At 37.6% G+C, this 144,179-nt stretch overlaps 1 protein-coding gene across 1 annotated transcript; it reads right to left on the bottom strand.

Annotated features, from left to right (window-relative positions):
* Positions 1–20,776: 20,776 nt before the first annotated feature.
* LOC149067424 (lysosomal cholesterol signaling protein-like) lies at positions 20,777–109,867 on the bottom strand. Its single transcript, XM_089252657.1, has 18 exons — positions 109,583–109,867; positions 84,551–84,632; positions 76,077–76,189; positions 72,806–73,095; positions 65,750–66,066; positions 65,041–65,168; positions 59,855–60,014; positions 55,564–55,719; positions 49,382–49,465; positions 46,681–46,889; positions 45,944–46,049; positions 41,204–41,459; positions 38,269–38,335; positions 36,065–36,302; positions 33,996–34,091; positions 32,254–32,318; positions 28,208–28,339; positions 20,777–21,194 (listed from the first exon to the last, which is right to left on the bottom strand). Exons 2-18 carry the CDS (start codon positions 84,623–84,625, stop codon positions 20,978–20,980), a joined length of 2,709 nt encoding a protein of 902 aa, XP_089108783.1. The 5' UTR covers positions 84,626–84,632; positions 109,583–109,867; the 3' UTR covers positions 20,777–20,977.
* Between the last annotated feature and the right edge of the window lie 34,312 nt (positions 109,868–144,179).

Genomic DNA, 144,179 nt, shown 5'->3' on the forward strand with positions numbered 1-144,179 from the left:
AAAAAATAATTCATTTCTAATACAATAGACTACCCATCGGTATCCAAAATGAAAAAAAAATGCATACTCCTTCAAAAATTGTTTAAAACAATCGTACTTTCCATTACTAATACAAATACAACGCCATAACAGGCAAAATACCCAAAGAGGTGGCTGAGAAAAAGATGCCCATAATAAATATGGATGTCATATGTTTAAAAAATATAGCAACCCAATTGAAAATGTAATATTGAACAATAATTTTAAAATATCGTATCTGACGTCTTGGTGCTTATTTACCATCTATTTTTTCCCTCTAATTCTGAAGTAACACCATAATGGCTGATGTTATATTTTATTAAAACTGACACTCCTGTTTGCCACGTAATAATATTAATATTTTACGCCAAATTTATTTCTTTATTTGTTTCTTTCTCTTCAAAAAAATTGTCATCTTTATAAATCTAATAAATTCTAACAATAATAATGAAAACCGTTTCGTTCATACATGATGAATTGTATTTCTATATTTGTGTGAATTATGTGTAAATGAAATGTATATTTTTCATCTATGATACCAGTATGATCCTTTGGTGATTTTATTTGTTCTCCGAGATGAATACGATGTACGAATAATAAACGAATGGATCAAAAATAAATAAATAAGAACTAATAATAAATAAATAAATAACAGCTTTTTTTTCCTAGAAAACTGGAAGCTCCACTTGCAGCGAAATAGTATATCCTGATGGTATTCACGAAGAAAGAGGAAAATACATCCCAGAGTTTGCATAAAAACGTAAAAATATATTTTTTTCAAAAAAAGTATATATCATCGGCCCTATTATACAGTATATAATGTGTCCGAAAGAGATACATTCTTCAAAGAGACAAAAATTCTGCGATTGATTCAAAAATTTTTAGAAAATATTTATGCCGTATTTCTCTTTTTTGCACAAAAGTATCGGAAAAATATCCATAAAAAAATATGGGTCTTCTACTGTCACCTATCAAATAGAAAGTAAACTATCTGTTATGATTCTCTAAGTAAAGCTAGTTGTTGGTTTCACAAGTATGCAGCATGAAAACAAACAAAATTTGTTGTGACACTATATATTATTTGTTTTTATGCTGCATACCGGTGTAAACTTTATGTTCTTAAAATACCGGTTAATATATTTTTATGTTTGCTGCTACATTCGTTTTCGTAAACATGACAACTCCAGTATTTTACGGCATAAAATTTACATCCAATATGTGGAATAAATTTTTAAAAATAAATGTTCCACACATATCATATGCTGTTCATTTTCATTCTGCACAATAATTTAAAACCAACAACCATTTTAATTTGGGAACTATAACAGATGGTTCTGATTTCCTTTAATAGGTGGAGCTTGAAGAGGTTTCTGGTACTTATATTAGCAAAGTATAAAAATATGATATATATTTTAAGTCAAAAAGGTTAGGGCATGTATTTTCTTGGAAATTTTTTTCACCGGTTTGCAACTTATTTCTCCCATTTTTGCTGATTCTCGAAAATTTTCAATTTCTGCGGACTACAATGAGAAAAAGGTTGATGAACACTGAACTAAACCGTACAAGTCACTTGCTTTTAGTGCCAATAGGTAATTTTAATTTTTGCCTCACAATTCATCACTATGCAATCGTCTAGATTTACGCCCAGGTTTTTATCTGGATTTTTCCCCGTTTCTCTCTCAATCGAGATTCTATAACCGAGGTAAATTGTAATTTGGTGTCTTTTTTGTGACGCCGACAACGTGTAAAATTATAGAAAGCAAAGAAATCCAACGAGATACTCGCTTAAAATATACCAAATTGAACGCCAAACAGATATTTCGGGGTTGCTATAGCCTCCTTCATGAGTGGAAAAATGAAATGACCTGTTATAGACCAGGTGACTCGCTTAAATAAAAGCACGTGGTCGGATCGAGGTCGACGCGTGATGTGATGATGGCAGATTGAAAGATAGTGATGATGATGAAACGATTACGATTATGAGATGGAGTGTATCGATGATAGAGTGACAGGGAAGGGGTATGTTTAAGTATTGAGACCATATCTTGGAGAAAAACGGAGTGCTGAAAAATTGTTAACCAAAGAGAAAGAGTTTATGTAAACATGGAGTGCTTCAAAGAAATCTAGGTCAAGGGGTGAAGAGCATTTCTGATTGATTTTGGCACAGTTAAAGTGAAAGTGGTGACTTTGACTCTAACTAACGTGAACCATACATACATCTCCAAGCAATAGCTATAGACATATATAGGAAAAGGAGCTGTACTGGTGTCTCATATGGTGCAACAAGTTTTTGCACTAAGACGCTTGTTTCTGCACTAAATTGTTTCAACGTTTAGTCGCTTTGCGGCAGCAGTTTTCACGTTGCATCATCCAGTCGTTGACGGCCAGTGAGGGAGCTGTTAATGCTGATGATCTCTGAGTGCATTTTTAAGTGAGTCAATAAACAGTGTAATAACAACTGCTGTTTTTAAGTGGTTTTGGGAATAGCACTTTCAAAAAAATTAAAAAATTTTCATGAGTATTTTAAAACCTTACTCTTCAAATAGCTCCGTCGCAAAACTGTCGTGGCACTGAATTGTCGCAGAATCAAATACAGTATATAAATCCAGGGATAATATTTTTCAAGCATGTAAAATATTGATTCGGACATCTATTATTTCAAGTTGCATGCCTGACTGACAGAGCATGTAAATTTTTGAAGATTTGTTGAGTCTTGATACAGCGAATTCCGCTTGTAACGTTTTTCAAAAAACCATCATGAAACAACGTTGTAGGGATCGACTGTATACAGTTGAGCCCACTTATAACGTAATCGGATGTTACAAAGTATCTGATATAACGCATTTTTTCCGTCCCTCGGTTTAAGGAGGTCACTCCGCTGAATGGGTCATATTCTTGCTTTTCCAAGAGTCGCCCATTAACGAGTTTTGACTATACACGTCGATATTCCGATTCCAGCGCATAACGTTCATCACTCTTCTTGGGGAAGGGAACGAAGCACGACATTAATATTAATGTATAATATTGACGTAACAACAAAAATACTCCATCACACGATAAATACTCATCAATATTGGGCTCCCTTCGGAAAAGAAATACATAAATTCGACATTAATCTTTGGTTTTGCGAGCTTCAATACACACGATAGACGTCTTGAAAGGAAAAAAGGTCTGGGGAGGGGGTAACTCGAGAGAGTGTGTGAGTGAGTGAGTGAGTGACTGAGATAGTTAGATTTTGGTTCCCATCGTTGCTCGGCAACCGCCATCCAAGAGGATCATCCATTACCGCATTTTTCTTTCCTTCTTGGTATCTCCCACTTTGACAAAGAAACGAATAAAAAAATTACTCAAAGAAATCTTTTAAAAGCGAACAAAAAATAGAATTGCCGAGGATAGCACAGAAGAGTAAACGAAGCTAACTTAAACACAGAAGCAACAGGTTGTGTTGCTTTTTTTCTTTCTTTCAAGGAAAAATGAAGTCACTTGAGGGAAATGATGTTCTCCTTCCGAGAGAGTCTCCACGGTTTAGTTTTTATTATTTTATATCCTCGAAAGTAGATTAGTTTTGTTTTAATGTCTTTTCTTGTTTGTTTTTAACTGGAGGAACTGAAGGTGTCGTTGTGTCCAAAAAATGATTGAGATGTTCGATCAATTTCATCAGGAAATGCATCAAGTTATTCATCGTGAGATGAGCCTTTCGTTTTGTATTTGTTACGTCGGGGCTAGGACTTTTATTGCGCAAAAGCTGACAGAACATGCTCCATAAAAAAGACATTTATGGCCCAAAAAACTTAAAATATGATGTTAAAACCTAAAAACATGTCTCGAAAACCTAAAAATATGTCTCGAAAACCTAAAAATGCCTTTTTATAAATAGGCTGACTATATACGGGAAAAATTGGAGCTTGAAAAAATACATGATATCATTCGTGAAGAATGTCGAATTATGACTAAACAGATGGAAAAAAAATTCTCTGAAGAATGCAGTGTGTTGAAATCCGAAATGATCGAATTGAGAAAATCAATCGAGTTCAATGATGAAACACTCAGGAACATGAAAGCTGAACTATCGGAGGTAAAGAAAGAATTACAGATAATGAAGAGATCGAATGAGGGGTTGCGAAGTGAAAATAATGTTTTGAAGGAAAAAATCAAGAACATATACGATGAACTGGATAAAATAGAGTTACGATCGAAATCAACCAATATAGAGATACAAGGAATGCCGGAGGAAAAGGGGGAGGATGTGATGGAAATAGTGACTGAAATTGGTAAAACTTTGAATGTGTATAAACCGAATGATATAATGAAGCTACATAGGGTAAATTCGGTAAACAAAAATAGGATCAGACCAATTATTGTCCGATTTAGAGACTCCGCGGTGCGAGATGAATGGATCGAAGCTAGCCGAAGCAAGAAGGGACTAAATGCAAGTGAAATTGATAACGTTATGGTGATTCAAGGCTATTCATAAATGAACATCTTACTAAGACTCTCAAAGACCTTTTTTATCACGTCCGGAAGTTCAAGAAGGATAACGACTTTGACTTTGCGTGGGTGAGGGACGGCAAGGTCTTACTGAGAAAAAGGCAGGGTGAAGAACTTTATTATATTCGTAACATAAATGACTTGGATAAAATTAATCAACAGCAGAATTCCCAGGAATCAATAATGTAAGTATCAACTCATCTTGCCTTGAAACATTCGATGATTTGGTGAGTTTTTCAAATAGTCCTGAAACTTTCAATATATTGCATGTAAATATTAGAAGCGCTCGTGAAAATTTTAATAATTTATTATTGCATTTAGAAAAATTAGTGGTTCCATTTGATGTTGTATTACTGTCTGAAATTTGGATCAAAGATCATGAAACTGATCTGTACAATATTTATGGCTATAATAGTTTTTGTGAATGTCGAAATAGAAATAGATCAGGCGGCGTTATTGCATATGTAAATAAAAAATATTCATTTTTAAGTACTGCCTTGAATATGAATACAGCTGAAGGCTTATATTTGTACAGTGAAATGTTAGATCTATGCATAATTTTAATTTACAGATCCCATGATTTTTCTCGAATGGATTATATTAATGAGTTCAGATCAATTATTAGCAATTTAGGGTATAAAAATATTATCTATACTGGAGATATTAATATGGATATATTGAAGTCTGACACGGACAGTGATGAATACATGAGTCTCATGTCTGAATTTGGTTTTTTATCATACATAAATACACCAACAAGAAAGTCAGCGTGTTTAGATCACGTTTTCATTCGAAACGCGAGGTTAAATTATCGATTTGAAACAGCAGTATCAAAATTAGAGATAACGGATCATTTACCACTGGTTATTAAATGTAATCTTGGAACTGATACAAAACTTTTAAATAATAATCAAAATAATAAAAATCGGTTTTGTCAAAATGTGGATTATGATAAGTTTGAAATATGTGTAAAAAATTATGAATTTGATGAAAACATTTTCAATGAGACTGATGCAAATGTATTATATGACAAATTTCTTGATATTGTGTTTAGGCATCGTAATTTCTGGACAAAACAGTCTAAATGCAAAACAGGAAATAATTTGAAAAGTGAATGGATTACATATGAATTGAAATGTATGGTCGATACTAAAGAAAGACTTTATAAAGTTTTTAAACGAAATCCTTCAGATCGTGATAAGGAAAATAATTACAAAAACTATAATCGACTCAATACTTCGCCGTCGTTGGGAACGGACGTGCTATTATCGCGCTCCGCTCACCGACCAATAGAAGAAGTTTTATCCGAAACCGTTGCCGGGGGATTATCGAAGGATTACCGTCACGCCAGTGCGCCATTTTGTGTCTTTCTTTGTGTTTTTCTTCGTTCTCGTGAGTTTTACTTAGCGTGTTGTTTATTTTTGGGTCATATTCTGCGGTGATTTTCTTTTTTTCAGCGCACGTTGGATTGTGAGATAAGTGGTTTTTTTTATTATATTGCTCTCATTTTTTTTTAATTTTCGTTGTGTATTTTCGATCGACTTAAATTTATTTTTCTCGTTCGCATTTCATTTTCGTTGTTTTTTCGCCAGGTTCGCTCGCTTCTTTGATATAAGTTCGTAGGTTTTTGGACGTTAGTGTTAGCAAACAGTGTATACTTTTTCCCGGGTACTCTCAACAACTTGGTTTTCCTTCCATTTGGGCCTATTGTTGTAGTGTAAGTGTGATGAGATAGTTAGCTAATTCTAATAAGTATAAATTGTACTTCGTAGCTTAATACTTTTTTTAGAGGGTGTTGTATTCTTTATATACATATTTATTTTATTCTTCGTGATTTAGTGCTGAGCATTTCTACTTTACGTAATTTTTTCGTATAATCTCTTACGTATATTTTGCATAGTAATGTATTTTACATTATTTTAATTTCCAGTTAACGTTTCTCATTTTCCTATTTTTAAGTATTATTATTATTATCTAGCTTTAGCAATAGTGTTAGTATGCCTCGACCTCGACTAGTGTTGTGTAGAGCTTGCGACGGGAGGTTTCCCTGGTCTAGGGGTATAGTAGCTGATAGTTTCAATTGTAAAGGGTGCTTGGATAGAAAAAGGCTGGAACTCGAGGTCGAAGCTTTACGGGAAAAAGTTAGGGTGCTAGAGGGCCCGGTTATAACGGAGCCTCTGGTCGTCGAGCCACCTGTTGATGAAGAAGCAATCTCCACGAACAACGACATTTTAGAGGGCGAATGGGTGGTCGTGGATGAGGTAGAGGGGGATAGTGATAGGGGTTTAATCATCGGCGATTCTATGGTTAGGGAACTTGGGAACCGAGTGTGTAGGGATTTTCGGGGTTTCGAGCGCTGTTGTCTTCCTGGGGGGAAGATTGGCAACGTTCGAGACGTTTTTCATCGCCGAAAGTTGCCCTTGCGGGTGATTCTGTGGGTGGGAACAAATCAGGTAGGAGCGAATATTAGTGAGTCTCTGTCAGAATACCGGGATTTACTATTATCCGCTAGGGAGGGGGGTTCAGATGTGGCAGTGATTCCAGTGCTGCCAAGGGGTAGTAGGGGATATAGGAGTAGGATCCACCAATTCAATATAGGCCTGAAGGACATTTGCTCCTCACTTGGGGTCACGTTCTTGGAGCTTCCCGGATTTACCGATAGGTGGCTTCGTTCGGATGGGATCCATCTAAATAAGAGAGGGGTCTGGGAGGTTTACGATAGTCTTAGGTCAGGTTTTTTACTCCCAGACCACGTAGTCGGGAATGCGGGTTAGTTAATGATAATCACAACAGTACTGACGGAAAATTACCCACCTCTGACTTGGATGGCTTCTCGATTGACACTAAATCACCGGGCAAATTAAAATGTGTGTTAATAAATGCCAGGAGCTTGGGTAATAAGAAAGATTTTTTAGAAACTATGATAGTTGTGGAGGGCTTGGATCTTATAGCCATTACAGAATCTTGGGCAAAGGATGGGGATGAATCTTTCTTACACATCTCAGGATACGATACTTTTTTGAGAAATAGATCTGATAGGAAAGGGGGTGGAGTGTTGATATACGTGAAATCCTGTTTGAAGGCTAGAGAGTGTAACGTGCAGAGAAGTGATATTGAAACCATATGGGTTGAACTTGAGAGCAAAAGACGTCATAAGCTTATTGTTGGGGTTTGTTACAATCCACCGAATAGGGATCAAAACTACATTGCCAAAATGCATGATGAAATTTCCTACATGTGTAAGCGAAAGAGGGTTCTCATACTAGGGGATTTCAATTACCCGGGTATTGATTGGGAGAACCTTTCATCTGGAAATCAGTATCAAAGAGACTTTCTTAAGTTGGTGCTCGAAAATTTTTTGTATCAGCATGTATCAGAAGCCACTAGGGGTACTGCTATTTTGGATTTAGTTCTTACTAGTTCTGAGGATCTAGTTGAACATGTTTCGGTGGGGGAAGAGTTTTCTTCCAGTGATCGTCGTATCGTCAGATTTCACTGTAACTTTTCCTCGGGTAAGGTTGATAACAAAAGACTGGTTCCTTGTTTTCGGAGAACTAACTTTGATGTTTTGCGAAGAAGGTTAGCGGAAGTTTTCAAAGACCGTTTGGAATCAGTAGGGGTGGTAAGTCAATGGGAAGAATTTAGTACGAAGCTGTCCTCTGTTTTGCACGACGTCATACCCTTTGTTCGAAAAAAGCGTGTTTGTACATCACACCCTCTATGGTTCACGGATAGCGTGCGGAACCTTTATCTTGAAAAGAAAAGAGCATTCAGAGAGTATAAAAGTGGACGTGGTGACCTATCATTGTTTACTGATAAAAGAAGACTGTTGAAGAAAGCGATAAGGGATAGTAAAAAGGAAGTTGAATCTAGGTTGGCAGATAACATTGGCTCTGACCCAAAATCATTTTTTCGATACGTCAATAATGGATGTAAGGGGACAGTTGGCCCCCTCTCGATAGGAGGCTCTAAGGTAGAGAGCAATGTAGGCATGTGTAGTGCTTTCAATGACTTTTTCGCGTCGGTTTTTAATGGAGATAATGATATTCGATATACGGGTGTTGCATGGGGTAATAAAACCCTCAACGATATTCAAGTAGAAGACGTGGAGGTCCTAAATCTTCTAAGAAATGTATGTGCAAGCAAAGCACCAGGACCAGATGATATCTATCCCAGGGTTCTCAGGGAAGGTGCTAATGAATTGTTGGGGCCAGTCGCACAGATATTCAGGAGTAGTGTTGCTGAGGGTATCGTCCCGAGAGATTGGAAACTGGCTAACGTTGTTCCGATATTTAAGAAGGGTAGTAGAGAGGTGGTGTCTAATTATCGTCCTGTGAGTTTGACGAGCTCCCTCTCGAAAATTTTGGAAATTATCATCAAAAGGCAGTTTGTGAAGTGGATAGACGAGAATAATGTATTGTCGGATAATCAGCATGGGTTCAGGAAGGGGAAGTCATGTGTAACTAACCTCCTTTGCTTCTATGATTACGTGACTAAGGCTTTGGGTAAGAGCAAAAATGTCGACGTTGTTTACCTTGATTTCCAGAAGGCATTCGATCGGGTCCAACATGGCAAACTCTTGAAGCGTTTACACGAGATTGGAATGGGGGGCAACTTGCTGAATTGGATAGAATCGTGGTTAAGAGATAGGTCGCAACGAGTTATGGTGAACGGGGAATTCTCTGGTTGGACAGACGTCACAAGTGGAGTTCCTCAGGGAAGTGTCCTTGGCCCCATACTTTTTTCACTTTTTATCGACAAACTCGATCAGGGTATCGATGGAATTACTAGCAAATTCGCAGATGATGTGAAGCTAATGGGGGTAATCGGTAATGAAAGCGATAGGGAGTTGCTCCAGACCAACTTAAACAAGATTGCAGCATGGGCAAATGAATGGGGCATGACGTTTAGCGTAGATAAGTGCATGGTCGCTCATTTTGGTTCGAACAACCCATGGTTATCTTACGAGTTGAATGGGGTCACTATCCCGGATGCAACAAGAGTCACCGATTTGGGAATTCTCATTGACGAGCGACTTAAGTTTTCTGAACATTGTTCAGCGGTTGTCAAAAAAGCGAATAGAATGCTTGGTCTTATTTTCAAAAAGGTCTCTTCGTGTTCTCCTAAAGTCATTCTTCGGCTTTTTCGAAGCTTAGTTCGTCCTGGACTGGAGTATGCTGTAAGGTTTTGGAGACCATACCTACAGAGGGACATAGACTTGGTTGAAGGGGTGCAGAGAAGAGCTACGCGTGTCCTTATTGGCACACGGGGCTTGAGTTATGAAGAGAGACCTCATTTTTGGATTATGTTTACATTGGATGAACGCAGGTGTCGAGGAGATATGATCGAAGTGTTCAAAATTTTCAATGGGATGGATAGGATGGACCATGAACTTTTAGTACACCGCCAATCAACTGCTTTTACAAGGGGACACCAGTATCGATTGGTGAGGGACAATGCAAGGTTATGGTGTCGCAGGGAATTTTTCTCTAATAGGGTTGTTAATAAATGGAATAGCTTACCCCCGGAGGTAGTAAATTGTAACACAATTGACACGTTTAAAAAGAAATACGATAAAAATGTTGGGGTAAATCGAGAAGCTATCCATTCTTAGAATAAGACAACCATAAGTATTCTTTATGGGCATTGTATAATATTTTATCATGTGTATATATTGTTTATAATTTGTGTTAATTGCATTTTTAATGGGGTTGCTGTATTTTTGAAACATATGACATCCATATTTTTATGGGCATCTTTTTATCAGCCACCTCGTTGGGCATTTTGCCTGTTGTGGCGTTGTATTTGTATTTGTATTTGTATTTGTATAACAAACAGTTAAAAAAGAAGCTAAAAGCTGCAAAGGATGCTTTTTACTATAATAAATTTATAAAATGTGGTAACGACGTCAAGAAACAATGGAAAGTTACTAATGATATCATAAATCGAAAAATAAATAAAATAGTACTTCCAGTAAATACTAATCCTGAAACAGTGAATGAAATGAATGAATTTTTTATCAATTCTGCAATAACTGAAGATTCTGAGTTAATAGATGAAATAGAGCTTCTAGTACCAAACCAGTATAATTCTATAGTTGTTACTGAGATAGAGGAAAGGAATGTAAAGAATTTAATAAACATACTTGAGAATAATAAAGCGGTTGGTTATGATGGAATCACTCCAAAAATGCTAAAAATTGTCAGTAAATACCATTTGAAGTTTATAATCCACATTATAAACTCTTCAATTCTCAATGGAGTTTTTATTGATAAATTAAAATGTGCTCTTGTTATACCCATTCATAAATCAGGTAATGTCAATGATTTCAAAAACTATCGTCCGATCTCTATTTTGCCCGTCTTTTCGAAAATTTTGGAAAAGATAATGAAACACAAAATTATAAATTTTCTAAATCAATTTAATTTTTTTTCGAGCAATCAGTTCGGTTTTCTTGGAAATAAGAATACTGAGATGGCAATTTTGAAATTTTCAGCAAAAGTATATGAAAGTATTAACGAGAGCAAAAGAACCCTTGCTATGTTTTTAGATTTAAAAAAAGCCTTTGATAGTGTCGATCATCCAATTCTTATGCATCAGTTATATTGTTCAGGTCTGAGAGGCAACACTTATCACTGGTTTAAAACTTATCTGTCAAATAGAATGCAAGCAGTTAAAATAAATGATACAATAGGTACATACAGGATTATTAAAACTGGCGTCCCACAGGGTTCTGTTCTTGGACCGATTTTATTTCTAATCTTTGTTAATGATATCAATAACCTGGATCTACATGGTGATTTGATTAGCTATGCCGATGACACAGCTATTGTTTTGTCAGAACAAACGTATACCATGCTGAAATCTGATACTGAAGAAGATTTAACAAAAATTAACACTTGGTTGAGGCATAATAAGTTAACCTTGAATCTCAACAAAACTAAATACATAAATTTTCAATTATACAATAGAAATATTGAAACACTTATAATTCGATGCCATGAGTTGGGATGTTCTGATGACCAATGTTTTTGTCCGATTGTCTCGGAAACTGAAGAGTATAAATATTTAGGAGCCACTATAAACAAAAATTTGAAATGGAACTCTCATGCAACTGCACTTAGTAACAAAATAAAATACATGAATGTTCGTTTATATTGCTTAAAAAATATTATATCTCCTCAATTTATTCATACACTTTATTTTGCTTGGTTCTACTCACTTATTCAGTATGCTATATGTGTTTGGGGAGGTGATTATGAGTCCAATTTAAATGTTTTAATAAGTGCTCTGAAAAAAACTATAAATATTATTTCCTCTCGTAACCCTACACCATCTGCCTATAATTATAAATCAGACTATAGATTTAATATTGAAAAATTGTATATATACCGAAGTCTAATGTTTATTTATAAAAATCCTACTTGGTTTGAAATCAAGCAATGCCCAACAAACACACGTCTCCGTCGAGGTTTTCAATATAATATTATACAACCTAAAAAAACATTAACCCAAAAGCAATTTATATATTTGGCTCCATTATATTTTAATAACCTGCCAAATGAAATAAAATATGAAAATAAATTAAGAGCTTTCAAACAATTAATTATCAATTATATTAATATTTTACTACAATAGGAAGGTACTTCTCGGCCCCCAGTATACAGTGTTGTGTCACCTAGGCCTTTGAAATATTTGTCTATTTCGATACTTGTATTTTGCTTAGTACTTGCTAGTAGCCTATATGAAAGTGTTTGCCACCACAGAAAAATTTATGTTTGTATACTCTGGACGGATCAAGCGATCCCTTGAGTAGAATACTGTATTTATATATTTATATATATTGTTTTTTTTTTTTTCTTCTCTTAATAAACTATTTCTTTCTAATAATAAATAATAATATTTCCTTGAGTAAATTACGAGAAATTGCCAGTCATTGCCAAGAAAGGTACCAAAGGTGAGTAAAGTTGTCAATTATTTGTTAATATCGTCGAAATATTGCCAATTGTGAGAAATGAAGTTAGAGAAGAGCGAGCTTTTCGGAGAAAAAAAATCCCTCTTCATTGTTCCGCTGAAATATACAAAATAATGCTCTAAAATATAAAAATATCCCTTGAATTCTAAAAATCATGGGAAATATCTTAAAATTACAGAAAATTATGGGAAAAAATGTTTTATCGCGTTAAAATAGCGAAATATACAAAATCATGAAAAAGATATGCGCAGTCATAGAAATCCGAGCTCTAGTCATTACTTCTCACTTCACTTTTAGTCCGTACACTGTCCAGGCTCTATCGACAATGGCGTACGTCAGACATTGTCCCGGTTAAAAACCAGGGTGGTGTGGGGTGTTGTATTGTACATGATAAATCGGTTATTACTTATTACACATAATAAACTCCTCCTAACCAGAGCATGGCCCGTCACTCTGTTTCAACGAAAAGATATATGCAGGTGGTCAAACACCAATGTCATGCTGGAAAAACACCTAATATCCGGTTATTATGCATACTTATCAATCGTCTGGGTAAGTTTGATAAATTTATAGTTTTTGCCGGTGAATATGCATAATAACCAAGTGCAATTGGTAAATTTGAAAAAAAAAATCCAAATGAGTCTAGTATGATGTGTGCGATGAATTTAATCGGGTCTCCGATATAATGATAGCGAAGTTTGCGATCGTACCCGGACATAATGATACAATGCATTTACGAATTATCATGTACAGTATATCATAGTATGATCTACTATGTTTATCGAAGTAGCGACGCTTGGGTAATTTTTGAAATATATGACATCCATATTTTTATGGGCATCTTTTTCATAGCCACCTCGTTGGGCATTTTGCCTGTTGTGGCGTTGTATTTGTATTTTTTTAATTGTAATTTTAATTGTAATTTGTAATTTTTTTAGTACTTATTACATTTCCCAACGGCGCTTGTTTATGGGTGCGTGGGTAAGCCACGCACCCATAAACAAGCCCAACAACAACACCCATTCAACTTTGGCATGATTTTATTTTTAAATATTGTAACTTTCCAGCTTAATATAAATTAATTATTTTAATAAAAATAATTTATAGTTACGATTTTTCGAAATTTTATGTAGCCCACCTGGTGACACAAAAATTTGGAAAAAACTAATTTTTTTTTGTGTATAGAAATTTTATTTCATGGTCATGAAAAAAAATTCAGATTGTAAATCAGGAGAAAAGCTCCTGAAATTAGTTCTCAGTTATGAGAAATCAAATTCCTTTGTAAACGAATTTTAAAAAATATCGTGACACTCGTTAAACTTGGTATATTTGAAAAAATGCTCGTTTCATACAAACATTTACATGAAAATTACTTGAAAATTTTTTTTAACCAAAGCGTTGCGCATTTGCTACGTCTGTCAAAAATGGGCTAATGTGCTGAATGTTTCACTATTATAAAGTGATTCGAAAAAACCCAACAATCCTTTAAAAAAGATAAGATTTCGTAATTTTCTCAGAAATAACTCTTATGACTGAAACGGCTTCTAGGATGATGAGCGACAACATTTGAAAATAGTTTTGTAATTGGAAAAGTTTCCTCTCATACACTAACTGTTTCGAAATTGGAAATCGGATAACGATAAGAGGGAACAACCTGTATACTGCATCCGATCACAATACTCATGCTGCTTTGAATTCATCAGCTATCCTATGATCAATCGAATGAAATTTCTACCACGGGGGCAAAGAAAACAAAAATTGCGCATACAATCTCGAGTTGGTCCCAGTACCTATTACCAGGGATTATAGGGACTCCCCGAGGAGTAATTGAGCTGACCTCTCGCTTCTTTAATGGCGCGGTGTCCCTCCTTTTTTTGTTTTTTAGTGTGCTCTAGGTCCTGTTCTTTCGGCGAAAAACAAAACGGGAAAGTAAAAAGTATCCGGGAAAAGTAATTCCGAGTTTTCTCCGCGATGCCATTAATTGCGTGTCTCCAGGTGACGGTTTTCCGTCTCCGCAACTTTTCGACGTCCATTTGTTTGTTCGTTTCTCGTTTAGCTGAACCCATTACGTGTTCCAAAACAAACGTCTATCAGCGATCAATTTTCCATCGATGCACCCTATTTATCGCCGCATTCGTTTACTTCGATATATACTTGAATTAAATTCAAGTTTTATTTTTCATACGGAGCCATCAAACATTTCTCTCTTCAAAATTCACTTCGGTCAAACGAATCGAGCTTCGGCTTGACGCAAAGACACATAAGCTCGTGATGTGCTAAAGAGATAGATATTTCAAACCGCAATTACGGGAAAATTTCTAAACTCTCTGAAGATTTGAGTCATCTTCTTAAACATGTCCATGTATCAATTCTCATCTCCATAATTAACCCCTTCACTACACAAGGCTTTGTGGCCACAAATTTTGATAATATATAGTTCAAATACTAGAGACAAATCTCAACAACTCATATCTTTGTTAACATTAAGGAAGTATAAGGAAGTAGGGGGGGGGGGGGAATGAGTGGAGCCGGCTTTTTGTATCTTTCCCACCAGCCACCCTGGCCCCTGTTCTCTGTATGTAGCACTATATACAAAGATGATTCCATAATACCCTTGCCGCATTTTACTGGTGAACTGTTGAACCTAGAGACATACTTCGGATTAGAAAACGTATACATATAAAGTGTAGAACTCAGATACGTCGTTCATGTTGCAAGGGGTTGCACGCGGTTAGTAAGGTAAAAAAATATATTTTCATATGGGCACCCTGTCCTCAAAAACCTAATTAGAAAGTTGTTGCTCTGTATTTCCCGCGTGACCCAAAAAAGTTCCAAGTGTAATATTCACTGAGATATTTGAATTCGAAATAGGATAACAATTGGGGAAAGAACATCACACATAATCTAACGGACAACGCTTTTTTGCCTCGTTTATGCTGTTCTTTCCAAACTATATATTATATATATTCTTCAGTTTTTGAATTCAAATATCTCAACGAATATTGCACCTGGAAATTGAAATCGGATTTTTTTTTTGTTGGCCTCAGGAGAGACAGGGCAATAACTTTCTAATTAGGCTTTTGAGGACAGGGTGTCCATATGAAAAGAAAATTTCCATATTTTCATAAAAATACAACCTCTTGTAACATGAACGTATCCAAATAACATGCATGACGTATCTGAGCCATGCACGTTATTTCGATACTTTTCTGATCGGAAGAATGTCTCTAGGATCAACGCAGTAAAATGCGGTGAAGGAATTAAGTAATCATTCCCCCCCCCCCCCCATATGCCACAAGCACAGAACTTGTCTGTGTCTTTCATTACTCCTGGTTAAGACCAGCCGGCGTCCGGTACACGATATCATGATGTTATTGATCCCCAAACGCTAATACAAGTGTCCTAAATGTCGAGAAAAGAAACATGTAATTGCCGCTGTGATGGGCGAGCGGTCTTAGTGACGGACTCTACCGTCACCACAGTGGTAGTCAGCTGTAGTTTGTTTTCTGTGGTTCCCAACTTCAGGGCGCGAATGCGAGCCGATCTCCCCCTTTAAAAAGTCTCGCCGCAGAGAGTAAAAGACCTACAAACAGTGCAAATGTAATTCAATCATAACGCAACACTCACTTCACTTCGGAAATATAGATGGCGGCACTGAAAAATTAAAACACAACACTACATACACACTCAGGCTGTTAATTGTGTGTGTACCACACACGTAATTGCCGTGTGTACCACACACAATTACACTTCCGGCACAACTCACTGGGTATTAAATCACCCATAGATGGTGATAGATATGAGTTGTGCTCGTTTTGAAAGAAAAGAAAAAAGATATTATTGCAATCATTATATATATAAAATGGGAAGCATGAATTTTCTTTCCTAACAGTTCGAATCAATCTCGCATAACTCTTACCAATGTCACAAGTTTCCGTCGAAGAAAACTATTGATCAGTATCAATACCGAAATCTCGTATTAAGAGTGTGAGAAGTTCTATTCGTCTCGGTTCAGGTCATGATACCGACAACATAAATCCCAAAAGTCTATATACAGTATGTAGAGGACTATTCGGAATCGGATTGTCGAGATTTGGACCCAGAACCCCCTCCTATTTATTCATTCATACCTATCTCTTTATTACACAAGGTAAGAATGTTAAAATTCATGTATTCGGTATAGAGCACCTTGAAATATCAGGCTGACTCATCAGCCATCTTTGAGCAAAAGTTAGGCTCCAGTACAGTAATAGTCCGTTATGACGAGTACGGCTAAAAACGCTATTACGAGTAATTCGCAAGGGATTTTCAAACAGCTAATGTTAAAGATACAAAAATATCCCCCTTTTTTTGGCTGTTGCGAGTGCCACGTGGCGGGTTGTTTATGAATGAAAATCACAGAATATATTCACTATAACGACAACGCAAATTCTCGAAAAGCATGTTTTCTTTCGCTTTCTTTAAGAACCATTCATAAAATGGAGACTAGAAAAAAAAGTGGTGTTTTTTAAAATATCTTCACCCTATTCATAGGTTTTCGCATAAACGAGGCATGTCGGCCCCTTCCCATATCTGAGAAGTCTCACGTGCTGAATCTTATCTTCTTGTTATCTATACAGAAAGGGGGAAAAACACATCATTTTATCTGCAAATGTATTGGTGGGCAGGTGGGGCACGATTCTGGTTTTGAGATCGGTGTTATTTGCCTTGGAAAATCCCCCTCCCACCGTCTTGAAATCTTTCAAAACTGGACACGGGGCAAAAAGGTCTTATTCAAAGGTCAAATCGAAATGTTATTGGACACTTTTATAGCGCAACGAATACTCCAGCTGCAGAAACTGCCGCATTCCACAAATTGCAAAATTTTGTTATAAAATCAACATTGCTTGTATGCATAAGCAGCTCATTCTCTAGATGCAGTTTTATTTCAGCAAAAGTATTTCAAAATAAAAGAAAAATAAAGGCAAATTTATTTATTTATTTATCATCATTCCAACAACAGAATATTCCAGTTACAGTTTGGAGAGAATTTATGTAGTTTGTCCTTCCCCCCCCCCCAATTATATGTTTCTACAGTACAAAAAACTAAAATTCGTTTATAACGAGGTGTCCGTTATAACGACATTAATTTCCCTCTGATTGTGAACTGTCGTTATAACGGACTTTTACTATATTATCGCTATAGCTATAATCACGGTTTCCTATCCTGCTTCTTTCAACGATTTTTGCGACATCACTTGGAACGGCAAACCTGTTCTTTGCTCAGAGATCGGCGACGAATCCACCAGCTCGAAAGAACTCACGTACTGCATTACGTCCAACGGGACTCAAAGAAATTGAGAAATTGCTTTCTTCGAAAACGATTCTGTCAGTGAAATCAATAGGCTATCTGGATATTATGCCGGCGTGAACTACCGAAAAAAATCGCCGTTCTCTACATCGGGCATCGAACCAATGACCTATAGCATACCGGGCAAGCGCACTGACCATTATACCACAGAGAACGGAGCTCTTTTTCTTAAAAAACGCGCAGTATCGTGACTTCCTGAGTAGAGACTGCAGCCTGTCTTAACTTCAACTAATGGCCTCCAGGTGACGTCAGTAACAATGGATGATGATTTTTTTTTTGCTCCGCCAAGATACATGAAATCATGACTTTATGTATCTTGGCCAGGAAAAAAACATCACCCATTTCATTCCAACAAAGTTGTAATTTCAAATATTTTGTTCGACGATTAAATGTCATTTAGAGTGCCAAAACTAGTTTTTGTTAAAAGATGGAGGACGATGAATCCGCTCTCCATTACAGGCGCATCAATGCCGTAAAATAAATAAATAAACAATGACATTAAGTTCAGCAAGAGATGTGTCGAACGACCGATTCGACTTCATTTGTTTACCTTCAATTCCTCCAGCAATAAAATCACGTCGATGATCGCGGACGTCCCCATTTTTTAATGCATTAAAAGTCGGAAGTAAAAATTATTCAAAACAGACTTTTCTTCTGATTTCGGTAGACGGGACCGAGACATTTGCTCTGACTTCTCAGTGTTATTTACGAGCAGCTCTGTGTCACCAGTAATCGCGCAGTTTATACGCGTTAACGAACTCGCAGTTATATTTATTCGCGCAAACACACGCGCATTCGGGGAGTTGTGTTGCCCCTAGTAAATCCATTTAGTCGAGTTGATTTATCATTACTCGAGCATATGGATATTTGCGACGTGGATGTTAGCCGAGTCGTTTAATCGCATTCCTCCACATTCTCTCGTATAATCTCAGGGTCGCAATGGACACACTCGTCTCTCACCTCGGTTGAGACGCCACTGCGTAGAAATTTAATGTAGAGTCGATTTTCTGTTTTCCCTGTTTTGGGTAGAAAATACGGGAAAATGCACCCCCTATTTTTCTTAATTAATTGTGGCTGATCTTTTGTGGCTATTACTGTTGACGCCCAGTCCGAAACCCCGGACTCTGCTACGAAGCTGAGCTGGAAGAGATCTCGGCAGCGGGATAAGTCCAGTGGCAAAGGTCTGGTCTTCATATACATGTCGATGCCCAGTTACAAGTTTTGATTGCCATGAGGGGAAAGTCAACTTCAAGGAGAAAATCACAGTCGTAATTTTCCATAGCATAGAGCAACTTTTCAGAACAGAACTATTTTTTTATCTACATACAAAGTAGAATTTACTGCATCCACGGGGGAAGTTGCTCCAGGCATCACTTACTATGAACTATTAAACCAATACATACGGCTTAGAACTGTAGAAGATTTCAAATATCTGGGAGCCTCACGGAATTCGAGCCTTTTTTCGTTTTTAGTCAAAGGATTGTCTCTTGACCACACAACTTCACCAGCTGGTTTTTTTTTAGCTTCAATACCTTTAGAGTTCACTGAAATACTAGGCTGATTCATCTACCATCTCTGAGCGAAAATATGACGTCAGTATCATCGCTAGACATAATCGTAAGGCACCTGAATAACCGGACGGACTCAACGATCTCCATCTTAGAGCGACAGAACCATCTTAGAATGACAGAATAGGTTTTTTTGTGACGGCTAATCATTTAGAAAAAATGGGATAGGGTGCAGCGGTGGACTGTAATGACAATCCTGACATCACACTTCGCACAGAGATGGCAGATAAGTCAGGTTTTCCAGGAGCCTTAGTCAATCGTTGTTTCCTGCTAGTGCCTCTTTTTATGTTGACGACCTGCGGAACATTACTTGCAGTGGCAACCTTGTTCTTTGCTCGAAGATGGATGCTGAATTGCTATCCTCTACAGGCACTTCGGTAAAGTGCGCCTCAGGTAGGCCCATACGTTAAGACGGCTCTGGAACTTCGTGAAATGATGACTAAGGCTCAGAGCGGATCTAGAGATCGCTTTTGGGAGGGACGATTTTGCAAATTATGAATGCGGTGACCATGCGTCCCGCATTTTGTCACGTATTTCCTGGGATAGGCCATTCTTCTGGTTTTTTCTCCGTTCCGATTTTTCCCGTTTTTGGTCGAAGATTTTTTTGAATTTTTTATTCAATCAAAAACGTTGATACAGTGATTCAGGTAATTTTCAACGGATTGATTGAACGCAATATTACCATATAGAAATTAAGAAAATTTCATGAATTACCGTATTAGGGGCGATACGGCATATTTCGCTGCCCCCCTGCATAGATCCGCGTCTGCTAAAGCTAATGATTACAACCTTTATACTATAGCAGAAGTTTCGTGTTAACACTTGAACTTTAGGTTTTTACACTTCCACGCTGAGTGAAAATGCTGGAATTTTGGATGATTGCTGGGATTTAAGATATGCATTTGTTGTTTACACCCTGAAACGTAGGTAAGAAAAAAAACGTATTTTTATTATAGTCTAACGTAAAATCAACAACTCACAGAAAAACTTCATTCCACGTTTCTCTTAGTGTTGAGGAAATGCGTAAATATTCACTCATGTAATTCCTGCGACCCCAATTACCTCCAATATCACGAGAACAATAATGTTTTTTCTTTATCTTTATCCTGGCATTTTATACCTACTGCTCCAGAATACCGTGATGATTGCAGGATCACCTAAGAATGTCAGATGCTTGTGACAGAAATTATCAAGTGGCATCATTTGTTGCTTTATAACAAAAACGTCAAAAATGCCATATGTGGGGTGTTCCTCTTCTGATGACTAGCACAGTTAGTGATTATAAGTCAGAAGAAGTGGAAAACTCCTGATATATCATGTGATTATTTCCCTTCGTACTACCTCACAAAATTACATTCCGAAGAAGAAAATTATCTTTCGATTATTAACACTCTTCTATTTATTCATAGAATATACTACACGGTATACACAGCATAATAATTGACAAATAGCGCGAATAATAACATGAATTTCATTTAAATCATTTTTCTGTACAATAGATATGCAAAAACAAAAAGAAAGAGTATGACTAGAATTGCTATTTCTCTCTTCCTATATATATATATATATATATTTCCTTCAGGATTTGTTTTTGCAGGAGTCTACGAGCTCGTAATAGTACGAGTCGCTGTCGTGGAACTGGACTGCGTTGTTGACACTGCACATAAGTCCGCCACTGACTAGTCGTTGGCCGTAGGCCTCCGCCGTCGTCCTCTGCTCGGCAAGTCCGACCTTCATCAGCCACTCGACGAAGTCTTGTCCCGAAAAACATTTCGCAAACGATTCCTCGCCGGCACTAAAATGGAAACATTCGTAATGAATAAAACATTTTATGATCATTTATATTAGGTTACGTTGAATGTGATAAATCCGGTTATTATACATAATGACATTTTGATAATGTTCCTGATAAAGCTTGATAAATGTCCCTGAATTTATCACTTTTCTGGTGATTATGCATAATACCCAAGCGTCGCGTCGTTGGTAGGCATGATAAATCTTACTATAAGAAATACATACTATACAAGATAGTGTTCACATACGTGTATTCTATCACTATACAGTATCGGGGTACGATCGTAGAATTTGTTATCATTACATCGGGGTCCGATTATACTTATCTTTTTTACTAGACTCGTTTGGAATTTTTTTCATATTTATCAGATTTACCAATTACATACTAAACTATTAGGGGTCATTCAAGTATTCGTGAGTATCGATGGAGGGAGTGGAAGCGGGTTTCGGGTTTGCTGATTTTTGATGATAAAGCGGGGGAGGGAGAGTTTCAATCATGCTTACGTCATCAACGACCATTTACAAAAATATAAAATATTCTTAATGGCATCTTACTCGGTGCGCCAAAAACGAGGAAAACCTTTCCCGTTTGTGAGCACCTGAACAAACATTCCCCTTATTGATAAGTCCTCTATCGAGCTACTTTAGTGATCTCTAAATACTCCGCGGATCCTTCAAGTGCTCTAGAAATGTGTCGCGGGCCACTTAAGTGCTCTAAAACTGTGTCACATGTCACTTGAACGATTTTTAAATGTGCCACGAACCACTTAAGTGTTCTGGAACTATGCCGCAGGCCACTCAAGTGATCTGTGAATGTGCCACTGGACTACTTGAGTGATCTGAAAATATACCATGGGTCGCTAAATTGGTCTGGGATTGTACCACTCGTCACTTAAGTGATCTGTAAATGTGCCACGGGTCACTTAAGTGATCTGTAAATGAGTCACTTAGTTCATTTTTTACAAAATTAGGTTTGAGGTGATGGGCCACATCAGTCAAACTCGAGGGCAACATTTGACCCGCAGGCAATGGGTTTAGCATATATGGCTTAAAGAGTGAGTCGCAATGAAATTCCCAACCCTAGAGTGGTACCTGTATGTATATCGTATATGAATTATCAAGCATAGATTTTTCACGTACCATTCTGTGGTTCAACAGAAATTTTGAATTGTTAGTTCCTAAATAGCACTTAAATAACCAGAAATTGTTTATAATAGCATATAAAGGCATTTTCTTCCGAAATCTTAATTGCTTTAAAAGTATTTTTTGCATCAGAGAAATAAATTTTTGATCTCCTTGGGGGAACCATAGGGGAGCTCGTGCCTCCCCCCCCCCCCGCATACGTCTCTCATCCCAATGTGCGTTAGGAGTTGGGGGCAGAGCTGACGAGGGGATCATAGATTTACTGGCAAGGGGGAGGGGCTCAGAAATGGCTAAAAATCTGCTGACGTAATACTTGAACGGCCCCTTACGCATAATTACAGATAATGGCGATAAATTTTAAGTACTTATCAAATTTGACATCGACACTTGGTTATTATGCATAATATCCAGTAAAAGTGATAATGTTTTGAGTATTTATCGTTATTACCAACGAAGTTCTGGCATTATACATATTCAGCAGTGAAAGCGATGAATTTGACGAACTGACCAACAAGATTGGTAAGTATGGCATAATAACCGGTGATTATGTATAATATGATCGATTTATCACATTTTTTAACGTAACATATATAAACACACGCTCAAACACTTATCAGCTATTCTGAGGACATCCGAATTTTAAAAAAACACATAAAAATGTATCCAATGAAATACCTAAATATAGTGTGTCGCGGGATCGACCAGTGGCGCTATACATGAAGTCGTATCGATTGGGGCATCGATGCCCAACCTGTATGCCGTGGTAATTTGGGGATGGGTGCGCAAAAAGCCGGTCCGCAGACCTATCTACCCTTTTCATACTCAAACTACTGTATATATATATCACGGCACCTGCGATTGAGAATAAGTTTCAATATTTTATCTGGTTCAGGATGCGATCTAAAAATATTTTATCGTTCTGAAAGACGATAGGGAGTAAAAGTTGAGTACACAGAATGTCTCACGAATATACAAATACAAAATCAGAGGCCACAACAGCCAAAGTGCCACACATTGTGGCTGGAAAAAATTTGAAAAAGGAGGCAAAAATAACAAAAATCAACATATTATAACGATTAATATAATAGTATAAATGATCAATATACTATGTTATTAATTATTAATATAATATAATAACGATAATATTATAAACGATATAATTGGTTGATTCCACTACTCATTCCCTCTTTCCGCATTTTACTGGTGAACTTTGCGGCAAACTTCATAGAGTCATACTTCCAATTGGAAAAAAGTGTCCAAAATAACATGCAAGAACTTGGATACGTCATTAAATTTCTTATTAGGTTTTTGAGGATAGGGTGTCCGTATAAAAAATTATATATTGTTTTTTATTTTAATAACTACAAAACCCATTGGAAAAATGAATGACGTATCGCAGCTCTACATGTTATTTGTATACTTTTTCTAATTGGAATTATGCCACTAGGATTATCACTTCCAACAGTAAAATACGGTAAGAGCAATCAAGTAATCATCTCGTATATAGCCTGCCCCGGGATACATTTATATGCAAAATATAGCCGACAAGGGACAAAATTGTAATAATATGCCAGAGAGAGAGCCTTGAGATTGGGGAAGGGAGTTACGATATACTTCATCTCATTCTCAAGGGTGTCACAAACGTACGAAATTCGAGAACTCTTCAAAAAAAAAAGATGGACAAACTCACGGGCTCAAAATATGTTTCTTGTTGATATTTTTAAAACATTAAAAAAAATAGATTTTTGAGAAAAAAACTCGAAAATCTTAATCTCACGAAACATTTCCTTTAAACATACGATTCGAGGCGAGGCCAACGTATAGAAGAAAGATTGAAACACACCGTTTCGAGGATACTCTGCTATTTGTAGCGTAAGTGGCAATATACATGGGAATGTATTTGGATTTTTATAGTATGACAATAGAGAAGGATTCCCCGAGTGTGTAGAGATCTTCCAAAAAAAACCGTAATTTTTTTTTTTATAGTACAGTTCGTTCCAGTACATTTTGAGTTCAAAGAAGAAATCTCGGAAAAAGAAAATTCTTATTCTGTACAAAATCTTGATGTGATGTTAACCGAATGTTCAATGCCCCGAAAACTCGAACGAGTTCGTTTTTCGAGAACAAGAGAGGATCGAATTATAAAAAACACTTTATACGAAGCTGGAATCACTTGAGATAGTTTTTAAAGGAAAAATCACGTATCGAAATTCAAAAACAAAATTTTCGTATCCGATTTTCGGTTCTCCCATTGCAATTCGAAGTACAAAAGTATTTCATGCGTTTATACGGATTAACCGATCGTTTCATCTCACAGAACCGTTTCAACAAAAAGAATCGTCGTTTGAAAATTTTTCTAGGTATGAACGAATTTTGTTCAGAGTCCGATTTAATCGGTGACAAATTCTTATGAAAATTAAAAAATACATATTTGCTTAATCCATTGCTTCAGCGAAAGCACCCGTCGAAGAAGTTTTGGCGTTTATACTAATGAATGAATGTGAATAGAATTATCTTTATTCAAGTCGTTACATTTTTCCTGAAATTTATTTCTAATCGTCGAATGGAACGGAAAATGTTGGTTTGTTGAACATTCCTTTAGAATCAACCTCTCAATTCTCAAATGTTTGGAATGGCTCCTCGGGATGTGGAACTTATCAATTCGAAACAGATGGCGTCACAAAACGATTTATAGTATCTGATTGTCACCGATAAATTTTGGTCCCAAATCGAATGATTATTAACGGCGGTGCCCGCTCAGTTATTTCTACGCACAAATCTGCTTTTGCCTAAAAGGTTTCTCTACCAGAACCGGCCGTATCAGATGCGGGGCTTGGTGGGGAACTGATTTCAGAGCTTCTGTTTTCATAGCCCCGTTTTCATATATTTAGTGGGGGAAGGGAAGTCGGCATCCAAAGATTCATGCATTATCGCAGAATATACAGAAATGCTGGAAAATATCTACTGAACTAATGAAAATTCAGAATAAATGAAAGAAAAATCCCAGAATTTTTGATACAAATCCAGAATTAATGAGAGAAAAATCTCAGATTTGATGAAAATCTAGAATTAATGAGAAGAAAAATCCCAGAATTGATAAGAAAAACTACAATTAATGAGAGGAAAAATCCCAGAATTCATAAGGAAAACTAGAATCAGAGAGAAAAAATCCTAGAATTCATTAAAATCCACAAATAATGAGAGAAAAATCCTAGAATTGATGAAAATTTAGAATTAATGAGAAAAAAATCCCTGAAATCACAAAATTAATGAAAATCAAGAATGAATGTGAAAAAAATCCCAGAATATATTGATGAGAATTCCAGAAGCAAATCAATTGAAGCTCAGACACTTTGTTTACTGCGGAAATTTTTTTTTATATGTTTATATGTGTATATATTTCACTTCTGTTACCATAAGTGTGCCCCTCCCCTCAGAATAGCAGGGCCGGTGCGACCGCACACCCCTAAGGGCGACTTTGTTTTTACCAACTGGGACTATTGGATTAGGAAGTCTGATACCTTTTAACGTGCTGGAAAAACTATGACCTAGTAAGAATATATCATTAAAATATTAATTAATCATTTATTTATTTCAAATTTGGTACATATATTTTCGATTGTATATGGTATCCAAATGCCAGTACGAAATTGCGCATATCTTTAGTAATTGGATTTCCTGTAAGTTTTTATTTTGAAAAAAAACCGCATTATATTGTTTGCATTACATAGCTTGCGCGCATGATCAAATTAGCCTAACATCAATGTAATTGAATAGAAATCTATTCGAAATAGAAAAAACTCTTCAGTTCATAAAATGACGAAAAAGATTTCAGGTACATTCATACACAAACACCGAATCACTTGGATTATAAAAAAAACGTCGAAATTTATTTTTGACTTTAATTAAAATTTAAATAAGAATGAGACAAATATCTCCGTAATCCTCCTGAATTTTCTTTAATAAGAAACCGCGTTAAACCGGGACCTTTGCTGTCACCTATTGATTGAAAACAAAACTATCTGTTATAATTCTTGAAATGAAATAGTTGTTGCGTTTAAATCGACGACGTGCAGAATGAAAATGAACAACATGCAGTATGAAACGATTTTTATTTTTATGCTGCATACTGATGTAAATTTTATCAGTTACTACTTGTATCTGGCAAGCTACTTAACGGCATTCGGCGACAAACACAAAAACCTATTAACCGATATTTTGGTGAATAAACAACGGTACGTAGCATGAAAATATATTTATCATTTCATACCGCATGTTGTACATTTTCTTGCTTCACATTGATTTAAACCCAACAGCCATTTCATTTCTGGAATTGCGATAGATGGCAGCAAAGAAGGAATTTTTTTTTTTAATTTTATACAATGGATAGATATAAAAATTTAATTTTATATAATATAAATTCTAGGAAAGCTAGAATATATACGAACGACTCCGACGATCATTTTCCAGTGCCTGGAATAGTTGGCCCTGATTTAGTAGCACGCTGACATCCCCGTACTGTAATGATGTGCAAGATACATTTGTTTGACCGAACTTGCGACCGTGGTGATGACAGAGCCCTCTCGATAATAAGCCATCTCCCAATAAACATGCATAAAGTTATTAATAATTAAATGAATTTGATGTTTTTCATTGAATTTTTGATTTGCGGATAACCAACCTGGACAAACGGCTATTCCGAAATCATTTTCCGGGACTATCCCAGGAAACCGGGACGTCTGATTACATTGGCCTAGGATGAATCCCATTAATATTTTTACCAAAAGAGTTAAATTCACTAAAGTGTTAAAATGAACGGAGAAATTTCAGAGAAATGTCCGTGCAAATATTCTAGCCTGGTTACCAGCCAAAGATTCCAGCCCAGTTGCAGTATATGAGGGCCCATGAGAGACCACACCGGGCTGCTAAATATTCGGATCATAAAAATAGATCGAAACACGTTGACTACACATTTGTATCATAGCTGCCAGAGAATAAGTTTTTGTGCAATTTCACGCATGTGTAAAGAACACTTGCAACATTGTCAGTGAAAAAAAATTTTTTTTAAGAAACGAGTGTTCATATATATATAATTTTTCTTTTACATTCCAACGTCGAGCAGAGCATATGGTAGGGAAAAAATACATGCCTGATCGAAATTTTTTTATTTCCCGGGCATGTCGAATAATCTATTTGTGCGGCCCATGCGCGGAGATGGGGGGGGGGGGGAATTTCCCCTTCCAGTGTCAATAACGAAACTGACTGACCTAATTCATATGCATATATATATGAATTGGCATCATCATCATTCCCCCCCCCCCATCTTTTTATGTCCATCTCCGCCTATAGTCCAGCTCTGATTTGAATGACTAAACGTTTAGTTGTTTTTCACCTTCAAAAAGTTCTGCAGGTACTTTTTTGGATACGCTATATTATTACAAGGTATACCGAAAGCTGACTGTTTATGTGGGGGAACCGATTTTTGGGGAAATTTCACCTCTACCCCTACCGAAACTCAAACCCTAGTCCCTCGGATGTCGGCAGAGTGCTCTACCAACTAAGCTGTAGTAAAAGATGAAACGTGTCTCATATACTGTACATGCTGAATGGTGGACGGTGACAACAATCATCTAATGGCTCATAAATGACATCAAGGTCACCAGATGGCGACATGTATGTGGCGAGAAAGATCCTCCATATATGTAAGGTTCCAGTCCCGGTAGGGGTAGCGATGCAATTTCCCCAAAAAGCAGTATTTCTACATAAACAGCCAGTTTTCAGTATATCTTGTATTAACAAGTGGAGAAGAGTACATCTTTCTCTAGATAAACGCTATAGTATTATGTTTATAAGGTGGAAATGGCGACTTACACCAGAGATCGCGGCAGATCTCTCAAGCAGTTTTCCCAGTGGTAGTTGCGGAACTGCTCGCACAGGCGCTTCGTCTCCAGGTCGATCGTGTCTTCGGATACATTGTAAAAGCCATGGCGTACTTTCCTCAACCTAAAAAAAAACGATCCCGGTCAAAGTCTTTCCAACAACCAGCTACAAATATCAACAACCAATCAAGCATTTATTTCGCTTGGGGAAGGGGCGAACCTCTGGGAATGTTGCAAAATCGACTTTAAAAAAACATACTAATAATCGTTGATACGTGAGCATTACACGAAGTAACACATAACTCTTTAGGAACATATGCACAAATTCGGTTATAAAGACCTCGGTTGTAACAACAACTGGATTGGAACGACCCATCTCGGAAGCCCATGTGATACAAGTTTGGGTCGCGACCCATAGTTTAAGAGCCTTGTCATAAGGAATAATGTTAATTTGTCTTGCTTATAACGTCGATGAAAATGCCACGAATTCGGATATAACGACACATTTTTCGTCGTTTTTCGATATCTAGCAGGAAAGAAATGATTTTCAAGAAAGATTGGGCTTTGACGTCCTCCTAATGATCTTGACCCGTATACGAGACTATTGCCATATTTTCCCGTAATTTCATCCTTTTCAATTACAAAAATGTCCCGTTTTTCCCGATTTTTTTTGACGAAATTTACTTTAATAATTGATCTTTAGTAGAATCAGTGATGAAGATATTTTGCATAGTTTATAAACTGTGCAAAAAATAAACATGATTACAAATATTCATGTCACTTATTTGATATGTCAATTTTTATTCCAGTGAAATATATTTTAATGTTTTCATTAATGTTTTTCAACATTTCATGTTTCCTAAAACTGTATTTCTTGCTAAGGTATGTTATTTGTTTAGCCATATTTGGTGATTTCTCTGACGGCGTATTTTTGACGAGAATCTGTGATATCTGGTTTATATGACCCCAATTTCTCGATCTCAAATATGGGTTCCCCCAATCATAATAAAATAACAGCTTCTTGCACAGCATTTGATTGCATTTGATTACATTTTCAGTCAAAAAAAGGTCTCGAAAACATCCACTTCGGTTAAAACAACAGAAATTCACGGAAAATCACTGATGTTATAAACCGAGTGTTTTTGACTGTAAAAAACGTTGATAAACACAGCTCAAGATTTTGAGAAGCAAAAGATTTCAGTCAGCAAAATTTGTGTTATGAAAGAATCATTCATAATCTATTTATATACAGGGTGCCGCATAAATTCGTAAATAGTTTAAAAATTGAAGGATTTAGAATATTTTAATGTGATTCGCAAAAAAGTTTTTCCTTACGAAGTGTTTTTTTGTTTTGGGGGTTACAGAAAAAAAATTGGTTCAAATTTTTGTCGATAGGGGCACTGTACGAAAGCAGATCATAGAATTCTGGACACCTGACCCTTTCTTCAATCTTTTATGTCCGAAACGTTTGTAAAGCTTCAGCCGGCGATTCATGGCTGAGGTAAAACAACTTCAGCAATAGTTCATTATCCACCAATAGTCGGCCACCAAAAACACCCTCTAACCGCGTTTACTATTGCGATTTTTCTCCACATTCTATGACCAAAAATATGTCTCTCTCTCTGTTTAGGTGTCTTATATGTTATACTTCTTAAAGTTTTTCCCTCTGAATTTAAAATCACCCCCATATATATCAATTCCCCCAATACGTGCCCATTAGAAACTCGCATAAAGCTTCTAAACTTCTCGAAAGGATCGAACTCGCATATAGTGGTATCATTTGGTACTTGCAAATTGCGCCAAGCTTACTTAAGAAGTATTTCCTACTAGTTGTTTCAAAGTATTTTAGATAGATTACTTGAACCCAAAGACGATCTTTAATAGCAATCGATCGTTCTACGAAATATGACCTCCACAAAATGACGAAACGCATTTTATGGTTTCATAGCCAGGAATTGAATGAATACATAATAACGACATAAGAATTCTCACTGAATGTAACTCAATTAAATAATTGCTTCGCTTAGCGTCTTTCTTCATTTCTCCCCGTTATGTATTTTTTCTATTATCAATTAACAATATTAGGTGCTTCCCTTATTGTACGTTCGTTGCCTGAGGGCGTCGGATAAGAGTGGGGGGGGGGGGTGAGAAGTTCGCTAGAACTGAATTCATCTAGTCAATTGCCGTTTCGTTCATTGCATTAATCTCTTTGTTTTTATCAGCTCATCGACTAATTACATAACGGAGTAAATGTTTAACAATTCCCCCCTCCCTTTTTTTTTCCTGCACTTTTTCTCCACTTGGAAGTGAAAATTATTCACTGTATTACGCACATATTGCGTATCGATGATATATAACAAAAACTTTGTAAATGAAGGAAAGCAAAAATTCCAGAAACTTGCCTTCGGGGTGATTCTAGGCTTTTGAAGCTTTTGATAGAAACGTGCAATATCTAATACCTACCGAAATATTATATAGTTATTTTTGCTTTTCTATAAGTTTTCGCAGCTTTTTTATTGCTTGGCCAAACTAATCGTTGAGTGAAACATCGTATGCGCCATAGTGCACTTCATTCTTTTATTTGATTTTGTTTGTCCCGCAACACTGTTATGTTACGCACACTCGTGGTATATGCACCCTGTTATGTGTCGAAAACGTTACTTCTTTGTACGTGAAGACGTCATCTAGATCACCCGACGATACTGGATATATTCGCAAAAAGTTGCGTAACGGAATCTTTAACCGCTCATATTTCAGGAAGTATTTAGAACCTATCAAAGTTTTTGATGTCTGTGGGAATATATAGATCGCGTTAACGCAAATCTAATCGTACCACTCAAAATTCAATACCCGTTCCGGTCTGGATGCCAGACTCGCTGTTCGCATTAGAAACTGTTTTACGTTACCTGAGAGAGAAAAAATTTACACTGTTATGCAGCATGAAAACCAAAAATATATACGTATATTATAACGCATTTTAGCATTTTAAGGAAGCAGATATTTTCTGTACTTTTTGCAGAAGTGAATTTGGAAAGAAAAGTAATCTTACACGCCCCAGTGTGTGAAATAAGGAAGGCAGGGTCGTGTCTCCACTGGTGTAGATAGTAGCATGCTTGTGCGGTTTTGCAAGAGGGCCTGGACTCGAGTCTCTGCGGAGACCACATGATTTTTTTTTCCTAGTTCACCTCGGCAAAAAGTACAGAAAATATCTGTTTCCAAGATATATTGGACTGAGAAGAAAGACGCCTGTAACACATTTTGTTCGTTTTCTTGCTGCATACCGGTTTGAAACCAACATCCACCTTCACTTCAAAAATTACAACAGATAGTTTACTTCCTATTGGATAGGTGACAGCAGGAGCCCATATTTTTGTAATGAATGTTTTTTTCAGATATTTATGTGTTGAAGAGAAAATATTCTCTACAATGTAGAAATCAATCGCAGAATTTTATCCTTTTAGGACTCTTTATATGCTGTGTAATAGGGCCATATGTAATATATAATTTTTTGTGGAAAAATATATTTTGATGCGCAAAGTTTTTTTGCTCTTCATCCGTGCGTACTATTAGGATATACTAATTCGATGGAAGTGGGATTTTCCGTTTCACAGAACAGTCCACTTGCAGTATAAGAGAGCCCATGATGACGTACCGGGCTGCTAAATATTAGGACGGCGAAAATAAATCAAAATATTTTGATTGCACATTCGCATCATGGCTGCCAAAGAAAGTATTCCTGTGAAATTTCTCGCATGCCATTATCGTCGCTTCCATTATCTCACTTCCATTATCGTCGGTAAAAAAATTATAAAAAAAAAAAATTTCAATTTTTTTTATATGCCTTCGTCGGGCATGTGGTCGAAAAAAATACATGCCTGGGCACGTCGAGCAATAGCTTTGCCCAGCCCTGCCCTGAATATTTGAGTTTTTTTAATCGAAAAATGTAATATAGAATGAATTTTTTTTTTTCACCATTCATTATCATCAACAACATCGTGTGAAAATGTAACGAAATGAAGTTGAAAAAGATAAAATTACCATTTCATCAGGGGATCGACGACATATTTGCTTTCGCGCCAAAATACGATCACTATGAATATACCCTGCAAAAAAAATATATACATATACTTTACAGTAATATTCTCAGGATCTGTTTTGACGTAGTATTAATAAATAAATAGCGATGGCGTAAATTGTACGAATATAACGTTAGCGATTTGAGAGTTGCCCCGCAGGTGATTATAAAAATTTGATAAATGTGTGCACGTAAGGAAGAGGATAATAAGCTAAGCACTCACTCTTGTGAATTTCTAGAACTGCATAATTAATGGCGTCGGCTCGTGCCTAAAAATACGTGCATCGGTGGAAAATATCGATGTCGATGACGTTGTTCGTCCGTGCGCACACAATGTGACATCTTCTCTGGGGATGAACCAAGGAGTGTGTGCGAACGACAAAAACCAAAGGAATAAGATATTGCGTGTGCAATCGGGTCAATTAACCGAGAGAGAGAGGATTTATTATTCTCCAATATGAGATATTCTAGGCGGAAATGGCAAAGCCTCGTCAATTTCAGGTCTAAGATGAGACATTCGCATCGTATATATATATATAAACCTTTGAATGTCCCATCGGGAGACATCGAGATGAGTTCATATAACTACTCATTTCGATTTTTCTATTTTATGAATACAATAAAGTCTCGAAAGTTAGAGGTTTTTCATAATCCGAGGTTTGTGCTGGAATTTTTCGAAATTCCTTCTCAAACCTCTCATTTTGTTTGTGAATGTGATTAATTTCAGGGGGGCCTTGATCTCTAGGTTGGGGTCCACGCTGGATCCCAACACCATTTTATAGCAAATTTCTGGTGTGAAAAAAAAAAAGCAATAACAACATCCACATCGGGTCCCAGACATATGAGAACCCCTCTTGGCCTTTGTTATAAAGAGACCATCGTTCTTATCAGCCCTAATCTTCATGAACTGAGCAGGTGAAGTAAGAACAAAATAGGTAAGACTAAGTACTAACACATGGATGTAACCCTTCTCTCTCGAAAGAAAGCTTTTTCTTTATTTTCAAATTTTCTTTAAGTTTCCAATGTAAATTATACACAAGACTTGATTTCTTATGCCCACACGACCATCCAGGGAATCGTCAGAGAAATACTGGGTGCTCATTCGGTAGCGCAAGCGAAGTGGTGATCTCTCAGCTGTCCGTAAACGGGAGACTATGAAACTACCAACCCGCATTTAACGATGTTCTTTCCCAAATTTATTCCGTTTTTTCGCATTCGAATACTTCTTCGAATATTGTAATTAGAAGCGTGGAATTTTTTTGTTGGCATCAGGAGAGACAGGGCAACAACTTTCTAATTGGAAATTAGAGCACAGGCAAAGTATAAAAATTTAGATTTTTTTTATTTTGTGGAAATGCATTAATCTGGCTCAAAGAACAGTTACTCTTGCCAAAAATTTCGATTGTCCCGAAAATTTAGCGACGCGGCTGTTTTACGTTAGTTAACGCATGTGCATTCATATCAACTGAAATGTTCGTCAGCCGAATCCGCATTCGTTAGCAGAAAAATCTCGAAAAAATCTTCATTAGCCGAAAAATTTGTAAGCCGAGGTTAGCACCGTACATAGAGAATTTCTACTCTTGGTTATTTTCTCGATTGTCTCACGAAATTACTTTGAAAGGCTAGAAAAATACCTATTGACGCGAAAAACTTTCAGGAAACACAACCTGTTACTATAGGAATATATTAATAAATAAGAGCACACCTGTCCGACGTTGAGCACGGCGTCGAGGAACTCCATGGCCACGAAGAGTCCATTGGCCTGATCGCTCGAAAGTTTCCACATGCTGATCGTCAAGCCCTGTCGACAGACACATTACAATCAATTAATACAGCAAACATCCATCACCAGACAAACCAAAAATCATCAAGTCAAAACTCCCCCCCCCCCCCAATTCCTCTTTCTGAGTTTGAAGTGATTTTCAGATATTCATTTGGTTGTGAGACTACCGTTCGAAATAAATATAAAAATTTATACAAGATACACTAAAAGCTAGTTTTTATGTAGAGATACTAAATTTTGAAAGAAAAATTCACCACAGCCTCTATTAGGACTCGAACCCGTACCTTCTCGCATTTCGGACAAGTGCGCTACGACAGAAGCAAACAGAATATTTCTTCCTTCGTAAGATAGAAATAATATAAGAAATATTTTCAAGAAATAATATATAAGAAACATTCTGTCTGCTGTCATAACGCAGTGGTACCACACTCGTCCGGAATGCCGTAGGTTCGAGTCCCCATAGAGGTGAATTTTTCTTTCCAAATATTTCAGGTCCTCTACACTAACAGCCCGGGATATCTTGCATTGACAAGTGCAGAGGACATCTTTCTCTACTTAAAGATCAATTTGTCATAAACACTTATTACGTGAATGTTTCTGGAAGAATTTATAGCAAATTCTTACTTCTGGCCGGCAGACACACGTGTCCACTGATGCCATTTTATTTCTTTGTAGTCAATCGAACTACAGTTGAACAGTTATATATATATATATATAGGCCTACTAGGGAGGCTCTGCCCCCCTGCCTTATTTGCAATAATAAAGCAACAAAAAAGAAATGAGATTCATCAAGTACCCCCAGAAAATTTCCCCATGGGGGTCACCAAATTTAATTCGTTGAATTTAGTTTTGTGGCCGCTAGGTTCTCGTATATCTGCAAAGTTATTTGATGACCTCTCAATATATACAGTAGAGTCTCGATAATCCGAAGTACACTCGACTTCAAATTACTGAAAACTTGGATTATCCTAGAAAAATAGAGATTAATTTTTAGAGGATGAGGTTGGGGAGCTTAGACTTACGTAACCGTACTTGATCTTCAGTCTCGCCATTTTGTTCTTAATTCAATGGCTTATTTCAGTTGTTTTCAAACTTTTTCCACCCACAGCACCCATCGACTTATCGTTCATCCGCGGTTACCCAAAATAGTCTAGAAAATAATCACTTTAAAGTACTGAACAGGCAGAAATCACTATACTAGGGGTCTTCAACGTATGGCCCGCAGGATACTTGTGACTCACTGAGCACTTTGATAGCGTGTGTAGTATAGCTTAGTAACCCACGGGCCTTATTAAAACGTCAAAATAAAACCGCGCGGTGTATCAGCGGATGAAGACCCCTGCACTACACAAGCTCCTCGCGATGCCCCTGACGGAGGTTGACGACCCCCCTAGCACAGCCACGACGTACACTTTAAAAACCGTAGGCCTCTCGATAATCTATAAAAGAGGTTGTCGAGGTCCTCATATTCCTGGGGGCCCGATTAGAATTCTCACACTATAAATTTATTATAGGAGGGCCTATGGAAAATTCTGTCCTGTAGGGGGTCCACCGAAAGCCCCCATCCCAGGGATCAAAGACCGCCTAAAACTGAAATTACTCGCATTCGTTAAACAAAATTATTTAAATATGTCACGAAAACAAATTATTTAAATATTTTTTCTTTCTTAACTTTCGCAACTGAGTCCTGAATTTCAATAGCACACGTACCCGTCGATCCTTATCACTTTTCTCTCGAGTCTTCAACAACCTTCTCCCAGGAGATGAGAAAACGGAATACTTTAACGACAGAGAAGCTTCTTATTTCAAAAAAGAACCAAATAGCGGAGAAGTCATCTTTAAAGGAGGATATTGGTTTCATTCACTTTTTCGCCCGTGAGGGTTGCTACTGTGAATATTATGGTTAAATGCATGCACGCGTCGTATTATACCGAACCGAGAGCCATCGATTCTCATTTCGTTCGGTAATATATCACTCGGAAATTACTTACGATGCCCATAGAAACACAGCAGAGGATCAACAGAATGACTATTCGCAGGTGATGATGACGGCCGGCCGCTCTCCCGTGACCATCAATCGCGTCGAATGTCGACGACGTTGACGACGAGTTACTACTACTGATGTCGGGTTTCGCGTCGGAGGTAATGGAAACAATATCCAGCGACGAGCCGAAGCCGCTGCCGATCTCCGTTTTCGTCTGCCTTTGGAATTCTGAGACCCCGTCACCCCTGCAAAAAACAAAAATTAAACAAAGAAAATATCACCATTTTCGTGTAAAATAGACGGGGGTTACGAAGCAGCAACACGGATGTGCCAGAGAAATCTTATCCTAGAGTCGAGTATATTTCGAAGAATGTCGCAGAAAGGGAAATATACTAGTTTATATATTGATCACGTGATAGTTCGTGGTTTCGAGAATAAATATTTAGCTCGGACTAAACGTTAAATAAAATATTTGATATTCTATAAACGTGTAATCATACTTGCGCTCTACTTTGGTATGCAGTTATGCATCGCTCTTGGATCTCCCCGAAGGAGAAGAAAAGAAACGAAAACCCTCTGGTTTTTGAGATCTAAGAAACTTTTTTTTTCAGTTCTTAGGAAATGGTTGGGATTTCGGTCGACTCTTTGTGCTTCGAAAGCAAATATGAATATTTTCTGTCGCAAGAGCACAAATTCGAGCCGGTTCGAAGGCCCGTCAAGAATTTATACGCATTCAAAAGTGCATGGTTTGTATCGAAGGAGGAGTAGAAAATCACCAGTGGACTTTTGACAATCGATTTGTAACGTTTAAGAAAACTACAATCGCCAAAAACATTTTTCCTCTCTGCAATTACATATCATTTTACTTCTAGGTTTAGTAAGTCTTCTCATCTCATCTTCTATCACTTTTATACCACATTTTCAACTACAGCATATTTATAAGCATCTAGAATTAATCCGATTTCTTTAACGGACATATCGAAAATTGTGTATCGCGCTAAAACTCCTACCATTTGCTCTTCAGAAAGGCGTTGTTCCGCGTAACAAATTCCGTTTCATTCCAGGTCGATCGGTTCTGGTGCATCAGCTGCTATGTCGTGACTCATGGTGTTGTCGCACGTGTTATTGGAAAGAGGGCCCGATAAGATATACTCTATGTCGACTTTCATGGAGCCTTCGATGAATTTGATAGGTCACTTCTCATCAGAAAACTGCTACTCATAGGTATTCAAAGGATGAATACCAATAATTTACAAGAATATCTATACCTTCACAAGCATTTCAAATTTGCGTCAACGACTGCCTATCTGAAAGACACAATGGTTTCCAGCGTGTAGTTCACGGATCGGTACTGGGACCTCTGCTTTTCGTCGTGTTTACTTATGGCATATCTGCATATAGAAGAGTAGATGACTTTGCCTAATAATACTCAAAAAATCACCAACGAATAAGGCAAACACCAGGAAATACTAAAAAATTTCTTTTTAGAATTTAGGAATGGTAAATATTTAGGTATAGTAGTTTTAGGAATACTAGGTATTTAGTATTGCTCTTTAGGAATTTTTTTAGAATTTCCTGGTATTCGCCTTATTCGTTGGTGATTTTTTGAGAATCCGCATATCCCGTCCCTTTATGTTTTGAACTATTTTGCCCTGCATCTGACTGCACCGTACTAGGTGATGCTTGTCGGCTACTGTTCGATTGGACTATCGATAACCATCTTCTGACATCAGCGAATAAAAGCGGGATAGTGCAAATGGGTGAATGTCAGCTATCGCATGCTTATGTCCTCGGAATTGAAGTACCCCAAAATTGAAGTATTCCATTTGTCTCATCATGGTTTTTCCCAACACGATAGTATGTAAAGCGGGTAGGGTTTCCTATACATGTTACAGAAAGCATATTCAAAATGTGATGTGCCTACAATGTCACATGACTCACTCACTGTCCTCTTACGCCAAATATTGGAATACTGCTCGCAAGAACGGAACCCTTATACCATCTAAGATATCAAGTTCACCGAGAAAAATCAGAAATCAACAGGTAAATAAATTGTCCAATGAGGCGGCTGAAAAAAAAATTATCAAAAAAAATATGGATGTCAAATATAATTAAAATACAGCAACCCCAAATATAAGTGCATATTCATCACGAAAAAAGACAAATAATTAATAACATATAATTAACTGTAGATATAAATGTTTTCTTTACTTTTCCTCGGAAGAGAAATTTTCTCGTTTCTTCGGGATTCCATAATCTTGGGCATGAAAACTGGGAACTGCAAAATAAATAATCAATATATTTAATGACGCACAAACAGTAGCTTGTAAAGAGAAGGCAGGTTTTGCCGGCCGGAGTTCATAATAAAGTTCATACCTTTCGGGCTGCTATGCCGTATTCGAGGCTTGTCTGAATCAGACGTTTCGTCCACTACTGCGGTAGCATCTTCAGTGCAGTTTTCGACAAGCAAGGAGACGAAACGGCTTTCTTGAATGACAGTTATCCACTGGCGCTTTTGCTAAAGACGCGGAAGTCACTTGCTCGACGTCATAACGACGAGGTTAATCCTTTCGGGTCTTCAGCTAAAACGTCAGTGGATAACGCTCCTCCAATGAGGTCGTTTCATCTCCTTGCTTGTCGAAAACTGCACTGAAGATATCCACCACAATAGAAACGTCCGCTGCAAACAAGCCTCGAAAACGGCTTAATAGCCCGAAAGGTATGAACTTTGTTATAAACAGTAGGTTATTCATTCGAAATAAATAATATTAGGATCTACATCCGTATCACACCGTATGCGATTTTTGGGCCAATCAAAAACATAAAGAAATGTGCCTATGCACTAAAATTGTGCATTTACGGATTTATAATCGCGTGCATTAACTTATTTATCAAGTTATTTGAACGAGATGTGCATTTTTGGATGTCATATGCACATTTCTTATCATCGCGGATATATTTGTACGAAATCAAAGAAAAACAATAGCAATTGAAACAAGAGTCTAATCCCATGAAAATGTCTCGTTTTCCATTTTGAACGACGACGTGACGTGTTATGCACGCGTTTTACTTTCTCTCGACTTGTATATTCGAGACAATATCACCGACAATAAATATTTTCCCATTGCGCGTCGTTTATTGTCGGTGAGTGTTGGTCGATTCGTATTCCGCGACATATTTCTTCAGGCCATCTGCGTGTTCGTGTTGTATGCTCTCTTCTTCCCATTGATTATTGGGTATTATTCTCTCTCTCTCTCTCTCTCTGCGTAATCTTGTTATTTCAATCCGACCCCTTCCCATTTCTACAAAGAAGAATGGCTTCTTCTTCCTTTTTATTGTGATCGTGACGTGACCGCTTTATAACATGAAAACATCCCGTTGAATTAATCCCGACTCCTATAACTACAGCATTGAATTGATTTATAAAAGATTTCTATATTATTTATATCGTGCATGTTCAGCTCAAGGCCCAGGGGGTCAAATGTGGCCCTCGGAGTCGTCTGATTTGGCCCGTGAGCTGAAACATAATAGTGCAAAAATGAACTAAATCAGTGTTCACACAAGTATTTGTTTGTGTTAAACACTGCTTATCCATATTTCGGCATTTCGCAGTGAATGCCGTTCCAGATAACTTAATCGGCCCATATCCTAATTGCAAATCACTCAAGCAGTCCGTGGCACAGTTCTAGTTTATTCGGGCGGCCGCGGCAGATTTACAGGTCACTAAAGTGTCCTGCGGCACAGTTCCATATCACTTAAATGGCCCGCGACACGCTCTTCAAACCAATGAAGTGTCCCGCGGTGCGTTTCCAAACCAATGAAGTGGTTTGTAAGCTCGAAAATGTCGGGGACCCTTCATTTATAACTTATTTCCATCGTTGATGTCTTTTTGCTGTTCCAGTTCAATCTGAAGTTTTAGAAAACATTTGGGAAATCACTAGGAATGCTCAAATGAATTTAAAGGAAAGCCAATCCTCAATTTCTATGAGTCACGTTGAACATAATAGAGCACGTGATTCACTGAGGCCTTTATAGAGGAGAGCTTAATCGCCGCCCTTCTTTAACCAAAGACTAGGTTTGCCGCGCCAAGTAATGTCTCGCATATTGTTAAAGAAAAAAAGAAAGCAGGACAGGGAACGGTGATTGACTAGTGTGATGCGGACGAAACACTTTCGTTCAGAAATGGTAGATGAGTCGGCCTGGTATGTCAAGGAGCTCTAACTTAAGTAAGTCATCGGGTGTAATTTTCGATGTCACAATGAGAAATTTAAAGAAAATAAAACTACATAAAATATAAGAAGTAAGAGGATCAAGGGATACACTCTGGTAACATGGGATACCGGGTAAGATAAAATACTCCAAAATGGCCTACTTCAAACCCCATGACGCCTAATATTGCGACCAAATACCAGTGGAATAAATTCAAACAAGTTCTCTGTTTTCTTGCTTTTCCTTTTACCATCGCGAGGCTTTATAATAACAATACCTACTGTATAGAGAGAAACGTTTCTCCCTATATGTCGCCATCTGGGGGCTAAGGTCGAAAGAGCTATTAGCTGAGCTAGGAGGCTGTCCATGCGCAGTCCCGTTCAGCATTCATACGTATGCTCGAAGGAAAGGAAATGTCGGTCTCTGTAGTTCAATGAACACTCGCCCGGACAGTGAGAGATTGGTGGTTCGATTCCCCACAGAAGAATGTGAATTTTCTTTCCGAACTACATCTCGAACTCCGCTTGGTTATCCAGGCTTTCGTACTTCGTATAATATCAACTGTAGTTGCTTTTTTCCCCTCCTTTCTTTCTATACTCCGGTCGATTATTTTTTTCAATATATATAATGCATCTTTATACTATGCGCATGTAAGAGTGAAAGAGAACACATAGGGTGAGGGTGAAAATAGAATTTATAAAAACCCACTTATACATATTTACCTTATATATTGTACTTTTCCCTCTTTCATGTTTCTTTTCCTTTCCCTTCCTTCCTTTTTCTAACGTGCGGTCGGGATAAGACGGGGTTACCAGATTTATCGCCGATTCGTCAAATAAAGATAATCTCCAAATTTTTACCCAAAAGCTCGCAAGTGAAGCGGTTAAAACAACGATGAAAACAGAAATGGAAAAATGAAGATGAGAACTTTGCTTACCAGAAACAGACTTGGTTAGTTTGTTGAGGGCGAAGTGGACTCCTCCGACGAGTTCATCGTCGCACTTCGACGAGTACTTCGGTTTGAGAGTGAGATCGACGACCGCTGACGACGGCGAAGGTTGTGGTTGGTCGTTTTCATCGTGGTTGTTATCGATGTATAGACTTTGCGTTTGAGATCTCGATCTACAATATACAACCACGCTGCCGACGGTAATGGATAGACACACGGTGAGCACTACAATCGACGCCACTGCCTGTGCGGAGAAAGCGGAGGACATTCTTGAAATCTTTCGCAATTTACTATTCCTTTACAACCTATAATCGTTAAACGGTTCACTCATACATTACTTTACCCCACATCAACTCTGGTCACATCGCCACACGGCAATTTCCAACCAGTGGAGTTGGAGTGACAAATGAAGGCGCCATCTATCGGTTGCCATACCAGGCTCGGTAAGTAAAGAACTTATTTACGATGGTCTTCTCCTGGATTTGAACTCGTGGGCCTGGACGGCAACCTTAATGGTGGACGACGAGCATCTTACCACTGCACCCATCGGGTGAACCAGAGATGTTCAACCCATGACCCGCGGAGTCACCTGATGTTGGCCAGTCACCTCAAACCAAATTTTATGAAAAATGAGCAAAGCTGCAAATTTACAGATCATTTAAATGGCTCGGGGCACTTTCCCAGTTCATTCATGGGATTCGTGATTTATTTACAGATCACTTAAGTGACCCGCGGCACTGTTTCAGTGCACTTAAGTTACCCGCGGCATATTGAACGATCACTTAAGTGGCCAGTGGCACATCTTGAGATTACTTGAGTGCCCCGCGACATAGTTCCAGATCACTCACTTGGCCCACGGCACATTAGTAAATCATTCAATTTTTGCCCCGTGGCTCATTTGCAGATCATTTAAGTGACCCAAGGCAAAGTTCACGAACGACGTTCCAGCGACACGTTTACAAACCGATGAAATGGCCCGCCCTCTCCTAAAGGTCGAGTTCCCTTGATTTTGTTCGTTTGGTCGTTCGGTGTCGAAAGTATCTGGATAATAGGGGATTTTCCACAAATGGATATTTCGATTGTTTTCTGCCATTTGATTATTTCGAGAATAAGCCCACGGTATATAATGCGAATATGAGCGGAGACGTGTGACTGGTGTTACGTGAGAGAAGTTCTTTGGCAAAACACACGTGCATGATGTCAAAATGAAAAAAGGAACTGAAAGAAATAATCAAACAGCAGAAAATAATCGAAATATCCATTGGTGGAAAATCTCCTACCATCCAGATACTTTCAGGAAGTAACTTGAATTCAGCTCACTCTATATATCGTCCGTATCTTTCCGAATTTTCACGATATATACAACTGTAATTATCACAAAAGTTGTTCTATGTATATAGTTGCCAACCAAATTTTAAAAAATAAAGTTTATATCTCTTGCGCATGCGTACATAGTTTCATTTAAATTCATATATTATTCTCATATCTCATGAAAAAGTATTGAATAATTACATTTCATATTTCAACATAATGTGTAACGTTTACATTGTCGAATTTTTTGTAACTTTCACGAAATTCGGTTGAACATCTCACTTGTTACAAGCAAAAAGCGTTGAATGGAAATTAGAATTTTCAGAAGAAACATCAATGTATTTGTAAAAATACATGTAATTTGCACGAAAATTCATAAAAAATATTGCAAACAGCAGGCAAAATGTTTTGCGAAAGTTAAAAATCATTTGCAACTTTTTCTGATGCGAGATCGATGAAAAACCTTTTCTTATTTAATTTTCCGTCGATCTTCTAAATGCACTCGTGACTAACTGCGCTGGAAACTGCGAGTACACGCTTGGGTGTCTTTTACACGAGTAAAATCTCAGAATAATTCATCAAGCACTTTTCTTAAAAGTGGAAAAAAATCTCTGAACGCCAGTGTCCACTCACTTATACTTATTCAGGGCGTCCTGTAAGTCCTAATTCGACCCTCATCTCATCAACCGTTTGTCGTAGAAGTGTGGTTTCAGTTTGAAAAATGCTCAAAATGTGTTCAAGAATTACTCTGCACCACCTTTGAAAATAAAGATGAAGTATAAAGTAAAGATTCTAAATTTTCATACCGTCCTCTAACTTCAAATTAGGAAATTGTTGTCGTGTTTCTTCTGAGCCCAAAAAGAAAAAAAATGTGTGTGTTAACCGTGTTTTAAACTGCAACATGCACTGAGATGTTCGAATTAAAAAATCGCTGAAAACGTGGGAAAAACAGCATAAACCAGAATTCTCAAATTGTGAGTTGCGGCTCCTAGGGGTGTCACCAAACTATGCCAGAATGTCATGGCAAGCTAGAGTGCCTATTTATGCTTTGAAGTATCTCTTTAAAAAAGTAAAATGTCTAATGAAATATTATGAGAAGCCGCGATGAATCATAAATTGGGCAAGAATGTCACGGGCGCCAAAAGTTTGAGAACCATTGACATAAACTGGCGCAAAACGCTCCTTTCCCTTATTTATGCTGTTGGGATTTTCGAATTCAAAAATCTCAGTGATTTATGCAGTTTAAAACATTGGATTTTTTTTGTCTTTTCGGCCTCAGAAGATACCGGGCAACAACTTTCTGATTGGCAGCTAGAAGAAACAGAGACAGTATAAAAATTTAGATTTTTTTTATTTTGTAACACACTGTACTTTCACTTTCAAAATTGGTACAGGAGGATTTCTGAAGATAATTTGAGCATTTTTTAAACTCGAATTAAGTTTCGTGAAAGGGTGTATTACTTCGTATAGTGTAGTTAGTTATGCAGCCTTTATACTTCAAAATACCAACAACGTATGTAACGGATGTTACGGGGTTAAAAAATTAGTAGTACTTGAAAGTACAATTAGTACTAAAAGAGTTAAAGTTTTACCTACGGGATCTGATTCCCCTAAGTGTAGTATGCAGGGGGTTCATACTATCGATCGGTTAATAATTACACACGTGATTCCTTTTGAAAAAATTATGTAAATGTGTTTTCAGTTTTATGATCGGACAAATAGTAAAGGACTTGTAACGTTTCAAAATTTTATGACATGTCAGTTTCCTAACGAAAGTTATGCGCCAAAACACCCAATGAAAACAAAATCCGAATGCAACGGGTTTTCGCTAATTGAAATTAAAATATTCAGTCCCGTTAGAAGCCAAGTTCAGTTATTTTCTTTCACGATTGGCGCTTTTTCCTCTTCTTGTACAGTGATGTTAACCTAGTTATTGCGTGTTAAGTTCACCCCACTATTCTGGCAAATTAATCACCAGATTTGTAAAGCGTTAGCCAAACGAGATTGATTTGAAAAGGTTTTTTCCCGGAATCAACACTTTTTGCCAAAAAAAAATGCGGTGCTCTAATTTTATTTCCTTCGTTGTTAAGTCAAATTTTTTGAGAGAAAGGGCAAGGAAAAAAACTGGTTTGAACATCTTTAGCTTCCTTGATTACTCTTAGGGTTATAGCATTTCAATCAGTTTAAAAACCGCCAAGTTAAACGTTTGTTGCACGTTCGGTGAATTTGGCAGGATTCCAAACTGACTTCATCAATTTTTAATGCATTTTTAACTACATAATTATTGGTCAAATCAAAAAAATTGAAAACATTTTTCACAAGAAATCTCGTGTATAATTTCCGGGCAGTCGATAGTATCCATCCTATATTAATCGGATTATGGACTTATGGAAAGAAAAACAGACTCTGTGTCGTTTAATTTTGGTTTTCCACTGATGAAAATCATATCTATAAAAGCATAAAAAATACTTTACTAAAAGTTCATTTTTTTCTATATCCCTGAACTTTCGGACTGACCTACGGCACATGCAAATCTTCTTTACGTCATGAAGCATCTTCGGATTACTAGTCAACGTCAATTAAACTCCACAAACTTTTTTTCCTTTACGTTTCAATCATATCGAGTGCTGCTTGTATATAACATCCAACGTAAAACCAAATTTAAAAACTACCGAAAAAAATCGTAAACGAGTCGAAATAATGATAATTGTATGCATTTATTATTCGATGAGAGGTTTTTCTGCTATTTACTTTCATCTAGAAAATGAACCGATTTTTTGTTAATGTAAGCAGAACAAAAAAAAGTCACAAAATCGTACGATTCACATTATGGATAAAAACTCTCGGGATATTCTTAGGGGAAGAAACATAACCACGATTAATTATTTAAGAGAGAATCACGAGGCGATTTTTTTTTCTTTAGACGATTCTCTCAATTAGGCATTATACTCTCTACTCCTTTTTTTACGTATGGCAATATCTCGGAATCACTTTCTCTAAAAAAAAATTAGATTTTTTTTGGGATATTAATATGAAACGACGCAATTTCACAATTTATGGCTCTTTTCTCTACTTATATTTTCTTTAAAAAAAACTAAACATTTTAAAACTGCAATAACGAGTTCTCTTTTTTTCTACTTTAAAGAAGAGAAACGCTTCTTTTTTTGGAATTTATTGCAAACGAGTTTCTGTGACGGAAAAAACCACCTCGTTATTTATTATAATAGTGTTCGTGAATTTTTAAACACGATCTTAATATCAGTAAAAATACAATATTTACGAAACACGAACCTCTCGTCAATTTTATATGTCAATGCTCCTTCAAATGAATTGGATTTGATTCAATTAACGATCAATTTTTTCTATACATAAAACTATAATGAGTTATATATACTTATTTATTTATTTATTTCTAACCTCTGAGGATCCATAGATGAACAGAGGCAGCTCCTTGTGCAACGACGGCTCGCATTTGCCGACTGCCGTCAGCACGAGCAGCATCAATACAGAGGCCAATGGGATCCTGTGAAAATGAAATGAATGTTTTGGGTAAATAAAAGGAATTATGTCCACAAAAGAAATAGACGTACTTCCAACATTCCATGGGAGAAAATCAAAATTACAAAAATGGATTATTATATGAATTATTTATACGTCACCGTAATTAGACAAATATATGTGGCAGACCTTAGATTTTATACAAAATATTAACAATATATAACATGATATTCTATTAAAACTTTGTGATGATACAATGAATGTCTATTTTTAGAAATCGTGTTTCAAATGCGAGTAAAACGTCAAAGATAGCATTCGTCATAAAACACGTTTAGTTTTTATTCACGTTTTACTTTTATGTAAAAACGCAACACTAAAGTGTACGTAACTTCGGTTCTAAGCGGTATATAAACAAAACAAGCCTCTTTTGCAATCACAAAGAGTAGAGCTTTCGTAAAAAATTAAAAACCGGTATTTTAAACCTAGTCGGATGCCTTAATGGATTGAATGCGTAATATTTTCTTATCTGGAGCTTATCACTGCAATAATAAGATTAGTTGCAGTTGTTGTTGTTGTTTGCCCCAGTGAATACGAGGTAGAAAAATTTTATCTTTGACGGAATTTGCACGCAGAGTGAACTGATTGTTTATCCTCACCCGAATCCAAACGACATGGGCCAAGAAACGTTTTGCACGAACGGCGACGTCTTGTTCCTCTGTCCAATCATTAGAGTGAGAGCGAGCAGAGTTATCCACAACCTGGTCATCAGCTGACCGGCAGCTATGAAGGCGACCTTCAGGAACGGCGTCCAGTCCAGATCTCTCTGAATGACTGCCCACAGGAACACTCCGAACGACATGATCACCTAAACACGACAATTAAGGCATTTGCATTTACTTTCTGTTCAATATTTACTTTCCTTCATGAAGCGTACAGGGTGTCCTGTAAGTCCTAATTCACCCTTTAGCTCGTCAACCGTTCGTCGTAGAGGTAGGATTTAAAATTAAAAAATGGTCAGAATGTGTTCAGGAATCACCCTCTACCAGTTTTCAGAGTGAAAATAGGGTGTGCCACAAAATAAAAAAAAATCTGAATTTTCATACGGTCCCCCCCCCCCCATCCCTGTCCACCAACTTCTAATTCGAAAATTGTTGCTCCGTCCCTTCTGAGCCCAACAACAAATCCGACGTTTTTAACTCAATATTCGCGGAGATATTTGAATTCAAAAATTGGGAAGGTTAGGAAAGAACAGGATAAATGAGACAAAGAATCCGTTAGTTTATGTTGTTCTTTCCCTTCTCCGATTTTTGAATTCACATATCTCATCGAATATTGCAATTAAAAACATGGGATTTGAGTTTTTCTGTTGGGCATATCAGAGACAGGGCAACAACTTTCTAATTGCAAGTTAGAGAGCAGAGGGACCGTATGTATGTTTAGATTTTCTTTTTATTTTGGGTCCCACTGTATTTTCACTCTCAAAACTTGTACAGTGTGATTTCTGAACACATTTTGAGCATTTTTTAAATTGAAACCGCCCCCTACGATTAAAGATTGATGAGATAACGGCCGAATTAAAACCTCCAGGCCACCCTGCATGTTTACGTTAACAAAGATTCTCTTTAATTACAATTGCGCCATATTTTAGCGTCATTCTCGTCTAAAATTGAAGAGGGGGTAATCACTAGAAACACAGGGAGGGTGAAAAGTTCTGGGCTCATTTTAAAAATTAATAATAAATCAATCATTTGTCATAAAAAAGTGCGGAGCTCACCAAAATAGTACTTGTCAAGGCAGTTGGCGCTGTGTCTTAAAAACTCGACATCACACACAAAATACGACTCGAACAGTGCATAATTAATATATTTATTCATCACAATAGAACTACCACATTTCAGTATGAACACTCTTTGCAGCTCGGACCATATCTAAACGGGCGAAAGGCTGCTTATATACATAAACTAGCTATAATACCCGGCGTTGCCCGGGTTTCTTCAATGAGGCTTTTTTGGATCACGTGATATCGCCCTCTTTCTTTGAGGGACATGCAAACCGTGTCCAAGTTCACCAATATGGCGACTTTCTGCGCGACTCATGAAAGAAACAAATCTAGATTTACACAGAAACGTAAAAATAAATAAGTAAATATATATATATATATATATTGTCTTTTTTTAAAGGGTATTTCGATTCCCCCCTTTGAACTTCAAGTAATCTATCTCTGCCTATTTCTGCTTCAAAAAATGCTTAATTAAAGCTGTGGAATTTTTTCTTTTTACTTTTTGCGGGCCCATAATTAATTTTAAAATATCTTACCCCACATGAATTTATGCAGTTTGAATATCAAAAGACAATACGGAGACATTAATTTTCATGCTTGAGAAGATATAAATAAAAAGTTGAAATCCGTGTGTTATTGCATGGATATCCAACTAAAAAGTAGGTCCGGCTAATTACTTCATATTTTCGTATATCTCTAAGCGAACTCAATACTTCAAAAATCGAGAATTATTGATGTGACAGAAAACCCACCAGATTTCCGCATTTCTACAGTAGAATCGGCAATTTTAACACTGATTTCTATAAGGATCACCCTTTTCCTGACCCTCAAAGCGATGCTGATGATGATTATGATGTGGCAAACCATTATAAAGGCTTAAATATCATACATTTACTGACAGCGTTGAAGAAATGACAAACCATTGTAAAGGCATATACACGTGTTAAACGCATTGCTAGGGAACCACGGTAACCAAAGTAAACGTTCGGAAAGTGATTGTTGAGGCCCAAAAACCATTGTTGCCCGACAGTTTTTTGCCCACTTGGGGCATTTGCCCTGCTCTGACGAAATTTAAAAGTAGCCAACCTTTTATATACAGTCAAACCTCGTTAATGAGTCACTCTTGGGAGACCAAAAATATGACTTTGTAAGCGGAGTGACTTGTTAAACGGAGTAAGCCATAGCTGTGCCAATTCCTGTCTGAGGACAATTGGGACTTTCAAAAAGTGACCCGTTAAGCGGAGTGACGTGTTAACCGTGACGCACTAACGAGGTTTGACTGTATATAGATGTGATAGTTCTATGTGACACACGAATCGTTATAAACATCGATGAAACACTTTTCACGAAACAAATTTTCGTGACATGTCTTTCACACAGCGCCATCTGTGAACGAAATTTTGAACATTACTTTATTATTTATCAAAAAAAAATCTCGTCGCATATTTATAGGACGCACGAAATATTTAGGTGCAAACCTCACTTTTCTTGTCAATTGTTTGATTTTTATTAATTTTCAAAATGTCCCCCAGGCTTTTCCGCCCACCCTGTGTTTCGTATCGGCAGAAATGACGTACCTGAGAGAAAATCAGGAAAATGGTGATCCTGTAAAGTTTGTTTTTGAGTTTCTTGCCCGCGATGAAGCACAAACTTGTCCAAATCTACAGAAAAAAGAAAATGCAGAAAATGAATATCATTAACTGCGCCATCTAATTAGTTGAAAGGCAATAGATGATAATTATGGTAACAAATAAATAGTGATAAAGGTAATCAAAACGATTAATCGTACACCCAGAAATTATTCTGGATTAAGAACAACATGTATTAAGGGAAAAACTTGAGAAAAAAAAGACAAGAAAATAATCGATTGAAAGATTCTTAAAAGTTTATGGTACATAACTTTTACCCCAAGCTATTTCAATTACTTCCAAATTACCTCTTTCAATAATTCCCGAAATAATTTTCGGGATTTATTAATTATGATTAGTTATTTCGTGAATTCCGCGTATAGTTACCTCACTCATCAATTCTGAAATTATTTCTGTCATTAACTGTGAATTTTTCCCGAAATTAAAGATAGAATTATTTAAAAATTCTGGAATTGTTTTTTCTTTTGTCACCATAGGCCTCCTTCTAGAGCAGTGATTCCCAACCTGAGCGGTAACACCCCTGGGAGGGTGCCATGGAATGTTCCAGAAGGGTGGTTGATGCTACGGTTATAACATAGTATTCTGTGGGTTAGATTGCGTTCGGGGGGGGGGGGGGCGATGGGTCAGAAAAGGTTGAGAAACTATGCTGTATAGGGTGCCCGTTAATAAGGCCCGTAAAACGGACTTAAAATATGTGCAGTAGATCCGGTGAATCACTCTTAATTCAGTTCAGTTCAGGAATTGGTTTTTTCCCCACTAATTACGCAGGTCTGCGATGAAAAAGCTTCCTTAAAAGTAATTAATGTTTTTTGTAATGTTTTGGATGCTAGTTACTACAAAAAGTAATTGAAAAATTCCATCACTTTTTTTTTTTAGATAAAGTGAAAATCAAATTTCATTAGTACTGTAATAGGCAGCAAGAATACCGATCACACTGAAACTGCGCATTATAAATAGATATACTAAATCATTGACAAAGATATTTCAGTAAGTTTAGAGTGATTTGAGGGTGCTGATTTTGAATCTGGCATTGGTTTTGTCACATCGGCTCTAGTTTTTCAAATAATGTGAAAATTAAATTTTATTGGTATTACATAAGCAGCACACAAATCTCATTGAAGCCATGCGTCACGAATAAATTTGCTAAATCTTTGCCAAAGATGCTTCATTGGTTTGATTTTAGGGTCTATCATAATAATTACAGAAATAGGATATATATGTGAAGTATTTATTTCTGCCCCCCCCCCCCCGAAGATCAAAAATTATTCTTTAATGCAAAAAAATATTTTGTTTAAATTGAAATTTAGGAAGAAAATACTTTTCTATGTTATTATAATCAATTTCTGTTAATTCCAATGTTATTTGAAGGTTATGAACTAAAAATTTATCTTTAATAAATTCATTGCGACCCTACCCTCCAAGCCATATAATGATAAATCGCATAAAATCCCTTGGCCCGTGGACCAAATATGGCCCTGGAGGTTATCTGATGCGGCGCTTGCCCTCCTCAAACATAATTTTCTAAAAATGAACTAAGCGGCACGTTTACAGAACGCTTAAGTGTCCTGCGGTACAATTCCAGAGGACTTAAGCGGCCCGGACACATTTCCAGATTACTTTTCCAGATCCGCGAAACATTTAGAGATCACTGAAGTGGCTCTGTAGGGCACTTATCAATAGGGAGGGGGATGTCATTCAAGTGCCCACAAACTATCGAATGGCTTTTCTTGTTTTTGGCGCACCGAGTAAGATGCAGTTAAAAATATTTAATATTTTCATAAAGGGTGGTTGATGACGTAAGCATTATCCAAACCCCCTCTCCCCTTGTCATCAAAGTCAGCAAATCAGAAACCCTCTCTCCCCCCCCCCCCAATCGATGCTGCCGTAATACTTGAACGGTCCCTAAAAAAATAAAATACTCCAAAATATTTGGGGAGAGAGATTTGAGTTATTTTTGCCGCAAATATGAAACCATTTCATGAGGAAACCTCACGGGATAGAAAAAAAATGGATTGCATTTTTGGGAAATCAGGTCTGAAAATAATATAATAAGCAGTTGCGTCAAAACTGGAAAAGCTTTCAAGATCAACGATGCACTTTTGGCAAACGTCTCCTAGATGGCAGCACGATATCCCTGGCTCTGGATTGGTTTCGGTTTGAGCGGAACAGAAACCGAAAATGGCTGAAATTAGTGAAGAAATGTTAAAAAAAATATATGATATTACCAGATATCCCGCATTCCAAACAAATTTCTTTCGTACCATCTACCCTCCGAAACTATTAATCAAGTTGTCTTTGAGCTACTTTCTGTGTAGTGCGGGAAACTACTTTACAGGATAGAATAACTAACTGAATTTTAGACATTAATATTGGAATTTTTTTTGCTTTGAACTAAAACGTCTGAATGCATTTTTTTGTTTTTGTGGTACTAACAATGCCTATGCAGAAGAGATGACAACAATTTAGTTTGGTGGTACCTGATGATAATGCTATCTCTCGATATCATTATATCGAGGTGTCACTGCAGTAATTTTTGGAGAAAGAATAAATTCGCTTTGGTGTTTCATGAGAATATCTGCCACTGATATCGAGATTTGCTTGGGCAGCACCAGATTGTTCTGATATCGCTGGTTGCTGTCAGCTACACAAATGATCTCAAATAAATACTTTTAAAAAAACTCGTGGTCATTATTCGATTATTATGCATTGCATGTTACGAAAGTCTCGTAATTGTGATTACGAAAGCCTCGTGGTATGTTGGCTTTTGGCCAGAGCACTTTCGAAGCACGACATGACTTCCATATCTGTTTTCCGATGTAGGAGAAGAATTTGTGATTAGATAAAGCACGCGTGACACTTGATTAAACACTCCTCGAGTTTCTCACAAATGCGGTACGTGTTTATGTAAAGGGCGCGGTAGCCCGGTCGATAAGACGTGCGCCTAAAGTACCAAAGGATGTTTAGAGGTGTCGCGAGTTCGATACCCAGTTCGTCTTTGTCAGAAAACTTTCCTGACACAGGGGTATAACAAAAAACGGCGACTTGACCGCAGCAAAAATTGCTACCGCAGGGAGTCCCCCATCGAGGGGTTAGCGCACCAACCTCTCGATGAGTATGAAAAACAAGCCTGCCGTTCGGAATCGGCAATAAATTGTAGGTCCCGGTCTAATTAGCCCTCGTGTGCAGAAAATGACCGTGGTGCGACAAAAATGATCAATGATCTATGTTTATGTAAAACGACATCGACGATAATAATAAATAAATATCGAGGAGAAATCCATGATATATTTAAAAAAATAATAATGAAAAATCGACAAAAGTTATATTAAAATAATGCGGTTAACGCATAGTATGATATGAGTAGCAATATCGTAGAGGTAGGGTGGTGTTTGTGTGTGTGTGTGTGTTTTTTTTTTTGTTTTTTTTTTTTTGTGATTCAAAAAATAGTTGAAAATGCAACTCACAGATGACGCTGCATCTCACAAAAATCTCGCCATTACACATGAAATGAAACCCAATCAGTGCATTATTAATGCTTGTTTCGATTTGCGTTATATAAAGCTACGTCATTTCAATATTATCACACTTCATAGCTCTGACTGGCATCTAATTGGGCCACACACGACGATACTTTTAGATTGCATTCTGTTGTACTTAGCACGTAACTATAAACAAGCATGAGAAAATGCAGAACTCGATTTCGGATGCCGATAAATAAAGTTTGCAAATGTGTGCGGAATTGATCTGTTTTATTACTTATACTACTGTATTTATGAGTTATATCGAGTTTTTTGTGATACAGCGTTAGCTGTCAGTGAAATTCTACGTGTGGCATGAGTGGTTGCTCTATAAAATTATTAGAATTGTCCTACCCTGTAGCATAATTAAAATTGTACGTCATTATCTAGCAGCAAGAACTTTTTATGTGTGTGGATAATGACACAACCAATGACACAATATCTACAACTAGACAAATTAGGTCATCTATAGTGCAAGGCAGTGTTTTAGGGCCTTGCCTCCACAATTATCACATGAATGATTTTCCAGTGGCCATTAAGGGTATTATTGCGCTGTACGCAGACGATTCAATGATAATTTGTACAGATAGAAAACAACAGAAGGCATTAAGTAATTTACAAGAACTAATTGATCAACTCGAAACATGGTGCGAAAACAGCAGAGCTTAATTAGAATTTATGTGGATCATAGGAAAATTAAATCTACCCCCCAGATGCCGGAATAGTGGTTGAGGGGAAATTCATTGAACCTGTTATAAGTACTAAATACCTGGGAATAATAATTGACAAACGATTGACATTTGTGCAACAACGCAATTATGTAATACAAAGAGCTGACGTAGCAAAACACACTTTAAAACGCATACTTGCAAGCAGATCAACATTGACTATCAAGAACAAATTAAATGGCTGCCAGACCCCTACTTTTATATGCTGCACCAGTGTGGCTCTACTCGAGTAATCAACACATGGTTAAATTAGAACAAACTCAAAACAAAACAATAAGAGCTATGCTGGGAGCCAATTGGTTCATCAGGAATAGAAGTATAAGAAACGATATAGGAATGCCCACCATACACGCCTTTGCTCAAAAGCTGGCTAATAATCTCTTCCAAACTCTTGAAGAGTCAGAATACCAACATCTTAGGGAAATATCCACTTACCCAAAAGATCAGATATCAGCTTTTTCCAGACCCAAAAACTTTCTGGTTATGAAAAGACCGGAGGTACCGGGATTGTGAAAAATGTATATAAGCAACTATATATAGTGTAAATAATTAGACCAACTGCAAAATATCAAATTTTGTAGATAATATATATTTAATCAAATAATCATAATTAACTGCATTTAATAACATATAATCGCATTTATTAATATGATCTATAGTTGACGCTGAACATAAAAATGAGAGTAGGTAATATATGCATTATGATGAATGATTAATGTTAAAAGAATAGCATTAATTATAACTTAATGACGTCCTAACAGGCTGATGAAGTGACATTCTGTCACTGCCCTGTTGAGTGACACTTTCTGCTTTCTATTTCTCCTCCAGCCTACTTAAGCTTTCTTTTCCCCCTAGATTAATAACCCAATATGGGTAATATTAAACTCTAAGTAGTTTAAAAATAAAACATATACAACCATGTCGAAAATCGCACTACTAGTCCATGAATGGCTAAGAAATGACTCAGGGGTATGCACTGTTTGCCAATTTCAGTCGGAACCCACAGGCCACTATGTCATATTTAGGATTAGGACGCCAGTGTTTCTCACCCTGGGAAATATGATCTCCTTGTGGTTCTAAGGAAGTCACAGTAAGCTGTAAGCTTAAGTCACAGAAGAAATAACGTTTTTCTGAATGAAATATGATGGGGAAAAGTGTGACTACTTTCAGAATCCAACAGAACTCTCCATAGTACCAAGGCCATCCTAACCCTTGGGGCACCTGTGAGCATGACCTGTGGCATCATATCCATAGGGTGAGATCTGGTGCTATGATTAAATGTAAGTATGTGAATATGTAAGCTGTTACCTCCAGCTAAGTATGGGCCTCCAGAACATCACTTTCCGTGGGGACCCATGATGTTGAGACGGGCCTGCATAAAACTCCCACAAGAAGGATGCTCACTTAACTCTAGCCCGGGGTAGGTGCGGACCCATGGTCGGAAGGGGTATTATTATTATGCAGGATTCGTTGGGTCATCTTGTGTTTTACACAGACCTATTTTTCCCTTATAATCCGGCACTTAAAATGGATGATCAACCCTCTTTTCTGGATCCGTCCGGGGTTGCAGAAATCGATTTATGAAATTTTTATTCATCATATAAATTTAGTTTTCACTAAATTCAATAAGTAGAAAGGGTCTCGGTCTTGAATTAAGGTAGGGGAAGCCCCTTGGTGAGAAGGGACCACGAGAAGAAAATATGGTTCGAAAGGGGCCATGTGCTAAAAAAGTTGAGAACCACTGCTCTACTCCATAATACATAGATATTTTAAAGCAAACCGTGCTTTCTCATTTGAATGGGTTGAGTTTTTATTGATTCTTAAAATTTTTCACGGAATTTCTGACCACCTTGTATATACTCACGCAGGATATTATGCTGAGAACGCTGAGCACGAGCACCGTGACGCGAAGCTCTTCGGCGAATTCCTCGATGCCGTGGATGTTCAAAGTCAACATGCGGACCAGGATGAAAAGGGCGGGACCGAACAACGCCGTGCAAACGACCATCGTCGACGCCAGCTGTAAAAAATTAATAATAATAAATAAAATATGTTAACACATGCTTTTGTTTCCCCACTTGGCACCATTTTTTTGCACACAATATTGTCATTTCTTTTACTTTTTTCCCCGTATTCAAACCAACCAGCTGTAATCAGCAAATCACTAATCGTACGCTATTGAATATGGAAATCATTTTCATACATTGTCAACTGTGAATTGTCAAAAATGTTGAAACATTGTCAGAGAAACTAAAAGTCACTAGGCTTTTGAAATTTCATGAAAATATCAGAGGAAACTCCATGAGAGTATGCGATTTACACCGAAATTCATCAAATGAATTAGGATTTACATTTATTTGGCCACAGAAAATAACCATTTGAAAATTTCACCTATAGAGGGTCCATCATTCTATTCTCCGGCTGAGATGGCGTACAATCGGTTCATTCATACTATTGCAAGTGTTCAATGCGTCTTCCATCTCAGGAAATCGATATTATCCTGAACAAGAAGGAATTAAAAAGTCAGTGAACGTAGTACAGAACGAAGATTGTGTGAATCGATAGCTGTTGTTAGCAGATGCATAAGCAGAAGGGTCTCTCACCACCAGCCCCTTCCCCTCAAGGCAATCAAACATTAAAGATATTTTTCAACATTTTTGTAAAAAAATAAAACGTAGAAAGTAAGTACTTTCATACGCTATCTCTCAAATATCTGTTAAAATGCTTTTAAAGGTCAGTCACTCAAAATGTCACTATTTCACCACATACCAACTTCGTCCATATCGCTGTACGCAATTTACTGCCACTTACGAGCTGGGTTAGAAATACAGACGCCATCTATCGGCGGTCACCTCAAGCTCGTTAGAGAAACATACCATCCATATTCTTTTCCAGTTCGAACCCGATGACAACCTTCGCGGTGGTAGACAAGCATCTCATCAACACTACTGAGAACCGAACACGGGTCTCTCGTATGCTGGACGAATGCTCGTACTACTAACAAGGAAACGCTCCCAAGCTAAACTCATAGAATTCGACGAAAATTTTAAAGGCGTTATTAGATGGCTCAAAATATGTACTGTGAAAAAAGTAGCAGCGGAATCGCAACAGAAAAGCTGTAAAAAATGAATACGAATCAGCATTTTCAACGCCAAATGCAACCCTACTTGGCGAGGATTCAGAGAAAAGCGGAAAATTCTTAAATGACTTGTCCGTGTTCCCTCCGAATGGGTTTAAATCTGTTGTAAAGTTATTTTTGGGTATTTTTCATTCAAAAGTGTTTGAATATATATTTTTAGTCTAAACGTGCATTTCTCCTACACTTTTATTTTACGTTGAGTGAAACAAATTAGCGATTCGCAATAAGTTTTTGTTGTTGTTTCGTTTAATGCTGAAAAGTCTTTCGCATGAAACTGCATTGTTGTGTACCTCGATGTTTTTGAATCTATTTTTTTGAAACAGCTGTGGCTTTCAAATACAAAATGACACCACATATCAATGTGTTCAACGTGGTGTGGATGCTGCACCACGAATTGTCTGTTCAAGAAATGGAGCTCTGACAGATTTTAGAGAAACCGAAATAAATTTAAAAAAATGGAAATTTTGAAAGAACCTGAATTTATTTGCGAAATGTTTAGTGATAAAGTAGAAGACGCTATTGATTTCGAGTCATCGGGGTTGACGAAAGTGAATTTGAAAATTTTGACATTATAGATGAAAATGATGAAATTTACGTAGGTGAAGAGTAAAATGAGGAAGTCCACAGAAAATATATCCCATTTAAAACTAAAAGAGCAGCCGTTGAATACTGGCGAAGCAGTAAAAAAATGAAACATCGCACACTAAAATCTGTTCAAAGCAAGTATAAATTTGTAAAAAGTTTGTCTCGAATGTATTTGTCAACAAATTTGGTCATAAGAGGCACAAACTATACGCGAACTTCAAAAGTTTCAGGATGCGAGGCGCAGGCACGTGAACGTGCATGACTCGGATTTGAAAAGCTTGGCTTGTAATAAAGCTCTGTCCCCAAAAATGACATTCAAAGCTTCCGGGAAATGGCTCTGTAATTTTAAACAGAGAAATGTAGGAATTTTAGCGTAAAAATTACAAAAATGATTGCTCAAAAGCAATGAAGAGGATCATATTGTAAATGCTTCAAAAGCATATATGTAAATGATATATGAATTTTTTTAGGAATTTTAAGAATTCGCAGTTGAAGGATAACCCGATTGTTTAATACTGATCAATCGGGTTTTAATAAAGAAATTCATTCGGGAAGACCGCTTGATTTTTTGGGTTCAAAGCAGATTGAATGTGCTGCACAATCTATCCATGCTACGACCCATTCATATACTGTAATGCCAACAATCCGCAAAGATGGAATGCTGCTATCGCCTTTTTATTTATTGTTTATTCTGAACCTAAAGGACAATTCGGAACCCAAGTTCGACAAAAAAATTTTCAAGCTGGCAATATTTATACCGTCGCTTCGAAATCGGGAAAATGGGATAAAAAAAACTGCGCGAATATTTATCGGAGAAGTGTATTTTAAAAACACACCCGAGATGAAACCGTACTTTTAAATGGGTTCTTGGTCATCCTTCAAAAACAATGATTTGATTGATAGTGTTACGCCACTGGGTAAAATCGTTCATGTGTTTGTGATGCCACCTAAAACCACTCATCTAATACAACCGCTTGATACGGTTGGTACGGTTTTCGGGTGTGGATAAATTTCGTTCAAATATTTTCAGATTTAGTTGTGATTAAACAAATACAAATCGATTTGTTTCACCCAGACAATATTTTTACAAGTACAATCCATCGCAACAACTAGTTTTCTTCAACACGCTACGTCAACATGTGGAAATTTGTGTGCTCATACACAGAAACGCATCCTTGGTATTTCGAGAATCCTGTTGATTTCATATTTATTGCAAACAACGCACTTGATTGCTGGAAGCAAAACCGTGCATCTAAAATATTCGCTAGCTGTAGCTGGTGTAAAATACGTTTCTACTTTATGCATTTCTTGAATGAGCCTCATATTTGTGACACTTTCAATTTATAAAGAAATTAGACCTTTCCACCTGAATCAATTGTAGTCAATTATATCTGTTGTAAACTATGCAAGATAGCACTGATGCATCTAATTTGCATATTCTGGTTTTTGAGTGATACCTATATAAGAAGCTATTTTTTAAATATTAACGCTTCTCAATGCAGCATAAAGCACGTTTTTATAGTATAAACGCATTAGATGTTTTCATTAATTTTCAAGAATGCAAAGTCACCAATTGATGCTAACTGTGTACGGGTTTAACATCCCAGACCCAATTTTCAACATTAATTTACTCCTCTCCTACTGCAATTCCGCAGCTACTTTTTTCACAGTACATATTTTGAGCCATCTACTAACGCCCGTAAAATTTTCGTCGACATTTATGAGTTAAGCTTGGGAACGTTTCCTTGTAAGCTACAGAGGAGCAAAATTTCACTAGAAGAAATTCTTACACCCCCCTCCTCCAACGGTTAATCCTCCATACACCCCTGGTTATAAGATTCGTTTACTTATTTGCGAATTCTTATGGAAAGTGCCTCCTATCTGTCAAATTTGGATTTTATTTTTAGAGAAAGATTTTATCTCTCCACTTGCTAATGAAAAACATACAGAAAACTGGCTGTTACATAGAAATGCTGGTTTTGGAAAGAAAAATTAACCTCTCCTTTAAGTGCAGAGAACACCTTTACCAACGTATATGTCGCCATCTGGAAGCCTTGGAGTCGTTATCTGATTGCTGTCACCGCACGGTTCCATTCAGCATATATACGCTCCGAGGAAGAATTATTCTACTGCTCCTATCACGTAGTGGGAGTACACTCGTCCGGAACGGGGGAAGCCGTGGGTTCAAGTCCCCAAAGGGGGTACAGGTGAATTTTACTTTCCAGAAATCAACATCTCTACATAATAGTAAGTCATCTGTATATCTTGGATTTTATTTCTTCACCAAATGGAATTTGGATTCAGGAAACGATTTTTGGCGCAATCGCATATACTCTTACTGGAATTTATTTAATTTACACGGATGTCAAAAACGTTTAGTGACACGTCGTTCACCCTACGTATGACCAAAAAAGAGGGGTGCCATCCTTACCATCTCTGTCCCGATGCAGTATTCAGTGGCGAACAGGATGACGATGGGCCCAGTAGGTACCATTCCGTATAGGAAGCCGTAGTCGGCGAGATCGTCTATGTCGGGGGCGCTGGTACAGAGGATATTGACCATGCTTCTGGTCACCAAAGGCGATACCAACCTGCAAGGGAAGGAGAAAACCATTGTACATTAAAGTGCCTGCATATACGGGGAAGTGTATCTTAGTTGGTTCACCCACGGATACATGAAACCGTGGTACCGAATCAGCGGAAACGGTGGCTCAATGGTACCATTACTGTATTCGAGGACGTGCTATTAACCACTTCACGTACAAGGTTTTGGCAAGAAATTTGGATTATCTGTACTTGACGAATCGGCGATAAATATGGTAACCTTGTCCCAACCTAACCACACGTTAGAAAAAAGAAAGAAGAGGGGAAAGAAAAAAATGTATAAAAGAAGAAGAAAGAGTATAATAGATAATAAAGATAAGAGAGTTTTTAAGAGTCTTCTTTCGCCCTCACCCTACGTGTTATCTTTCGCTCTCACACACACATGTACATAGTAGAAAGAAACATTATGTATGTGGGGAAAAAATCTTCCGTAGATAATAGGGTTGCTATAAAGCTGCGCGAATGTGAAGAAAGAGGAAAGAAAACACGGAGAACTTGTTTGAATTTATTCCACTGGAGTTTGGACGTAATATTACGCCCGTGATCGGAGAGAGGTTAAAGATCAAAGTATCAGTGCGGTTTTATTTAATTCTTCACCAATTGCTGTGGAAGCCCATGCAAAGCTCTCACTCCACCAACTTGGGTTTTTTTTAACATCTCATACCTGGGAATGTCATTAGCGTATAGTATTTACGAAACAGTTGCAAAATGCAACTGTTTCGCAACAAATGCAACAAATGCAAAAATTTGCAATAATGGATGAGTTAATGGGAAAATATGGTTTTCTCATTATTCCGCATAATCTTAATATATACGCATTTTGAAGGGAATTTTGCTGGGAATAAAACACTCAAATTCTAGAACAGTACACTATTTAAATACTTAGCTCCATTAATTAAACTATAAAAAAATTGTATCGTGTAACAAGCAAGCTGCTAACAAGGATGTACAGTAATACTTTTATTCACGAGACACGTGAGATTTAAGTTGTATCGAGAGAAGAAGACATTCTCGAAGAGTTCGATTTTAACCTTCATGACGAAGGGCTGTGTGTTTCGCAGGTTAATGCAAAATAAAGGAATGCTTCATGTTCGTCACTTCGTATACACCTCACCAATCGTCACAATCGTTAATTTAATTGATATTTCTGTGAATGAACGCGGAATCTTTCATTTTAAAATAAAAATTATGGATGAATGTAAATGTTTTCATTTTCAAAGTGCTTTACGGATGAATAAAATGCGAAACAAAAATGTGTTTGAAATGAAAAACATTTTTAAAATATTTTTGTGGATCAATGCGAAATTTTCGACTTGGGAAATATTTTTGTGGGTGGTGCCAAATCCTCGATTTCGCTTTAATACTCCATTGCGTATAGACGCAAAATTTTTATCGAAAAAGTTTTTCCCCCAAATGTGAATGTGAAATTGTCAGCGAATCTTTCTCTATTTTTTTGCGAATTAGTACGAAGATAACGATTTACAAATTTCGACGACAAATCGACGAATTTTAAAAATTAAGATTTTTTTCAGCCTAGATTGCACTTTCCCAAAAGAAAGCTCTATTTGGTTTCGCTCCGGCATCTATCGGCAAAATAATGAACTTTAATCGAAACTACAGTTATGATGCTGTATCGACAGATGGCGGCAGTTGCGACAAAAATTTGCCTCGTTAGTTTGGAAAATGGCATTCAAAAATTTTTGCATTCTGCACAAACTGCTGCCTTTACTTGGTTTCGATCGATTTGTTTCTATTTTACGTCCCCGGAATATACCCTTTAAAATAAATGGTAATAATTTAAACAAATTTGTGTCGTTACGACCCCTCCATTCCGACGATCTCCCACCAGTACGAGGGAGAAGAGAAACAGAAACGAAGGAAGGAAAAAGACCCAAGGGGGTGTGAGAAGGGAAGAGACGCTTGGTTTGAGGGAAGAGAAAAGAGACAGGGAGAAGAGGAGAGCGACTTTCGGGACCTAAGGAGAAGGTCATGGACTTGGATAGTCCGAGGAAAAGAAGTTGATACGTTAATGGGTTAGAGTTGTACATATCGTTATAACTATATATACCATATGTTTTAATCAAGAGAATACAATACATTTTATGATTTAAAACTTTTCGTCCCGCTCGTGACTTTTTGACTCGATTAACACGAGACCAACGAACTTGTGGGGTCAGCTGGCCTCACAAAATTAAACTGTAATTACGATAGAATCAGCGTTAGTAAACGAGGTATTTTGCACAGAATTTGTTGTTCTCTCTTCATCAGTTTCGTCTCATATTGTCTTTTCGCAATTAATTCACGTGCAATTATTATTCTTTTATTAATTGGAGAAATGTTTCTCGGAAGGAAAAATAATATTTAAAAAAATGAGGCGGATGCCACACACATTCGCGATCTGCTCTAAAGGTAGATTACAATCTAATTAAATGCTTCAATGCTCGGAATGTAAAATAGGACGGTATAAAAATCTTTAGAAAGACCCCGTGAGACTCGAATATTTTTACTCGTCACCGCAATAATTTCGGCTTTTCCTTTGTGAACTATTTCGAGCCGAATCTCATGTCTCATAGAATCGTAATTTTCAAAATTTGACTCTCGTAAATTCTCATCGTCTCGCTTTCTGTTGTTTTGAGCTCTCCTATGTTTGATGTTTCGTGGATATGTTTTGTCGGCGGTGCGAAGAATATCAAAAACAGTGTCACGCCCCAAATGCCAATTTATCTGAAGCCGTGACGGTTTAGGCAGGTGCCTCGGCCTCCTGCGCATTTCAGCCGTGCCCTTTCCAGTGAAAAAAACGTTCTTTCTAACTGAAAGGTAAGGCCCGTTTACACGAGGCAAGCGCTTTAGTGGGCAACTTAATTTTAACTTACCGATTCTTCTTGAAAGTGTCCACACGTATAAGTGGCAAGTAGATGCTCATTGGATAATTTTTACGGAAACGAGCGCAGTTAGCGCATGCGCGCTTCAGTCCACTCAAATCCACGGAGAGAGACAGACGCACAACACGCGGGAGAATAATAGTAATAATTGTTTATTTATCTGGCATTCAGAGAGGTGCTTTTTTTAAAGCTCATAGCTTTCGTAACGATGGATGAAGATGATCAGGTAGAACTTAAGAATACTGTGATCAGAGCCACATCATATGATATGTTTTTTAAAGAATATAAATTTATTCACATAAATATATTCAATAAAAAAGGGGAAACTTTTTTCTCACTTGCGCGAGAGCAACACACTGAGCAAGAAGTAGGTCACGCAAGGGAAACAGTTCGCTTGTCCCCTTTTTTCGCCTCTGCCACCCACGTAAGGGGGGCGAGAGATGACGCCACAGGGGAAAAAAGAATACACAACATATTATAAACTTATGTAAGTCATTGAGAAGAAATATAAGATTTCTCTATTTCTCGTCCAAGTTGTAAATATCGATTATATGATATTTTAATCGAAGTTGAAGAGGAGATAAATTATGAATTATGTAAGCCGAAAATACGGGAGAAGATTCTTGGCATTCGTAGGAAATTCTAAGGGTTAAAAATTAAATAATAAAAATTCATTAAACAAAAATTATTTCCAAATTTTCGAAATCATTATTATTTTTTTAATTTAATCTATAGATGACATCTTTATATTAAATATTTGATCATGTATTTTTACAACAGATGGCAGCAAATTCGTTCTGGACGAGAGAAATATTCGAAACCCCTCCCTCCAGTTTTTAATATATAAATCCTCCCCACCCGATATATATTTTTGAATCTTCAATTTTTTTCCACTCCTGACATCACGTCGACAGAATATTCTATAGCTTTTTCCAACATCGAATAATTTTTAGCTTGTTTGTTAAGGTAATTTTCATTTCTATAGTTCAACAAACATTCATGGCGAATATATTTTTCAACAAACTTGAAGGTTGTGTCCTCTGGCCACCTCACCATCCAATATTTCCGCGGAATTCTAGCGAAACATCAGGAGACGACGGAGTATGAACAGGTTCACGCTTGAGATCAAAATAAACCCCTCCGTGAGAGAGCAAAAAGACCCCTCCAGCGCGGCAGGTCACGCCCACTGGCGCATGCGCATACGTCTACTTAACCGGAAAAAATAGAACCGTTCTTATCTGACTTACCAACTAAATCACTTCTGCACTTGTCAACTAAAGCCGTGTAAACGGCCCTTATCGTCTGCATACATCGTATCGTACTTGGCAACTAAAAATTAAGTTACCAACTAAAGCGCTTGCGTCGTGTAAACGGGCCTGTAGTCACGAACGTTGAGGATGAGTTCATTCTCAAATTTTCTAAAGGCTTTATTGCCATCCGTATAGCATCACAAGCAATTAATTTATCAAAGGTGCCTATAGTTAAGAGAGGACCGGTCATCCATTCTTTGAACAGAGAGCAGGTTCGGTGCTCCAGTGATGACTCGGAATCCGTTGAGCAAAACAATCGAGATAGAGAAAAATAATTGGGTATAGCGGTAATACTAAGACGTGACACTTCTACTTAAAAATTACGTATGAGAGTCCAAGGCTATATAGTAAGGGCTGTCTCATCCCTTTTAGTTGCTCTTGCCACCTTGGCGCAGTGGGTGTGGTCTCAGATCAGGTGCGTGACGTCACTACTTTAATACCTTTTAACCAAAGTGTAACTTGAAAATACCAGGGTAGCCAATCGCAATTAAACGGTTCCGTCAGGGCGATGGCGTCAGCTGGTACGTCCGGTGCGTCGTGAGAAAGCCCTTCTTATATGGTCCCAGTATGAGTCTGCCTTGTATGTATTTCATCCTTCGGGAATGCTCCGATATCTTCTTGAGATAGGAAGCGAGGTGTGTCCGGTCCTTCTCAATATTCAATTTATGTATTTCAAGGAGCTCTAAATCAAGCTACCTAGCAATCCTGTTACCTACGATGATGTCTTCACAGTAGTATTACCTGCGTACATTGAAATAGAGTTTTATCATTCTCGCTGTTGAATTGTGATAAAGTGAAGGTTCAAATGCATTCGTACATACATCTTGGCGATGATGAGAACAGCTGGCGTCAGGAGACCCTCTCTGCCGACGGATTTCGAAGAACTGCACCGGACCACCGAGAAACCAAGCAGGAACAAGACGGATGCCGAAAACGCCGACGAGAATATCTGGAAAAATAATTAAAATAATTCATGAACAGGTTTTTTTTTCGAGTGCTCAATATACCTAAAAAGTGATCATCATAGTATACTCAGAACACAATGAATCGATTGTCTCGTATCGATGCATATCACGTCACATGCATATCTGCGCCGATTCCTTTTAAAAACTAAGTTACATAAAGAGAAAAACTATGAGTGCCCTGTGTGATATTCCTTGGGTTGAGCATGTGCCGAGAACTAAAAAATGCTTTTGCACCGGGCCACAAAATGACCAAACGCTGAATTCTAGCCCTGAACCACGGAAAGAGACAATTAACCATCACTCGCTGGTGTCAGCTGCGTAATAACGTCCTCGAACCGCTTTTTGAGAGCTTACTTCGACTTCTGAATCGACTCATCAGATTTCCAATTTTGTTATCAACTTGCGTATGTTCCTATTTTTCCTGACTGAATAAAGTGGATTGCACTCCTAGGCTCCTTAACTGCAATTGTTCGTCATTACGTGCACTTTCATCCCTCCTATTTGCGGTAGAAATCGGGGACCACCTGACATAAATAAGGATTTGATGATGTATATATACACGTACCTGTAAGACGCCGTATATTACGCTGGGCAATCCGTTCCTGAACAAGACATTGCCTATGATACCAAATATCGTCACGATCACGACGGGGTTCTTGAATACGTTCCAAGACACGGAACTCAGAGTCTTCAACAGAGTCGTCAACATGAAGCTTCGCCGTTTCGGATCGTCCGACGACGATGGTGATGATGACGTCCTGCTGCTGCGATGAGCCTCCATCAAGAAGAATCCCATCGGATTCGTGACAAGGAGTGAAGTCGGTGAGATGAGATACATGTACCCCGCGTACAATGGACGCTTGCTGCCGAACAGGGACGCCACTGTTTTAGGAAAAAGACGAAACATAAATAAGTCTTTTATAGCCATATTTAACAGGATAAACAAAACATCCGCTCTTTAACCACTTTACTATCACGAACGTAATATTGCGTCCAAACGCCACTGGAATAAATTCAAACAATCCTCTCTCTTCACCATCGCTAAGCTTTATAGAAACCCTATCAACTGAAGTTGCTCCTCCTTTTTTTTCTATACTCCTGTTAATAGGATATTTTCCCCCCACATATGATGTATCTTCTTACTATATACACGTAGGGTGAGGGTAAAAAAAAGAGACAGTAAAAAAACAAACTCTCTCACTACCTTATATATATATTACATTTTTTCCTTTCCCCTTCCTTTTTCTAACGTGCGGTTAGGTTAAGACAATGTTACCAGATTTATCTCTGATTCATCAAATACGGATGGTCAGCATTTGTTGCCAAAAACTTGTACGTGAAATAGTTTAAGACCAACGTTCCTTCTATTTTTTTTTACGTGCGCAGCAAGGTAATTTGACATATACACTAATGGCGAATTTCTAAAGACATATGCAGACAAACGGCTAGAGTCATTCCGGACGATTCTTTCTGACTCAGAATTTTTGTGGACAATCCAACAAAATTTTCTATCAATTTATTTCATTCATAATATGAATAAACAACATTTTTCTGGAAAATACTTTTTTTTTTCTCTTCTTCAAATCAAATTTATTGTTATATAACAGTACAAAAAAGAGAAAAATTTACCAAGGAGACAATCAAAAATGTTGATTGACTCCTTATGATTCATTCGCTTGATTCATTCAGTGTTGTAATTCGGAAACGAATCCAATTCACGTCGTTAGACATTTTGGAGGCAAATACAGTCGAATCCCGTTATAACGAACGCCAAGAGACCGGAGGAATCACTTCGTTAAAACGAAATTTCGTTATAAAGGAATTCCAGGTTACCTATCATTGTTCCTGTGTAAACTTATTTGGGGGATTAGAAAAGAAAAGTGTTCGTTAAAACGAGATTTTCGCTATAATGGTATTCGTTAAAACGGGATTCGACTGTACACTATGTCCCATAAATTCGTATAAATAGTTTTAAAACTTCATAAAAATAGAAGGAATTAGTATATTGGAATGCGGTGTGCGAAGAAGTTATTCTCACAGACAGTTTTTTTTTTTTTTTTGGGCACAAAAGATTTTTTTATTCAAATTTTTGTCGATGGAGGAAGGAAGCTGCGCGAATCACTGAAAATATGCAAATCACTCTTGTAGCATATACGATTAACAGGTCATTTCCGAATTTTCCTGTTGCTAGCAATTAAATAAGTTTTTGATGTTGGCATTATTGGATAACGCCCACGGGTGAAGTTGTTTTACCTCATCCACGAATCCCCGCTGAAGCTTTACCTTCCTTGATTGACGAATGGTTATACGATTTACTTTCTTGTAACGTCATCTGTTGACAAAAATTTGAACAAAATTTCTTTCTTGTACTTTAAAAAAAAACCTTTTGTAAGAATAACTTTTTCGCAAACCGCATCTCAATATATCAATTATTTCGGATTTTGTGAATTTTTAAAACTATTTACGAATTTATGGGACAACTTGTGTTTATATGTGGCTTATATGATTTTAAATTCAAAAATGTAATTTCTGTGCATCATTGTGTGTCTGATTCATATAAAAAATAAAAATCAGGAAAGTCAAATACACGAACGATACGTTATAATTTCCGAAAGTTTCACGAGCAGTAAAAAATCAGAATGGCAACACAGAATTTGGTACCGGGGTTTTTTAAACTGATTTTATGTGAATTCCATGTGCTGTAAACAATTATTCGTCAGGTTTTGCCCATCAGCTCTTGTTTGTGAGATGTGATAGTTTCGTTATTTACGTTAACGCATCAAATTAGGCATATGGTATAGGCGTAAAATTGAAAAAAATTCCTTAAGAAAATTTGTGAAACATTTTGTATTATTTTTGAATTCTCTGCTGTTATTGGCGCAACAAGAAAGCTTTTGGGTGTTATGTTGACATTAGTGGTTAAAGCAGTATTGGCGAAGTTGTTTTACCTCAGCCACCAATCAACGGGTGAATCTTTACGAACGTTTTGGACACAGAAGAGATTGAAGAAAGATTACGGCATTCAAAGATACCTATTCCTTCAATTTTTATTACAGCGTGTTCATTGGGGTTGCGCTATTTTTGACATAGTTTAGATGTATGTATTCGACATTCACATTTTTATGGGCATCTTTTTTCAGCCACCTCGCTAGGCATTTTGCCTGTTGTGGCGATTTGTATTTTAATTAATTGGGAAAAAAATACACAACAACACTCTTGTAAATCTACAACAGCTTGATTCAAAATTAGAAATGAGAAGAATCAAATAAAAGCCAAAGAAAAAGTCGTTCTGTTCCACTCCGACAGCATATTTTGTTCGGAATTCTTGAGTTAAACTTGTTCGCACAGTCTCTCAGCAGATTCCAACAGTAATCTGCCATCATATGAGTATCCCATCTGCCCTGGTATCGATCCTCCATTGTGTTCACGTCCAGGTGAAATCGTTCACTTTATTTTTCACTGGTATCGCCTAGATTTTTAAAGGCCAATTAATGAACCTTTATGCTCTCACGTGCTGTTAACTAGTTCAACATAGTTTCCAGCCTTGCGATCGCCTAGAAAGATCTTGACAACGAGGACGAATGAGATCTTCGCTTTTCGCTCTGAAATGAGGATCGGAATGATTCTGTCTCGTCCCACTAGGGCCGGTCGTCAAATGGAAGCGACAACATGCGGCAAGCTATACGAGCGGCAACAGCCGACATTGAGTGCGACGACAAGGGGGCGTCTGACGTCGTCCGCTGAAATCGAACTTTACACGCTACTTAATTAGCAACTGCACTCCACGCAGACGAGTGTCTTAGTTAAACAATCTTGAGAAAATATTAAAAACTAAAATTTGATGTTCTAAATTTGAAGTTCATACTTAATGAGACATCAGGCACAAACTCAGAAAAGGGATTATTGTTGTAAATAAATAAATCGAATCCCGTTTTAACGAATACCGTTACAGCGAAAATCTCGACGAACACTTTTCTAATCCCCCAGATAATCTTACATAGGAGTAATGCAAAAACCTGGAATTCCTGTATAACGAAATTTCTTTTTAACGAAGTGATTTTTCTGGTCTCGTAGAGTTCGTCATAACGGGATTCGACTGTATAAATATAAAATTTTATCACTATTTTCATTTCATGTCGTAAGGACTCAGTGAGAAAGGATTTTGCGAAATTCAACCCTTAAAGGAGTCATAAGAGGGTTCAGAGATTATATGGGGCAATCATCGTTAATCCGAAATGGCTGGAGTTATAAATATGAAGTTTGGTTAGTAGTTTCACATTGTAATGTGGAGACTCACTAAAGAGATATTATTCAAAATTCAACCTTTAAGTAGGGTCATAAAGAACGGGAGAAGTTCAAAGTGTATATGGGGAAACCATCTGGGCTCAAACCACTGAAGCTGCAAATGTGAAGTTTCATCAGCAGTTTTATTTTTAATGCAGTGACTCACTAAGGAGGGATTTTCCCAAAACTTAGTCTCTGGGGGGAGTCGGGGGGGGGGGGGTGCTCAAAGGTTATATGGGAGAAATCATCGCTGATCCCAAACCACTGAAGTTATAAATATTGTTCCGGATAATTTTCCACAAGACTTCGAGATTGCAAAACAAGAAGCGGTTCGACGGACAAACACAGATTTATTTACAGAACAGCAATTTATGGGCTAATCAGAGAGCTAACAACTTTCTCTCAACGTTCAAACACATCTGACTGAATCTCCATGTGCCTGTCTGAGCCTGTCTAGCCTCTCTCAGTCTGCCATCTTGTGAGCGCCACGGTATTTATAACCCGGATAGAAACTTCGACAAAAAGAACAATCCACAAAATTCTATTTCACAGTTTCCTAGTCGGCGGCGCTACCGTATGGGGGGGCGGGACTTTCTAGATTTTTCTCTACACGCCCTCCCAGTTCTCCGCCAATCGCATGTCTCTCCGCTTAGACCGAAACCGGTATCATCGATATTTCTATCGAACAAATCGCGCCATCTATCGTCGAAAGTTCGTAACATTGCCCCTCTCTTAGAATTGTTCGTCCCGACAATTCAGTCTGGCGGGTTGTCACTGTGGTAAGGGGTCAGTCTGTTGAAGTGGACCACCTTGCACTTCGAGGATGGCGTCTTCTGGATCCGAGCTACGACGTCGTTCAGTCTCTTCACGACTCTGTAGGGTCCTTCCCATGACGTCTGAAGTTTCGGGCACAATCCTTTCCGCGCTTCGGGTTCCAGAGCCAGACGAGGTCCCCTTCCTTGAAGTCATGAGACGTGGCCCTCGCATCGTAGCGGTTCTTCATCTTTTCGGAGCCGATGCTGATCCTGTGTCTGGCGATTCGATGCATGTCCTCGAGGCGCTCCTGGAGTCCCTGGACGTGTTCCTCCGGTGGAAGAGCAGCATCTATCGGTCGCCGGAACATCAGATAACCCGGCTGGCGAAGATCCTCTCTCATCAGCGATGACGAGTATCCGGTGCTCTCGTGGACGGTCCCCGGCAACGGTCGCAGGATGTTCGGGGCGATTCCTTTGCGGGCGCAGGGCGTCGCAATTCTTGCACCACTCGTGCACATCGGTCCTGGATTTGTCCCAACAGGATCGTTCGCGGACCTTCTGGAGAGTCTTAATCACGCCGAAATGTCCACCGGTCGGGCTTTCGTGTAATTCTTTCAGCGTATGTTTCACACGGCTCCTTGGGAGGACGAGTTGCCACCGGAACGTCTTTCCATCCTCCGACTCCCATCTGCGGTACAGCACGCCATCTCTCATCTCCAGAGAGTCCCATAACGCCCAGTATCTCTTGGTCGTCGGACTGGAAGAGGCGACGTCTTGCCATGCTGGTTTACTACCAGTGGATTCTTTCAAGTCCATTATCGGCCGTATGTCGGGATCTTCTAGTTGGGCCTTCCTGGTGTTCTCGTCGCTCCAAGGACGACGTTATCCGTCGTCCTTGATGTTATGAGAGATGTTATCCGTCTCACCCGTCACCTGAAGGGCTCACCGGTCCGCACTTCTCTTCTGACTTCATGCAACGACCACGGTTTTGTGTACCCGGTCCTCTCGTCAGGGCGTCGGCATTTCCATGCGCTTTTTCTTTACGAGGCTGGATCGTCCTCTTCATGCCATGTGACCCTCGTGAGAGCACAGTTCCGGTCCTGCCATTGGTCTTCTCTGCCTCGTCGATGCACTCTTTATCCGCCTCTGGACTGTCCATCACTTTCATTGGAGGTACTTCGTTACGATCACATCCGAACAGGGCGATACGTTCCCTCGGCGTGTGCAACTGGTCATTCCTCATGTCCAAGGAAAATCCGTGTTTCTTCAAGAAGTTCACTCCGATGATGCACGGATCCCTTATGCCTGCCACGAAGACGGTGTGTTGGTAGGTGACCGTGGTGAACTTCAGTGAGACTTTCAATTTTCCGCGCGCAGTTATTTTCTCTCCCGTGACTGTCTGTAGCGTCAACGATGGTGGTACGTAGAGAAGTCGTTGCTGGAATTTCCTAGCCAGGTCCGTCTTGACGATGCTCGCGTTGGCTCCGGTGTCGATGACCATCCTACACGGCAGTCCATCGATCTCGCCTCTCACGTGGACCCCGTGGTCTCCTCCGTGCATCTGTGAGACGTGGTACACTCGGCATGGCGCATCTTCCGTACCGGTAGCTGAGACTGAGCATACGCTCGGCAGGTGGCCTTTTTCGTGGCTTTTCCAGGTTCCCAACGACTTGTCTTTCTCATTTTTCTCGGTCCCACGATCGTTCTTGGCACTCTTCAGATCTTTCAGCTCGCTGACGGCAGCAATGGAGGTGTTGACATCTTCTTTCACGGCTGCGCTCGTGGTCTCTATCTTGTTGATCACGACAGCGAATGATTTCTTTATCTCTTCGACGATATCCAACTCCATCTGGCCCACAAACTTTATCAACTGGTTCAGCTGTTCTCGCACCTCGTCCATGTCCATCATTCTTGTCTTCATGCAAGTCTTGAATTACCCCACTCCTGACACCAAATTGTTCCGGATAATTTTCCACAAGACTTCGAGATTGCAAAACAAGAAGCGGTTCGACGGACAAACACAGATTTATTTACAGAACAGCAATTTATGGGCTAATCAGAGAGCTAACAACTTTCTCTCAACGTTCAAACACATCTGACTGAAACTCCTTGTGCCTGTCTGAGCCTGTCTAGCCTCTCTCAGTCTGCCATCTTGTGAGCGCCACGGTATTTATAACCCGGATAGAAACTTCGACAAAAAGAACAATCCACAAAATTCTATTTCACAGTTTCCTAGTCGGCGGCGCTACCGTATGGAGGGGCGGGACTTTCTAGATTTTTCTCTACACGCCCTCCCAGTTCTCCGCTAATCGCATGTCTCTCCGTTTAGACCGAAACCGGTATCATCGATATTTCTATCTAACAAATCGCGCCATCTATCGTCGAAAGTTCGTAACAATATGAAATTTGTTCAGTATTGTATTTATAAGACAGAGACTCGCTAAGACGGGATTTCTGTAAATTCATCCCCCAGCGGTGACATGACGGGGGGGGGGTTCAAATTTTATATGGGGAACGCTCACGTTTATGAAATCATGCGTGCGTCTGATTCCTGTGAAGTCGAAGGGAAAAGGGCTACTCACCGATAGGATACGCCAGCCCAAAGTCATTTCCTTGCGTACAGAAGATGGCGTAGATGCCGGCGTAGGAGAGGTTGAAAGGCTTGTGGATAGACGCGGTGACAAACGCGACCAGCACGAAGACGACGATCTTTGCCAACAGGACTGCCAGCACGAAGTTCCAGTTGACGTTGGAGAAATTGATGGTGACGAGGTTGAGGAAAATCAACGGTGGGAGCGAGAAGTAAGTCGTGAAGTCGTTCAGGCCCTTGATGTCCGACGCAGAGATCAGGTTGCATCGTCCGGCCAGGAATCTTATCCATAAAACAAGAAATAAAGTCTTGTTATAGCAAATACCAATCGTTCGACACGAAATCATTAAGATAATCTATGTGAACGCAAAAAAAAGTGAAATGATTAAAAAAATACTGAGTATCAGTGTTTCTCAAAGCGTGCTTTGCAGCTTCTAGGGGCGTCGTGGTAAGCTGGAAATATTGATTTGTGTGCCAATTTATGCTTTAAAATCGTTATTTGTAAGTGAAAATATCTACTAAACTGTTCTGGGAAGCTGCAGGCAAACCATGAATTAAGCAAGGGAGCCACGAGTGACAAAAGTTTGAAAACCACTGACGTAGACCGTTGTTCCAATTATAGAACCCACACTGGCATGTTTGTAAAGCGGATAGTATCGACATCTGTTGGTTTTTGCAGGAACTTACTTGAGAAACGTGTAACGGACGCTACGTAGAACGTTGAGTCAAAAACCCGATTTCACAAAAAATGTTATATAAACCGTTTTTCAGCCGAACCCTTCACTTGTTTTCGTAGCATCGTGTCCGGAAGGTTTCCCTACTAACTGTGTTTCAACGGATTCTAATCTAGTATAACATATGGAAGTAATATATTTGGTGTCGCTTGCCTGAGCGTTCAACAAACTGATTACATGGCTTGGTGAGAATCATCTTGAGGTGGAGGTCGAGAAGATTAAGTTTCTCTTTGGCCCCATCCTAAGAAAAATAAACCGCGCATAATAATCGACAATACCCGAATTTGGCCTTCGAAGCAAATAAATTATCTAGGAGTACATATAGATAGCTGGCTCAACTTTATGCCACACTTGGTGAAGCAGATTTACAAAGTTCGTGAAAGTTGCTGCGAAGAGTGGCCAGACCAAGGTGTGGCCTCCAACAGAATTTCCGGAATATGCTTTACAAGTCTGTGGTGCAGCAGCAATTAACCTATGGATGCGCTTCTTGGTTCTTGGTATCGGGATCCTACGCAGAGGCAAAGAAGAGCTCTAGATATAGCTCAGAGACCATTCCTACTTTATGTTTCAGGGGCATACGTTACCACGGCCAATGCCATCTTATATGTAGCAACTGGGAATCCACCTCTCAGTAGCTTTCTTGATTACGAGGTACGCAAATCGCGACTGCTTCGCCCCAACGAGGATATTGCGGTGGACGCTAGACGACTGCGTGTAGTCGACTTCGAAAAGACGCTCAAGACCTGGCCACAGCACCCAAGTATGGACATAGCGATAAACCAGGTAATGCTATCCAATAGTAATTCTGCGATAGCGTCCGATACAAGACTGGTTTTTACGGATGGCTCGAAGACTCCCGAAGGAACCGGAAGTGCATTTGTGGTGTTGCGGTAGGATGATTCTCATGAAGTAACTTGGAAGACAAGGCTTGCAACTGAGAGCAGTGTTCCAGGCTGAGGTATATGCAATTTTACATGCAGTTTAATGGGCGCAATCGGAACAGCATCCAGTGCTCATATTGTCAGACAGTGCATCAAGTCTGTGGGCAATAAAAAATCCATGTTCGCTGTATTACAATGTCAGAGAGATTCGCCGCATCCTCTGTAGAAATCCAAGAATACGGCTTTCTTGGGTGAAGGCGCACTCTGGAGAAGCTGGCAACGAGCAAGCTGACCAACTTGCTAAGGAAGCCACTCATCTTCAAACTACAGATGGACATTCATGGCCAAGGAGCTTTGGCCAACGCTTATTGCGCGAGGATCTGTTAAAGACGTGGCAATGTAGTTGGAATTCTAATGCGGCTAAAGACGCCTATAAAGTCCAACGACGGGTCCGTTGGCAACATCATGTTTGGCCTAGAGAAAAGATAATAGTGGTTACAGAGCACGGCCCATTTCCGGTCTATTTCGAACGGTTTAAGCGCTCAACTCACTCTGCTTGTAATTGTGGAGCTACTGGATCCCTATGGCATTATACAACTCAGTGTCCAAAGACGGCGCAGTTCCACTTTGGTAAGATGCCAGAGCCTAATACCACAGCCTGGAAGATAAGAACCATTCGTTGTCCTACGAACTTCTGCCGCCTGATAGGTCTTGTCAGATTTCTGGAGCAGAACTTTCATGAAATGTACGACAAACCCAGAAACCCAGAGGGGCACTCGAACCGAGAAGGGGCACCGACCCTGCGTATGTACCATCTTGCGTGCTGCAGTCAGGTGAGGGAGTACGACTTGCGGCCAAGACGGAGAGGAGTTGCTGACGGCATATACCCGTCCTCGCGAGAGTGCAGCAATCAGGCGAGGCCGTACAACTTGCGGCCTAGACGACGGCGGACCTATGACTACTGAAGACCGATGCCGACAATCGAACTGATGTTGAAGCTTGACGAAACATGGATGACTATGATTAGCTGATCCACTGCGATTCGAAATTTTATATTCATTATTGACAATCATTGGATTTAGATTATTGACAATCATTCGATTAACTGACGATTACTAGATTCTTTATGAGAATGCCATCATCGTATAATCTTGTTTATGATTTTGATTGCCTATCGGCGTTTGTTGTTTCGATTTTAATTATCTGTTTTATGATTTAAGATTGACGATCGTTTTTATATACATTTTATTTTTGTTGCCATCGTTGGAGGCAACAATGTTTTGTTGTTTACAATAAAACTTTCCAGACACACCCATCCTTCGGGAACGTTTCGATATCTCTCTGAAATGGGAAGTGGGGTGTGTCCGGTCTTCAAAGGTCAAAGGCTTGCCTGTGCAGCTATTGTTGCAGAATATACCTTGGTATGTTGCCAAGAAATTTGTATATGATTCATCAGTTTGACTCGTGGAAGGATTTTGTCCCTTTGGGTTTTTATGATGAAAGTTTTTATGATTTGTTTTTTTTGTTGTTCACCTTTGTCTATTGTGCTGTTTTTCCAAAATAAACAGAAAGCAATTATTGGTGTTTCATTTTTCAAGAAAAGAATCGAATTTAATTAATCGGAAGAAGAGGATGGGCCGTCACTTACCCGCAAAAAACGATTGCGAAGCACTCAAACAATGTCGGAAGAAGACGGTCGAAGTTCACGTCACTGCGTTCATTGGTGATGTCGCTACTAAAATTGGCATCGCTCGGAGCAATCTAAAAATACACAAATAAGACAACACTATAAATTCAATTAATGGCTTATGCACCACTGATGCGGCCCGCCACCCTATAGCTGAGCATTATGTTGGCCCGCGAACAGAAAGAAGTTGGCCACCCCTGCTATAAACCGTTATGCAAGGAAGTTATAACTGATATCTGAATGAACAAGGAAAAAACACTTCTTTTTTTTTTGGTGATCTGCAATTAAATTGATTCAAAGTGTTCTTTTAAGCGGCAAACACACAAACAGCGCAGCTGCAGCGATAATACACCTGTCGTCATTGTCGTCGTGATTGCGGACTGAACAAGTCGCAATTTTTTTTCCTCCCACGAAAGTACAAGCCGATTTCAATTGATACGAAAATTCCTCGGATCCCATAGTCAGAGAGTTCAGGCGGAATGCCGGGCTTTCTAGTTAAAAGCGTGCAAGCCGCAACGATTGCAGTGAAAGGACGAGGCGCGGAACGAAGGAAGCCGTCGCCGGGGAAAGCTCCATATTGATGTCTGGTACGAGAGATAGTGACCGTGTGACATCGAAAGAGTAGACTGGCCACAAGCTTAGAAAAGGTAAGTGTAATAGCTATTTAGAGCGCCCGACGATTATCTCTATTTTGGCGGAAAATAATTTAAAATGGAAAGGGATTTTGTATGCGCACTCGGTCATTCGCCGTCGGTAAATGTTAAGGCCGTATGGTCAAAATTGATTTCCGTTGCTAGATACGCAAACCAGAACGCAGGTAACTTCCACGAAATTATTTTCGAGTGTTTTCAAACATTAGTAGTTGACTTAAATAGGCAATATGAAGAGCGAGCATTTAGAAGCAGCAGAAGCGACAAGCAATATCCTAGCACAAAGTCAATTGGAAGCCTATTGGAAGTTCTACATGCAGTGATCCAGTAAGGATCAGAAGGTTGATTGATTTGTATTATAAGTGTAATGAATCTAAGAGTAGCAAAGGTATGTTAAAAAAACAAATGGACCTTGTAAACAAAGTAGTGACATTTTTTTAGAAATGAGTGTAGTCACAAAACTTCAGGTAAGAAAGATAGAAAAAAATCCAAGGTGGTTAAGGATGATAATATAATTTCAGAGGTACAATTCTCAAGCTCAGAGTCAGTCTCTGAGGGAGAAACAGATAAGTCTAAAGGTGTATTTAGCCCAAAGGGCTTCTCATATACTATGGTACAAAGAAATAACAGTGAAAAAATTAAAGAGTGTCTCATAGAAGAAAAAAATCAGAGTTTAACTGATATTCAGTGTAATCGAAATGAGGAAAGTGTCACAATTATTGAAAAAAGGGAAAAAATAGTGGAAAACACACACACCTTGGGAAACTACACGGCTTTAACCAGCAAAACAGGGACGGAGTCAACAGAAGTGAACGAGATTGCAGATACAACTGGGGTGGAGCAAAATGAAGAGAAAACAGTAGTGCTTACATATGACTCTGTACTTGGGGCACATAATTTCGAATAAAATAGCAATGAAGTCGGAAAAAACCATAGCAGTAATGATTTTCAAGAAAATGACAGTCAGAAGGTAAATAGATCAAGGGGTAGTGCCAAATTTGGATTTTCTTTCAAACAATTGGATGAGGCAGAATCCTCAAGCAGTGAAAGTGATCAAAATACTGAAGGAGAAGAAGAACAAAATGGGTTCCAGAATATGCAAAAGAGAGGAACAAAAAAAGCTGACAGGAGAAAATACAAACCTCCAGACATATATCTGACACAATTGGAAAACTGGATCACATTAAGAAATAAGCTTAATGAAATATGTGAAAAAGGCTTTAAAAAGGAATTCAAATTAAAGGGGACTGGGTGCTGCAGGTGGCGAGTATCAAAGACTGGGCGAGAGTAAAGCAGTTTCTAAATACAAATGGATATGAGTTTCACGGCTTCAAATTGAAGGAAAAAGAGTCAATCAAAATAGTGATAAAGAATATACGTGGTTCATATACCACAAAAATAATCCAAGAGAACTTGGAATCTCTGGGTTTTGAAATTGACTCAATAAATAGATTGGTTAGTTTTAGGAGCAAAAAGGAACTACCAATGGTCGTCATTGAGACGCCAAAAAACAGTGAGAAAATTTTCAGACTTGATAGTCTTCTGAACATGGCAGTTCGAGTGGAGACATTTAAAAGGAATGATGGACCAGTGCAATGTTATCGCTGTCAGCGGTTTTACCACAGCCAAGCCAGCTGTAATAATGCAGCTAGATGCATGAACTGTGGTCAAGGTCACATGACCCGTGAATGCTCCAAGATAAAAGAAGATGGGCCGGGATCGTGTGCAAATTGCCTAGGGGATCATATCAGTGCTTGGTCAGGATGCAAAATGAATCCAAGAAATAGAGGACAGGGGATATATGATCAGCGGGAAAACAGCAATACAACAAGAGATTGGAGGAGACCCACAAATAATGTAACAAGAATCCCAGTAAGAACTAATCAAGCTCCAGGATGGATGGGTTCAAAAACAAGCAATACCTAGCACAAAGTCAATTTAAACAAGGGAAAAGAATCGAAAAGATGTAACAAACACAAAAAACGACAAACGACCAGGTATGGAAAAACCCTAACTGGCAAAAGAAAAAGAATATCTTGACAAGACAGGGAAAAAAGCAAGAGAATACAGTGAATGTTGAAAAAAGAATTGTCAGTAGAACAGATTTCTGGGAACGCAGGAAAGAAAGACAAAATGCTGATAGACTATCAGCAAGGGATACAGAATTATCAGAAGAAAGGGCAGTAGATGAAAGGAGAGAGAGACGAGCATGGGAGGAAGAAAGAAATGATGAAGGAGAAAATACAAACAGTTTGAACTTTATCATAGAAAAAATATCCAAAGTAGCCACGAAATATGTATGGACATTTTTGGCTAAGATTTTTGGCTAAAAAGAAATACTTGCTGAAGCATTTAAGCAAATTACAGAAGTACTTTTACAATGAATAACGAAAGCAGACCTATAGAGGTTATACACTGGAACGTGGACAGACTAATAAATAAAATAGCAGAATCAAAAGACAGATAGGAAAACGGATATTTGTTGCATTAGCGAAACGCACCTAAAACCAGGATGGCAGGCAAATATCCCAAACTATAATTGTGTGAGAAAAGACAGAGTAGATGGAAGGAAAGGAGGTGTGGCGATATATATCAAAACAATTTTAATTATGGAAAAGTAAACACAACAGTCTCTTCAACCACAGAGATAATAACAGCGGACATTAAGTACAATACAACGGATAAAGAACTGATAAGATTTACAGCCATTTACAAACCACCAGGTAATCCCATAGATCTTGGTCTCCTAAAGGAAATTATGGACTGTAACCACACAAGTATTATAATGGGTGATCTTAATTGTAAAGATATTTCTTTTGGCTGCAAAATATACAATCGACAAGGAAAAATACTCAAAAGATTCTGTGAGGCAGAAAGGATAAGAGTGCATACAACAGAAGAACCAACTTTTTTTCCAAGAATTATTACAAATCAACCAGATATACTGGACATCATGTTATCCAAAAGACTCAATATCTATGTGGAACCTAAAGTGCTAAACGAACTGGATTCGGACCATCTGCCAGTTGAAATAATTATGGACTTTTCAATATTGCACAAAATGGTAATAAATAAAATTACGAATTGGAAGAAATTTCAAGAGAAATTACAACAGGCTCCAATTCTCATACCAAATCAAGATACAAAAGAAGAAGCTGAGGATATGACAGAAAATAACAAAACAAATTTTAGATTCTGTGAGATATGCTACAAAAGAAAAAATTGCTCATCCAAATCCCTTTGGACTTCCAATGCGGATAAAAGATAAAATAAGGGAAAAAAACAGATTACGTAAAATGGGGCAAAGGACTTGGAATTTGGAATTTAAAAGACAATACAACAGAAAGGCTAAACAAGTCCAAAAAGACATTGATGAGCATACAAATAACCGATTTTCACAATGGCTTGAAGAAGCATCTCCACAAGACGGTACATTATGCCAAGTTTATCACAAAATGAAAAATAAAAGAGATAAACTGCCACCCATCAAAAACTCAGAAGGTGTTCTAATGTATAACAATGCAGAGAAAGCTAAAGAATTTGTCAAGATTTACGAAAAACAATTTTCTCCAAATAGAACTATGAATCAAAATTTTGTCCAAAATATTGAATCAGAGATCCATGATTTTCTGGAAAATGAAATTCCAATAGACACTACAGCATTCAGACCTGTTACAATAGAAGAGATAGAAGAAAATATGGCCAGTATCAAACCAAGGAAGTCACATGGATATGATGGCATCACATCAAACGCCATAAAATTACTGACTCCAAATGCCATTGTATCAATAGCAAATGTCTTTAATCTAATCATGGGAATAGCATACTTTCCAAGCATAATACGCAAAACAGGGAAACCCAAAGAAGAAGCTAGCTCATACAGACCTATAGCCTTGTTACCACATTTATCCAAGTTGTTGGAAAAATCGATTACAGCAAGAATTGTGGAAACTACAAACAGACTCAAACTAGGTCGTATAGAACAATTTGGATTCAAGACCATGCATGAAACATGCCACCAACTACTTAGGGTAATAGAACATGTTCAAAGTGCAAGAATAAAAATAGAATATACAGTAGCAGTGGCACTGGATTATAGCAAGGCTTTTGATTGCATATGGCAAGCAGGCCTACTTCACAAAATGCTAACCAGAGGGTACCCACCAGTTACTATCAAGTTTTTATTCTCATATTTTTCAAATAGAATTTTTCAAGTACAAATTGGAGAAGAAAAATCAAGAGCGGGAAAGATAACAGCAGAAATTAACCAGGGGTCCAATTTGGGACCATACATTCACAACATATTCATGGATGATTTCCCAAATATGGTCCATGGACTCCTGGGTGTGTATGCTGATGATGTAATCCTGATGACATCTGACAATGATCCTCAAAAGGCACTAAAAATGGTACAAGATGAAATATATAAAATAGAACAATGGAACTATTTCAACAAAGCAAAGCTAAACCCAGAAAAGTGTGAAATGGTATGGTTTTCTTCTAGAATTCTACCCACAAACACTTTTGTTAACATCATGGGACATATGATATACCCTTCTGAAGGTATAAAATATCTCGGAGTGTACATGGATAACAAATTAAATTTCAAAAGACATGTTGCAAACAGAATTAAACATGTCACGATAAACATTGATCAAATTCTGAGATTCTGCAATCCCAGAACAAAGTTGAGCATAAAAAACAAAATACTAATGTATACACAGGTAATTGGACCATCCTTATTGTATGCTGCTCCGGCGTGGGCTTATGCCTCAAAAGGAAATATTTATACACTACAGGTTTTTCAGAATAAAGTTCTGAGAAGGTTCACAGGAGCGCCAAGGTATTTTAAGGTGACAGACCTACATAACGAATTGAATGTGGAATCTATATACAAGTATGTGAAAAGAACAGCAGAGAACTTTTTCAATAGGTTGGAAAATTCAAATGTTGAACATTTCCAAGAATTAGTTGCATACAATCATGAAGAAAGAATGAGACATCTAAGACCGAAAAATGTGCTAACGATTCAGTACAGAAGTGAGTTTGAGTTTAAAAAAAAAAAAAGAGGAGCCGCTGTGGTGGTAGAGTGGTTATAGTGCCGGACTCGTGATGCGAGGATCCGGGTTCGAACCCCACAGTGGTGGTCGGCTGAAGTTGGTTTTCTGTGGTTCCCAACTTCAAGGCGCAAATGCGAGCCGATCTCCCCGTTAAAAAGTCTCGCCACAGAGAGCAACAGTCCTACAACGGTAAATCATTCAACCATAACACTTCACTCATAGTTAGAAAAACTGGGGGCAGATGACAGCACTACACATAACAAGCATTACACAGAAACAAACTTTACGACAGGTTGCACTACACGTACACGCACATTCCCGCAGGTACCGATTCGTTGGGGTTCGTTGGGGGGTTCCGCGGGGGGGGGTGCATGTGTGGTGTAGCAGTAGTAGGTAGGGCCTCCAAAAAATGGCTCGGGGATCCATGATGTTCTTAAGTCAGCCACCTCGTTGGGCAATTTGCCTGTTGTGGCGTTGTATTTGTATTTGTATAAAAATATATATACATGGAGACACCGTTAGGAAAAAACTCAGCAAATAGGTAGAAATGAGTAAGTAGTGATAGGATTTTAAGGCTTTCTAGACAATAGCAAAAAATAAGTAAGAATATATAACCAGTGTCATTAACCATATTCATTTTGTAAATAGTTTGTATTGCCAATTAAAAGACAACTTATTGGTAAAGAGTTTAATAGATCTAATTCTAGGTAAGAGTTAGATTAATTACATTATGCATAATCAAATGGAAGAGTAAAGATGTTATATAACTGCATTTAGCCGCATAATCAATGTTAGTATTTTTTGAGAATATTATAATTTGGTAAATTCGGATAAATTATCAGATGATTTGTATAATTTTCATGCAAGAATTCATGAGAGAAAAAAAAAGAAGGGTTTGAATTTAAAATGTAAAATGAAAAGACAAAAATATCAGAACTATCATGATATTGAAGAGAGGGATGAAGAAAAGTGCAAAACCAATGATATAAGAAGGGAAATCTGATGGAAAATCCAAAAGATTTCAAAAAAATAGATGATACGGCGAGTTTGCCAAACATGGATCCTGCGTGCGATGACAGAGTGCGTAAGAAAATAGTGTTATTATGACTAAATAAGCTTCTTCTGAGGAACTGCAAAACTGCAGTATTTTAATTCTTAAAAAAAAAAAATTTTATATCCCAAAGCCCTCTAATCGACCACGCCAATAGTGGTCGCAATGATGAAGGAGATGTAGACCATTTATTAAAAAATGAGTCTGGCGCTCTATTTAACTGTTTCACGGTCACGGTCACGCCTGTCGTCGCAACCAAATCACGAGCGATCCGACTCCGATCAAATCAACTGCAAGAAGAAAACCTCGCCAATGAGAATTAATATTCGTTTGGTTTCTCACCAAAGATTCTTCCTTCAATTAATTTATTATCTCTGGAGACACAAGTACTCGTTTATGACGGATGCATCCTTAGTAATTGATTTGTTGATCCTTAATTATCAAAATATGCCATTAATGTACTTGATATACGAACGTTGGAGAAATGGCAGTAGGAATGACTGTTGTGCTAAGGCCACATTTCGAAATCCCCTTCTCCAACGATGACATTTATTTTTTTTATTTATTCAATATTGCTTGACCGAGGCCTATACAAGGGAATGCGGTGGTGAAGTTTGACAGAGACGATTGATGTTACGAAGGAAATCGGAAACTGTTGTACAATCAATAATGTTTGACGGGAGGTTGTTCCAGTTGGTTATTGTTCGAGGAAAGAAACTAAATTTGGAACAATCTGTGGATGCAAAGATGGGTTTTAATGTTTTGTGAGTGGTTAATTCTTTTTGAAAAGCAGAGACAATGTTGAGGTTATTTTGAAGAGATGCTTTGTCACACGGATTCGTTGTGCACTGTTTAGTAGATGACGCAATCATCTGCAAAGACTCTAATATTACAATTGATGGAATTTTGGAGATCGTTAATATAAATCAAAAACAATAATGGCGAGAGGATCGAACCCTGGGGAGTGCCAGACTCAACTTGGTCGAAAGCCGTGTTGATTTGAGAACAAGAAGTTTATTTTGAATCAAGGTGTTGTGTGAGCGGATTTCGTTGGCAACTATGTGCTCAAAAAGCTTACAGCAAGTAGAGGTGATAGCGACGGGTCTGAAATTAAGGGGATTTGAAACCTGAGACCTGACATAATTTATGTACAAGGTGCTTCAAAACTGATGTAACAAACATTCAGGGGGGTCATTGTGGTTGAATACAGAGTTGCAGCTAGATACTTGGTCGGCAGAGGCAATCATGCATTTTGTAGACCTTTAATTAATGTAAACAGGGCCGTAGCCAGAAATCTCTTTCAGAGGGGGATAATTGCTGTTTTGGGGAAAACGACCAAAATTTATAGAACAATAGATTAAACCATGTTATAAAATAAAAATAGAGGATTTTCTAATATTTCGGGGGGTGTACTTCCTGTTCGCTCTCCCTGTGGCACTGATGGAAGACAAATCGTAAAACTCGGTACCCCTCCTCCCCATCCAGCACCCTGGTCATGATACCTACCTGCCCCTCCCATAGTTGCGGTCCTGGGTCGAATGCGAAGCATTGGGGCCTTAATCCCGAAAAAAAAAGTCACAATTAATGAACTTTTCAAAAACACTATGAGGGTGAAATGATTCACCGCTGACTTAAAAAAGTAATAAACATTTTCTTTTTTGGCCAACTACATACCTTACACCACTGCAACGATTCGACATTTGGAGCTAGTTGGTAAATGCTCCTCACTTGCGTAACCCCGGAAAACATCACATCACTGAAAAGGACAGAAAACATTTTAATAGAAAAAAAAATCTTTGATAAGATGTCCATCAATGATCAGAAAGACAAACATTTCAACGTGTAATTTTTGATGAAAAGTAGCTTCTGTGGATCGAAAGATTTTATCACCCGAACATGTCCATAACTGTTTCAGAAGTGGAATTCAAAATCGGAAAAGTTGGCATCAGGTGTCCAGCTGGTCCTTGTTATCGACTTGCTTTCGACATCGGTTCGCACCTTCGCTTCGTGTAGCACAGCGTTTCTCAACCTATGATCCGCGGACCAGAGGTGATTCGCGACGATGGTGTTAATAGTCCCCCGGCTTAGAGATTCAATAATTTAATTCTCACTGAATGAAAAATTATTCAACCGTTGCAATATTGATATTAGTAAAACCCCCCCCCCCCACGGGTTCAATTAAAAATATACCCTCATACTTACCTTCACACCTTCATACTTACGTCTATACCTCATCATCGAGTAAAATGGGAGAAAAGTAGATCGTAAATGCGGGATATCACTAAATTTCGCCATAAACCGCAATATATTGTCTCAAATGCAATTTTATAATTACTTCTAAAATCGCTTAAGAATGGGGGAAATAAAGGACTCCTACAAATCACTGTAAAAATTACGTATCTCACGAAGAAATATTCAAATGATCCGATGACCATATTTCAGTGAGAAAAATACGGTAAACCAGGATCTTAAATAAGGTAAAATACGGGAAAGAAACCAACTTTCATTAAGCAAAAAATGTCGCCAGAACTAGGCACCGATCACTAATTTTTATTAAAATTGCATGAACCCGACAAACACTTGAAATTAATATCTGTATTTTTTGCCATAATTATCATAAATATAATTTAAATACTATGTTATTTATGCGCTCTATATATTACTATATTTTATACAGGGCGATTCAGAAAAGATGAGAAAACCGTTAAGAGGTGACAGAGTACACACCAATACAAACAATTGTCATCAAAGAATGCATGATCTAACATGAAACGCAAACGCGTTTCGAAATGGCCGCTCCACAAATGTTAAAACAGAGCATTCCTGCTGAAATTTATCGGGACGCAAAAGAACACCATGCATGCAAATGTAACCTGGGGAAGAAAAAACCGTATGCAAATCTGCGTCACACTGAATAAAAGAGCATGGATGCCAGCCCTGTGAAATTATTCCAGCGTGCAACCGTTCTAAGTGCAACAGTTGTAACGTACGGGATAATGGCGCACTTTAGTAATACTGAAAAAGCAGACGTGCATTTCATTTACGGAGCTGCAAACGGAAGTACCACAGTGGCAGAACGAATGTACGTGAGCGTTTTCCTCAGAGCCGGTTGCCCAATAGGAAAACATTTGCGCGCTCGCTCGTTTCGCGCACCGCAGCTGTGTGAAACGGGGCTGACGTCCGCGCTTTTTATCCACTGTGACGCAGATTTGCGTACGGTTTCTTTTTCTTCCACAGGTTACATTTGCATGCATGGTGTTCTTTTTTCTCCCGATAAATTTCAGCAGGAATGCCTTTTTTTTATTGTTTATAAAAAAATATTTTATTATACCATATCATTTTTTTTTTCAAATCAAATCAAATTTATTGTTATATAACAGTACAAAAAAAAGAGAGGAAAATTTACCAAGGAGTCAATCAAAAAATAACCCATTCTGGTAAATGCTAGTAAAAATTAGTATGAAAAACAGAATAGTGTCAACTAAAAAAATCAAAATTATTCAAATTAAAATAAAAATTCATGGTATCAGAGGACTGTAATTTAAAAACAGTTCCACATGCTGCAACTAAAAATATAAATTATTGGATGTTGGAATAAAAGCATAAACGATAAAGATGCAGCATGTAATTCAATTAAACTATTACATTATTTAAGGATTATATATGAGCAAGAGAAAAACATAATACTCTATACCATCAAGTGAGAACATGTATTGCTTGACACATTTTTTAAAGGATGATAAATTAGTATTGTGAGTGATTTCTGGTGATAATGTATCGTAGAATTTTGGGATAAGGTAAGTAAAATGTTTCTTCAACGGTGTTTTATGAGGCAACGGAAGTGAATACATATTATTTAGTCTATTTGAAGATCGAGATGTATTTAAAGGCAAGGAGAATTGACCTTTGAATAGGAGGAGAATAGATCTATAGAAATATAATTGACGTAATGTAAGTATTCCAAGATGTTGATGAAGTTGTATTGATGGTGTGGTAAAATTATTTGTGATGATTCTAATTATTCTCTTATGGAGGCTGATTATGGGGTAAAGGGTTGAAAGGTAGTCAGAACTCCAGACAGTTAGACCATATAGTAGGAGTGAGTGAAACGAGGAGTAACAAAGAGTTAGTAAAAACGACTGATTCAAGTAGGGTTTGAGATAGTAAAATTTATAAATTGCTAGTCTTAATCTTTTTTTGTAAGTATTTGACATGACTATTCCATTTAAGATTGTGATCAATGTATACGCCAAGGTATTTAATTGTAGTAACTTGTTCGAGACATGAGCAATTACAATCAGAATTAATAGTACAATTGCGATTATGGAAAATTAAATTAGGGTGAAAGTGAATGTTAGATTCACCGTTTCACTTTTTACCAACTTATTTCCCATTAGACGTGTGTATATAGCCGGACAGTGCAATCACAATCCCTACTCTCTTAGTAACACAGGAAGCATTAGCACGCCGGTGATTGGTTACTGCGAGCAAAAAAAACTATCAAGACGTCACGAGAGGCGGAGTTTTGAGCGAAACTGAATTTCAAAGTTCACTGACGAAAAATGAAAGCATGTTTTATTGAATCATTAAATGAGAGCTGGGCCCAGCTATTCATTGTCTACTCGATTTATTGCATTATTGTGTACTCGATACACGTGAACCGCATTTGATTAAATCAGAAACAAAAGTGGAAACATTTTTTTAGTAAATCAATAAATGACAGCAAAGATGGAAAAAGATTTGATGGGTTTCAGACTGAATCAACACGCAACCTTCGGTACGTGAGTCACTACTCCAACGGTGGATGTTGGATTCTAGAACAATTTAATATATCTATTTTATTGTTAAACGTCGCCAGTAAACATTTCATTAGGAATGACGTAATGGTTTATCACTCATTTCGGTCAATCACGATGCGCTAAATTTCTACAATGTAGCTAGAAATATAGGGATTGTTTATAAGCAACCGGGCCCCTTCCAAATACAAATACAACGCCACAACAGGCAAAATGCCCAACGAGGTGGCTGAGAAAAAGATGCCCATAAAAATATGGATGTCATATACGCTCATGTCCATAAATTAAGGATAATTCAGAATCACACGGAAATCGAAATCTAAAGTAAAAATTTCACCTGTAGAATTATCACACACATCTGCAAGAATGATATGCAAATTTCAGGAAGCCACCAGATGATGCCGATAGTACGTCACAATGACGAGAGTGTAAGAGGGGGGTATATAAGGAATGGTGGCAAAGAAGTAAAATTGTTCACAAGAGTTCTGTAAGGCGCTCAGTGCCATAAGCGAATAGTTATGACACAGAGGACGCATGTGGATGATTTTTTACTGGTTAATTATCGGCCGCCAGGAATATGAGCGTACTCAGATGGAAACTTGGAATTGCCCAAAGTGTCATCTCTAGGCTTTGGCAACGACTCCAAGATAACGGAAATGTCAGTAGACGTTACAGTACAGGTCGCCCCCGAGTTACAACGCCGAATGAAGACCGGTATTTGGCAGTAACTGCCAAAAGAAGCAGACGGAGCGCAGCATCCGACCTGTCTCGTCAGCTATCTGCAGTCACGGGTATCACAGTTTCAAGGTAAACCGTGTACAGACGTTTGGGAGATATTGGTCTATATGCTCGCAGGCCTGTCAGATGTGTTCCGCTCACGGCAACTCACTGTCGGCAGCGATTAGCCTGGAGTAGAGAACATGCAATGTGGACATCGTCACAGTGGGCTTGTGTGATGTTTTCCGACGAGTCCAGGTTTAGCTTGCAGTCTGATTCACGTCGGACTTTCATATGTAGAACGCCAGGTACCCGTTACCACCAAGACAACATCATTGAACGACACCGTTACGGTGGTGCAGCATTGCTCGTTTGGGGTGGAATTATACTGGGTTCCAGAACAGATCTGCATGTTCAAACCGGAACCATGAAAGCCCAAATTTATCGGGACATCATTCTGGAACAACATGTACGTTTGTTTAGGGGTCCCATGGGCGCAGAATTTGTGTTTATGGATGACAACGCCCGTCCTCACCGAGAAAACATCGTAAACGAATGCCTTGAATCTGAGGATATAACCCGTATGGAATGGCCAGCATTCTCACCCGACTTGAATCCGATAGAGCATGTGTGGGACATGCTTGGTCGACGAGTTGCAGCCCGTCAACCACCTCCTACATGTGTACCGGAACTTCGGAGAGCATTGCTTGCTCAGTGGAGTGATCTTCCCCAAGATCAGATCAATAATTTGATACTCAGCATGCCTAGGCGTTGTACGGACTGTATTTCATCGCATGGGAGACATACAATGTATTAACCATCATACCAACCATGTAATAGTAAGTTTTTGTAAAGGAGATATTTTTTACAATTGCTCCAGGGAGCAAAAATCGTAGTTTTTATGAATGGTATCATGCATACACCATCGTTTTTGTTCTTTATCTTTTGTTTAATAAATGAGCTTTATGAATAAGTAACGTTTGTTTTGCTTCTGAACCTTTATTTGCCGGAGCTGGCATTATCCTCAATCCTCAATTTATGGACATGAGTGTATTTCAAAAATACAGCAACCCGATTAAAAATGCAATTAACAAAAATTATTAACAATATATACATATGATAAAATATTATACAACGCCCATAAAGAATACTTATGGTTGTCTTATTCTAAGAATGGATAGCTTCTCGATTTACCCCAACATGTTTATCGTATTTCTTTTTAAACGTGTCAATTGTGTTACAATTTACTACCTCCGGGGGTAAGCTATTCCATTTATTAACAACCCTATTAGAGAAAAATTCCCTGCGACACCATAGCCTTGCATTGCCCCTCACCAATCGATACTGGTGTCCCCTTGTAAAAGCAGTCGATTGGCGGTGTATTAAAAGTTCATGGTCCATCCTATCCATCCCATTGAAAATTTTGAACACTTCGATTACATCTACTCGACACCTGCGTTCATCCAATGTAAACATATTCAAAAAATGAAGTCTCTCTTCATAACTGAAGCTCCGTGTGCCAATAAGTACATGCGTAGCTCTTCTCTGCACCCGTTCAACCAAGTCTATGTCCCTCTGTAGGTATGGTCTCCAAAACCTTACAGCACACTCCAGTCCAGGACGGACTAAGCCTCGAAAAAACGGAAGAATGACTTTTGGAGAACGCGAAGAAACCTTTTTGAAATTGAGACCAAGCGTTCTATTCGCTTTTTGGACCACCGCTAAACAATGTTCAGAAAACCTAAGCCGCTCGTCAATGAGAATTCCCAAATCGGTGACCCTAGTTGTATCCGGCAGAGTGACACATTCATTCATTTGCCCATGCTGCAATCCTGTTTAAGTTGGTCTGGAGCAACTCCCTATCGCTTTCATTCCCGATTACCCCCATTAGCTTCACATCATCTGCGAATTTGCTAGTAATTCCATCGATACCCTGATCGAGTTTGTCGATAAAAAGTGAAAAAAGTATGGGGCAAAGGAGACACTTCCTTGAGGAACTCCACGTGTGACGTTTGGCCAACCAGAGAATTCCCCGTTCACCATAACTCGTTGCGACCTATCTCTTAACCACGATTCTATCCAATTCAGCAAGTTGCCCCAATTCCAATCTCGTGTAAACGCTTCAAGAGTTTGCCATGTTGGACCCGATCGAATGCCTTCTGGAAATCAAGGTAAACAACGTCTACGTTTTTGCCCTCACCCAAAGCCTTCGTCACGTGATCATAGAAGCAAAGGAGGTTAGTTACACAGGACTTCCCCTTCCGGAACCCATGCTTATTATCCGACAATACATTATTTTTGTCTATCCACTTCACAAACTGCCTTTTGATGATAATTTCTAAAATTTTCGAGAGGGAACTCGTCAAACTCACTGGACGATAATTGCACGCAGCTTCCCTACTACCCTTCTTAAATATCGGAACAGCATTAGCAAGTTTCCAATCCCTTGGGACGATACCCTCAGCAACACTACTCCTGTATATCTGTGCGACTGGCCCAAACAATTCATTAGCACATTCCCAGAGGACCCTGGGATAGATATCATCTGGTCTTGGTGCTTTGCGTGCACATACATTTCTTAGAAGATTTATGACATCCACGTCTTCCACTTGAATATCGTTGAGTGTTTTATTACTCCATGCAGCACCCGTATATCGAATATCATTATCTCTATTAAAAACCGACGCGAAAAAGTTATTGAAAGCACTACAGATGCCTACATTGCTCTCTAACCTAGAGCCTCCTATCGAGAGTGGGGCCAACTGTCCCCTTACATCCATTATTGAAGTATCGAAAAAATAATTTTGGGTCAGAGCCAATGTTATCTGCCAACCTAGATTCAACTTCCTTTTTACTATCCCTTATCGCTTTCTTCCACATTCTTCTTTTATCAGTAAACAATGATAAGTCACCTCGTCCACTTTTATACTCTCTGAATGTTCTTTTCTTTTCAAGATAAAGGTCACTCACGCTATCCGTGAACCATAGATGGTGTGATGTACAAACACGCTTTTTTCGAACAAAGGGTATGACGTTGTGCAAAACAGAGGACAGCTTCGTACTAAATTCTTCCCATTGACGTACCACCCCTACTGATTCCAACCGGTCTTTGAAAACTTCCACTAACCTTCCTCTCAAACATCAAAGTTAGTTCTTCGAAAACAAGGAACCAGTCTTTTGTTATCAACCTTACCCGAGGAAAAGTTACAGTGAAATCAGACGACACGATGATCACTGGAAGAAACCTCTTCCCCCACCGAAACATGTTCAACAAGATCCTCAGAACTAGTAAGAACTAAATCCAAAATAGCAGTACCCCTAGTGGCTTCTGATACATGCTGATACAAAAAATTTATCTCCACTCACACGTTAGAAATCGGCCGGGCCGCGGACTTCCAAATATTGAGAACCACTGCTGTATATTATAGGCGTATTTGTATTGATCAAAACCTTCGATATTTTAAGGGCTTCTTGTTTGGTTTAAGCTTTTTTCAAAAGCCGCATGTGTTGCAAGTCTTTCGTTTATTTTTCATGAGAGTAACGACATTTTGATGATTATCCGCGACTACCTTTTTTTTTCGTAAGTTTTGTTTAAAATAGTACTGAATTGAACATTAATAATATTTCTTGATAAAAAGCATCCCAAAATGGTGAAAACAATATTATATTTTGGACTACTTATGTCATTTTGTATGAAAAAGTGATTTTTATGTCAAATTTGAAGCAAAATGCATCTAATATTCGAAACAAAATTGCAGACCATTCTATGAAGGGAACGTTTTGTTATTTTCACAGTACATCTAGCTAGTAATGGTGCAGATTATGAACCAGAATTTGAAGGATTATATGGTATGCGCATAAGTTACACTCAAATCTGTTAATGTACGTATGAATTTTTTAAAATTTCATTCCACGCATCGTCTATATGAAACAATGTAATCAGAAGAACATGTACGCTAGACCTTAGATTTTGGTCCCTGGCCATCAAAAATATATAGGAAAATATAATATTAAAATTTCGTAATGATGCAATGAATCAATCAATACAATGAAACAACCGTTTTAGAAATCAAGTAAAAGTTTCAAAATCAAGTAAAATGTCAAAAAAATAGCATTCTTCTTTCTTTTTTTCAAACCGAGCACAATTCAGGTCTGTTGCCATGGGCAATTTACTACCTAGTGAGTTGTGACGGAAGTGTGTGTTTATCTAACAGTATGTGTGCATGTCTAGTGTTGTGTTGTCTGATTCTTCAGTGCTGCCAATAGCATTCTTCGTAAAACGCGTTCAAAGTTTTTATTCGCGTAATTACTTGCATGTAAAAATGCAACACTAAAGCGGACGTAGCTTGGATTCTAAACGCTTTCATAAAAAAAAAATTTCAAAAAGAAATTGATTATTTTTCAACGTAGTCAGATACCAACTGTTATCTGAAATTGTTTTTCCACCGCTTTAAATGTGATCATTTTGCGCAATATGTGTGAGTAACTTTCAGAAACGAATTAAATCGTAACTGTAGGTACCAATTTCGCACAGATGTAACTTATTCAGTGAGAAAAGTTTCCTCTCTAAAGGATTGTTTCCTCTTGTATTAATACAAGAAAAATTCACCTCTGCTTCCCGTAGAATTTTTCTTCCCAAAAATCAACGTCTCTACATAACATCCAGTTTTTTCTTTATATCTGATATTACAAATGGAAAGGACATTTTTCTCTACAAATATGTCGCCATCTGTTGTCTTCAATGTCATTTACGAGCTATTATCTGCTTACTATTACCATCCATTGCACTGTACCGTTCAGCAAAAAACGCTCCAAGGAAGATATGTTCTATTTGTTTCTGTATCGTAGTGGTAGAACACTCATCCGGAATGTGAGAGAGCGTGGGTCTGTATCCCAATGAAGGCAGAAGTGGATTTTTCTTTCCAAAAATCAACCTCTTTACACAACAGAAAGTTTTCTGAAGATCTTGTACTTATTCAGTGCGCCGTTTTCTCACAGTAAATACGCACTCGAAAAGACAAATCACTCGCAGCCAGACTTTGATAGAAATACTCTCGATGCTGATCAGAAAAGTCTCATCAATTCTTCATCATTATTGTAGTAATTTCTTTTACATGGCGTTTGGAAATGTGCCCGAAAGACGTGCATATATTTGCGCGAACGAACATCCTTTCCGTTCTGTTCTACAGCAAATGAAACAGGAAGAGATAATTCTCTTATCGCAATAAAAAAGATATGAAATAACGACCATTAGAAGGAAAAAAAAGGAAAATTATTAATTTTCTTTCTAGATTATGAGAATAATACGTGTCCATCGTTGCAGAACCGCCAGTCAAAAATACCACCGTATAAAATAATTACCGCGGTTCAAATGAGTGCTCGTCAACGTGCAATCGAGAAAACTTCATCACGGGACTTGAAAAAGGGACTTTCTTTTTTAATGCAACGCAGTAATAATAAATAAAAATAGCCTCTCGATAACGAACAACCATGGGACAAAAAAATTTTGTCCGGTAACGGGGAGGTACGATATACAGAGGAACCTCGTCTATACGACTTTCACATTTATACGGCGTTTGGCTTCGGTCGTAATTGGTTCCTATACATCTTAATGTTAAGGGAATTTTGGGATTTTAATGTCAATATGTATATGTTACGAAGTAAATGAGATAAATTCGGTTATTATGCATAATAGATGGTTATTATGCATTATCGCCGTGCATTTTGGTAAGTTTGATAAATTTCCCTCAATTTATCCCTTTTACCGGATATATTATACTGGCAATTTACCGGTATCATCACCAATCGTCTCTGTAAGTAACGTTTGATTAAATTTCACTACATTTATTACTTTTACCGGCGATTATGCATAATTCAGAAATAAATTTGGAAAGTCTGAAAAATATCGAAAAAATTATAACTTTTCATTAAAAACCAATTAATTATATTTTCCAGTACACGATTCGTGCACTATCCATATTTAGCAATAAAAATTTAATCATAATAAGTGTGAAGAAGATGAAAACATTCATAACAAAACATAATCAGTTGTAATGTTGGCTTTCTTCACCACCAGTAAACAAACAAAACCAACATTGCCATTCAAAATCACCATCCAGGACCATAGTTATGTTCAGTTAACTACGTAATTAACTAACGGTTTATCATATCTACCAACATGAGCTTGGGATTGAACATGATATTAGTTGAATATGATAACAAAGTTTCGGTTTTATCACAAAAAACTAATAAATTATAGTTTTGTAAAAAAAATTAGAGTTTTCTTGATTTTACTGTCCGTAGAGAAAAAAGTAGTGGAGAAAAAAAGCTCAGCGGGCCACATTTGGCCCACTGCTTTTGTGTTTTGGCCCGCCGATCATTTTCGGAAAATGGTTGAAAACATTGAAAAGCAATTAATTCCAGAATTGATTAAAGAAATAATTTCGGAATAAAGGAAAAAAATAATTCCGGAACAAATTGCTGAAAACTCAAAATTAATGAGAGAAATAATTTCCTAATTTCTAATAGAAAATTATTTTTCACAATCAATAAAAGAATAATAGCAGAACTATTAAAAGAAATGATATCAAGATATATCGAGGGGAAAAATAATTTCAGAAATACCGAAATTAATTATTAAAGAATCATTCAAAGTGATTTCAAATACAAATACAACACCACAACAGGCAAAATGCCCAATGAGGTGGCTGAGAAAAAAATGCCCATAAAAATATGGATGTCATATATTTCCAAAAAATTTATAGCAACCCAATTAAAAATGCAATTATATGAATGTTGAATGCAAAGTGAAATGAATCTCAAAATTAATTAATTTAATCAGTAATTAATCAAAACATTTTTCAGAATTAGTAAAAAAGTTATTTCAGAACAAATCAAAATTGATAATTAATAAACGAAATAATTTCAGAATAAATAAAAGTCATCGATTATTTTTGTCTCTGCTGAACTCGGGGCTCCGCATCAAGTTGCATAAGCTGGTGGCCCGCGGGCTTCGCAGGAAGTTTCAATTTGGTCCACCGCGTCTGAAAGGTTGAAGACCCCTACATTAAAGCCCTGTCAGAAAAGTGCCCGTTGAGGGAGGTTCGGCAGTAAAAGAATCGATTCAAATCAGACGAAAGCAAAAAAAGATCGATTTGCATCGATGAATATGTTATACGGATCTAATCGAATGAACGGTTTTGTTTTCGATCCATGTCTCTCTCTTCCTAGATCGTAGGGAAATCGATACATAAAAAAATGCTTCTCACGTCCTCAATCACACGAAAGCTGTAATTTTCCCTCTTGTTTGTGGTCTGAAGAGAAAACTAAGAGAAAAACAAGCAGAAATTCTCACACTTCAGAAGGAAAAGCGCGACAACAAGCGACATCTTTGAAACCAATCGGTTTTCGCGCGCGAATAACTTCGTTTTTTATTATCATCCATGTGATGTCCAACTGCTCTATTAACTCAATTAATCGCTCTGTGATTTATAGAATGAACACTAATGTATGTAAGGTAAATTTACGTGACTAGAGGCACCGTAATATTAATTCATTTTTCTTTTTCAATGGAAGTTTTCGGTTGACAAAATACGGAAATCAACTGCGGTCAAGTCACAAGTGTCTCGACTGGTTGGTGAGTTGTCCATATAATAATATCCGCAAATAAAATGCTTCAATCTGAGTGAATATTCGATCTAAGAGCTTAGAACAGCCATCTTCAACCTGTTGCTCGAGAGCACCAAGAGTGCTCAATGCTCGTGTACTATTTCGTGCTCACGATCACTCGATCAACGCTTCAAAAATTCTACACATGGATTACAATTAAAATGTCTGTTTAAGGCATACTTGAGTCAAAGTTGTCGTTGGAGGTGGTTTTCGTTTGATGATAGGCACATGCAGTGCTCGCGACTCAAGAAAGTTTGAAGACTTTCCCTCCTCCCCCGGCGTAAAACAAGGGTGCTCACCCTTTTTGAGAGTGCGGGGCCACTTCATTGGTACGAAAACATGTCGCGGGCCACTTGAGTGATCTGTGTGCCGGGAATCACTCAATTGATTTGGAAATGTGTTGCGGACTGCTTAAGTGCTCTGGAACTGTTCCGTGGGTCACTCGAGTGCCCAGCCCCTCATCCGGGCAATGGCTAAAATTGACAATGGTCGATAGAGCCTGGGCGGTGCACGGAATGAAATGAAAATGAAATGGGTCACTCGAGTTATCTGTAAATATGCCGCGTGTCGCTAAGGTGGTATTTGAATGCCCCCCCCCCAAATCCACGGCCCACTTGAGTCATGTGGAACTGTGCCACATGAGCGCTAAGTGATTTGCCATATGTCGCGACTCTCAAAAGTAATCTGTAAAAATGTCGCGACTCCCAAAAGTGATCTGTAAATGTGCTCGCTTAGTTCATTTATATTGTGAACGGCAATAGAGGCCAAGAACGAATTTAAAAATCCCACAACCCCCCCCCCCCCAGAGTGTAAGAGTGGCGTCATAAGGTACAGCAGAGACAAAAAAATCTGGAGGAAAGAAAGCAAAAGAAGTTCTTTATAGATATCGCCAAGAACCGCGAGAGGTGATGAGTAGCCGAATGTTATCATTTTTAATAATTTTTTTGCGGATTTGTCACGTACGGGCTTTTGGCATCGAATGAATCGCTGCCGATTATTACGGAATTTTTCACCTTGGCCCCCGGGTTGTTCTTTTAGAAGTGGTACGTAAGGGGACCGTGGTACGTCAACCCACCAGGAAGACAACTTGGCTGAGTCCCTTTGTCTATGCATTTGATTTGTGAACCACAAAAAATATACAGTATAAACAGGGAAAATAATTTGCGTACCGACTGACGATAAAATCAAATAAAAATATGATATAGTTAGGCCCCCCCTACACATTTTTAAAACGATTTGTGGACCGGCACTGGTCCGTCGATTGAAGAACAAACACTGTTTCAAAGTACAAAATATACCGTAAATAGTTTGAAAATTCATAAAAAGTGAAGGCACCGTTAAATTTGAATCCGGTTTGCGGAAAGTTGTTCTCGCGAAGGGAAATTTATTTCTTGGTACAGAGAGAAAAAATACAAATTTTTGTCGATAGATGAAGCTGCACGAAAGCAAATCACTGTAAATATGCAAATCAGAGTCCTATAAAATGCATGGTGCACGATTAACAGCTAATTTCTGAATTTTCCTGTTACTGGCGCTTACTTAAGGTTTGTCATTGTGATGTTGCATTGGAATTGATTTTTTTTACTTTTGATTAAGCCGTTCTACCCGAGTCACGAATCGCCGGCTGAAGCTTTACGAACGTTTCTCACATAAAAGGGATTGAAAAAAGGTTCAGTTCTAATCATTTCTACCAGACTTAAAAGCAGCACCTTCTATAGACCAAAATTTTAACTAATTTTTTTTTTCTGTACCAAAAAAATCTGTCTTCGTGAGAATAACTTTATCGCCAACAGCATTCAAATATAACAATTCCTTCCATTTTTAACATTTTTTAAACTATTTACGAATTCATTTGACACCCTGTACACAAACTTGGGCATTATACGCCCGTTAACTTATTAACAAAACAGTTTGGGAACCGGAGTTGTTACGCTCTTGTTTTGAAAACGAAACGACTTTTCGCAGACCGATTAGTACTGCATCATATGCCGATAGATTTTTTCGCAACTGAAGTTAGAACGAATTAAAGAGAACTCCGTTCCTTTACAAGTTGGAAAGTTTACTTCGGGAAACGATTCATTCACACAACACCAGTAATACTTTCAGCAACAAGTTAAATTCGTGACTCATTGTATAAAATGACGCATGGAGCGAATGAACCCTATATCGACACACTCGTCTAAAGCTCTATCAGATCTTATAATGCAGATAAATATTCTATATCAGACGAAGCAAGGAAGTTTTCGTTCTTTCCGATCGTTGTATGATGCAACGTAACAGTCCATTTATTGATTTTTCATCGCTGCTTCGCATCTGGCATAGTTTGGGTTCCCTTCAACCGCAGCGACACCTTGAAAACGATCGACTTGTTGCGTTTTGGTGAAGTTTTCGAAATGAATATTGGAGTTGCCAAAAAAATGTATTTTAAGGATATAGATTGATCCACGAGGCAGAAAAGCGGTACTCTAGAACTTGGGTTTCCTACTGGTGTTCCGCGGAACCCTGGGTTTTCGTGACAGTTTTTTTGGAGTTCCTCATGATCAAATTCCACGGAACCCTCAAAAATCTCGGAACCCGGAGAGCTTTCAAAGAAGAAAAGCTTTTTGCTATTTATACTCGCAAAGCTTTTTTTATTTTGAGTTTTAACGAGATAGTGTCTAAAAAAAAATCAGCAGATTGAAAGAACAGCATAAATCAGGGAAAGAAGCGTTTTCCGTTAGTTTTTATCCTGTTTTTTCCCCAAACTTTCCCTCGATTTTTTATCGAATTTAAATAGCTCTGTGAATATTACACTTAGAAACATGGAATATTTTTGTTGGCCTCAGGACAGGCAGGGCAACAACTTTTTAATCGGGGTTTTGAGGACAGGGTGCCCGTATAAAAAGTCATTTTCTTAAAATTTTGATAACTATGCAACCCCTTGCACAACATAAATGGTGTATGTGAGTTCTGCACGTTATGTGGATAATTTATCGAATTGGAAGTAGGCCTCTAGAATAAACGGTTTGCCAGTAAAATGTGGCAAGGGGAAATTGAATAATAATTCTGAATAGTATGTATTATATGCAAGAAACAGTAGTTCTAACTACTGCTGACACCACTGAAATAAAAAATGCAATTGTTGTGATTTTTCGATTGAAATTGAAATGATTGATTTTTGATTAATGCGCCGCATAGAAAAAGTGAATATGGTATGATATTGATAAATATTTTTTCAGCAATAACATCAGATGAATTGTCAAATTTGAGTAAAAATTTTAACAGTTGTTGTTTGTGTGCGGTAAACTGCGAAAGATATATACACTTATGAATAGCATCGAAATGTTAACTCTTGCTCATTTTACTAATATTAATTTACCACATACAACCCGCAACTGTTTAAATTTCGAAGCAAACTTGGCAATTCAACTGATATTATTGTTCAAAAGATATTTATTAATATCACACTATATTTGTTTTTTCTATGCGACGCATTAATCAAAAACCGGTCATCTCAATTTTAATCGAAGCATCACAACAGTTGCATTTTTAATTTGATAGGGGGCACAGCAGTAGTTCTACTTAAGTTATGTTTCTACTTAAGAAGTTCTAGTTCAACATTGTTTTTTTTTTACAGGCAATATAATATAGATACAGTATATATACTTATTTTCAATATTTTCCAGAAGGCACATTTTTACTGACAAAATTTTAATTTTACTCGTTTATTGGTCACGGACAAAAAGTAACAAATAAAGGCAACATTTTTTCATGGTGAATATGTTTGCAAAGTATGGATGTTTAGAGTCTGAAAGTGACCAAAATTGCTTCCCTGTACACAGAGTTATTTGTTGCTGAGCAGAGAAAAATTCCCTATACTGTATAGGGTAGCATTTTAATTCATCACAGGGAGATATCAAAATTCTGTGCAGGTGAAATAAAAGCTCATGCGACCATTATCTGAAAAAAAGTGAGAGGGCATTTTAATGCAGGAGTAAATTTTTTCCTTTCCCTGCGAGAATCTCGGTACTTACCCCTACCCACAACCCAGAGCCAGGCTCTGAGATATTTGGTGGTCTCCTCTATAATGAATCTATAGTGTCATTTATACTCACTCTTGGGGGGGGGGGGAGATTAATGGTACTCACATAAACTATTGACGATGTATTCTTGATTTCGCACCCAGAAGATATTCACCGACAACTCGGTTGAACACTCTATGATTCACAATGACTAGCATCACGATTATTTCTGTTCAGGAATGTCAGATTCCTTGTACGGGAGGTTTTCTTCTGTGTCGTAATTATGGCCCCACATCCTAGAGCAAGGCCCCTAGAATGGGATCTTTGGTTGGCCCCAGGTCAGACTTTTCACGCGGGCCCTACTATATTGAATTCATGGCGTGAAAAAGACAAAAAATGGTGAGAATTGTCCCGGGCTCCAGGACTGGAACCATGTCAGCCCCACCCTTGTGGGATCATGGTTGTGATGATTATAAATAATGAAACCTCTTGATTGGTTTTTTGGAAATATTTTATTCTCTAGAGCAAATAGTTTCCCAACCTTTTTCGTCCCATCGCCCCTTCTTCAGAAATTTTTTTCTACCATCGCCCCCCCCCCAACGCAATCTAACCCATAGGATCTTATGTTATACCTGTAGCTTCTACCGCTACCCGGGAACATTCCATCGCTCCCTCCCCCAGGAGGCGTTAACGCCCACGTTGGGTATCACTGGTGTAGATGGATCATAAGTTATTAATGTTCCATCAATCGAGTGCTTCCACAAGGGAGCGGTTATAGACAATTCCAAGTTGGTTTGTCATGGGGTATTTCATTCTAAAATGATTGTGAATACGTGAAATAATCCGTTGCCATACATTGCACCATACTCATAAGACGTTTAAAAAGAAACATTATGTTTTTTTTCTGGAAAATCGAGACGATAAACATTCTTAGACCACTGTATTCTATCCTTACCTTTGCACAAATACGAACAGGGTTGGCTCTTGGGTCCTTGCACTTACGACCGCGTGGGGGCGCGCTCTGAAGGAACGCCAAATACCAGATTTTCTCTTCGCTCAAGTAGGGGCACCAAATCCAAGGTGAAAGAGTGAAAATAATTTTTTTTGAAAAAAACGGTTTGTTTTCTGTTAGGAATTGATGAGGGTTAATTGGGAGGAGATCGGTGGGGGCGCCAAAAATAGGTTCCGCACGGGTAGAGATTTTGTCTCATGCCGCCTCTGAATACGAATATAATAAATACAAATTGCAATACAAATAAATGCTCCGGGGTGCCCCCAGTATGGCGAATACATTCACATGCCAACAAAGGTTGCAACAGGCAAGTAGTGGCAAAAGTAGATTTGACAGCCATTACAGAAACTTGCGCAAATGATGAGGATGAGAAACGATGAAATTTACGAGCAGTGAATTTTCTTTTCCTCGTGTTTCTTTAGTCATCGCTGTTATTATTATTTTTATATTTGGTGAATATATTTCAGTTATAATTGATATCCATATTTACGATGGACATCTTTTTTCCATTTTTCAGTCATCTTTTTTGGCATTTGCTTATTACAGCCTCCGAGCATCTATTTGTATATATTGTTAAGAGACGGATATTTCCAGCAGTCGAGTGAGGCTCAAAAAGATACTGCGACGGACGTCATGTTTTAATTGTGACACGTTATATAACTCCTTCTCAAGTGTCATCAATCATTCCGTGTCACAGACACAGACAGACACACGCGAGATAAGTCTAATGGGCGAGAGAGACAGGAAAATGCTTCTACAATTATGACAGTGATGATGATGTAATAATGATATCGGAAGAACGATGGCGATAATTACGCACGAATGGAAAGTTCGCTCTGCACCGCGATAACTTCTCACGCTTACATAAAGATACTCTCGATATATCGCGCCCTTTATTATTATTGTTAGGAAGGGCAGGGTCAAGACCTTTTGCTTTTTAAACTGCTTTTTATATTCTTTTTTTCGTGGCTCCAAAAGGGGAAAAAGAGTTGTGCTTTTCGAACCAATTAGTATAGGCTTCCGTTTAATTCTCGTCACTTACACGAAAATGGCACACCGGTTTGTTACATAAGATTGAAATATCCGATTTGTTCCGCTAAACACCCGAGGGTGATATCAAGCATCTTTCACGAAGGGGAGAAATAACGCATTATTTTTTGATCGATCGTTTTATGCAAAACGCATTGCGAGTTGGACAAGTGTTCTTTTTTTTCTGACTCAGTTTCGTGTCTGACGCACAATAATTGTAAATGCAGATTTCGTTTGGAAAACAACAAAAAAGGAAAGTATTTGTATGCGAAAACGACATCAAAGATTTCGTGAGAAATTCAATTACGTTCCGAATTCGAGGCGTATAAATAAAAAAAAGAGTTATTTCCATCTGCTTTTTTTGGTCGTCGTTTTCACCTTGAACTTGGGAAAACAAGTAGGCATTACGAAAGTCCATTTCGTTGATACAATTTTCTCATCGTAGAGTTCTTTCTCTTTGGTCTCTTTCTGTGTGTTCTCATATTTGTCCATGATTTCTTGATAAATAAAAATGATTAATTAAAGAATTTAATTAAATTGTATTTTTAGATTGATTAACTTTTCGCCACTTTTATTTCGACGTAGTAAATCTTAATTTGAAAAGGGCATGCTTTATTTATTTATTTATTTATTTTTGTTTGGCCGAGGCCTATACAAGAGGATGCTGAAGTTACGTATGACGAAAATGACGATTAATGTTACGAGAAAATTCAGACATCGTAGTACAATCTACAATATTTGGTGGTAGGTTATTCCACCAAATTATTTATTTATTAGTCAGTTATTTTTTGTCAATGGTGTTTGTTAAGTCATGTATGAAAAGTGTTAACTGGGTGTATGCAGATAACGATGATCTAAATCCATGTTGGTTGGGGAAGAAAAATTAATCGAATCGAAGTGGGTACGGATTTCCTTGGCAACTATTCGTTCAAAGGGCTTGCAGCAAGAGGAGGTGATTGCGATAGGTCTATAATTAAGGAGGGTGGAACAATTAACCTGTTTGGTGGATGGGAACTATCTTATTAATTTTCCAGTCAGATGGTAGGTCAGACGTTTCCAGTGAGACGTATAGAAATTTCATCTGCTCAAAATTTGGATCCCATCGGGGCCAGTAGAGTGAAGTTGCTTGTTTCATGTGATGGTTAATGTAAGAATCCTTTTTCTATCGTTTCGATCATTTTTTTGTATTACAGGCATCAGAAGTCACTAAGAGTACTTCTATTTCATAACTGGTTATCACTAGTTCCGAGGGTCTTGTTGAACATGTTTCGGTGGGGGGACGAGTTTTTTCTAGTGTGTGTGTGATCATCGTGTCGTTAGTGTTTTCTCTGCAACTTTTCTTCAGTTAAAGCTGATAACACAGGAGTGGTTCCTTATTTTCAAAGAATCAATTTTGATCTTTTGGAAGGAAGGTTAGCGGGAGTTTTAAACACCGATTAATATCTGTTGGTGTGGTATGTGAATGGAAGCAATTAGGACAAAACTATCCTCTGTTTTGCATGACGTTGCCCATATCGCTGGGAAATTTGCCTGTTGTTGAGGGACATAGACTTGGTTGAACGGGTGCAGAGAAGAGCTACGCATGTACTTATTGGCACACGGAGCTTCAGTTATGAAGAGAGACTTCATTTTTTGAATATGTTTACATTGGATGAACGCAGGTGTCGAGTAGATATGATCGAAGTGTTCAAAATTTTCAATAGGGTGAACAGGATGGACCATGAACTTTTAATACACCGCCAATCGACTGCTTTTACAAGGGGACACCAGTATCGATTGGTGAGGGACAATTGCAAGGCTATGGTGCTGCAGGGAATTTTTCTCTAATAGGGTTGTTAATAAATGGAATAGCTTGCCCCCGGAGGTAGTAAATTGTAACACAATTGACACGTTTAAAAAGAAATACGATAAACACGTTGGGGTAAATCGAGAAGCTATCCATACTTAGAATAAGACAACCATAAGTATTCTTTATGGGCATTGTATGATATTTATCACGTGTATATATTGTTCATACATTTTGTTAATTGCATTTTTAATTGGGTTGCTGTATTTTTTAAATATATGACATCCATATTTTTATGGGCATCTTTTTCTCAGCCACCTCGTTGGGCATTTTGCCTGTTATGGCGTTGTATTTGTATTTTGTGTTTGATTCATGATAATAAACTATTGATCTGAGACTAAAGAAACGTCATAATTATGGCGTCAAATGAGATCGTCATTGAAAGTGAACGTACGCTATTCATTGCACGAAACATGCTTTTAGAACAAACGTAAAATGTGCAAGAATCATTTTATTTGAGTCATTTCAAATTTATCTTCGGATGCGGAAAAGTAATGAATCGTTTCGATACAATAGTCTATATGAGAAAAAATATTCTTACATCACCGACTCGATAATCATTACGAAAGATAAGTTCGAGAGAACTATTTATGCGAGCACCAGAATAAAAGAAATTTAATCGACTTTAGCGACAGATAAATGTAAATAAATGAAGCGTTTATCGGACGGTGATCAGAGATTAACCGAGAGATCTTCGATCAAGGTTATGTTTATGTACCGCTAGACAATGATTTTAACAGAACGCGTCTCTGAGTGACCGCCGTCCATGCAAAATGCTTCATAGAAATTACCATTGAACAAAATTCTAGATTGGCGATATCATCGGAGCCTTCTCGCTCAATCACAGTGATTGCCATAGAGATTTACGGAAAATTACCGCTACGCAATTTACCTACAGGAAAATTCACCGGCAAACAATTGATCGACGGAAAAATCACTGCTGGGAAATTTTACCTACAATAGTTCGTCACCAGTGAGTGAGTGACCGAGTGATTGAGCAAGTGAATGAATAGGTATGTGAGTGAGCGTATGAGCGACATCAACTTTATGAGTGAGTGAGGGGATAGAGTAACCGTGAGCGCACACACATAAGTGATCGAATGAATGACGATGAATGACAGTATGAACGACCGAGTAACTTTATGAGTCAGTGGGGGAGTGAATAACCACTTCTCTCTCACATAGCATAAGCAGCCGAGTGAGAGCTAGTATGAACGACCGAGTAAGTGGGTGGTTGATTGAGCGGCCGTATAAGTGGTCAACTGATTGGGCGAGTGACCGTATAAATGATCAACTGATTGGGTGGGTGACAGAGTGAGTTAGTGACCGGGTGAATAAGCGAGTCACCGAGTGATTGCCTGACCGTATTAGGGAGGAAGAGAGACTTACTCACTCGCTCATTTTCTCACCTCGCTCGTTTGCTCACTCACTAGCTTCCTGATTTGCCTTGATGAATCACTTACTTGTGCTCACCCACTCACTGACTATGTCACTTTGTCGATGAATTGTTTTTCGGTGAATTTTCATGTCAGTAAGTTGCGTGTTGTGGAATTTTTCCTGTGGTAAATTTTCCTTTCGGTCAATTGCGTGGCGGTGAATTTTCCGGTGGTGAATTTTTGTCGATGAATTTCCCGCACTCGCACCAAAGAGACATGGTGCACCCCACGATACAATGCGATCGGTTAGGAGAGTTATTCCCTGTAATAATATCATTGAACGTGGGCCCTGATTCCCAACGAATAGGTGTCACTCTACTCTAAATATATCAGAAAAAGACTCCAGGATTCGCAGAAAATTCTTATCTCATTCCCAAAAACGTGAAATAAAATAAGTAAATAAAAACTCGTAAACTATTATTATATTCAGTATCAAGTACAAGTTGCAATCAGCGATTGACCACAGATAAAATGTTCTCAACGACAACCGAAGAGTTTGTAATAAGAAGAAAGATAGTTCGGATTATCTAATGAGGTTGGAAAAATAGAGGTTAACTGTGAGGACACCGATTGGAAAAAGACGAAAAGTAAAATGACTGTCCGCATTCCAGTCAATACCGAGAAAATAAAAACTCATAGACTGATCGGAAAAGAGAGATAGTGACGACCGATTTATCATCAAATGCATTTTCGACCTGTTTATCTGTGGAATACGGATGATGAACCGATTCGGACGGAAACTCCTCGAGATACGCCTCGAAAATGGCATCTTGACATTTCGCCAATCTTTCGAGGCACGTCTCTCTTTAGATTTATGCTAATTTTCGATAACCAAGCCGGGATTTCTAAATAACATTATCGACGAGATCGGAATTCCATGGAGGCGAATGATTATTTGTAAAATCCACTTCTTTCGCAGTAACTTTATGTAAAATCGTATAAAATACGTATTTTTTTAAATCGTACTTTTCTGTTAAACCGTACATGGGCTCTACAGACTTCAGAGTCTCTCAGTTATTTTTTATTGTATTGTTTTCTTCAGTCTTATTTTATATATTTATTTATTTAGCTATTTTCATTTCCAGATCTGTGGTCACTGTGATAGAAGACTGTACACATATGTGTAGTCCTAAATTTTTTTTCCGATAATAGTCCCAAGTTTTGAATCAAATCGATCCTATGCATGAATCAAGATTTCTTCGTCTTTGACGGTATTGGGAAAAAAATTTTAAATTTCTTTTTTTGTGGAATTTCTTTAGAATAAACTGGAACATAACTTGCAAGTTTTAGATATTTTTATCATAAAATTGATGAAAACGATATTTAATTATCAATATCTCGATGAATTTACTTCCTTTTCGAAGAAAGTTACGAAGTGAATTTCTTTCAATGTAAAAAAATAGCATAAATTTTTACTCATTGACTACTTGTTGATTGGGGAACGTGTAAAAATTTCAATGTCTTCACAATTTTCATTAAATGGGGTGAAATTATCACCACTTTTTAAATAAGCATTTATATATAATTTTATTCGCACGAAAGCACACATTGAAGGAAAGTTATATGAGATACACGGGCGGTTTTAATAGCTCCATCTATATAACTATACTTATCTATAGTATAGTATATAACTATACTTATCTATAGTATAGTATATAACTATACTTATATATTAAGTATATAATTATGCTTATTCTCTAAAATCATGGGAACAATTTCATTATCACGATGCCATCGGGCACATGCATTAAGACAGCCTTGTAGATGATTTTCATGGAAGGGTTTTAGTTTCGTTTTGAAAACAAGAGCGTAAAGAGAGAGCTAAGGATCTGATGGGTAGGCTAGGTCGCTGGACGTCTCATAAGTATGAAATTCAAGGACGTCCCCATGGATCGACATTCATGAACTATTGGATGGGGGGGGGGGGCAGTGCCCTTAGCCTTCAGATTGCAATGCCTATTGGCAACATATTGTACATAAAATCTGGTTTTATCGATGCACGTGCACGAATGCGATAAAAAATTTGACTCATAAAGTGACAAAACGAGCATTATTATGGAAACAAGATGATAGATAAAAGATAGGTGGAAGGCATTATATCCCGTAAAAGCCGGAAGTATGATCTGTACTTTGGATTCTTCAAGGGATGGATGGAATATCAAAAATGTTCTTAATAGTGGCACCGTTTGAAAAAAGGTTGCCAAATAGACATGCCAACATAAAGAAAAGAAATGAGAGGGCTGAAAGTGTAGCCAGTCGTCCCGTATATACGGGCTCAGGCCTGTACGCAGGAGGGGAGAGAAGAGGGGCATTGCGTTGTATTTTCATTAATTATTGGGGCACCCACACTGCTCTTACGTATGACGAGTATTTTAGAGCAAACCACACCTTTTAATTTAATATGGTTGATTAGTTATTCATTTTTAAAATGTATCTAGGACTTCGCGTTCATCCTGTACAACGAATTGGTGAAAATTATTCATCTCGTGAAAGAGAACTACCTCCTCATTATCTGGTTCTGTCTGGAAGAAGTCACGGGATGAATAATTTTCACTAATTCGTTGTACAGGGTGGACGAGAAGTACTAGACATATTTTAAAAACGCGAAAGAAGCCCGCAAAATTTTTTTACTGAGCTCAACGTCTGCTCAGGGCTCAACTCTTATCGGGGCTTCTGATAAGAGCTTTTCCATCTGCACCGAACTACACCTCAAGTCTGAAATCATCGGCAACGATGTCATCGAACAAAAATCCAAATATTTCGGCATCTTTTTCTGCCACGACCATCATTCCATTCATTTTTTTACAGAAATTATCGCTCATCGATCGAAAAGTTTCACAAAACTCCGATATAATTTGATGACAAAATAATAGCTCGTGACATAAGTGCTCTTATCAGTCAAGCTCAAGTCATCTTTATGTGTATTTTTTCCCATGCCCAATGAATGTGTATTCGTGTCTTTTAGGAGTACATGTAAATAAATTAATTAATTGATCTGTTCGACCTCGGCGTTGATTCAATTAACGCGAATAATGAGCACTTCCTGTTCGACTGATCAGGAAATGATAACACATTTATGCAAACAACATATATGTTAGGGTGAATGCTATAAATCAGGTTATTATGCATAGTCGCCGAACATTTTGGTAAGTTTGATAAATTTTCCTAAATTTATTACTTTTACCGGTGATTATGAGTATTATCCAAGCGTCGTTAGTAAAGTAAATGAGTACTAAAAAAATTATCACTTTTGCCGGTGATTATACCCAAGCGTTGTCGTTGGTAAACATGATAAATTGTATTACAAGACATACTATACATGATTTATTCATGCATTTATTGCATCATTATACCAGGATACGATTGTAAAATTTTTTATCGTTATATCGATTCCCGACTATTTCCATCACATATACCAGACTCAAATTTATCAGATTCATTCATTACACCAGGGTATGATGCATAATGACAGATAAAGTCAATAAATTTCAAGTATTTATCAGATTTACCAACAACACTTTGTTATTATGCATTATTTATAAATTTCCCTAAATTTACCACTTTTTCCGGCGATTATGCATAGTACCCAAGCGTCGTTGGTAAATTTGACAAATTTCCCTAAATTAATCCCTTTTACCGGGGATTATGCATAGCACCCAAACGATACTATGCATTATCTTATTATTTACCAACGACGCTCGGGTATTATGCATATTCGCCGGTAAAAATAATGGATTTATCAAAGTTTACCATGAATATCGGTAAGTGCATAACAACCGAGTCATCACATTTACCGTAACACAATCATACCATCTAGAAGTGCACGTAAATAAATAAATTAATCAATCTGTTCGGCCTCGGATTTGATTCCATTAAAGCGAATATCGAGCACTTCCCGGTCGGCCGGTCAGGAAATGAAAACACATTTATGCAAATAACAGATGCACTAATAAAGGCAAATCACATTCAACGCGCCATAAATTGTTCAAATACCTTACACGCTAATTTACATTAACCCCTTAACTGCCACGGGCGTATTTATACTTTACTCTTTGTGATCGGAAACGGGTCGCACTGGGGAGTGGATCGTGTAAGATTTCGTCGACAGTTAAGGGGATAAAAATATATCGCAGTAAATACATACATATATATATATATATATATATATATATTTTACAGTAAAAATATTTTTCTTACTCACGTTAAAAGCTAGAAATAATCTTGACAAATCTTCTTATCCGAGATGAAATCGTAATTCCCAAGGCACATTTCTCGTAAAATATCTCTCCGTACAGCTCGGAGTGAGCATCCACACCGCATGTATGTACACACACAAGAGAAAGTAAGATACTTTTCTGCTTTATATACACACACGCACACACACGAATGAATGTTTCCACCGCAAAATGAATGTGAATGAATGAATGAAGGACCGACCGACCGACGGACGACTTGTCTCCGTTTAAAACGAGCGACGACAGGAAACAACAAAAAAGATCACATTATGCGCCTGCGTAGTCAAAGGCCAAATCAAATGACTTTCTCTCTCTCTCTCTTTCTTACTCTCGGGCCTCAAAACTTACTCATTTTCTTACGGATACGCTTAATTATCTAATATTAAAGATGGTAAAATCATATTCTTTAAGTGAGGAAAAAAGGGAGCTATGGTAATACTGGACGAAAACCCCGGGTAAAACCCTGGTTTTTCTTAAGAAATTCGGGACGATCCGTATAGTAAGGTCAAGACCGAATGAAAAGGGAGGGAAATCTAAAAGACCGCAATATATTCATTATCATTCTTATTGAATAAAATAATAGAACTTGCGATTTCTTTTGTGGTTTTCTTACATTTGATTTTTTCACTATATTTTTCTTCATGAATTAATTAATTCCACTAAGGCACTCGCGGACTGTAATTGGGTTTTAGTCGCAAAGATTACTCCTTAATTTTATCGCGATTTCTCTTTAGAAAATTTCTCGGAAATGCACGTGATCTTTCCCCCTTTAACTCGTAAATACGGATCTTTGCATATGTGCAAAGAGTCCTTCAAACGTTCATTACTGCATCCAGTTTCTAGATAAAATTCAAAATTGCCTTTGCACTTAAGGTAAGTTCATATTCCATCCATTTTATATTGCTGGCAGATGTCACAATTAATGACAGCAACCCTTTGTTTGCTGCAGAACATATTTCTGTGATTTTGTTAACTTAAAAATGTTTAATTTGCATCTCTTTTTCTTTTCTTTTTTTACCTTGACGTTGGTACAATCCGAATTTTTTTCTTACTATAGCTTGAATCACAAATAAAGGCAGTTATATGTTCTGGAAGTAATATTATACTTCAATACATTTATTATTATTTTGTGTGTGATTTTTGAGGTTTTGCGCTTCTTCAAAAAGGCCCTGTAAGTAACAAGCAACACAGTTTGAAATAGATTTTTCAATGGTTTTTCCTGCTTTCAATACGTATCATTGACTATAAAAAAATTATCAGCTCGAAAAAAATATTGAGCATTTAACGGTTTATTTCCAGTGACTGCGGCGTCATATTAATTTTTCATTACTATTTACACCAATTGATCCAACACGAACAGGTGGTCTCGGAACCTTTTTACGCACACGGTCCCATGGTGTCGTCTTTTTCATTTTTATCATTATTACAAGTTATTACAAAAATTAACAAATGCTCAAAAACAAATGAAAGTGTTTCTTTCAATCGTATGAACTCATAAAGGTGGTTTTCCAAGATTAGATGGCAACCGAAATAGTTTTGAATTACTTTAAATTTTGCTAATGTAACACAGCAATATTCTAATCACAGGGCATTATGACCATATGAATTCGATGAAGGAATGTTATAGTTTCTCCTATACTAATTGAGAATGAACTCAAACTTATACGTCACTTTAGTACTTTGATATATCAATTTTCATACTATAAGAGTATATATTTTTAAATGCATTTTTCCTCCCATTCATCTAAAAGCTTATCTCCCTCATACGGTACGCCTTTTTTTTATTGTCCCCCTTGCACGAATGCATAAGTGAGGGATTACTGTATTGAGAATTTTAGCGCATGTGTCGTCAAGTGATGAAAATTATCACCCGCACTCAAAGCTAAGTTATTATCAAAATAATATAAAAAAAATAATATGGTATATGAAAATCACATGCAGTTATTTTTTTGACAAACGAGAAAAATATAATCGGGTTTTTCATTGAAAAAAAAACACACACACACACACACATAAATATGCAAAAACATTCAAGAATAGCAAAAAGCAGAATATGAATGGTGCGATTTGGAGGTTTGTGCAAATGTTTGAAATTAATAAGGCAGGTTACTAATTATTTTCGAAAACGTGGGGTTTGCGCATAGTTTTATCGTATATCGAACCCCTTAGGTTTCAGTAAATCTAAATTTTGTGTGCAAAACACAAACCAAAGAGTTTTCGAATCTGCAAAATGGCAAACGAGTTCGCTATTAAAATGCGCAAGAAGATTTTGTCATCAAATATTCACGACTACAACTATTCATCGAGACTCGATTTTATACCTATATTTGTAAACCAGTCTCTCAACCTGGACCTCAAGTTCTTAAGCGTGAAGTCGGATCTTCTTAGATTGAAGAATCACCGAACGTTCCATATTTGCCATAAACTTTTATCAAGAATAAATAATCAATGCGGATAAAGAGTAAGAACCTGTATATATATAAGTGTAGCTCCCCGAAGAAGTTTTAGTAATTCTATGTTGTCCGCCATTTGAAAATTATTCGAGTCATTTGTCATGAATGCAAGGGGGTTATGTGGCATCACAAACCATTTTAATATACAGTAGAACTTGGTTAATTCTAATTCTGGATAAAATTCAGACTTTTACGAACTCCACTTGAGTTTTCTTTTAACGTTGAAATTTCTTGTTCAATTCAAACTTTTTGAATAATTTGAAATTGCAGAGGAAAAAATCACGATTTTTGTATGAGCAAAATTTAATTTGGAAATATTCTACAAGAAGAAAGACTTGTTTTTCTAGATAAAGTAAGTTGTTAAACAATAAATTTGTGAAGACAAATCAATAAAAGTTTGAAAATTCTGTTTTTCTCTAGTCTTTTTTTTTACAACTTGATTCAAATTTTAGCATTGTTCACCTGGAGTACATCGAGACTGTGTACCACTTAGTATCGATTATGCTTTTCAACCTACAAGGTGTAACATTCAAAATCTTTTGTCGTCATTAAGAGTACCATGGAAAGTATCGGAAAGTTCAGATTTTGTAATACATTAGCGAAAGTTTATAGTATTAGTGATAGCATAAGAATGATAAGCAAAATTTTTGAAACAGTTTCGTAACGGATGATCATGGACTGTTTCCGTACATCAGGCTTTGAACACGGTCAAGAAATTTTAGGGATGCTGATTCTAGAACAGTGGAATAATGTAGCAGTTGAAATTAATTATATATATTATAATTATAAATTATTAAAATTTGGGAAGCAGTTTCGTAACTGATGATGAAATTTTAATAATTGATAATTATTATCCTACGTGAATGGTGATGATTCAGTTGCAATTTGTAGTCATTTCACAGGTACAGGATAGATTAATCGGGTAATTCGAATTTCGAATAATTCGAACTTTTTTCCAGTGACTTTGGACTTTCGAATTCGACTGTACTTTTTCATGTTCTCATCAATGCACGCATTTGTTATTTTCTTTTTACCAGCCTTTTCTTATACGTACAAATTCTGACAAACGGATTCTCATTGTTTTCTCCGGCAAATATTTGATTTCTTGAAATTTTTTTCCGGTTATTTCGCGATTTCAAGCGCTGGTGAAGAAGCAATAACATTATCAGAATAGAATTGCTCCATAAATGACGTTCACTAGAGAAACACTTGTGACCTATATCAATCCACCTACGTCTCAGAAAAATGGCAGTAAACATTAAGAAGCGGAGGAAATCCTTTTTGGTGATGGCGATACTTGAATATGCGATAATGGCCCGTTTCCTTAGCACATGGCGTTTCCCAATTTCATTTTCAAAGGAGAGACGAATCTGTGGTTTCGCACCTGCTGCAAGACAGAGCATTGTTTCAAGGCATGGGTCTTCAACATTTCAGACACGGCGGGCAGAATTGTAACTTCCCACGAAGCCCGCGGGCAACCAACTCGTTCGCATCTTAATTGAAGGGGGACCAATGGGGCTCCGAGTTAAACAGTGACAAAAATATTTGAAGGTTTTTGTTTACTCTGAAGTTATTTCATTTATTTAGTATCACTTTTGATCAGTTCTGAAATAATTTTTTTTCACTAATTCTTGAAATGTTTGTGATTAATTACTGATTTAAGTTATTAATTCTGAGATTAGTTTTAATGATTTTATAATTATTTATTTCGGTAATTGTGAAATTTAAATTTTTTCTCAATACATATTTTGAAATCATTTCTTTTAATAATTATGCAATTATTCTTATCATTAATACGGACAAATTTTCTATCAGAAAATACAAAATTATTTCTTTCACTTAATTATAAGTTATTTCTTTCGCTAATTCTGAAATTACTTGTTTCAGTAATTCTAAATTTTTATAATCTCTGGAATTATTTCTCTCATTAATTCTAGAATTAATCGTATTTCAACCATTTTCTGTAAATAATCGACGAGTCACTACAAAAAAGCTCCGAGATACGTTCTTCCCCTGTTTTAAGGGAATACAATGCGGTCAATATTTTAAACGGCAGAATGAAATCACGAGAATAACGCTTTCACCGTAATTACTAATTACATAAGCGTTCTATAAAAAAAGCTTAATGTAACCCTTTAAGGGCAGACCGGGCAAATGCAAGGTCATTATTTCTCGGTGTGTCTGCAAGGGCGAAATCCATTGATACGAGCGGCGAACGTTAGTTTCTCAAAATCGACGTTTCTTTCTTTCTGTTCGGCCTGTTTCTTTTTTGCGGTGACTATCCGTCGGGTGCCACGAGACTCATTTCAACGGAACATAATAAGTTTGCTTTTTCGTTATCGTCATTATTCAGTCTCACGGTTCGATTCCCGGGATTCCTCTGTTCTCGTAAGAAAAGAAAAAGGCAAATGAGATCGCTCTTCCACTAAATTACATTGTTTCCAAGACCTCGTTGATCCGTTTCTATTGAATTTGTTTTTTCCTTACCAGAGAATCTTTGTCGTCACCAAATCTCTCGAGTGTCTCGTCTGCATTCTCCTTGAAATAAATGGTCTGACGTAGAATTACGGTTTTGCCGCCCTTTTCGCCATTCGTGTCTAATTTTCTCGAAAACTCATTCTTCAAATTTGAGCCCCCCCCCCCCCCCCGCTCCTAGTAAATACACCTCTGTCTCTAAGTCACTCTTATTGTCACTCACATGCTTTTGCTCTTTCTTGGTGACTCATTGGGTCACTAACTGACTTGGTCCTTTGCTCTAAGTCACTATTTTTATCATTCACAAAATAAAGTTGCTTGCGCACTGTAATGATCACTTGCATGCTTGTACTCTATAAATCGGTGTTTCTCTACAGTCGGCCCACGATCCGGTGTCGGGCCGTGAGTAATTTATCTCGTTTCATTTTTCCCCCTTAATTTCTCTTATTTCCCGTTGTTCGTGTTTGTGTCCGGGACTTCCACTCAAAAAACAATTCAGCCGCGCCGCGGGATTCTAAAGGTTGAGAGTCACTGCTCTAAATCGCTCTTTTGGTCACTCACTGACATCGTTTCTCACTCTCTAGGGCCTAAAGACTAGGCCACTGTTTCGGTCACGCACCGACCTGGCATCTCACTCTCTAGGTCATTCTTTTATGCGTTCACTAACCGATTCTTTCGCTTTCTAGGTCACCCCCATGCTTAAACACTCTCAAGATTTTCTTTGTGCTGCTAACATGCCTGCACACTTCATTAGCAGCTATTTTTGGCCGCTCATCGACCTGTTCCTTCACACTCTAAGTCACTCCTTTGGGTACGCACATTCTCACAAACTCTCTAATTCTTTCTTTTGGTCACTCACTGACCTGGTTCTTCGCTCTCTAAGGTCACTCTTTTGGTCACTTACTGAACAAGTCAAGTGCGTATTAGCAACGACAGACGCGTATTAGCGTATTAAATGTTTTACCGAAATTGGCTGCGCTATAGAAATTTTGCCACCCTTCTCCCATTCTACTCTAATTTTCTTGACCATTCCTTCCTCAAATTTGCCCCCCCCCCCCCATCCTCCGAACTTGCCGTCCTGGGATATAAGCCGTCCTGTAAATATACCTCTGCGAATAGCGCCAATTCTACTGGTCCATTGCACCGGTTACGATTTAAGATTGTAAGAAAAGATCCATCTCTCTCTCCAAGCATTAACGGGAATTTGTGTCCATTCCACTCAGTTTCATTCCATTCTAATATTCACTCATGTCGTGGTCACATGATTTCATGGCACACTTTCCACCTCGAAAATGAAAATCGGACGAAAATGGCCCCGCGGGCTACATTTCGCCTTCGGACCTTTTTGTTGTGGCCCGTCGATCATTTTCAGAAAATGGTTGAAAACATTGAAAAACGATTAATTCCAGAATTAATGAAAGAAATAATTTCTGAATTGGTGAAAGAAATTAGTTTAGAATAAATGAGAAAGAAATAATTCCGGAAGAAATTAATGAAAATTCAGAATTACGAAAAGAATAATTTCAGAATGTTTTAAACAAATAACTTCAGAATTAGTGGAAAATAAAATAACTTAAGAGAAATACTTTCATTATTTCTGATTTGAAATTATTTTACAATCAATAAATGAATAATTGCATAATTATTGAAAAAAAGGATTTTGAGATATATATTGAGAAGGTAAATTATTTTTCGGAATTACCGAAATAAATAATTAAAGAATCATTTAAAGTGTTTTCAAAATAATATTAATTTCAGCGGAATTAATTAATTTATCAGTAATTAATAAAAAACTTTTTAGAATTTGCGAAAAAAATTATTTCGAAACTAATTAAAATTGATAATTATTAAGAAATACTTTCAGAATAAATAAAAGTATAAATATGCAAACTGTTATTTTCATTCAAGTATGGGGCTCTAAAACATCTCTCTCTACCAGGGGGACCCATGATGTTGAAATGGTCTGGCACATATAACCCCCCCCCCCACACACACACACACAAGAAGGAAGCTCACTGAGCCGAGAATGGTGTGTTGAGAGAGTCGATTTATTGTATAGTATAGTATAGAACCGAGCACGCCCAGGCTCTGTCGCTTTTGCGATATAAGCTCATTGATCGGGATTTATTGTATAGGTAAATTACAATCGATTTATTGTATAGGTCCGTTGGATCGTTCGTTGTATTTCACACTGCCCTATTTTGCTCTTATAATTCAGCTCTAGGGAGGGATGATCAGATTATCACCCACCCTCTAGATCCGTGCCTGGCCCAGGGTTCCAGAAATAGATCTAATAAAATTAAATTTTTGTTCATTATATAGTTTCGGTTAAATTCAATTCGATTAGTAGAAATAATTTGGCTCTTGGGTAAAAATAGGAGGCTCTGGATAAGGCGGGAAGGGGGGGGGGCACGAGAAAAAATATGGTCCAAAGAGGGCCATGTGCTGAAAGAGGTTTAGAAACACTATATTATATAGTCAACAAAAGAATTGATATTTCGCAACTCATCGGACTGACATGATGCCTGACATCTTGTTTTGGGAATAATGATTATATAACCAACACACACAAGAACGATAGTGAATACGGCAACTGCCCCCGAATACAGTAAGGATCTTAATTGAGAGAAAATCTTCAGTACAGAATGCGGGTTTTTTTTTGTGGGAGAAGCACCACAGAGAATCTTCGTCTAATATACGGTACGGTAGTTGTGTAAAAATTTCAGAGACAGTTGAGGTAGCGTTCATCATCACCGCCATCATCTTACTTAACAATTAGCGCGTGCGAATGTCAGACTTGTCATTTCACTATTAATCAACTTATATTAATATTACTCTTAGAATAACTGAATCACGTGAATCAAAGAAAATGGCGTTTCATATTTGTGGTCAAATAATGAATTGCACTTTGATTTTTGTTGGTTTTTTTTTTTCATTGGGAGTTGTTTGAGAAACAAATGGATATGATATCAGTTCTATATACAGTATATAATGCTTATCTTTTTTCCGCATCGCAATGATCACCATTTGTTTCTAATGTGGCTACGAGCCAAAATACGTATTGTGGCAACTAAAGTGAAAATATAGCCTAAAATTAAGTTCAAAAGGCCAACCGCAAGTAGTTTTTCATTCTGTTCACCGCAAGGTTCTAGGTGTTTACGAACGGTTTCGTCACTTTTTTTGCTAACACACAGCGCTTGCCATTTTAAAAAACGTTTTCTCTCCTTCCGATCAGCAAATGGGGGGGGGGGGGGGGGAGGAAGCACTTTAAACATTTTTTTAGTGGCGGGGTTCGATTCCAGCGCATTTTCCAATTTTGTTCGTAATCGCTGAGACAGCCAACAATAATAAAAAACAAAAGCCGATTCCCTCCTCGTCTGAAACAAAATCAATCACTAGCAAGCGAAACATGCATCATTCAAAATTAGGGCCGGTTTGACCGGTTCGATCGGTTGTTAATGGCGGTTAAAAATCTCAGTTTAGTTAATCGATAATTACATTTATGATTTCCGAATGAACTAGATTGATATAATTTATTAGATCTTTTAGTCCAGAGGTACTTAACCTAAGGGTCGCAACCCGAACTCTGGTAGCAAGGTCTTCCGAGATGGGCCATTCAAATGTACTAACACCCAGGATCTCTTGTGATTTGGATCACGATCCAAACTTGATTCGCCAGGTCTTCCGAGAAGTGTCGTACAATTCCACTTACAGTCAGCGATTATTGATCTACTAGGGGGGCTCTGCCCCCCTGCCGCCTTTGGCGGCCAACCCCCCCCCCCCCCACTTCTCTCCCGGACATATCTTGTTTAATTCGTCCCACTTCATCAGCGTGCTATGGAAAAGGGGAAAGGGACGTGTGAAAGCACCAGCCTACTGAAGAAGCGAATTTTAATGAAAATAATAATAAAGCAACAAAAAACAAATGAGATTCATCAAGTATCCCCAGAAAACTTCCCCATGGGGGTCCCCAGATTCAATTCGCTGAATTTCAGTGGGGCCCCACACTGGATATATCTTGGGCTACCGATTTGTTGCAAATTTTACAATGTTAAACCACAAAAATCAATGAGATACATTCAGGGGCACCGAATTACAACAACATTTCCATGAAGCCCTGACCTGCAAGCTTGTCGGACACCCCCCCTGTGAGAATTTTTCATTTTTATCAATTTTACAACGAATAAAATCCAGGGCCCCACATACAGTAGCGGGGACACAATACGCAGATTTTTAGTGGGGCCCCAGACTGGCTATATCTCGGGTTTCGGCTGTGGCAAATTCTACAACAGAAAAGAATGAGATTCATCCAGGGCCCCCAAAATCAAACCTGTAAACATGGGGCCCCCCGACTTGGAAGCTTGTCGGTCATCCCCCGGTGCGAGTGCCATGAAAAATTTTCATTTGTATTCGTTTTACCAACGAATAAAATCCAGGGCCCCCAACAAATTACCCGGGACACCAATTCGCATACTTTTGGTGGGGCCCCAGACTGGCTTTATCTCGGGCTTCGGCTGTTGCAAATTCTACAACAGAAAAGAATGAGATTCATCCAGGGCCCCCAAAACGAAACCTGTAAACATAGGGCCCCCGACTTGGAAGCTTGTCGGTCATCCCCCGGAGCGAGTGCCATGAAAAATTTTCATTTGTATTCGTTTTACCAACGAATAAAATCCAGGGCCCCCAAAATGAAACCTGTAAACATAGGGCCCCCGACTTGGAAGCTTGTCGGTCATCCCCCGGAGCGAGTGCCATGAAAAATTTTCATTTGTATTCGTTTTACCAACGAATAAAATCCAGGGCCCCAAAAATGAAACCTGTAAACATGGGGCCCCCGACTTGGAAGCTTGTCGGTCATCCCCCGGAGCGAGTGCCATGAAAAATTTTCATTTGTATTCGTTTTACCAACGAATAAAATCCAGGGCCCCCAACCAATTACCCGGGACACCAATTCGCATACTTTTGGTGGGGCCCCAGACTGGCTTTATCTCGGGCTTCCGCTGTTGCGAATTCTACAACAGAAAAGAATGAGATTCGTCCAGGGCCCCAAAATGAAACCTGTAAACATAGGGCCCCCGACTTGGAAGCTTGTCGGTCATCCCCCGGAGCGAGTGCCATGAAAAATTTTCATTTGTATTCGTTTTACCAACGAATAAAATCCAGGGCCCCCAAAATGAAACCTGTAAACATGGGTCCCCCGACTTGGAAGCTTGTCGGTCATCCCCCGGAGCGAGTGCCATGAAAAATTTCCATTTGTATTCGTTTTACCAACGAATAAAATCCAGGGCCCCCAATCAATTACCCGGGACACCAATTCGCATACTTTTGGTGGGGCCCCAGACTGGCTTTATCTCGGTCTTCCGCTGTTGCGAATTCTACTACAGAAAAGAATGAGATTCGTCCAGGGCCCCAAAATGAAACCTGTAAACATAGGGCCCCCGACTTGGAAGCTTGTCGGTCATCCCCCGGAGCGAGTGCCATGAAAATTTTTCATTTGTATTTGTTTTACCAACGAATAAAATCCAGGGCCCCCAACCAATTACCCGGGACACCAATTCGCATACTTTTGGTGGGGCCCCAGACTGGCTTTACCTCGGGCTTCGGCTGTTGCAAATTCTACAACAGAAAAGAATGAGATTCATCCAGGGCCCCCAAAATCAAACCTGTAAACATGGGGCCCCCCGACTTGGAAGCTTGTCGGTCATCCCCCGGTGCGAGTGCCATGAAAAATTTTCATTTGTATTCGTTTTACCAACGAATAAAATCCAGGGCCCCCAACAAATTACCCGGGACACCAATTCGCATACTTTTGGTGGGGCCCCAGACTGGCTTTATCTCGGGCTTCGGCTGTTGCAAATTCTACAACAGAAAAGAATGAGATTCATCCAGGGCCCCCAAAACGAAACCTGTAAACATAGGGCCCCCGACTTGGAAGCTTGTCGGTCATCCCCCGGAGCGAGTGCCATGAAAAATTTTCATTTGTATTCGTTTTACCAACGAATAAAATCCAGGGCCCCCAAAATGAAACCTGTAAACATAGGGCCCCCGACTTGGAAGCTTGTCGGTCATCCCCCGGAGCGAGTGCCATGAAAAATTTTCATTTGTATTCGTTTTACCAACGAATAAAATCCAGGGCCCCAAAAATGAAACCTGTAAACATGGGGCCCCCGACTTGGAAGCTTGTCGGTCATCCCCCGGAGCGAGTGCCATGAAAAATTTTCATTTGTATTCGTTTTACCAACGAATAAAATCCAGGGCCCCCAACCAATTACCCGGGACACCAATTCGCATACTTTTGGTGGGGCCCCAGACTGGCTTTATCTCGGGCTTCCGCTGTTGCGAATTCTACAACAGAAAAGAATGAGATTCGTCCAGGGCCCCAAAATGAAACCTGTAAACATAGGGCCCCCGACTTGGAAGCTTGTCGGTCATCCCCCGGAGCGAGTGCCATGAAAAATTTTCATTTGTATTCGTTTTACCAACGAATAAAATCCAGGGCCCCCAAAATGAAACCTGTAAACATGGGTCCCCCGACTTGGAAGCTTGTCGGTCATCCCCCGGAGCGAGTGCCATGAAAAATTTCCATTTGTATTCGTTTTACCAACGAATAAAATCCAGGGCCCCCAATCAATTACCCGGGACACCAATTCGCATACTTTTGGTGGGGCCCCAGACTGGCTTTATCTCGGTCTTCCGCTGTTGCGAATTCTACTACAGAAAAGAATGAGATTCGTCCAGGGCCCCAAAATGAAACCTGTAAACATAGGGCCCCCGACTTGGAAGCTTGTCGGTCATCCCCCGGAGCGAGTGCCATGAAAAATTTTCATTTGTATTTGTTTTACCAACGAATAAAATCCAGGGCCCCCAACCAATTACCCGGGACACCAATTCGCATACTTTTGGTGGGGCCCCAGACTGGCTTTACCTCGGGCTTCGGCTGTTGCAAATTCTACAACAGAAAAGAATGAGATTCATCCAGGGCCCCCAAAATCAAACCTGTAAACATGGGGCCCCCCGACTTGGAAGCTTGTCGGTCATCCCCCGGTGCGAGTGCCATGAAAAATTTTCATTTGTATTCGTTTTACCAACGAATAAAATCCAGGGCCCCCAACAAATTACCCGGGACACCAATTCGCATACTTTTGGTGGGGCCCCAGACTGGCTTTATCTCGGGCTTCGGCTGTTGCAAATTCTACAACAGAAAAGAATGAGATTCATCCAGGGCCCCCAAAACGAAACCTGTAAACATAGGGCCCCCGACTTGGAAGCTTGTCGGTCATCCCCCGGAGCGAGTGCCATGAAAAATTTTCATTTGTATTCGTTTTACCAACGAATAAAATCCAGGGCCCCCAAAATGAAACCTGTAAACATAGGGCCCCCGACTTGGAAGCTTGTCGGTCATCCCCCGGAGCGAGTGCCATGAAAAATTTTCATTTGTATTCGTTTTACCAACGAATAAAATCCAGGGCCCCAAAAATGAAACCTGTAAACATGGGGCCCCCGACTTGGAAGCTTGTCGGTCATCCCCCGGAGCGAGTGCCATGAAAAATTTTCATTTGTATTCGTTTTACCAACGAATAAAATCCAGGGCCCCCAACCAATTACCCGGGACACCAATTCGCATACTTTTGGTGGGGCCCCAGACTGGCTTTATCTCGGGCTTCCGCTGTTGCGAATTCTACAACAGAAAAGAATGAGATTCGTCCAGGGCCCCAAAATGAAACCTGTAAACATAGGGCCCCCGACTTGGAAGCTTGTCGGTCATCCCCCGGAGCGAGTGCCATGAAAAATTTTCATTTGTATTCGTTTTACCAACGAATAAAATCCAGGGCCCCCAAAATGAAACCTGTAAACATGGGTCCCCCGACTTGGAAGCTTGTCGGTCATCCCCCGGAGCGAGTGCCATGAAAAATTTCCATTTGTATTCGTTTTACCAACGAATAAAATCCAGGGCCCCCAATCAATTACCCGGGACACCAATTCGCATACTTTTGGTGGGGCCCCAGACTGGCTTTATCTCGGTCTTCCGCTGTTGCGAATTCTACTACAGAAAAGAATGAGATTCGTCCAGGGCCCCAAAATGAAACCTGTAAACATAGGGCCCCCGACTTGGAAGCTTGTCGGTCATCCCCCGGAGCGAGTGCCATGAAAAATTTTCATTTGTATTTGTTTTACCAACGAATAAAATCCAGGGCCCCCAACCAATTACCCGGGACACCAATTCGCATACTTTTGGTGGGGCCCCAGACTGGCTTTACCTCGGGCTTCGGCTGTTGCAAATTCTACAACAGAAAAGAATGAGATTCATCCAGGGCCCCCAAAACGAAACCTGTAAACATAGGGCCCCCGACTTGGAAGCTTGTCGGTCATCCCCCGGAGCGAGTGCCATGAAAAATTTTCATTTGTATTCGTTTTACCAACGAATAAAATCCAGGGCCCCCAAAATGAAACCTGTAAACATGGGGCCCCCGACTTGGAAGCTTGTCGGTCATCCCCCGGAGCGAGTGCCATGAAAAATTTTCATTTGTATTCGTTTTACCAACGAATAAAATCCAGGGCCCCAAAAATGAAACCTGTAAACATGGGGCCCCCGACTTGGAAGCTTGTCGGTCATCCCCCGGAGCGAGTGCCATGAAAAATTTTCATTTGTATTCGTTTTACCAACGAATAAAATCCAGGGCCCCCAACCAATTACCCGGGACACCAATTCGCATACTTTTGGTGGGGCCCCAGACTGGCTTTATCTCGGGCTTCCGCTGTTGCGAATTCTACAACAGAAAAGAATGAGATTCGTCCAGGGCCCCAAAATGAAACCTGTAAACATAGGGCCCCCGACTTGGAAGCTTGTCGGTCATCCCCCGGAGCGAGTGCCATGAAAAATTTTCATTTGTATTCGTTTTACCAACGAATAAAATCCAGGGCCCCCAAAATGAAACCTGTAAACATGGGTCCCCCGACTTGGAAGCTTGTCGGTCATCCCCCGGAGCGAGTGCCATGAAAAATTTCCATTTGTATTCGTTTTACCAACGAATAAAATCCAGGGCCCCCAATCAATTACCCGGGACACCAATTCGCATACTTTTGGTGGGGCCCCAGACTGGCTTTATCTCGGTCTTCCGCTGTTGCGAATTCTACTACAGAAAAGAATGAGATTCGTCCAGGGCCCCAAAATGAAACCTGTAAACATAGGGCCCCCGACTTGGAAGCTTGTCGGTCATCCCCCGGAGCGAGTGCCATGAAAAATTTTCATTTGTATTTGTTTTACCAACGAATAAAATCCAGGGCCCCCAACCAATTACCCGGGACACCAATTCGCATACTTTTGGTGGGGCCCCAGACTGGCTTTACCTCGGGCTTCGGCTGTTGCAAATTCTACAACAGAAAAGAATGAGATTCATCCAGGGCCCCCCAAAACGAAACCTGTAAACATAGGGCCCCCGACTTGGAAGCTTGTCGGTCATCCCCCGGAGCGAGTGCCATGAAAAATTTTCATTTGTATTCGTTTTACCAACGAATAAAATCCAGGGCCCCCAAAATGAAACCTGTAAACATGGGGCCCCCGACTTGGAAGCTTGTCGGTCATCCCCCCGGAGCGAGTGCCATGAAAAATTTTCATTTGTATTCGTTTTACCAACGAATAAAATCCAGGGCCCCCAACCAATTACCCGGGACACCAATTCGCATACTTTTGGTGGGGCCCCAGACTGGCTTTATCTCGGGCTTCGGCTGTTGCGAATTCTACAACAGAAAACAATGAGATCCATCACGGGCCCCTGGAAATGAAAACTTTTTACTTATACGTGAAATCTTCCCCGGGTACCCCGACCCTGTGTTGGGAGCACTGCTGTTGTGTGTGTATATTACACATATATATACCTCTCGGCATGGACCCCCCCCCCACAAAGGAAGGGCTGACAGGGGCCACAACGATTCTTTTCACTTTTTGATTTTTCACGCTATAAATTAATCACAGGGGGGCCCCTGAAAAGCTGGTTTGGGGGCTCGAAATCTAAATTCCAGCCTAAGGGCTCTGCTGTAGGATGTAGGAGCCTCTTGGTACATGCACATAACATGGTCCCGATGGGTCAAATGGGTCCCGATATGTGAATATCGACCCAATATCGATATATGATATCATATCGATATATGAATGTGAATATCGATATATCAATCGAACCCACTTCCGTAACAGACTTCCGTCACTCGGTTGCTTAGCAACAGGCCCTTTTCGAGTTTGTTTGTGATTTTATATTATAGAATAGATAAGTCACCACTTAAGTCTGATTCTCAATGGCTTCCGTAATGGCCGTACAAATAAACTTACAACCAGAGATTCTTCAGCTATGGGTCACTACACAAGTTCGATTCTCAAAGCCTTCCGAGATAGGTCGTACAAATACACTTACAAGGGGCTCTCGTGCTACAACCCACGCTTGGTTCGTGGGGGTCTTTCAAAAAGGGCCGTATGAATCTATTTACAGCCAGGGGTTCTCGAGCTATGGGTCACTACACAAATTTGAAGCGCAGGACTTCTGAGATGAGTCGTGAAAATCCACCTACAGCCAGGAATTCTTGAGCTATGGGTCACGACCCTAACATGATTCGCAGGGGCTTTTGAGATGGGTCGAGCAAATCCATTTACAGTCCTGTTATAAATTTTCACTATTTCCGAAAAAAAAAACAGTCCCATAGGTCGCGAAGCTGATCTTCTGTTGATTTTGAGTCGCAGCTGAAAAATGTCCAGAGAATCAATTTGGATTCAGAAAGGCAAAAAGTACAGAGGACGCTCTTGTTAATTTTCTTTCAAATGTGTATATATAGTAGATAACAATAATTGTAAAGTTGAGTCATTATTTTTAGATATCAGCAAAGCTTTTGATACCGTGAATCATAGTATTCTTCTAACCAAACTAGAATATGCAGGAATTCGGGTTTTGCCACTTATATTTTTCAAAACATATCTTACTAACAGAGTTCAAAGTGAGAAAGTAAATTCCGTTTTGAGTTTTAAAAGACAAATTACATCTGGTGTATCTCAAGGATGGGTATTTGGACCTATTTTATTCCTAATATACATAAATGACATGTGTAATAATACTTTGAAAGGAAAAATCACTTCTTTTCCTGATGATTTAGTTCTTTGTTACTCTAAAAGCTCTTCAATTAACTCGAGGAATAACATGCAAAATGATCTTAACTCAATAAATATCTGGTTTAGAAATAATAATAATTTAAAATTAAATATAGATAAAACTAAACATATATTATTTGGTTCTGGTACTTTCAATGATTTTGGTGTCCTAAAATATCATAGTGTGACAGATGGTTGTATCTCGGATTGTATGTGAACAGTTGTAAATAGAGTAGACACCTTTAAGTATTTAGGAATTTTTTTAGATTCAAAACTATCCTGGAAAACACATATTAATTATATATTAATTATTTGAGTGTAGAATTAAATCGCAACATTAGGAAATTTTATTTTATCAGAAATAAATGTTCCCGATCCATTTTAAAACTTCTTTATTTTGTGTTAGTAGAATCTAGATTGATTACGGCATTACATGTTGGGGTGGAACATACTTCAGTAATCTTTCTTCACTTTTTGTCCCACAGAAATCTTTCATCCGTATCATTCTGAGTAAAAATAGGCTCACGCATACATTTCTAATTTTCAAAGCTACTCCCTCTGCAACATTTGTACGTTTATAAAAGTTTAAAAATGTTTTATAAGAGAAATGGCCATCTTAATCTGAAATTACATAAATCTGGAATGCAATTTAGACGTCATACTATACAGGCATCAAGACCAAATAAAACTCGTTTCCAAAAAATTAGCTTTTATTTAGCTCCCAAAATATTTAATTTACTTCCTCTCAATTGATAAAAGAACAATCTCCATGTTCATCGTTTTTTATCAATTTAAAATCTTGGTTGTTAACTCAAGAAGATTTAAATTATCTGTTTGATATTGTAAAAATCTGTTTTATCTTGCATACGCTGCTAAATGTCAAATTTTTTTTGTCTATCAACTCCGTTCCTGTTGCCACTTATTTTTTGGTGTTATATATATGTTTGTTTGGTTTTTTTTTATTTTTATTTCTCTCGTTATTATTTATGCCTTCAGATATGTATCGGATATTGTTTTGTGGGCTCACAAGCTTGCTTAGTCCCTAAACGTTTTGTAACTGTATTTTAAAAATTTTTAAATAAAGCAAGTATTTATCTCTATCTAGATTGAGAAGCGATGTCTTAACTCATTTTTGACTGCATGTTACGTTTGCGCAACGCTTTGTTTAAATTTTTCTTCATGTAATTTTTTTATGTGAAAATTTTTATATGAAGAATTTCTATGTTCTTAAAAAATAGCAAAAATAACATCAACAGCAGAGTTGAAACTGGCTTAGAACCTTACTTATATTTTTGGGAAAATTAAAAAGTTTGATAAGAGTTTTAGCACTTTTTAAAATTTGTTTACATGTGGAAATTCGATTCTTTTATGACTTTTCAAAAATGAAATTTTCAGAAATTTTATCCTGATTTTCAAACCCAATTTTTTTTCCTGGCCATGAACAGAAATTCATTTTATGAAAATAGGAAAAAAAAGTTCAGGAGAGAGGGGTAATGTGTGTGTGTGCCGAACACTTAAGGAAAATCTCTTATTACTCCATTATTTGCAATACTTCATGAAAAATCTTAGTATAGGTCGATATCCTGTTTCATTCCTACAAAAAAAACCATACATTTGACTTTATAGTCAAATGTTTTCATAGAAATCTTTTTTTTGTTAGAACTTACACTGTTCGGAATTGTACCGTGGGTCGGAACAATACTAAACAGGGTCAGCTAAGTAAGGAATGTAGGATAAATTACGTAGTTTTTCGAAGTTAGTTAATTTAATTACTCAAATGACATAATCAACTGTTCCTGTGAAAATATACAACTAAGATGGGCATAAAGCTAATAATATCGTTTTTAATCGATATGAATACTTTTTATGTTCTAGAAATTAAATTAAGTAACATTTGCATCTATGTTCTTAAAAAAAATAGCTAAAATAACATCAACAGCAGCGTTGAAACTGGCTTAGAACCTAACGCTGCCTACTAAAATCACAAATAAAATTTCCTGAAATCTCTTCACCACTGCACTTCGAGTGCATCTACCGAAAAAAAAGTGTTCGGAATTGTCCCAAATGACACCTCGTGGAAATTTCTCAATCTAAACACAGCAACAAAACTTTTTCTACTTAATAAATAGCTAGAGAAAAGTAGAATCTAATGACACCAAGCTCAGTACTCTAAACGCGAACATATTTCACTTATCTCTTATCCAAATTATCACCAATCATGGGCGGAGATACAGGGGGGCGTGCCCCCCCCCCCACCCCGAGCGTCAAAGATGGAGTCGACTGATCTAATGTATATATGTATGTATGAATTGACATCATCATCATCTTGCCCCCCCCCCCCACAGACTTCCAAGTTTATCTCCGTCTATGTCACCAATTTACTAAAGAACGTTCCGAAAAGACTTTTTTACACACCACTCGCAATAACACAGCTACAAAGACATTCGTCTGCTCAATGAGTTTACGGTGGACACCGTCAGTCTACAACACTAATCAGACCCCTCTACATTCAATCAGTCACCGAGGACAAAGGTGTTCGGAACTTATTCGGTATAACCCCGCTCTCCCCTACATGGCATTTCCAAAAGTCATAATTACTAATTATTTTTGTTTTTATTATACAGGGGGGTAACTATTGACCACCCAATAATTAGACACGTGATTCCTTGTGAAAAACTGATATGAAAAAGTGTTTTAAGTTTTTTGATTTGAACTATAATTAATGAGTTATAACGCTTTAAAAATTGATAACGTCACTTCAAAATCCAGCCAAATTCACCGAACGTACACCAAACGTATAACTTGACTTTTTTTAAATTCAACAATGATATAACCCTATGAAATCGAGAAAGTAAACCAGTTTTTTTCCTCTTTTGTTGTTGTTGTGTGTGTGCACACACATTTTTCAAATTTTTACACGGTTGTTAATTATTACGATTAAACTAAGGTTGCACAGTTTTTGAGTTTATCCGTAAATTAAAAAAACTACTGTCATCCAGAAAAATTCTGACATTTTGCTCAAATGTTACTCGCCATGTGTTAGTGAAACGAACCTTAGATTTAGAAGTTAACCCGATATTGAATTCTCAGATTTTTTAAATTTATACATTTTTTCAAACTTTAAAATTCTAAAATTCTAACGCATGATCAGATATCGAAGTTCGAGGTTCGTCTTACTGAAACATGCCGTATAAATATTTCTACAAAATTTCAGAATTTTCGGTGTAGTCGATTTTTTCTTTAATCTTAAACGTATGAACTCAAAAACTGCAATTTGTGAAAATCGCGTTCAAAGCGTTTTTTCTTATTCACATTTATGCTATAATTCATTTAATTTTTAATTTGAAAAAAAAAAGACAAATTAACCAGATTGACACGAAATTGTTCGCATTTGATTTTCACAAATGAATGAAATATTTTTTAAAGTCTTGTTTGAAAAATCGATATGACACCCCTTAAATGAATAAAGTATCACTATCCAATTGTAACACAATTGACACGTTTAAAAAGAAATACGATAAACATGTTGGGGTAAATCGAGAAGCTATCCATTCTTAGAACAAGACAACCATAAGTATTCTTTATGGGCATTGTATAATATTTTATCATGTGTGTATATTGTTTATAATTTGTGTATATTGTTTATAATTTGTGTTAATTGCATTTTTAATGGGGTTGCTGTATTTTTGAAACATATGACATCCATATTTTTATGGGCATCTTTTTATCAGCCACCTCGTTGGGCATTTTGCCTGTTGTGGCGTTGTATTTGTATTTGTATTTATTTGTATTTTGAGATGAGACATTTTTCCAGTTCCGATTCAGAAGTTTTGGAAGATTTACATGTTGCACCACAGCTTTTGATTTTAATCCTGCAATACAATTAAATGAGTAATACAACAAGCATAATGAATGAAATCGATTAGTTACAAATTGTCACGAGATTACATTCTAAAAATTACAGTTTAAAATTTTTACGGCATCGCATTTGTTTTATGAATGTGTGTGCGTATGAAACGGTAGGTTCCTACTCAAAGCCATATCTGGAACAACAGACAGTAAAGACGTGGCTTTCGTTTCGAAAATTGAGAACCGGAAGGAGGAGATGGGGTAAGCATGATTTTTCGGAAGAAAAATTTAAGAAACGAAAACGAAATACATATAAGAGCAAAAAAGGGTGGCAAAATTAGTAGTTCCTAAGACGGTGACATCCTGAAGTCCATCTCTGTTAAAATTGGGTCCGGGGCAATTGCTGTCCCCCTTATGAATACGCCTCCTTTCCTAACATGACGAGTACAATTATTTTTATTGGTCATTTGTTTTGGCACAGTTTGACCTAATTGGTCCTTGTGCCACAAAAATCAAAATCCAAGCAAATAAATACGCCCTAGAATAAACCTACATCTGAAAAAATTACCAAGTCCTGCGCGAATCATGTGCGCTGGAATAGATTTCAAACTAGTCCAAATCTTTCTTGTTAAAGGGTAAAGTGAAAATTTACGAATATTTCAGGGTGATAAAAATCAATTGTAGTCAAAAGGAACTTACAAATCTTCATTGCAACATGCAGATTCGGTATGAAAATGTGACTCGATGAACAATCAATAGAGAAATATCGGAAACCACTAATTATTTTAAATACGTCAATTCATAAAATGAGTAGTTTGATTGGAAGTTTATGTTCGAATCGTTGTTATTATTTTGCTATTTTTACAAGTCACCTTCGTCAAGCTACCATTTTTGCAATCTTCGTTGAAGTTTTTTACACGTGACTGCTTCAATGAAATTAAAAAATAACTCAAAAAATATTGTCCTGTTTCATTGATTTATACGTAATCTGATTAAAACGATAGCATATAAAAATGATCGCGTAGTAAACACAACACATTGCATGCACCTTCCCCAGAAAAATTTGACTTGATAGTACAATAGAACAAATTACCGCATTTTTTGGCAAAAAAGTGTTGATTTGGTTAAAAAATATTTCAAGTAGATCTCATTTGGCTACCACTTTACAAATCTATCGATAAATTTGCCAATGTAGCGGATTAAACTAACACGTAACAACAAGGTTATACTATCACACTATATTGAAAGGAAAAGCGATAGTCGTGAAAAGAGAAGGCCGAGCGAACTTGGCTGCTAATGGATTGAAATATTTCAGTTAATATTCAAGAAGTGAAAACCCGCTGCTGGCGGAGAAATGTACTTTCGTTCGCAGTTTGGCGCATAACTGACTGTTAGAAAAATAACACGTCACAAAATTTCAAACCCTTACAACTCACCCAATATATTCGTCTGATCCAAAAACGGAAAAAGCACTTTTCTATATAAGTTTTCCACAAGGAATCACGTGTGTAATTATTGGGCGATCGATAGTTATCACCCTGTATATTAAATTAAGTTCATTTATTTTAGTTGAAAAGTTAATCAGTAGGAAAATTAAATTAAATACAAAGAAAACATGCTAAATTATATATATAATGCTTTTTTTTTTTAAATTCTCAAATATGATATTTAAATAACCAGTTATCATATACAAGGTGTCCTGTAAATGCTAATGTGGCCTTTATCTCATCAACCGTTTGTCGTAGAGGTACGGTTTTAGTTTAAAAAATGCTCAAAATGTGTTCAGAAATTACCCTGTACCAATTTTAAGAGTGAGAAAAGTTGAGAAAAGACAGCATAAATGAGGGAAAGGAGGGAGCGTTGTCCGTTAGTTTTTGCTGTTCTTTCCCAACTTTTCTCCGATTTTTTAATTAATATATCTCTCCGGGAATATTGCTCTTGAGAAGGCGGGATTTTTTTATTCTTTTATTTATTTTTTTTAGCCTCAGAAGAGAAAGGACAACAACTTTCTATCCGAGGATGATGTCACTCTCCGCTATCCATACGAAGGTTTTAACCTTCGTTCGGGTGGGTTCGATTCCTCGCAGGAGCAATTGAATTTTCTCTCTTTCCTAAATACGGGGTGATTATAAAAAAACTATCCCGACATATGGGCCCCTAACTATCATACCATTCACAGAAACTGAATGAAATTTTGGCATAAGGGATTTTGATGTATGCATTCAAGAATGATATGGAAAACAACAGTGTCACTCTAACAGTTACGGTTACAGTGAGAAAATTTCGAAAATATCGAATGGCAACACCAAGTTTTTTGTATTGGAATGCGATCTCCATACTGAAAAACACTAAATAGCGTTGGAATGGCACCTGCAGCACGAAAATCCCCGGAGCTAGACAAGGAAAAAAGGACTTTGCGGTGCACCAGAGCATTAATGTTCGTTTCATTCGTCACACCGTTTCTTCGGCTGAGATCCCAGCCTGATTAGTCCTCCACAAGGTCATGTGGAAAATTTGTGAAACACAATGAAATGCTTTATTTTATGCTGCTTCTCTGTCCTTATTGGTTGTCCTCACTTTTAGCCTATCTACCGCCGGTGATTTTCCTGCTACAGTTGCCGTTCGAACGCTATTTAGGGTTTTTCACAATGGAGATCCCATTCCAATACAAAAAACTTGGTGTTGCCATTTGATATTTTCGAAATTTTCTCACTGTAACCGTAACTGTTAGAGTGACACTGTTGTTTTCCATATCATTCTTGAGCGCATACATCAAAATCCCTTATGCCAAAATTTCATTCAGTTTCTGTGAATGGTATGATAGTTAGGGGCCCATATTTCGGGATAGTTTTTTTATAATCACCCTGTATATATATATATATATATATATATATATATATATATATATATATATATATATATATATATATATATATATATATATATATATTCATCTGTTGTGTGAATTCAGCCGCATTTTATTGCAAAGAAAATAACAAGGGATATTTCTCCCAAAATTATGTTTCCCTTTTTCCCTTTTACAGCATGAAGAGAGAAATTCGTTTAGGCCAGAGGTCTTCAACGCATGACTAGCGAGCCATATTTGGCCCTAGGAGCTTTTTCTCTTGGCCCATCGATCATTTTCAGAAAATTCTTGAAAAATTTAAAAATATTAATTCTAGAACTAATGAAAGAAATAATTTCAGAATTGATAAAAGAAATAATTGTAGAATAAAAATGAAATAATTCCGCAACAAAATCAACGAAAACTCAAAATTAAAAAAAAAAATAACTCCGAAACAACTTAATGAAAATTCAGAATCTATGAAAGAAATGATTGCAGAATTGATGAAAATTCAACATTACAGGAAAAAGATAATTTTTGAGTTTTTGAAACAAATTATTTCAGAATTATTGAAAAAAAATAACACATAAATCAATAAAAAAAATAATTATTTAAATTTTGATGTAAATGATCTCACAATCAAAGAGTAACTTCATAAATATTGAAAAAAATTATTTCAAAGTATATTGAGAAATAAAATAATTTCAGAATTAACGAAAAAAATAAAGAATTGTTTAAAGCGATTTCAGATTAAAATTATTCTCAGAATTAATTTAATCAATAATTAATCGAAAACTTTTTTTCAGAATCAGCGAAAAAAATTATTTCAGATATATTCTAAATTGATAATTAATAAAAGAAATAATTTCAGAATAAATAAAAACCTCCAATTATTTTTGTCCCTCTTTAGCTCGTGGCCCCATTGGCCAATCATATTAAGATGCTAATAAATTACATGAGTTGATGCGGGATTCATTGGAAGTTTCCATTTTATCCCACCGTGTCTGAAAGGTTGAAGACCCTTGCTTTATTTCAAGTACCACTCAAATAATGTCATGAAATGTAAAATCCAGACATCACAGTAGTAAATTTTGTACAATTATAACCACGCATGCTTGACTTTCAAAGATTGGGACTATAGTCCGTTTCAAGTTAACTTTGCAGTGGAGAGAAAGGTAGAGCGTGTACTCCTTCGCCGCAAAATAAAGTTCCCGTAAATCGAAGTTTTATGATGATCATTTATACAAAATATTTCAATTTTTTTAGTGATTTTGAAAAAAATAATGAAAAAATAAAGTTTAGAACCCATGTTTCTTCGTTTGAAATTTTTAAATTAGAAAGAAATATTGGTTACCATTATCAAAAATCTATAGCAACCACGACATTTTGGCTCGATATCATAGAAATCTTCCATACCTTACCGAGTGCGCGCATCGATACATTGGTTAAGAGGCTTTTGTTGCCATAGCAACGAGTGATGAGGCTCCCTCGTAGCTTCCTCTTCACTGCAAAGTTAACCTGAAACGGACTATAGTCTAGTGGTCTAGGGCGGTCACCCGAAAAGTGAAAGGACGTGGATTCAATTCCCTGTAGGGGCAGTTGAATTTTCTCTCTTTCCTAAATACATCTTCGCATCGGCCAGCTGCTAAAAACCTTCGTAACAACTTTCTAATTGGGATTTTGAAGACAGGATGTCCGTATAAAAATTTCTTCATTCTGTGATACGGTATCCTCGTTCTGAAAACTAGAACAGGCTAATTTTTGAACGCCTTTTGAGCATTTTTTTATTGGAATCATACCTCTACGACGGACCACTCACAGGACACGCTGTATAAAAATTGTGCTATTTGGTAGAGAATTTGAAGAACGGTCAAAAATGGATCAACAAAGCTACTGACCATAGATATTTTACTGGTTGAACTCATAAGAAACGGGCCATTTTATCGATACATCTACGTACCATCGTACCTTAGAACGTACTTCCACATAATAGATAGCAAGCATACAAATAAGGACGAGTTTACGAGTAAGGATAGGGGAGGGTTTCTTAGAAAATTTATGCACAAACAGGTCATGTATCGATTGCCTGTACCGTTTCATTGCATGCAAGAAGGATATAGTTTCTACTAGTCAAATTTTCATGTTTTCAAGTCTAATACTAATTTTGTCTCAGACGAATTCGGACTCATAATATGTTCCGATTCAGTTTTTTGTCATGAAGAAATACAAATCGATTCAAAGGAAAGACCCATTAAGAAATTTTCCTACACTTTACAAGGGAGGTAACCAGCAATATAAAGATTGAAAGGCGTTTCGAAATCAATAACCAATATTTTAAAAAAAACTGTTTTTGAAAAAAACAAGATATTTAAGGAAATAAATTCCAGTATTTAATCCAGGACATTGAATTCCGTTGGGTGGCCTTGGTTTAGATAATTAGTAAGTTAATCGATTAAAAACTTGATTACCGAGGAGGTTAACTGATTAAAATTCTGATTAATTGATAAAATTTCATTAATCGATTTAAAATTTTATCAATTAGTTACTTAAACCCTAAAGCGTTATCAATAACTAAATTAATCTATTCAAATTTTTATTGTTCGGTTAAAAATTTGATTAATTAATAGATCAATTGATTGAAATTTTGATTAATCAATTGAAAATTCGGTTAACCAGTGACTTAATCGATTAATAATTTGATCAATAAGGATATTGATCTATTAAAATCTTGATTAATTGTTTGAATAGTCGATTTGAAATTTCATAAATTTATTAAAAATTTGATTAATCAGTAATACTTAAACAGTCGCTTGTTACGTTGTTTTATTTGTTTCAGAATCGCTTGTCATGTATTTTGTTCGTTTTCGGAATCGCTTGTCATGGTGTTTGTTTCGGAATCGCTTGTCCCGTTGTTTTATTTGGCACTGAATTGCGTCGTTATTTCGCATTATACGTTCTCATTTCGATTTGTATATAGGGGGTAGTATTTGAATATAAAGCTTGACAGTTTCCTTTGTTAGGTTGAGATCGAGTGACTGAGAGCGCCATTCAAGCAATTGAAACTCTGAATCATGTTCCTCATATCAGTCTGAGATAATTACAGCCCCATAGTATGCTTTGCGATGATCTTGAGTTGTATTGCGCAGCAATTTGTTGCGTTGTAGGTCTTCTGTAGCTGCACACAATGCGTGTCAGCCGTCTGGCACCTCTTTCGTTCACAAGCGATTTCCGCCTACTATTCCGCTTTCGCTCGAAGTTTTTTAGCCTAGCTGTCATTCTTTGAAGTCGTACTGCTGTACGAGAAAAGCCAAGAAGGTTAGCGGCTTCGGAGATACTAGAACCGCCCCTTTTGCATCCACAATCATACCAAGCTCAAAGTCACCCAGATCTCTTATTTTCACCATGAACGGGTATATTGCAACGTTCACTGGTGCTTCTGACCAGAAGAAAGCTTTTTATCAGCAAATCCGGTTTAGTACGTCAGCGCACGGGCGAGTCGAAGTTTGAGTGAGGGGTGCTCCTAATTTTTTGGCCACTGAGTGTATAAAATTTTGTATTGTTAAAATTATTTAGCATCAAGTTCAATATTAATCGCATTTAATACTCACTTATCAGCATTTAATTTGTAGTTATAATCGCATTTAGTCATCATAACTGTATATCACTTTGAGATGTTTAACCGCATATAACAAAATATAACCTTTATTTAATCGTATATATTCCCTACTTATTCATATTAGCTTAATTAGATTAATTATAAACTAATGAAGGAAAAACAAAAAAAATGGAAAACAAATTAAACGACAACAATTACTTCTGAAGAAATGCTTGGGTGAGTTGGAAAATTTACTTAATCAGATGGGTGTGGTTTTAAACTGAGAGTATCTATTAAATTGTTTGGATCGGACAGTATTTATTGAGGTGCTTGATGAATAAGACCTGAATGCATAACCCTTAAATCACATACTTTCATTCTCACACACTACACATAATTATCCCTTTTCACAGGGCTGCAAGAGCCACCTCTTAAGCCGCGTTAAGGCTTAGGGAACCGGCAAAAGCTCACATTCTGATCCTAGTAGATTCACCGATGTTTAGATAACTGATTCATGATTCATAATTGTTCATATCATGAAATAATTAATTGGAACTGTCCGGGGAGTGCTCTAAACTCGAGAGCACTTTAGAGCACTCGCCCGGACAGTGAGAGATTAGCGGTTCGATTCCCCACAGAGGAATGCGAATTTCCTTTCCGAACTACATCTCGATCTCCGCTTGGTTATTCAAGCTTTCGTACTTCGTGTGAACAGCAGAGAGTGACGTCGTTTCTTTCTAAATTAATTGAAATTTTCAATCAACTGCAGTAGTCCGTGAAAAAAAAATTTGTAGACTTTTTGTGTGAATTTTGCATGAACGCCGACGATATTATGTGTGAGAGTTTTGAAAATCTAATTTTTTTATTTCAAATAATCACAAAAAAAAAAAATAAAGCAGCATTCACATACAAGAACAAAGCAACTAAGGAGACATTAGTCCCATACTATTGTTGCAATAAAAATGTTTGTATATCTTAAGATTACTACAATAAGTCACAATTCATGAGAAATAATTAATTTATGTAAGTGTTTAAGCTCCTGTCATCTAATTACATCGTTTAATCATGCCGAAGTGTGACACGTGCTCGGATTCAGTTGAGGTTTCCGATTCACTCAAATGTAGCGGGTGCCAACGAAGTTTTCATTTCACGTGTGGCGGATTCAGCGGTAAGGCTGCACGTAAACTGTCACAGGATAAACAGAGGAAATGGACTTGTGTATCGTGTACGTCCTCTCCCAGGGATACTTTTGCTGGCGGTAGTGATTGCCCGAATATTTCGGATTTCTTGGAGAGGATTGTGCAACAAAACACCGATCTCAAGGACTTCGTAACCAACAAGTTGGAAGAATTTAAGCAAGTGATCGATTTCAATAATGCTGTCATGAAAGACCTGAAGGACTCTATAATTCAGCTACAGAACAAAAATGAGGAATTGCAATCAAGGAATGAGACTCTCGCAACTGAAAATATAGAGATCAAATCCGAAATGAGGAAACTGCAATATGACATCACTGAGTTGAAGCAATATTCAAGGCGTACTAACATGGAGGTTACTAATGTCCCGGAATCAGAAAATGAGAATCTGTCCCAGATCTTATCTAAGATCGAAGATTTGGCTGAATGTGAAATGATCAACAGTATAATGGTCGCTCACCGTGTGCCTAGTATGAATAAAGACAAACCTAAACCGATTATCGTTCAATTCTCGTCTAAGCTGGTGCGTGATCAGGTGTTGAAGAAACTGAAAGATAAAAAAGTAAGTGCGTCACAAATCAATTCCCGATTCTCTACTATCCCGGTATATTTCAATGAACATTTAACTCCTGAGCTGAAGAAGTTGTTTTTCCATGTACGAAAATTTAAAGCTGAGCATGACTATAAGTTTGGTTGGGTACGTGACGGCAAAATTTTTTTGCGAAAGAATGAATCATCCAGAGTCATACGAATAAACTCTGAAAAGGATTTACCTTCGATTACTTAACTGATATAATAACTGAACCTGATTATGATTGTAAAATTATTACAGGTCTGGATGATATAAGTGCATTTTTTACGTCTTTACCAACCAAGTATAGTTTAAATATATTTCATACAAATATTCAGAGTTTGCGAGCTAACTATGATAATTTTTTAGCAGAATTTTCAGGTTGTTTGAACAAAATATCTTTATTAATTTTTTCTGAAATTTGGATTTATAGTAATGAAGTGAACTTGTATAATAAGTTGGATAATTTCAACTCGTTTTTCTGTTGCAGAGAAAATAGCAGGTCGGGGGGAATCGCAGTCTTTGTACGGAAAAATCTTATTTTTAATCAGATTGATATTCATTTCAATACGGCTGAATGTATCCTATTATTCAGTAGGGAATTTAATATTGCACTCTTATCTATCTATCGTTCTCACCAATTCACAATAGCTGAATTTAATAATGAGCTCCAATCTGTTTTATCCAACCTTAATTTCGATAATATTATAATTATAGGGGATTTAAATATAGACATTTTAACAAACAGTATTGACGTCCTTGATTACCTGAACTGTCTAAGCCAATATGGTTTTAAGTGTCTGATAAATAAGCCTACTAGAGTGAGAGATACATCCACTTGCATCGATCATATTTTTTTTAAATCACAAAATAACCCATCCACTATTTCTTCTGGAATAATTATTAATAATCTAACTGATCATTTTCCCATAGTTATGAAACTGAGCCATAATACAGTTCCAAGCTCAAAAATTTCTGATTGTAGGTATTTTACAGTAATCGACAAAAATATGCTTTCTAATTTTCTAAATAGTTATAAATACAATTGGAGGGATAATGTTGATATCGATACGCAATATAAAACTTTTGCATTTGCATTGAATTCTATTAAAAATAATTTCAAATATCGCACTAGGAGAACGCATAAATTTAATAATAATTGGATGACAAACGAATTGTTACGTATGGTTCGTAGAAAAGAAAAACTGTATAAAAAAATGCGGAAATATCCATTTGATAGAATCTACAGAACAGCGTATCAATGCACAGCCAATGAGCTTAAAATCCGTATTAAATTAGTTAAAAATGAATATTACAAGCAACAGTTTATGAAATGCGATACTAATAAAAAGAAATGGGAATTTATTAACAGTATTGTGGAAAAACAAAATAAAGCTATTGTGTTGCCAGATTCTACTGATACTCTAGAACTTGCAAATCAATTCAACACCCACTTTGATCATATAAGCCACAATACGTCTTTATTTGGTAACAATGATGATTTTAAAAAATACCTTGCGCCTACCATAAATTCCTTTGCCTTTTTTGATGTAGTCGATCTTGAGGTACATAGCACTTTAAATTCTTTTTCTAAAACTAATTCGTATGATTACGATGGAATTAATATTTACTTGATTAAAGAGTTTGCTGCAAATAATGTCGCATTTATCACAAAGTTCATAAATACCTCATTTCAACTTACTGTATTTCCTGAGTCACTGAAACGAGCTACTATCACTCCTGTTTTTAAAGCTGGCGATAAAAATTCTCTGCTGAATTATAGGCCTATCTCAATTGTACCGATTTTTTCTAAACTTATTGAAAAAATTCTTTCAATTAGAATATATAATTTTTTGTATTCTGTGAATTTTTTTGCTAAAAACCAATTTGGTTTTCTAAAGGGACGAGGTGCTGAAAATGCCCTTTTGGCCTTTTCGAAATTTATTTATAATGGCATTGACAAGAACAAATTTACTGTTGCAATATTTTTAGATATTTCAAAGGCTTTTGACAATGTGAACCATTATATTCTCATTCAAAAACTTAATTCAGCTGGTATTCGGGGTCATATTTTAAATTGGTTCACTTCATATTTATATAATAGAGAACAAAGAGTCAAAATACAGGATAATTTCAGTAATTATGTCCATATAAATAGAGGAGTCCCACAAGGATCTATATTGGGTCCTTTACTTTTTCTGATTTTCATTAATGATCTTTGTAATTTAGAATTTGACGGTTCCATGATCACTTATGCCGATGATTCTGTTTTAATGTATTCGTGTGATGATCTTGACAGACTTAAGAATCATATTAACCACGATCTAATATTAATTCAAAAATGGTTCTATGCTAATGATTTAAAATTAAATTTACAGAAGACAAAATACGTTAATTTCAATCTTATGCAATCTGATTTACATCTTAATCTAAAATTTCATACCCTCGCTTGTGATTTTCAACCTCATTGTCATTGCGATGCAATTCAAGAAGTAAATAGTATTAAATACTTGGGTTTAAATGTAGACAGCAATTTAAAATGGAAATCTCATGTTCATGAACTACTTAAAAAACTCCGTTTTGTTTTATATAATTTTTATTATATAAGTAAGAAAGTTTCCGCTAATTTCTTAAAAGACCTTTACTATGCTTGGTTTTATTCACTTATAAATTATGGTGTAATTATATGGGGTGGTGATTATAAAACTAATTTATTGCCTTTATTTTCAATACAAAAAAGAGTTTTCAAAACTTTGAATCGGGGTCAGCCTCATTCCTCTACAATTTTTAGAAATCTTAATCTACTTCCTTTACGCCATAATGCTATTTTTCGTATTATTCTGTTCTTAAACCGTAATAAAGGCTTATGCAGTTTAAAAGATAATGTTTCCGAGCGTAGACCTCATATGATTTACCGTATTCCTACTTTTAGGAAAGAAATTTTTCGTAAACATTTTTATTATTTAGCTCCGAAATTATATAATTCACTACCGCTAGAAATACAAAATATACCCACACACGCGGCATTTAAAAAATCATTATTCAAATTATTAATTTCAATAGACGATGTAGACTCTTATTTTGACCTTTAGGAGGAGCAATAAAATTTATTCAATTTAGCTTTGCCACTTTAATTATGCATATTTTTTCAATAAAAAAAATTTGTTCTTGTTTGTGTTTGTCTATGTATGTGCGAGTTTAATTTTTTTCCTCATATATTTTTTATCTATAATGTTTTGTTTTATTTTACATTTCTCGCCATGCATTAAGAACTTTGTCTTTTTTTGTGTTGTGTACGTTTTTTCGTTCTTGATTTTTTTTTATCTTTACGTATTTTTTTATTTGACAGTGATAATTTTGTCTCTTTTATGTTGTATATCTGTCTTTTTTCTTTTCTTTTTTTTAATGTTTCTGTTCATGTCGTATATTTTTAGATATTTTATTCATTAATTATGTAAATTTTCAATCATCCGTACAGGCATCACAGCCTCTGGATGATAAATATGTTTTGTTTTGTTTAAACTAATCTAAATCTTTGTATGTTGTAAATGAATAAATTGATTTGATTTGATTTGATTTGAAAAATAGATAAAAAAAACTATAATTAATGAACTAAACAGTAAAAATATTATGTATAATATAAAGATAAGTGAAAAATAAAAAATAGAAAACAAAAGAAAATGAGAGAAAGGAAAGAGAAAAATGTAAGTGAATTTAGTATACTAATATATAGGTGGCGGCATAATAAGTAGTATAATAATATGAAATTCACTCGAGTACTATTTTAAAGATAAGTGATAAGGAAGATAGTCGAGAAAGAACAACACACACATGTTCGGATGAGCAAATTTTTCATGGCCACGCTGTGTAGTTTTAATGGGATAGTAGGGGAGACCGAGGCTTGTTGGCATAAGGAGCAAATTGGTACACAGCTTCTCTTTTTTACCGTGGAGTACTGAATGCTAGTATTGCCATTGTCAAACCACCCGAGGGTGTTGCATCATCCATTGTAGTTTTAGTGTGATGGGAGCACAAGAGAGGAAAGCTAGTAAGTTTCCTATGCCCTGGAGAGTATTTTTTTCACTCGAAGTTTATTTTTGTTTCTGTGAGGTCCACGAATATGCCGAGGCGTTTCAACAGTTGTGATGGGTGGATAACGTTTTGTATTCTAGCGCTGAAATGCTTCGTGAAACTTTTGAAGAAGAGTGAGGCATCCTCTTGTGTAAAGAGTCATGTTAGGGCAAGTTGGCATCCCAGTTGAGGGGCATTTTGGCATAGAACACGTGACATATATTCCAACTTACCGCGATTCAGTTCAAGTGAGCGATCGACCTACTTTCTTGGTGGACATGAAGCTGTAAATGATGACTTCCTTTTGGTTTTTGTAAAAAAAATCATTTTGTTACAAAAACCAAATCTTTACGGGGTTTTCTTGTAACTTTTTTTTCCACATTCGTCTTCTTCAAAATAAATTAAGTGCTTAACATGCAGAGCATTTTTTTCTGAACTTTTGTATTCAAGTAAAAGTTCTGTGTAATTACTAACTTAAGTTTATCCCTTAGATCCTATTAACCATCATACTATGTCAACTTACCCCTGTTGTTGTGCCAACTTTCCTCTCATCTGGGACAAGTTGGCATTGCTATTAATAATTTCTTTTATCATCAATTTGTAGCCAAGGAATTTCGCTATCCGCAGCATCGGTCACATTTGCTGTAAGTATTACGGAGAAAAATAGAAAGAAATCAAAAGTAAAAACTATGCTAACTATTCCCGGTCTCCCGTACTGTACTACGTTGTCTGCCTCTTTTCCTTCATACATCTATCCCTATACAAATACAACGCCACAACAGGCAAAATGCCCAACGAGGTGGCTGATAAAAAGATGCCCATAAAAATATGGTTGTCATATGTTTCAAAAATACAGCAACCCAATTAAAAATGAATTAACACAAATAACAAACAATATATACACATGATAAAATATTATACAATGCCCATAAAGAATACTTATGGTTGTCTTATTCTAAGAATGGATAGCTTCTCGATTTATCCCAACATGTTTATCGTATTTCTTTTTAAACGTGTCAATTGTGTTACAATTTACTACCTCCGGGGGTAAGCTATTCCATTTATTAACAATGTGTACATAGCTATACAGTGATACCTCGGCTAAAGCAGATGATTCGTTCCTAAGTGAAAAGTGATTTCCCATAGGGTTCAGTTGAAAATCGTTCGATTCGTTCCAGGTTTTGCCCAAATTTGAAGATCAGTTTTTCAAAAAACCGAAAAGGAACGCTATAAAAAACTCAAAAACTGACAGGGGGCTAAAATGAACAGCTTCAAATTGGATAAATGATAATCCACATTTGATATCTTTTCATTTTACACTAATGAACGCACAACGACCAGCTTTAGAAGACTAAAAGTGGTGTAGACACAATCCACTCGAGTTCGTAGGTGTCCCCCATTAATTTGTGATTTTATCAGCTCATTTCTGATACGTGCAGATGGATAAGCCCTAGAATGTGTCCATGTGTCCAGACTGTTCAGTTTGGTACTTGAAGTCTTGCACTGAAAGAAAGCGCGCGCTCTATGAAATCGTAGGCTCTTTTTTTCAATGCATTTTCTAATAGCTAAATCTTTTATTTTTGTTCAAAACTTTCAGAAGGAGGAGTGCAGTTGCATCTGTGGAAAAAGATTCCGAGGTGGACATGAGTTAATCGGGCTCAAGTGAAAGTAATTCTAATAATGATTGGCACCGAAATTCAGCTCACGAAGCTGCTGTTTATGTTAGCACACACAGCACACGCATCCATATCCACGAAAAATTTCTTTAGTTAAATCCGCATTTGTTAGCCAAGGCAGAAAATCACAAAAGAAAATCTCTGTTAGCCGAGCCATAACTGTATTATTGTATACCAAATCCCTTCAAAAACCCGGTCTGGAAACGAACGCCGACTACTGATAAACCTTGGCACTTGGTGAAGCGCGGCAAAAGAGTTCACGGACAAGGCCATTTACAAGAACGAAGCCTCCTTATTACAGACCAGGCTCACGTCTGAACCAAAAATAACTGAAATATAATTATTTACGAGAGAGAGAAAGAAAGAAAGAACGAGACTATTTTCGTTTTTGCGATCGTGTCATTTTGAAAGTCTCTTCTTCTTGTTGTTTCATGAGGCAGAAAAATGTTCTCATTTGTTCCTTTTGATTAATGTTCTGATATTTAAATCATCATCAAACGCTTACAAGGCCTTCGATTCGAATTAAAATCGGTTCCTTTTAATACTGCGTTGGGAATCGCTGCAAGATATAAAGAAAAATAACACACTCCACCATCATTTCGTGTGAATACAAAACAGTTCGGCAGAAACATTTCTAACAAAACGGAAGATATTGCCTAAATCTGAAAGACGTCGAAACAACTTTCTTAGCCCCCTTCGCT

This window comes from Pholcus phalangioides, unplaced genomic scaffold (genome assembly GCF_987345545.1).
Source record: "Pholcus phalangioides strain wild (caught in Gottingen) unplaced genomic scaffold, Ppha-v1.0 ptg000030l_1, whole genome shotgun sequence".
NCBI classification, from domain to species: domain Eukaryota; kingdom Metazoa; phylum Arthropoda; class Arachnida; order Araneae; family Pholcidae; genus Pholcus; species Pholcus phalangioides.

Bases quoted from the DNA above. Each gene is read 5' to 3' on its own strand.
- LOC149067424 (XM_089252657.1), bottom strand. From the start codon at position 84,625: ATGTTTTCCGGGGTTACGCAAGTGAGGAGCATTTACCAACTAGCTCCA. The intron at 66,067-72,805 runs GTGAGTAGCCCT...TTCCTAAAACAG, and splicing joins TGGGCTGGCGTATCCTATCG to TGGCGTCCCTGTTCGGCAGC. The intron at 21,195-28,207 runs GTAAGTCGCCAT...TTTCCATTTTAG, and splicing joins GATCTGCCGCGATCTCTGGT to TGCCGGCGAGGAATCGTTTG.